This window comes from Leptopilina heterotoma, unplaced genomic scaffold (genome assembly GCF_015476425.1).
Source record: "Leptopilina heterotoma isolate Lh14 unplaced genomic scaffold, ASM1547642v1 Lhet_26, whole genome shotgun sequence".
NCBI classification, from domain to species: domain Eukaryota; kingdom Metazoa; phylum Arthropoda; class Insecta; order Hymenoptera; family Figitidae; genus Leptopilina; species Leptopilina heterotoma.
In genome coordinates, this window is record NW_025110969.1 from 4,312,256 (window position 1) to 4,456,434 (window position 144,179).

General features: G+C 25.0%; 7 protein-coding genes across 8 annotated transcripts in view; 3 read left to right on the forward strand and 4 right to left on the reverse strand.

Annotated features, from left to right (window-relative positions):
• The window catches only part of LOC122503298 (integrator complex subunit 10), a 21,831-nt gene extending 8,983 nt beyond the window's left edge, over positions 1-12,848 (forward strand). The window contains exons 3-8 of the mRNA XM_043613781.1: positions 2,078-2,321; positions 2,468-2,975; positions 6,028-6,344; positions 7,745-7,909; positions 8,616-8,874; positions 12,570-12,848. Coding sequence (XP_043469716.1) covers positions 2,078-2,321; positions 2,468-2,975; positions 6,028-6,344; positions 7,745-7,909; positions 8,616-8,874; positions 12,570-12,733 — 1,657 coding nt within the window. The 3' untranslated portion in view covers positions 12,734-12,848. The remainder of the gene's footprint in view (positions 1-2,077; positions 2,322-2,467; positions 2,976-6,027; positions 6,345-7,744; positions 7,910-8,615; positions 8,875-12,569) is intronic.
• A 7,249-nt stretch (positions 12,849-20,097) lies between these two features.
• On the reverse strand, positions 20,098-46,194 carry LOC122503299 (protein transport protein Sec31A). Its single transcript, XM_043613782.1, has 13 exons — positions 46,074-46,194; positions 45,363-45,573; positions 39,587-40,007; positions 35,586-35,831; positions 35,046-35,339; positions 34,567-34,935; positions 31,967-32,090; positions 31,410-31,715; positions 30,129-31,216; positions 24,436-24,510; positions 24,031-24,306; positions 20,781-20,852; positions 20,098-20,629 (listed from the first exon to the last, which is right to left on the reverse strand). Exons 2-13 carry the CDS (start codon positions 45,563-45,565, stop codon positions 20,441-20,443), a joined length of 3,663 nt encoding a protein of 1,220 aa, XP_043469717.1. The 5' UTR covers positions 45,566-45,573; positions 46,074-46,194; the 3' UTR covers positions 20,098-20,440.
• A 2,512-nt stretch (positions 46,195-48,706) lies between these two features.
• LOC122503300 (ribonuclease H2 subunit B) lies at positions 48,707-59,180 on the reverse strand. The gene is made up of 5 exons (XM_043613783.1): positions 58,665-59,180; positions 56,159-56,394; positions 53,512-53,797; positions 50,066-50,289; positions 48,707-49,906 (listed from the first exon to the last, which is right to left on the reverse strand). Exons 1-5 carry the CDS (start codon positions 58,750-58,752, stop codon positions 49,811-49,813), a joined length of 930 nt encoding a protein of 309 aa, XP_043469718.1. The 5' UTR covers positions 58,753-59,180; the 3' UTR covers positions 48,707-49,810.
• Positions 59,181-59,573: 393 nt separating this feature from the next.
• LOC122503388 (transmembrane protein 164) lies at positions 59,574-67,958 on the forward strand. 2 transcript variants are annotated; one of them, XM_043613900.1, is made up of 7 exons: positions 59,574-59,749; positions 60,077-60,193; positions 60,310-60,661; positions 64,395-64,511; positions 65,137-65,215; positions 65,622-65,722; positions 66,809-67,958. In XM_043613900.1, exons 3-7 carry the CDS (start codon positions 60,344-60,346, stop codon positions 67,088-67,090), a joined length of 897 nt encoding a protein of 298 aa, XP_043469835.1. In that variant the 5' UTR covers positions 59,574-59,749; positions 60,077-60,193; positions 60,310-60,343; the 3' UTR covers positions 67,091-67,958. The 2 variants fall into 2 exon arrangements, with proteins under 2 accessions (XP_043469835.1, XP_043469834.1); XM_043613899.1 differs by having other exon boundaries at positions 60,336-60,661.
• A 3,507-nt stretch (positions 67,959-71,465) lies between these two features.
• On the reverse strand, positions 71,466-84,402 carry LOC122503390 (F-box/SPRY domain-containing protein 1). Its single transcript, XM_043613902.1, has 4 exons — positions 84,045-84,402; positions 79,083-79,356; positions 72,153-72,243; positions 71,466-72,066 (listed from the first exon to the last, which is right to left on the reverse strand). The coding sequence occupies exons 1-4, from the start codon at positions 84,359-84,361 to the stop codon at positions 71,972-71,974; spliced, it is 777 nt and encodes a 258-aa protein (XP_043469837.1). The 5' UTR covers positions 84,362-84,402; the 3' UTR covers positions 71,466-71,971.
• Positions 84,403-92,872: 8,470 nt separating this feature from the next.
• LOC122503313 (adipocyte plasma membrane-associated protein-like) lies at positions 92,873-101,859 on the reverse strand. The gene is made up of 4 exons (XM_043613800.1): positions 101,349-101,859; positions 99,833-100,041; positions 96,274-96,559; positions 92,873-94,253 (listed from the first exon to the last, which is right to left on the reverse strand). The coding sequence occupies exons 1-4, from the start codon at positions 101,456-101,458 to the stop codon at positions 93,485-93,487; spliced, it is 1,374 nt and encodes a 457-aa protein (XP_043469735.1). The 5' UTR covers positions 101,459-101,859; the 3' UTR covers positions 92,873-93,484.
• Positions 101,860-108,741: 6,882 nt separating this feature from the next.
• Positions 108,742-121,685, forward strand: LOC122503314 (replication stress response regulator SDE2). The gene is made up of 2 exons (XM_043613802.1): positions 108,742-108,984; positions 120,666-121,685. Exons 1-2 carry the CDS (start codon positions 108,880-108,882, stop codon positions 121,440-121,442), a joined length of 882 nt encoding a protein of 293 aa, XP_043469737.1. The 5' UTR covers positions 108,742-108,879; the 3' UTR covers positions 121,443-121,685.
• The last annotated feature ends 22,494 nt before the right edge of the window (positions 121,686-144,179 follow it).

Consider the following 144,179-nt stretch of genomic DNA (forward strand, 5'->3'; position numbering starts at 1 on the left):
CGAATTAAAAAATAAATACTTCAAATAATTTCAGAAAAAAATTCAATTAAACTTTTTAAAAATAATTAATTCTACAGAATTGTTAGTTATAAGTATGAAAAATACAAATTTTTAAAGAATTTGATTTGGAACCATTTTAAAATTTAATTATTTCTTAAAATTCATGCTATAATGCTTTTAATATTCAATTATTATGTAGAACTTTAACTGAAATTAATTTTTAAATAAATTTTTATTAGATAATTTAATAATTTGAATGCAAAAATAAATAATTTATTGAATAATTAAAATTTCTTAAAATTTAAGTCTGATAAAAAATTTTATCAAAACATTTTTAAATTAATTTTTTGAAGGCACAAATATGAAATTTTATGCAAAGTTAGCAAAGCAGTGATATATTTTGTAAATTTCAATTTTTAACGAAATTCATTTTTCTTACCAAATGAAAAAATATGCATAATTTCTATTTTATAATCATAATTTTTGCACAAAATTTTTTTTTTAATTTTTGAATTATTTTTTGTGATTAAGTACCAGTTTTTATTGTTAATAGGCATTATTATTAATTATCTATTAATACTAGGAGAAACTACACGCGAGCTTTAGCGCGCGTTTTTTTAGCTGTCACCTGTAATAATTTCAAAAGATAACATTTTTGTAATTATACATAAATTTTTCGAAGAATTTTTTATTGAAATTTTGTAAAGATAATCGAATTTCTTTTGAGTAATGACAATAATAATAATAAATTAAATACTTTGTTTGGCGGGCGTGACATTTACTACTTATTTATATTATTTATAAAAAAATTTTAAATAGGTACAAATTTAATAAAATTCAATTATTTTTTTAATTTTGAAATAAAAAATTATTCTAAAATAATTAATAAAAAATAATTTTTTCTCGATAGTTTTTCAAAAATTGAATTATTTAAAAAAATCAATTTTAAATATGTGAAGTCTAATTATTGTTAAAAACAGGAAGAGTTTGAAATATATAAAATATTTTCAATGCTGAAGAATAACATTCCGAATTTTCTTATGAATTCTTCTGAATAATTGAATTTTTGAATGTTAATGACATGAAAATAATATTAATTAATTTTGACTAGAAAACTATTAGAAAGAAAATAACAAATAAATAATTAATTGTAATTTATTTTTGATAATTAATAAGTCAAATATAATGTAATGAACATATTTTTCATTATCGTCTCATTGGCATTCACGCTTTCATTAATTTTTATGTGACATACATGTAATGTAAAAATTACATTATTGTTATATATATTTTAAAAGTGAAACAAGAAACTTCACGCGCGCGTTATTTGTGCTAGTTTTCTAATAAAAATTGATTTAAAAATGAATTTCAGTTAAAATTTTAGATAATAATTGAATATTAAAAGCAATATAGCTTAAATTTTTAGAAATAATTGAATTTTAAAATTATAATTTTTTTAAAAAAGTTTAATTGAATTTTTTAAATATTATTTTAAGTTTTTATTTTCTAATATTTATTTAATTGAAGAATTTACGAATAATTGAAATTTCATAAAATTGAAAATTGTTAACAAATGGATTTGAAAATTATCAAAGAACTTTTTCGAAAATTATTAAAAATAATCGATTTAAAGAAGAATTTTAGTTAAAAATGATTGAAAATAATAATTGAATTGATAATGATTTTATCACTCAGTCATCTTTAATTATTATAAAACATGAAGAAATCGATCACTTCGAGTCGAAGACTCGGAGTTATCGACATCTTCATGTTTTATAGTTATGAAAAATTTAATTTACAATTTTAAGTAAAATGTTCTCTTATTTGACTCGGACTAATTATATTTTTGTCAGTAATTGATCCGTAATTTGTCATTTTTGGTTCGTAAAGTCCGCATTTTTAAATACTTTCACTGGTTCGAGCCCTGTAAACTTTCATATTTTCCTGTAAAAAGAATTTTGCCAGGGAAAATAATTTTAATGTCAGTAAATTGTCAGGGAAATTGATAAACTGAAACTTGTGACCACCCTGAAAGAGAATATGTATCTATTTTTACGAATTTGTTTTTCTATTGTAGATTTCAAAATTTCCCAGACGATCGGGATATATGGAAAGAAATTGAAACCGTAACGGCATGCCTTCGTTCAGAGCAAAATGATCCGGAATCGGAATTATTATGTCAAATGTTTCAACACATTCCCCAAGATTTACAGCACCGTCTTTTAATAATGACTGCCGATCACAGCGAAGACACGATGGAACACTGCAAATTGCTTCTTCTACTTCTACGAAAATTTCCCCAAACAATTTCCACTCATGGCGTAAAAATATATTTATTTCTCTACCAATTAATTAAATATTTTGAATTTAAATTACAAATTAAGTAAATTCTCTTTAAAAAGTGAATAAATAAATAATCGTGATAATAAGAGAAATAATTAATATTGTTTTTGAAATTAAATTTCAGCCTCGCTTGGTTGAGACTCTATTAACAGCGGAGAAACACAGTCATCCAGGTCGGGCTGTGAATGGATTTCGTCGTTTATTAACGTGCGAGGCACTACCGCTTTTGGGTGCAGCGCCTGTTGAATTAAATCCCCGTCTAAGTCTTCGATTACTCTATAAAGCAGTGGAATTTTATTTGGCCTTCATTCAGCAGCCTCAGGATTTTCAAATAATTCAACCATGGGAGCGATTGTTTCAAGTTGTTGAATTAATTGGGAAGAAATTGGGCTGGGAATTGAGTACATTCTTTACAACACCATGGAATCGGGAATCATATTGCGAACGATTGCATCAATACGCTGTAACGCACAGTCTTGGAATGTGCGATGAAGTTATTGCAAGACAACTTCTTGTTTGTACTGTTGTTGTTTTATTGAGGATATGGAATGAGCATTCAACTTTGATGAATGGTGGCGAAACAACTTATTGCCTCATTGAAGCATTCGGCGAACCGAATTTATCTGCTTCAGGTAAAATTTGAAAATTTTAGAACATTAAATTTGTTTTATTAAAATTTTCCATTAATTCCATTAATAATAGAGAATTGAATCGATTAAACTTTGGATAAACTTAATTTTCTTTCATTTCTTTTTAATATTGAAATGATTTGAATTTGTGGCATTTTTTTACTTTATAATTAATTAACTATAATAATCGTCTTATTCATTCTTTCATTCTGTCCACACCTGAAGTTAGTTTTTGTGTATTCTTTTGTTTTTCTTCTTTAAAAAAAATTTGTTTTGACAAATCGAAAATATGCAGGTATTTTTTCATAATTCATCCTAATAAAATAATATTCAAAATTAGAAAATTTAAAAAAAATGATGATTAACAAATGAAAAATTTACCCATTTTGTTTATTAAATGCTTTATTTTATAACAAATTTCGTTTGACTGATCTAAATTATGCAAATTTTTCTCTTGTTTATTTATAAAAAATAGAAAATTTGTTAAAAAATTTTGATTGAGAAATAGTAAATAAATACCCATTTTATGCATAATTTTTCTTTCTCAATAACAATATTGTTCACAAACTCATTCTTTTATTTTTGAAAAAAAAACATTACATAATAATGTAATGTAAATAATTTACATTATTTCAATTTTTTAATTACAATTGTTTTAATAAAATTCAAAGTTTTTTTTAAAAATGAACGAAACAAATGTTTAGAAATTCTATTTGTCAATTACAAATTTTACTCAAAAAAAAAATGGTCCGTTACATTTTTACGAATTTCTTTAATTGTAAAATTATTCAAAAACATCAATAATTTCTTTTAGAGTCATTCCATTATATTTCGACTAAAGTCGTTGCCGACTAATTTTGAAAAATTGTAATATTTTGCAGGAATGATTTTAAAGACATTAGAATCACTGAACAAAAAGAATTTTTAAAATATTTTTTATATTTATTGTAAAATAAGCATCTAAAGTATACGAAGTCGTAAAAAATGTCACTTTTCCATCTATTAGAAAATATTAAAAACAAATAATTTACTATTGTTACGGTCTAATTTATAAAATAGACACAGTTTACTTTTTATCACTTCTGAGAGTGACAATTTATTATAATACTCAATATTACACTTTAAAGGCAGGAATAAGACTGAGTTGCAAAAACGTTTGCAGCTCATGTCGAATATGAAACAATACAGGTGGGGATATATATTTTTGCTGACTATAACACTATGAAAACGTAAAAAAATTATTAGAATTTATTTAAATGAATTGGTTTAGTATTATAAATTGAAAAAAACAATTATTAATAAAAAATATTAAATGAAAAATGATTTTAAAGTTCACCTGGCAAATAACCTAATTTTGCAAATTTCATTCACTAAATGTGAGAAAGAGAAATCATTAAATTGAATAAAACCTTATGAAATATAAAGTACCTGTGATTAACTTTTAATTTTTCTTATCATTTTCTTCCTTTTTTCTTCACAAATGTGAAAAAATAAGCAATTAATATTGACACTTTGCTTATTTTCACGATTTTCATTTGTAGATAACTTTCACCCAGAAAAATGAAAAATGTCGAAAATTGGATAGTAATTACTTGATCACTAAATACACACACTGGAAAAAAATTTTCTTTGGTCCCGAAGCTATTTTTGGAAATAATTAATTTTAAACTTTTCGCTATTTTTATCAGGTTAATACATGTGCTTTTTTTAAACTGAAGTTGGTTCAAAACGATTAAACAAGAAGAGCTGACTTCGTCCTTTAGAAAACACATGTATTAACCTGATAAAAATAGTGAAAAGTTTAAAATTCATTATTTTCAAAAATAGCTTCGGGACCAAAGAAAATTTTTTTCCAGTGTGTGTATTTAGTGATCAAGTAATTACTGTCAAATTTTCGACATTTTTCATTTTTCTGGGTAAAAGTTATGTACATATGAAAATCGTGAAAATAAGCTAAGTGCCAATTTTAATTGCTTATTTTTTCACATTTGTGAAGAAAAAAGGAAGAAAATGATAAGAAAAATTAAAAGTTAATCACAGGTACTTTATATTTCATAAGGTTTTATTCAATTTAATGATTTCTCTTTCTCACATTTAGTGAATGAAATTTGCAAAATTAGGTTATTTGCCAGGTGAACTTTAAAATCATTTTTCATTTAATATTTTTTATTAATAATTGTTTTTTTCAATTTATAATACTAAACCAATTCATTCTCAATAAATTTTAAAATTTTTTTACGTTTTCATAGTAAATTCTTTGTTTTTTTTAATATTTTCTAATAGATGGAAAAGTGGCAATTTTTACGACTTCATATACTTTAGATGCTTATTTTACAATAAATATAAAAAATATTTTAAAAATTCTTTTTGTTCAGTGATTCTAATGTCTTTAAAATCATTCCTGCAAAATATTACAATTTTTTAAAATTAGTCGGCAACGACTTTAGTCGAAATATAATGGAATGACTCTTTTTAAAAATAATTGAATTGCTTGAAGGAATTTTATTAAAAATTTTGAAAATAATGTTTTTTAAAAGAAGTTAATCAAAATTGAGCGTGTCGCTGCAATAATCGGTCGAGCGCTCGGTTGTTGCATTTATGTTTATGTAATGTTTATTTATGTTGTTTATTTATGCTTATGTTTTCGTCCTATAAAAAATCTCAAAGACAAAAAAGGCGACACGCTCAATTGTTGAAAATAATTGAATTTATATTAAAATTCTTGAAAATAATTGAATTTAATTAATATTTTTAAAAATAATTATTGTATTCTTTCGAGAAATTTTATTAAATTTTTATTAAAAATAATTGAATTCTTGGGAAGAATTTATTCATTTATGAGAAAAATGAAATTCTTGAGATAAATTTTATTAAAATTATTGAATTAATAATAAACAAGAATATTTAATATTATGTACTCAATAAATGAATTCTTTAAATTTTAAATCTGTAATCATTCAAAAATTTATATTTATTCTTGAAAGTATTATGAAATTTTTTAATTTAAAAAATAATATTTAATAGGTACAGTATTTAATAGACTAATTTTTTTTAGAGCCAAAGTTGAAAAAACGAAAACGTGAAGATGCAATGAGTATTGCGATTACAAGTGACAGTGATTATAATGGAAATGGGCTCGCGTTGGCAGTGAGATTATGGGATTTGCTTCACAGTACGGAATACTTGCAGAGGGAAATTATAAAACTTAGTGCACAATTTCGTCTTGATCCATGGTTAAATTTTTTCCTCACCGATTTGGCAATGTATAAAGGTTTGCATCATGAAGTTCTAGCCAGACTTCCACAGGAGCCAATTACACTGTGCTCACATTTACGTATGGCGAGTACATGCTTCTTCGTTAAAGATTTTAAGGTATTTTTTCTTGCTTCTCGATTATGTACCTATATTATTAATTTTTCAAAGAGATTTCATTTCATCGATGAATAAATATTTATTTAATAATTTATTCTTGAGGCCTCAGATATTATGACATTTTCGACTTTTTTTCAATTATTTTCAGAAAAATACGACTTTTTTCGACTTATTTTTAAAAATTGTAATTAAATTTTTAAAATGTACCTATAATTAAAAAACTTTGAAATAATTGAAATTCTGTAAAATTTAACTGAAAATAATTGATTTCTTTCAATTATTTTATTACAATTTTTGAAAATCAACTTTTTGATAAATTTTAATTGCAAATTTTTAAAATAATTGAATTCTCAAAAATGTTCATGAAAAATTTTAAAGTGTAAATTTAAAAATGAAAATTAATGAAAATCAGGTTCTAAAAATTAGAGTGAAATATTTTTGAAAAAAGTAATTATTAGAATATTTTTATTCTAATTTTTAAAATAATTCAATTATTTTCAATATAATTGCAAATTTTTAAAAATCAACTTTCTGAAGAATTTTAATTGCAAATTTTCAATATAATTGAATTGTAAATAATTTTAATGAAAAGTCTTCAAATGTAAATTTAAGACAACTAAAAATTAATGAAAATCAGCTTCTAAAAATTATATTAAAATATTTTTGAAAAAAGTAATTCTTAGAATTTTTCCATTCAATTTTTTTTAAATTCAATTCTTTTCAATAACATATTTCCGAAAATTTAAATACAAAAAATAATAACATTAAAATTGTTTAGAATTATTTTTAACATTTTGGAGAAGACAATTATGTTCAAAATTTTTAATTAAAATTTTTCAAAAAATTATTTTTTTTTTAAATTATTCAAAAATTCTTTTAAGAAATTCAATTCTTTTCGAAAAATTACATTATAATATTTTTAAAAAACTAATTCCAACAAAGTAAATTAAAATGTTCATATTTATAATTACAATATTCTTAAAAAATGTGATTACTTTATTTTTTCAAAAATTCAATTATTTGGAGAATATTTTACCAAATTACAACTGTTTGGAAATTTTTCAATTCTATATACCTAATTGAATTTTGGAAGAGTTATACTTGTAACTTTTAGAAATTATTAAATTTCAGAAGGTTTTAAATTGAAATTTTTAAAATTTTATTTCCCGTGAATAAACAAATAAAAAGTAGGTACTTATTTAGATTTTTATTTAACAAAATTATTGGAGTTTTAAATATGAATTTTTCGATTTTTTTGTGTTCTCAATTGACTAAAGAGACTTTTTGCTCTTTAAAGTCGATCCGTTTATTATTATTTTTTAATAATAAAGCATATTACAACCTAACATATTTTTTACCTATGTATGAATTTATTTTTTTTATTCCTTATTGTATTACAGGGAATGTTGGAATATATTTCAATGATTGCGAATCTTTTGCCATCTATCCGTGGAAAAGTTTCAAATAGTTTAACAGTTCCGTCAATTCGTCATTTACATTATATTACGATCGCTCGATTTCCAATTCTGCAATATTGCTGTAGATTATTGTTGGCTACTTTAAAGGTAAAAATCATTTAATAAAACATTAATTCTTTCTTTTTTTAAGTTAGTTTTGTTTTAATATTATTGTTATTCGTATCTTCTGGAAGAACAAATATAAGTTTTCAAGAAAAAAAATTGAAACCTACAAAAATTGTTTATTTAGACATTTTACATATGATGAAAGTTTTCTTCATATCAAAAGGTTAAACTTTTTCAAAACTGATTCGATTTAAGTCAATAATGACTTATTTTCTTCAGAAAATGATTCTCTATAACTTGACCGTTCAGATTTTTAAACAAATACACAGTTTTGAAAATACGCTTATTTGTTTAAAAAAATTTTTGCACTTAAAATTTTTATGGTAATTTTTTGTGAAAGATTCAGTGGCCATAAAATAAAATGGGTCAGATTAAATGTTTCATTCGGCAATTTTTTTGTAAGTAGATACAAAAACGTTTGCTACAAAATTACGCATAGATTTCAAAATTTACCAATTTTTAAGAAAAACGAAACTTCAAAAATGGTAAAAATATTTTGTGACCCATTTTATTTCATGATCATTGAATTTTTCACAAAAAATTATCATAAAAAATATTTTATGAAACATTTGGAATATTAACATTTAAAATATAGTTAAAAATATATGTGTACTCTCCTCTTAACAATATAATTAACAATTAATATCTGAAAATTTTCAGCATTTATTAATTAAATTAATTTTTTTAGGAACATTTCACGATTCCAGGTGGAGTCGGAGACCTAGCGATAGGTCACGCTTTAGTTCTTATGCAAATTGATTGGCCGCAGGAGTCAGAAATTTTATCCACTATCACAGAAAGAATAAGAACGCGAGGATCATTTTGTTATCCTCTTTTTCAAGCTTACATAATAAACGTCGATATTTTAGAAGAATTGACATATCTCTGGACCGAACACGGAGGCGGCGTTTCTCTTGATATTGGAAGTAATTCCGGAATGCTCCAAAGTATGTCGAAAACTTTTTATTAAAAAAAATTCTTTTCAATGTTAATTACTTTTTTTTTAATTATTTAACAATTTTTAATTTAATTTAAGGGGACATTCCAGTTCAAAATGTCAAAAAAATCGATTTTTTTGTTTTTATTTTTGGATTTCTTATAGTGTCAAGAATACTCTCCTAAAATATTATTGCAAAATTCGAAGTAAAACAAAAGTTATACATCCTTATTCTTCGCCATGTCAAAGATGTTTTTGTATGCGGATAAGCAATCGAATGATTTAAATGTTTTCTCATTTGCATTTTTTAAAAAAGACAAACAAAAATGTATTTGGTGTTGCTGACCACAAATTAGATATCAAATTTTCAAAATTAAAAATGGCGGATCCAATATAGCGGAAAAGAAAATTTTTTTCGTTTAATTTTTTTTTCGTCTACCATATTGCATCCGCCATTTTTAATTTTGAAAAAATGATGTCATATTCGTAATCAGCGACCCCAAAAACCCCCCCGTAGCGCTTTTCAAGCAAATCCAATGATTTTGAAAAAAATGTCCGCCATATTGGATCCGCCATTTTGAATTTTAAAAATCTGATTCCATATTCGTAATTAGCGACCTCAAAAACCCCCGAGTAACGATTTTCAAGCAAATCCGATGATTTTTTTAAAAAAATTTCGAAACTTATGAACAAAAACTTTAAATGCATTTTTCTCAAAATGTCTTTTTTTGATCTGGTAAGAGTGATATGTCGAGTTCTTCTGAAGCGATTTTAAAAAATCAAACGGCTTTTGATTCAGCGTCATCATGCCTATAAGTGGAACCTCAAAAACTGGAAAATTTCAAACTCCCTCTTTTTTTATAAGAGAAATTCTGAATAAAAACACCTTTTTTTTGCTTATTTTTGGGAAAAAGTACTCTAAAAAAAAGGGGGGGGAAGAAAATTCGACTTTTTTGAGGTTCCACACCTGAAGAAATATCTAACGAAGAGAATGTCACTTCGTTTTTGGTTTTATCTGTTTTAGAAAGTTTGGAATCGATCTTACCACCGAAAATGGGCATTTTCGAAAATGGCGTATATCGCCGCCATTTTGAAATAAAAATGAAAAAAATTTTTTTTTTACAAATTCTTAAATAAATTATTTATTACATGTAAAAGAAATTTTTTAAATAAATGTCATAGTTATTTTAATAATATATACTAAAAAAAGCCTTCTTTTTGCCTGTTTTGAACTGGAATGTCCCCTTAATTTAATTATTTAATTTCACAAAAATCCAATTATTTTCATAAATAATAAAAATTTGTTAAGGAATTCAATTGTTTTCATAAAAAATAATTTTAAATTCTAGAAAATAATAATTGAATTAAAATGATGAAAATAATTTTGATGAAGTTACAGTTATTATTCTTATAATATAAAATAATGATTTTATCTCTCGATCATTTTTAATTATTAGAAAACATGAAGAAATCGATCACTCCGAGTCCTCGACTCGGAGCAATCGATATCTTCATGTTTTATAAACAATACTTTTATAAGTTGTTTAATTTAAAAAAGGTTTGAATTTAAAATTTTTGAATGTCTTAATTCCTGTGGAAAATCCTGTTCCAAAAGTAAGATTAAAAATAGAAATTGTACAAATATTTTTCTTCTTTTTCTAAAATAAAATAATAATTTTATTTAAAAAATTGTGATTTATAAACAAAAATAATTTAAAATAAATAAATTTTCTATTTCTTAAACATAATTGTTTAACAATTTTCTAAATTTGTTTAGAAGTAAAGAACAAAAATCTGCATAATTTAAATTTGACAAAACATAAAATTTCACAAAATTTTAGTATTTTCATGAAAAGAAGTGAAAAAAATTCTGATAATTTCTATTTGTCATTACAATTTTTAATTAATGAAGGTTATTATTATTTTTATTTTATAATAAAAATAAAAATAATTATAACATTAATTAATAATAATAAAGTACATGTTCCGGTTCTGACTGTTATAGTCCCTTTCGGCCATGCGCTACAGGCAGTTATCCGATCCACGCCCTCAATTAATATATTGAAAATCATCAAATTGTTGCAAATAATTTTATCAAAAAATGTGATAAAGAATTTTAACCTTCAAAGAATTTTATTATTTAGGAAAATAACTGAATTCTCGCAAAGAATTTTATTAATTTTTAAAAGTCCTAATTAAATTCTATTGCACAATTTCTTTGAATTTTTTTAAACTAATGGAGTTTCTTTAATAATTTTAATTGACAATTTTGAAAGCAATTGAATTTTATGAAGAAGAATTTTATTAAAAGTGAATTGAAAATAATTCAATTTTTGCGAAGAATTTGACTATTGTATTTATAAAAATAATTGAATTGTTTCGAAGAATTTATTAAAATTTTAGGACATAATTGAAATTTGTGGAAATATTTAAAAATATTTGAATTCATCCGACGAATTTAATTAAAATTGTTTTGAAAATAATTGAATTCTAGCAAAGGATTTTACTATTTATAAAAATAATTGAATTTTTTCGTAAGATTTATTGAAATTTTAGAAAAAAGTTAATTTTTTCAAAATGTGTTATAAAATTTTTTTAAAAAATTTAATTCTTTTGCGGAATTCAATTAAAATTGTTTTGAAAATCATTGAATTTTCGTAAAGATTTTACTATTTAAAAAAATAATTGAATTGTTTAGAAGGATTTATTAAAATTTTTGAAAATATGAACAGTAATAATTAATTTTGTACTTAATAAGTGAATTTTTTAAATTTTGATTATGAAATTAATTAAAAAATTTATATTTGAAAATTGTAACGTGGTGAATCGTTACTTATTTCTCCAAATCTGTCATGTGTAGGAAAAGTAAATTTCATTATAGTGAGTTGTTCGTCTGTCTCTCTCTCTTATCATAGTTTTGTCTTGTTTTCTTGTCAAGTCCCTTGTGTGTGCCCTTGGTTCAGCGACCCGAGACCTGTGTCATTCGTGAAATCTGAATTTAAATGATTTCGCGCATGATTAATTGCCAGAAACCGTCACATGACCAATGACCCTTTCCAAGACCATTTTAGGTGCTGTACAGTGAGGATAAGAAAGAAGGGTTTTTCCCAATTTTCCATAGGAAAAAGGAAGAAGCAAAATGTGATGAGGAGATCGGATTTACACTTGTTTTTCACTTACTTGCAGAGGTTCAAGTAGTCGCGACGTGATTTTTGACTAGCGTCAATTATCGAATTTCGTTATTGAATATTTTATTTTATATTTTGTTGTTTGATTTAGAGTTTATTTGGTTTAATTAATAAATGGGTTTTATTTTATTAATTGAGAGTTTTTAGGGTTTTATTTCTATTTTTGTTTTTGTGCTGTTAACGGTTGAGAGTGCCCCGATGAGATTTGTGAAGTTAGTTTTCGGAATAATGGGTCGTGATGTAAATTTGTGACGTTTTATTTTTCTTTGGAAAAATTCTATATTGCAAATTTCACCCTTACAAAATAAAAAATTTTATAATTTGCATAACAATAATAAATTGAATGAATAAATTGCTAATAATAACAAAATATACAATCTATCTAAAGATAATAAAAGACAACTTCAGAGTGTGAGAGACAGAAAAAGTGAATGAATGAATGAAAGAACATTCAAATTATTAAAGTTAATTAATTTTAATTTTGTATTATTAATTAGTCAAAAAAAATATCTTGCAGATCGTAGAATTGCGACTAGAGGCGCTGACAAAGGTGTTAGAGAAGAAGTGAAACAAGCCATGAGACGACAAGCCGCTCGAGACGGAGTCGATCAACTCGACGAACTTCTTCAAAGATTTATAATTCACGAGAAAAGTGCTATTCTACATAGTTTAATAATATAATAAATTTTTAATTAATCAAAAATAACTATCAACAATTATTGTATATAAATCAATCAAAAGTTTATTTATACAAATTATGCGCTATAAAATAATACATATAGAAGATAATAATGTCGATTATTACATTTCTCTATTTATTTATTTTCATTTCGTGAAAGTTTTTCTTTCTTTAGTTTACAATATTAAGCACTGCAAAAGGAGCTGACATGCAAAAATTCCTCACTTTAAAAAAATTTTATGTATTAGCAATGAAAAATTCTTAAATGCACAAATTTTTTTTCTTTTGTAAATTCGATTTTCACTTACACAATCTTTTACACACATTATAAAAACTATCATTTTTATATATATTATATTTTTTTATTTTGTTAATTAAGCAAAATGCATTTATTAATTATTTATTAAACGTACATACAATATGTATATTTCTCACTTTACTATTCTCATAACTGATAAATATAAAAATCGACAAACTATTTTTTGTTTATAATAATATAATAACGATGATAATAATCTATCAATAAAATAGACATAAAATAAAACTACAATTAAAAGAACACAAATAAGATGGATAATTTTCAGACAAAAAAAAAGAACAAAAATAAATTTAGAGACAAAGACAATAATTTAAAAATAGATCAATTTTTCCTGACATAAAGAATAAAAAATAGGAAATTTCTATTTTATAGAAAAAAAATAGAAGATTTCAACATTTAATAAGAAAAAAGGAAAAAATAGAAACAAAATATAGAGAATAAATAGTGAAAATTAACGATCACTCCGAGTCAAGGAAAATAAAAATAAAAGAAATTCAATTCTTTTTACGTTTCGGCAGCACAGCTGTCCTCTTCAGAACTATAATTTATTATAAAACAAAATATTAAAAAAAGATTTTTTACAATTTTTTACAATCTTTTGATTAACAATAAAAAATTAAAATTAAAAGACAACCCCCTTAGACCTGTTGTCTCCACTATTGGTTCCCCAACATTTTTCTTTTCCAAGCATGTATATATAACATATTAAATGATTCTTTTCCAAAAGCCAAATCTCATATACGAAATAGTTTTGATTTCATAGAAAGAATAAAAAATCTTGATATTCCTGACGGTCACATTCTGATTAGCCTTGATGTCGCTTCTTTATTTACGAATGTTGGCTCCAACCATGTATGTGATTCTATCATTAAACGTTATTCAGTAATTGCACAAAATGTAAATGGGTGATTCTCCGCGTAGCGCAGAACTTGGTTTTTTTCATGTTGTAATGGAAAAATAATAAATAATTTTCATATATTTTTACAATTCCAACGTGAAAAGGTTATCTATATGTTTAGAAACAAAAACCAATAACAAAACACAAAAAATAACTTCCTTAAGTTAATTCAGGAAAAAGAATCAATGTTCTAATTGATTTATTCATTTTTCACTCATTTTAAGTTGGGAATTTGAAAAGGGAATCACAAAATTATCTTCACCGACCTCCACCGACCCTTAAATATTTTACCACAAATTAAACAATTATTTATATAAAAAAGGTTAAATAAAGCGTAGTTATATTGTTTTGGTCAATACGAATGAGATCCACTTTAAACTGATTGAAAATTAATGATACTTTTTTCAAAAAATTAAAATATCCAAAGTCGGTTGAAAAAGTTCCCACCAGCCTGAGTCTCCACCGACCTCAGAATTTCCACTGACCTTCGTATTACGAAGAACCTAGTGCAAATGTAGTGTTATGGTGCCACATATATAAGGAATAAAAAAAACCTATAGCTCAGGAAAGTTTACTATAAATTAGTTATAAATAAATTTACATAAATTACCACGAAAATTTTTATAAATTACCGCAAAAATTTCCATAAATTACCGAAATAAAAATTTTCAATTGTGATTTCTACTTTGCATATTTTTAAAAATTACCGACAAAATTTCTTTAAATTACCTTACAAATTGCCATAAATTACCTTATAAATTTCCATAAATTACCGCGAAAATTTCCATAAATTACCAAAATCCAAATTTTTAATAATAATTTAAATTTTACATATTTTTATGAGTTATCGCGAAAATTTCCATAAATTTCCAAAAATTTCCATAAATTACCAAAATAATAATTTTTAAATGAGATTTACGCTATAATATTGTTTAAATTACCGCAAAATTTTTTTTGACAGAATGTGTCCAAACAGTGAATTAGTTAATTACTACACTTGTTTACAACAAAAATTATAAATAATTTTTCCGGCCCGCTATGGATTTTTCTTTTTAAAGCCTTTATCTTTAAAAAAATATATTGATAATAACCATAACGATAAAAAAAAAATTTTTTAATTTTATAAACCAAATCGTGCGCTACGCGGAGAATCACCCAAATATACCTCTAGATGACTTATTGGACGCTTGTCAATTTCTTTTCAACAACACATTTTTTAAATTTAACAACAAATATTATCATCAAATATATGGTACACCCATGGGCTCATCCATTTCTGGATTGTTTGCAGATATTGTCATGGATGACCTTGAAACGGTTTGTAATGATAAATTATCGTTTTAGTCCAGGCGCCCTGTCAATAGTATGTGACATAAATCCTATCCAATAGGCAAAAATGTTTTTTGATAGATTAGTAGCATAGAAACAAAGGCCAACAGTTTGCACCAACCTACACTAAGCGCGTTTGTTGTTAAAAAACTTTTAAGATGACAAAATCAGTTTTTTTGTAGTTTTTTGAGGATTGTTCTTTTCAGTGAAATTTCAGAGAAAAAAGTTGTTATTAAAAGTTATAGAGCATAAGAATACCTAAAAAATGAGAGGTCGCACGATATTTTTCACCAATTTTTTTACGAGTTACAGAATTAAAACCATAAAAGTCAAACGATTTTTAAATATTTTATAATTCATTTAATTCTTATTTAATCAATCTTTCCCTTGGCAAAATTATTGCTTTTGAGGCCCTTAATAAGCATAAAAAATTTTGACCCAATCGGATTACAGTGAGTTCTCGCGAGTCGTTCAATTCTCGAAAATTTTCAAGATCATAAAACTCACGAGTCGTTCAACGCATAAGCCACGCCTCCAAGGCGATTTCAGGGATGTGTGAAACATATTTATCGCCCCGAAAGACACAATATTCAATGGCTTTGGTCCGTTTAAATTACACAGCACTGAGCACCAGCGCGCGCATACCAGAAATTGAACGACTCGTGAATCGGACACTGATCAGCTGTTGAACGACTGACGAGTTTGAACGACTCGCGAGAACTCACTGTAATAGTTTTCCCATAATCTGATTGTTAATTAACAAACTTTTTTTTGCATTGAATGTCAAATTTGTGAATCGTTAAAAAAAATTTTTTTCAAGTTGCATTTTACTCTTAAGAGTCTATATTTTTGATAACATGTATTGCGGAATAAAAAAAGAAATTTTTATTGCTAAAAAATAAATTTTTAAAAATGGTCAATTTTTCACTATAAACAATGAAGCATATCTCAGTCAAATTTTATTTTAGAAAATCGGGATAAAAACATCTTTATTCCTTGTATCTTCCTACAACTTTTAAGACCAAAGTGATTAATGTAGCTCGAACGGTATTAGAAATAATTTTTTTTTTCAAAAAAAACCCAGACAATTTGTTTATTAATATTTTTTAATTTTTTTCGTACAGATTTGAAGATTACAATCTGCAGTTTAATATAAAAAATCGTGAAATTTATCCATTCATTATTAATAATTAAAAGAGGACATCCTCCTTTCTTAAAAAAGACATGGAGTGGAAAGGTCGAATGTATCGAAAAGTATCGAAGTAAAGAATGGGCAATGAGAATGTAAAATCTTAATAGAAGGGTGTTTTTAAAATTGTTTGTACATGTGAAGGTGGCGCTGCAGTCGTATGTTATTTAAAAAGAGCGCGAATATATAAATTTTATTTTTGTTAAGAGAAAGTACACATAACAAATCTTATTTTGCATTGTCAAAAAAAACGTCAATATTTCAAATATAAATAAGCAAATTATTAACTGAAAAAATTTGAATATTATTATTAATGAAATAATGGTCTTGGACAATGTACATATAAAAACTAGCACCGTAGACGGCCGCTTGCGGCCGTCGGAGGAGCTAGTTAAAATCAAAGTAAGAATTTATCTTGATGTAGCGCGTGGAGTTTACTATATTTAACTCGCTCGCGATGGTGGAGATGGTGTAGTTTCTTTAGTTCAAGTCGCGGCTACTCCCGAGAATTGGCGCCACCTCCTTGACCACTGACACATAGATCTACTTGTCTGTGGGCTCGCCAACATATTGTCCGAAACTTTTACCAAAAATTCAACTTTTCAACGTTCTTTTTCAATACTTTTTTCGAAAATTACTTGCAAATTTCGAGAACACTCTTCATCAGCACGAATTCCTTTAATTTTCCTGATAAATCCGAACGAGATATAAAAACTTTGGTACACATTAACAAATTTCGATCATTCTTTTTTTAAACTGGGCTAACTTTTTCTCAGGATTTCAAATCTTTTATTACCTTCTTAAAAAAATTATAAATAATATTAGAAAAATAATTTTAATTTTTTTGAAATTTTTATTTTCCTAAAAAAATTATTTTCTATTACAATGTAAAATATTATAAGTAACTAACATAATTATTTTTTCAAAAAAAGTTTTAAAAATATATACGATTTTCTTTTGTTAAATTAATTTCTAAATTGAATTTAATGAATTTAAAAGGTTTAGGAAAGAATTATTTTATTTTACAATAAATTATTAGAGAAAATAAAAATTTTGAAAAAATGAATATTAATTTAGAGATAGAAATTTTATTTTTTTTTTAAGAAAGAATATTAAATTTGAATAGCTGAGTAAAAAACACCCTAGTTTAAAAAAAGAAAGATCAAAATCGGTCAATTTGTTGCAAAGTTACAGCAACTTTTGCGAATTTAAATGCTGCCCGAATTCAATATTCTGATGCGAGCGACATTGATTTTAATGTCCTCTTTTAATTATTAATAATGAATGGATAAATTACACGATTTTTTATATTAAACTGCAGATTGTAATCTTCAAATCTATACGAAAAAAATTAAAAAATATTAATAAACAAATTGTCTGGATTTTTTAAAAAAAAAAAAAAAATTATTTCTAATACCGTTCGAGCTAGATTAATCACTTTGGTCTTAAAAGTTGTAGGAAGATACAAGGAATAAAGATGTTTTTATCTCGATTTTCTAAAATAAAATTTGACTGAGATATGCTTCATTGTTTATAGTGAAAAAATTGACCATTTTTAAAAATTTATTTTTTAGCAATAAAAATTTCTTTTTTTATTCCGCAATACATGTTATCAAAAATATAGACCCTTAAGAGTAAAATGCAACTTGAAAAAAATTTTTTTTTAACGATTCACAAATTTGACATTCAATGCAAAAAAAAAGTTTGTTAATTAACAATCAGATTATGGAAAAACTATTAATCCGATTGGGTCAAAATTTTTTATGCTTATTAAGGGCCTCAAAAGCAATAATTTTGCCAAAGGAAAGATTGATTAAATAAGAATTAAATAAATTATAAAATATTTAAAAATCGTTTGACTTTTATGGTTTTAATTCTGTAACTCGTAAACAAATTGGTGAAAAATATCGTGCGACCTCTCATTTTTTTAGGTATTTTTAAGCTCTACAACTTTTAATAACAACTTTTTTCTCTAAAATTTCACTGAGAAGAACAATCCTCAAAAAACTACAAAAAAACTGATTTTGTCATCTTAAAAGTTTTTTAACAATAAACGCGCTTAGTGTAGGTTGGTGCAAACTGTTAGCCTTTGTTTCTATGCTACGAATCTATCAAAAAACATTTTTTCCTATTGGTTAGGATTTATGTCACAAAATCGACCTTTTTTTGACAGGGCGCCTGGACTATTTAAACCGATTTTCTTTTTTAGGTACGTTGACGACATTATTGCTTGCATACCGGAAAATAGAGTTCATGAGATGATTGACACGTTTAATAATTATGACGAGAGACTACAATTTACATACGAAACTGAAACAAATAATACAATTAACTTCTTAGATGTTCTTATAATTAAAGAAAATAATAAACTTATAACTGACTGGTATAAAAAACCAACTTTTTCCGGACAAACAATTAACTATGAATCAAAACATCCTTTTTCTCAAAAAATTGCCATAGTATCCAATCTTGTCGATATGGCAATAAAACTTTCGAATAAAAAATTCCATAAGAAAAATATTGAATATGTCGAAAAAATACTAATTAATAATAATTATTCCCTCGAATTTATTAATAAGCACATTAAGAAACGCATGTGTTCCATTGAGTCAAATTCACAATGTAACAAAAGTAATTCGGTTTACAAAATGTTACCGAAAGTTTTCTTGCCTTATGTTCCCAATCTTTATGAAAAAACTTCATCTTTCCTAAATAAGTACAGTATTCTAACTATCCCAACCAATAATAAGAACATGAATCATAACTTGGTAATTAAAGGAAAAGATATAAGTAAAAAATCTGAAATCACAAACTCGGTATATAAAATAGGATGCAAAAACTGTTCTGCATCTTATGTTGGACAAACGAAAAGAATGGTGGGTGTTCGTATTAATGAGCACAAAATTTCAAAAACAAATGTTGTTGCTGAACATATCAATTCACTTGGTCATGATTTTGATTGGGATGGATTTTTAGTACTAGATAAAGAAGGTTCATTTAAAAAACGCTTAATTTCTGAAATGATCCACATTAACTTACAAAAAAATTCAATTAATAAAAAAGATGACGCATTAAAACTTAGTAGTTATTATACTCATTTTCTCAATGAAAAGAAGGATTTATAATCAGCTGTCTTTTCAGTTTACCTTGATATTTCTCTTTCTTAGTTTTGTTTATCGATGGCGCTTGACCCCGAAAAATTGTACATCGTTCACTCGTACTTGTCTGTATATTTGTTTAGTGTCATATTGTAATCGTAGCGACAAAGATGAACCTATCTTAATTTATAATTTTAATTTTTCTAATTTTCTTTTTTTCGGTAAATATTTTATTTTTAATTTTTTATTGTTAATCAAAAGATTGTAAAAAATTGTAAAAAATCTTTTTTTAATATTTTGTTTTATAATAAATTATAGTTCTGAAGAGGACAGCTGTGCTGCCGAAACGTAAAAAGAATTGAATTTCTTTTATTTTTATTTTCCTTGACTCGGAGTGATCGTTAATTTTCACTATTTATTAAAATACGACTGAGTGATAGAATCATCTCTACTCTTAAAATATAGAGAAGTAAAAAAAATTATTTCTCTATTTTCAAAAATATAATTGAAAAAAATTGTAACAATTTAAAAAATTTGATAAACTAAGTTTTTATACAATAAAAAGGAAAGTATCTCCCCAGGAAACAATATTTTGGCAAAATTTTTATAAAGATTTTATCTTATTCACGTTTCCGTATTTTTTTTTAATATTTATATATTCTATATTATCAATTGAATTTTTTCCTAATAATGATAAACATTTTGATTTATGATACTTTGCTTTGTACAAAAAAAAATATTTACGGCAAATTTACAAAAAAAAACATTTTTTAAAAACATGTAATATGCCGATTATATTACAAAATAATAAGAGAAAACTGCGATTGGTTTTCTAATTTTCGTGATAAAAAAATAGGAAAAGAAACAAATCATTCTCTATCTGATGTAGACGCTTAATTGTAAAGCGCTCTGAAGTAGTACTTTGATACCTGGCATAAATGAAGCAATTTGACTAAAATCTGGTCCTGAAACAAGTTGCGTGTGAATTCCCAGTCCACCTGTATAATCACCGTTTTGAATCATTTGTGATATTTGGTGTAATCCTTGGAGTGTGTTTTGAGTCAGCTAAAAAAATTTTTTTATTTTATTATCAAAATTTTCAAGAAAAAATTAAATGAGAAATTAATACAAAAAAATTAATTAAATTATAAATTCAATAATTAATAAACACGCTTTAAAAATTAGATATAAAGAGGACTTGAAAAAAAAACTGTACCTTGTTTTCTCTCAGACAATCATAAAGAGCTTCGAGTTTTCTGGCAACATCTTCTATTTTTCTTTTGGTTTGCTAAAAAAGAGAAAATATTTTCATTTGCAGTTTATTTTTTTCTTAAACTTTATTACTATTACATACTAGCAAATGTTGCGAGCGCGAAACGCAATGCCTTTTTCGACCACTTTCAAATTACCGTCAACAGGGGTACCCAGTAAACGAAAACTAATTGAAATGAATTAAAAAGAATTCACAAAGAGCTTTCGTGAATCCCGCTTTGTGACAAATACGAATTGGAGCCATGATGCAATTTTCCTGAATTCGTGAAACTGTATTGAACTTCCGAACCTTCTATCCGTACCAATTCACTGGACAAGTTTTGAGCCTTTAATTTTTTTCAATTCGTTAGCACGAATTCAATGCATTCCTTGGCCATTTCTTTCGAATGCGAATTCGTTTGGACAAATTGGTACATATTGAATTAAATTCAATTGAATATACAAAGAGCTTGAGTGAATCCCGCTTTGTGACAAATACGAATTGGAGCCTACCAAAAATGTTAATTCGTTTCAATTCATTTGAATTAGTTTTTTTTTACTGGGTAATTATGGAACAAAAAGACGCAATTTTTTGAGTTTCTTCTTCACTAAAAATCTAAAGTGTACAAAAAAATTTTATTAGCTATTCAAATATATTGTGAACATTCTTCTAAAGATTTCCTTCAAGTTCCATTTACAAAAAAAATTTTTTTGACGGAGTTATTTAAACATAAATATTGCTCCATAATTGCCTCGCATTTGGGGCAATTATAGAACAAATTATTATAATTAATTATAAAAGCAAGTATAACAAATTTTCTTTGTCTGTTTATTAAGAAAACTTTATTTAGTACTGCAGACTAAAATAATAATAGATAATAATAGTAAACTAAACGCGAATTTAATTCAAAGAAATTAGTAGATTATTACACTTTTGTGAAATAACCTTTCCACTTTTTCGATGTTTAATAATTATTTTCTCGTTGCCAATGACAATAAAAATAAAAACATCTGAGTAACTTTGTAGGCAATATATTAAACTATTATTTACAACAAGAACCAAATTAAAATAATTTACCACAAAAATTTTACATAAAAAAGAATTACGCGTTCCATATTTACCTCTGATGTTCCATAATTACCCCTGTTGATGGTATGCGACTTTTTCGACTTTTCTTCCAAATTTTGCGACAAAATACCATATTAAAGAATTTTAATTGAAAATTTTAGAAATAATTGGATTCTTAGAAATTTTAATGAATAATCTTCAAGTGTAAATTCAATAAAAATAAAAATTAATGAAAATTAGGTTCTAAAAATAATATTAAAATAGTTTTTAAAAAAGTAATTCTCTGAATTATTTCGTTCTAATTTTTTTAAAATCCAATTATTTTCAATATTTCCAAAAATTCAAATACATACACAAAATAGTAACATTAAAATTTTTTAGAATTATTTTTAACATTTGGGAGAAAATAATCATATTTAAAATTTTTAATTAAAATTCTTCCAAAAATAATTTTTTTTTTAATTAGGATAACAATTCTTCAATTATTTTCGAAAAATTACTTTACAATATTTATAAAAAACTAATTCTTAGAATTGTTTTATAATAATTTTTCAATATTCAATTACCTTTCGACAAAGTAAATTAAAATTTTTAATAATTTACTATATTAGAATTTTTGAGAAATCATTTATAATTAAAATTCTTCGAAAAATTTGATTATTTTTTTTTTACATTTTTTAAAAACTCAAATATTTTTAAAAGATTTTATCAAATTTCTATTATTTTTCAAACTAAATTTAAATTCCTTTTTAAAAGATTTTACCAAATTTCAAATTTTTGACATTTTTTACTTGCATGAAATTTGTAAAACTATTGTCTTCTAAAAACTATTTAGAAATATTTTTAAAAAGTTCATATTACGAATTTCTTTATTAAAATTTTTGAAAATATTCTACCTTAATATCTTTAAAAAGAAAAATAGACAATTTCAATTATTATAAAAATTGAATTTTTGTACATATTTAAATAATTGAATTCTCGAAGAACTTTCGAAAAATTATTGCAAATTAATATAGATAATTGATTTAGAGATGAAGTTTAGTTAAAAATTGTAGAAAATATTTGAATTTTTGGAAGGTTTTAATTTTTAGAAATTATTAAATTTCAGAAGTTCAAATTTTTTTATTTTATTTCCTGTAAAAAAGGAAATAAGTATTTAAATATTTATTAGGAAAATTATTCAAGTTTTGATTAATTGAATTTAGAAATCAGGGAAATACAAAATAAAATTTTTGTGACAACACTAAATTAAATAAACGACTTTTTCGATTTTTTTCTATTTTGAATCGACTAAAGCGACTTTTTTTGCTCGGTGAAGTCGATCCGAGGCCTTCAATTTTGACAAAATTCTTCGAAACAATTCAATTATTTTTGTAACTTGTAAAATTCTTTGCAAGAATTAAATGCAATTTTAATAAAATTTCTCGAACGGGTTTAATTCTTTTTTTAAATTGTAATAGAATTTTTCTAAAATATTCAATTACCTATCTTCAAAAGTTTTGATAGAATTGTTTGTAAATTTTAATAAACACGATTATTTTAAAAACTTAAACGAAATTCTTCATTAAATTTAATTACTTTTAAAATTTTCAGTAAAAAATATTAAAAATCTTCACTATTTTTAAAAAATCAATTTTTTTTTTAGAAAAATCCAAATATTTCAAAAATATGAAATGTATTAAAATTTCCTGCAACATATATAGAGATTTTAACCCAATTAATGATATTCCAGAATATTTTACAAATCCGTTTAGAAGTTTAGGCTCAACGTTTGTCTAATAAATCCCGAAAAGTCGCTATTTTTTCAGTTTTCTTTGCTTAAATTCTATAAAAGTATCAAAAATATGGAATAAACTTAACAGAATTCTTTAATTTATCATTTTTTATTCAACAAAAAAAATTGATCAAAATCTGTTAAGATTTACTCGAGTTATTCGATTTTATCTAGAAAACAGTCGATATTTTGAGAATATATTTCGCGGTTTTTACTTGGCGGTGATTCTCTACCGCGAATCTTGATAAAAAAAATTATAATTAAAAAAAATAAAAATAGATGAAAGTAAAATAATTTTCATTAGTATATTACAATATAAGTAAAAGATAATAAAAATTAAATAAAATAAATAATTTGGTTTTATGAACTTACAGGATTTTTTGCATTTTCCAAACAATGAGCCTGCAATTCATCTAAAACTGTTTTCAAATGAAGATGCTCCTCTGGAATCGGTGCTTTTGGTTTTTCTGGTTCAGCAATTCTCGCAGGAGGAATATTTTGTGCTGGTTGCATTGTTTGTATAGGTTGCATTTGTTGGCGAGGTTCAACATTTTGCATATATTGATTTGAAGGATTCAAAACATTTTGATTGTATTGTTGATTAAATGGCATTTGTGGTTCTTGATAAAAACCTTGTGGCTGCATAAACTGAAATTATCGTAATTTAATTAAGGAAATAATTTCTTTTTATTAAAATTATAATTTAATTTTTTTTTGTTTTTCTTTGAAATTAATTATTTTTTCTTTCTCTCATAACATTAAAGAAAAAAATCTCACATTCGATTCTTGTGGTGGAACAGCGCCTCTCAAAGGATGAAGAATCGGATCCGGTTGTTGAAATTCTGCCTTTGGCTGAAAAAAGCAAAATCTTTTATAATTTCTTTTTTCTTCTCAATTTCCTATAAAAATAATTTCACAAAAAATTATATTAATTTATATTTAAGAAAAACAAAGCACTCGAGGGGTCGTTCTTAACAAACTTAAATCCTTTTCTCAAAATATTTTTCTAGGTGTCTTGATTTGAAAAATACAGAATTTTTTTTTTGTTTATATTAAAAATACTATTTTTATATTAAAATTTTTTTTTTAAATGTTAATAATTAATTAAAATTTAAACACACTTTTTTATATAAAGTTGAAATTTTTGTACAGAAATAAAAAAACATTTCTTTCCGAAAATTCTTTGAAACTGTATTTTTAGAAAATTTTAAACTTTCAGAAAGAATTTTTCAATTTTGTGTTTCCAATAAATAGTAAATTTAAATTCGGTTATATTAGATAATAAAAATCAATTTTCCGGTGTTAATAATTGCTTGGAGAAAAAGCGGAAAAAATACATGCTAAACTAATTTACATTTGAGACTGTTCTTCTAGCCAATGACTAAATTGCTATAATTTTATTAAAAATTTTATTTAATTAGGAACAAAATAAATTGAGGTACATTTGCCTTGAAATTGTACTTCACAAATATTGAAGAAGGCGCACACACACCATTCAGTAGGTCTCTACCTCATTTCTACTCTTCGAGTGTTTAGCTTTCCACTTCCTGGTGCCGGCATGTTCCGCTGACATTTCATTTTTCTTGTATAAAGCCAGAACTGGCTATAGGTCATTTAAATACAAATCAACAATTTAATCAAAAAGCAAATTTAAGTCAAATTTAATTTAATAAGCAAATCTATAATGGAAATTAAATCTAAAATAATTGTCGAATTATTTTCATGATAATTTTCTCAGAAAAAAATACCTTAATGTTTGGAAATTAAAAATTCAGGGTTGCCACCAAAATTTACTTTTCTTTTTTCCCTATCTATTTCCTGATTTCCAGACAAAGTTTTGACTTTTTCCCCGACCCTAAAGAATATTCTGATTCACTCTAAAAATTATTAGATACTCAAAAAAATGTTCTATTACATTTATTTACGAATTTCTTTAATTGTAAAATTATTCCAAAACATCAATCACTTCTTTTTTAAACAAATATTTAATTATTAGTATTTTTCCATAGAAATTAAAATTTTTTTAAATTTCAAATTCAAACCTTTTGAAATTTAAAAACTTATAAAAATATTGTTACAGTAACTTCTTTAAAATAATTTTCATCATTTCAAATCCATTTGTTTAGAATTCAATTTTTACGAAATTTCAATTGTTCGGAAATTCTTTAATTAAATAATTATTAGAAAATAAAAACTTCAAATAATTTAAAAAAAAAAAAAATTCAATTAAACTTTTTCAAAAAAATTAATTCTACAGAATTGTTAGTCAAAAGTTTGAAAAATTCATATTTTCAAAAATTTGAGTTTGAAAACTTTTTAAAATTCAATTATTTCTAAAAATTGTTATTAATTATAACTTCTCTACAATTCAATTTTTTTTTAGAGTTTTTAACTAAAATTCTTCTATAAACTCATTATCTTTAATAATTAATTAAGTATATTGTATATTAAAAAATGGAACTAATTTCAAAAGAATTTGAATTATCAAAATTTTTCGAAAATCTAAGTTCTTTAAAATTTTTAATTAAATTCATTAAAATTTTTTAAAAGTCAAAATAATAAAAATTCTACAAAGCAATTTATCACTAAAAATAATTTAATTCTGATATTCTTTTTAAATTGTATTGAAAATAATTGAATTCTTGCAAAGGATTTAAAATAATTGAAATTATGACAAGAAATTCATACAAAATTTTAAGAATAATTGAATCCTTTGGAGAATTTTATTTTAAAAAATAATTGATATCCTGACAAGAAATTTATCAAATGTTTTAAGAATTATTCAATTCTTTCGAGAAATTTGATTGAAAACCGAGCCCGACGCTCGGAGGAACGCGCAACTGCCAGTCAGTGAGCAGTGAGCGCCTCTGGGCCACTCACTGCTACCCGACTGGTATTAGCGCGTGCCTTCGAGCGTCGGGCGAGTTATTGGATCCAAGGCCTCAATTAAATTCATATAGTTAGTTGCATGAATTTAATTATTTTCAATAAAATTTCTAATTAAATTCATTTAAAATTCAAATTTTTCAAATTGAAACCGTTTAAAATTCATTTATTTATGAAAATTGTAAACGCAACTCTTATAAAATTCAATTATTTTTGAAATTTTCAAGTAAAATTATTCATTAGGTAGATAATTTGTAAATAATAATTTTATGATAGTTCTTAAAGAATGAAATTATTTAAAATAAATTATTGTCAGAAATAGAAAAAATTTAAGATTTAACTTCATAGTTTATGAAGCAAACAAAAAAGACAACAAAATTCAGTATTTTTTTTAAAAATTCTAAAAATGTACTTTTTTCCAGTACTTTAAATAAAAATCCCTGACTTTTCCCTTACCTGTGACAACCCTGAAATTAATTGATTTTTTAAAAATATTATAAGTATTATCTTTTAGTCTATTAATAGAAGTTATCGATATATTATCTTTTACATTTTAGTACAATTGAATGATATTTTTAATATCATTTCTTCTAAATCCTAATATTGATTATTATATTTTTGCAATAAATAATATATTTATTATTATAGAATATATTTCCTTAAAGTGGTTATTGTGTTTGGGAAATGACGGATTGGAAAATTTTTTAAAAATTTAATTAACAATGTAATTCATAAATAAAATCTAATTCTAAAAATCATTATCTGAAATGTTTATTGAATTGTAATTTCAACGGCAAAAGAAAATTAAAATTTAGTTTCTTCAATTATTGTTATAGAAATATAAAGAATTTAACATTAAATTGAATATTTTCTTTTTTTGTAAGTCTGTTACGTTGTACAAGAAAATTCAGAATTTTCTTATGAATTCTAGAAACTGAATATTTTTCCAGTACTTTTCATAATATTCCCTGAATTTTTCTTGATTTCCCTGACCTTCGGCAACCCTGAACATGTATTTTAAAGGATTTTAACAAAATATAACGATTTTATAGATCATTCAATCTTTTTAATGAAATATTATTAATAAGTTTTAAAATAAATATTTCTATTTTTTCTCAGAAAATAAGAATCAATGACTTAAAAAATAAATTCTTTTTAATAAAAAATTACAAAATTCCCTGTCAAGATAAAATTCACTGTCATTTTCCGGTTTTTCCCGGTCCAAAAAAATTCCCTGTCATTTCCCGGTTTTAAATCATAATTTTTCTATTCGAGAATATTTTATATTTTTATGTTATTAGCAATGTGTTTTCTAAATTATTTACTGAAATTTGAAAGATGAGTTTTAAAAAAATCTTAATTGAAATAATTAATTAAGAATTAAAATTTAACAGAATAAAAATCTGAATTAAAAAACTTATTTTTGCTTAATACAGGGCTCGAATCAGTGAAAGTATTTAAAAATACGTCCTTTACGGACCAATTACTGACAAATCCGAGTCTTCAATTCGAGTTACATATATCCAAGTATAACTCCAAGTCTTCGACTCGGAGTGATCGATTTCTTCATGTTTTATATTAATTAAAGATGGCCCAGTGATAAAATCATTATTTTATATTATAAGAATATTGTACTTCTTCAAAACTATTTTCATCATTTCAATTCAATTATTATTTTCAAGAATTTTTAACTGATATTCTTCTTTAAATCAATTAATTTTCAAAAAGTCCTCTGACAGTTTTCAAATCCATTTGTTTACAATATTCAATTTTACAAAATTTCAATTATTCGTAAATTCTTCAATTAAATATATATTACAAAATAAAAACTTCAAATAATATAAAAAAATGCAATTAAACTTATTCAAAAAAATTAATTTTAAAATTCAATTTTTATTAGAAAATTTCACTAAAATTCAATTATTTAAATACAAAAATAAATAATTTATTGAAATAATTCAATTCTATTGAAGAATTTTAATAAAATTTTTAAGAATTATTACATTTTTCGAGAAATTAGATTAAGATTGTATTAAAAATAATTGAAATTCTGGGATGAGTTTTATTATTTATGGGAATAATTGAATTACTAAAAAGAATTTTATTATTTTTGATCATAATTAAATTTTTGCAAAGAATTTTATTATTCTTCAAAATATTTTTGAATTTCTGCAATAATTTTTTAATTTCTCCAAAATAAAATTTTTTTAGTGTTTTTAACTAAAATTATTCTATAAATTCATTCTTTAATAATTATTTTCAAAAAAGTTCTTTGAGAATTTTCTAATTCATTTGTTTACAATTCAATTATACAAAATTTCAATTAAAAATAAATACTTCAATATTAAATGTATTTATATTAGAAAATAAAAATTTCAAAAAAATAATTTCAAGTAAAATTGAAATAAACTTTTTGAAAAAAAATAATTCTTCTACAGAATTGTTAGTTAAAAGTATGAAAAATTTAAATTTTTAAAGATTTTAACATAAAATCTTTTCAAAATTCAATTATTTCTAAAAATTCAGGCTATACAGGTAATGTTTTTCATATTCAATTATAATCTAAAATTTTGAGTGAAATCCATTTTTAATTTAATTTTTATTAGAAAATTCTACTAGAATTCAATTATTTAAATAAAAATTAAATAATTTATTGAATAATATAATTCTCATAAATAATTGATTACTTTCGACAAATTTTAATAAAAGTTTTAAGAATAATTAGGTACACTTTTCGAGGACTTCCATTAAAATTGTATTAAAAATAATTGAAATTTAGCATTGAGTTTTATTATTTATGAAAATAATTGAATTATTTAGAAGAAATTTATAAAAAAATTTATATATATAATTGAATTCCTGTGAAATTTTTATTATTTTATGAAAATAATTAAATGTTTGCGTAGAATTTTATTAAAATTTGTTTAAATAATGTGATTCTCTTGGAAAATTTGATGAAAATAGTATAGATATTAAAAATCATAGAATTGAGGAAAACTTTTGAAAATAATTGAAATTTTGCTAAGAATTTTTATTAAAATTTTTGAAAATAATTGAATTTTTGAGAAGAATTTTATTATTTCTAAAGATAATTGAAATTTTGACGAGAATTTTTAAAAGTTTTTGAATATATGTAATTGAATTTCTGCGAAGAATTTTATTATTTTTGAAAATAATTGAATTTCTGCAATCATTTGTAATTTCTCTAAAATTATTCAAATTATATATTGTATACAATTTACAAAGTTCTCATCCTTTTTGAATCAAATTACGGATTTTACGGACCTTTTTAAAAAAAACTGACTTTTACGGACCTTTACGGAATTTACGGACATAGTTCGAGCGCTGTATAATCCATATATATTTTAGTATTAAATAAATTTCTTTGAAAAATATTTTTTTAAAAACTTTCCTATTTTATAAATTACTAAATATAAAAATAATAAAAATTAATTTATAGATACTTATTAATGCATACTACTATAATTAATATTGTATTTTTAAATTTTAATTCCTAATTTTTAGCTGCTTTTTTATTAGACTGGATTTTGTAAATAAAAATAAAAATTTCGGTAAAATGTTACCTGCATTCTCGTGGGTTTATTGCTGATTGGGGGATCATTCCAACCGGAAGGTTGTGGAGACGCCAGATAAGGAGTGTCATAAACTTGTGGTGGTTGATTAATCGCTTGGCCTCTGTTCGGATCGTAAATCTGTGACTGCGCCTGATTTGGTGTTATCAATCCACCGACAATCGGTTCCTGTGCACTGAACATTTGATTCGGCACTGGATTTTGATACGTTGAATTGGCCAAAGGAGTTTGCGGTTGGAAAGTGTTTTGCGGCGGGAAACCCGCAACAGGATTTGTTTGCCCTCCAAACATCGACGGTTGTTGAGAATAATTCGAAATTCCTCCATAAGTTGGTCCCGATTTCACTGAAGGATCAATAATATATTTCGATCTTGATTGTGGTCCAACACTCGGTGGTCGTGAACCGGAAAGATTACCGCTGGCAGCAGTCGGTGGAGGAGGAGGCGGTGCTGCTGCCGCTGCTACCTGAGGTGTTGAAATTTGTCCATAAGGCAACGACGCTTGATTTGAAAATTGATCGATTGGTGGAACAGGTCCCGATGGCAATGATGGAATCATAGACGATCCAAAATTATTCCCCACACTTGGATACGATTGTTTCAAAGGTGTTGTATTCCAATTATTTGATTGGACCGAATAATTATTTGATGGTAAGGATTTTCTTGGTTGTTGTTGTTGTGGTGGTTGTTGTTGTTGTTGATAATAATTTTGTGTCGATTGTCTTGGACGTGCATCTTTAATGTAACCCAAAGCTCGGTATAAACGATCGCGAAGCATTGCAATTCTCGGCTCTTGACTATTTCCCAGATAATTGAGAGCTGATTCAAAATTGCCTTCAGATGCCAACATTTCTGCGTATTGTGATAAAATCGATGCGATTTGACCTTCAATTACAAATTCCCTTGTTCCTTGTATTTCCAAAGCCTTTTGCATTATCGTGACAAGTTCGGCTTTCTCCTGAATCGATGAATCTGATAGTTCAATTATTTTATTCAAATTCCCAGAACAAATGAAGCAAATTTCTGCTTCTTTCGAAAGTTCGGCGTTGTCACTTGATGCAAGACGATCGCCCAGCATGTCTGGAAAAATTACATTAAATAATTTTTTATAAATATGGTTTTATAGAAAAAATACAATAAGCAAATAAAAATTTGAAAATACAAGTTACAAATAAAGATTAAAATAATACTAAAAGAGTAGTTAATAATTCAAAAAAACAAATTAAATAATAAAATATAGTTATATTCAGTTTTCCAAATACTTGAAAATTACCGCAAAGAATTGCTCGTTCTCTGGGAGCGGTATGAGTGAATATTCCGACTAAAGTCTCCTTCCAGCATGTAATGTCGCAATTATTGACAATGTCAGACCAATTTTCGCTCACCAGTGAACTAATGAGTGAATTTAGTGCTCCGGAATGCTCCATAAAATATCGATATTGAGTTTGTGCTAATAAATCGGGACCACCTGCCATTGAAAGAATTACCGCATCTGCGTATCTTTTATTCGCGAAGCAAAGAGAAACGGCCGCTTCAATATTTCCGAGAAGAATTGCTTGTGTTATGAGGCCGTCTTCATCTGAAAATTATTAACAATACACAATAAATTTAATTGTTTAAAAAAACAAACTTACCTAACATCAAAAAATAAATAAAAGAATATTTATTCTAACAGCAATGTATGAATTTGAAATTTAATAATTACATACAAGTAAATAATAATAATTTCATAATATTGCTAATAAAAATTATTATTTGTTTGTTTAATAAATTTAGTGAATAAACAATAACATTAAATAATTTACATAAAATACAAAATTTTTGAATTACCATCTGATGTGTTGATCTTGAAATTTCTTTCTTGCTCTTTTTTAGGCGATGATATTCTACTTTGCTCCTGCTGCGCTATAGCGTCAAATGCTGCACTTCCATCGATACTGTTGCCATTAAGTACCTAATTAAAAAAATACTTTTACGAATAAGTAAATTAATTAATAAAAATAAGCTCACTTAAACAGAATAATATAACCATTCATAAATAAATATAAATAAATAACCAAACAATAAATAACTATGAATAATACAGGGCTCGAACCAGTGAAAGTATTTAAAAATACGGACTTTACGGACCAAAAATAAAAAATTACGGACCATTTACGGACCAATTGCTTACGAAAATATAACCAGTCCGAGTCAAATAAGAGAACATTTTACTTCAAACCATAAATAAAATTTTCCATTACTATAAAACATGAATATGTATATATCGATACTCGCTTTTTTCATGATTTATAATAATTAAGGATGACAGAATGATAAAATCATTATCAATTCGATTTTCAAGAATTTTTAACTAAATCTTCTTTAAATCGATTATTTTTAATAATTTTCGAAAAAGTTCTTTGACAATTTTCAAATCTATTTCTTTACAATATTCAATTTTACGAAATTTCAATTATTCGTAAATTCTTCAATTAAATAAATATTAGAAAATAAAAACTTAAAATAATATAAAAAAAATTCAATTAAACTTTTTCAAAAAAAAAAAAAATTAACTTCAAAAATCCAATTATTTCTAGAAATTAACTTATTAAGTACATAATGTTAAATATTCTCGTTTATTATTATTAAAAAATTTTAATAACATTTTTAGAAAGAATTTCATTATTCTCATAAATAATATTTTTTAAAGCAATTCAATTATTTTCAATACAATTTTAATAAAATTTCTCTAAAGAAAGCAATTATTTATAAAAAATATTATTTAAATCCAATTATTTTCAAGAATTTTAATATATATTATAAATTCAATTATTTTCGACAATTTTGATGAAATTCTTTTTAAAAAATATCATTATTTTCAAAATTTTTAATAAAATTTGTTCAAGAAGTTCAAATATTTTCAAAAATTCAGATAAAATTCTTCGAAGCAATTGAATTATTTTTAGAAATTGTAAAATTCTCCGCAAGAATTTAAATTATTTTCATGAATAAGAAAATTCTTCGCAAGAATTTAAAATATTAACATAAATAATGAAATTCTTCAACGGAAGTCAATTATTTTCATAAATAATAAAAGTGTTTTGTAGGAATTCAATTATTTCCAATACAATTTTAATAAAATTTCTCAAAAGAATACAATTATTTTTTAAAATATTATCTAAATTCAATAATTTTCAAGAGTTTTAATAAAAATTCAATTATTTTCAACAATTCTGAGAAAATAAAATTCTTCGAAACAATTCAATTATTTTTATAATTTGTAAAATTCTTGTCAAGAATTCAATTATTTTTGTAAATAATAAAATTCTTCTGAGAAATTCAATTATTTTCAATACAATTTTAATAAAATTTCTCGAAAGAATACAATTATTTTTAAAAATATTATTTAAATTCAATTATTTTCAACAATTCTAATAAAATTCTTCGAAACAATTCAATTATTTTTATTTTTTCAATTTTTATTTTCAATTCTACTAGAATTCAATTATATAAATACAAAAATAAATAATTTATTTAATAATTCAATGTTTCTTAAAATTGAATTCCCATAAAGAATTTTATCAATAAATTTTTAAATAATTGAATTCTTTTGACGAATTTTAATAAAATTTTAAAGAATAATTAAATTTTTTGAAGAATTCGATTAAAATTGTATTGAAAATAATTGAAATTCTGCAATGAGTTTTATTATTTATGAAAACAATTGAATTCCTAAAAAGAATTTTATTATTTACGAAAATAATTGAATTTCTGTAAAAATTTTATTATATATGAAAATAATTCAATAATTACGAAGAAGTTTATAAAAAATTGTAAATTCTTTTGGAAAATTTTATTAAAATAGTAGATATTAAAAATCATTGAATTGAGGAAAATTTTTTAAAATAATTGAAATTTTTACAAGAAGTCTACTGAATTTTTTCGAAAATATTTCAATATTGGAGAAGAATTTTATTATTTATGAAAAAAATTGAATTTCTGCGAATAATTTTATTACTTTTGAAAATAATTGGATTTCTTCAATCATTTGTAATTTCTCTAAAATTCTTCAAATTATATCGTACAATTTACGAACTTTTCGTCTTTTCTCAATCAAATTACAGACTTTAGAACCTTTTTTCAAAAAAAACTTACTTTTACGGACTTGAAGCAAATTTACGGAAATTCACGGGATTTGCGGACCTAGTGCGAGCCCCGATATTAAAATATTCATAGACCTCTTAAAATTAAAAATAAGATAAAAAATTACTTTTTTAAAAATTTTTTATCAAATATGTAAATATTTGACGATTTTTCTGTTTTCTTTAAAAAATGTTTGTAATAATATTAATGAAATTGTTAGTTTAGATTTATAAATTAAATAACAATTAATAATAAATAGCATAATTAATATTTACTGGATTAAAAGAAAAATATGATATACTCACGTTATCTAAATTTGCAATACCATCCGTGATATTATCAATATCTTGACGAGGCACAAGTTGATTTAATTTATTACTCATTGATTCTATATTATATCCTAATAACTCTAGAAGTCCAGTCGTTACATTATCACTGAAATAAGCTCCAACACAATTCCAAATTTTTCTATTGTGTTCATCCCTCGCCATATTGGCCTTTCCATTACAATAATCGCCATATTGCTCAGACTTTAATGCAGCCTCCAAATCACTCGATCGCTTCACTAATTCTGGATTTGTAATAACTTGCGATATAAATACTTTTCTATTTGAATTTGCCGGCATATTTGGATCTATAGGTTCATTCTCAAATATTGTCAATTTCCCACCAAACTGAAGAAAAGAAATTATTTACAAATATAAAAATAACGAATATAAATAAATTTATACAAATATGTAATATTTATTATATTAAATATATAAAAATCGTGATTTATTTTTACCCCGAACGATGCACCGAATGGACGTTTCATCCACTTTGGAGCTTTTTTTAAAATAGCTGCTGCTTCAGTTTCAGTTGCGGGCGGCGCTTGAGTAAAAGGATCCATTCCCGGAAATGAATCGACAATTTTATTTGTTGTTTCGGAAGATTCTTGATTTCTTCCTCCGAGTAAGGAGTAAACAACTGCGTGTCCATCGAAACTCGTTCCCACAATGAGACCCGGATCTCTTGGACTCCAGGCGACATCAAAGTTCCATTGATTCGTTTGTGCCAATTCGCAAACAACTTCGCCATTCTGCAATTCATTCAAATTCACCATCAAATTAATAATTCAATTAATTACAATTATTTTTCACGCAGAAAATTTATAATAATCACAAAAAGAAACAAAATATTTAATATATTTTTTAAATGAATAAATGAAAAAATAATTTTTCAATATAAATAAATAAACATAAATATTTCGAGCTTTAAAAATATAGATATATAAATAAATAAATAAATATAAAAAATAATGTATAAATAAAAAGGGGAAATTTACCGCTGCATCGGAATTGGGATTCCAACAGAGAATTCGGTTATCTTTCGCACAACTCAACAGCAAATCAGGATCGTGAGGATTCCAAGCGATTGATAGTACTCCACGTTGATGACTTTGAAGTGTCTTCAAAGGCGAGGTGGCAAATCTCAAATCCCATAATTCAATAACTGGCGCCTGATCATCCTCAGAGGCTAAACAAAGTTGCGTCGCCACATCTGGATGCCATTGAACTACTTTCCATCGAACCTGCAAAAAAACAGATTTCATCATTTGAAAAAGAGAAACATTTTTAAAAATATTTTATTTTCTCAATCTCAAAAAAAATAGTTTAATTAATTAAAACATTTATTTTCTTTTAAACTATAATTATTGTTATTATGATTACTATATGTAATTAATTATTTAAATTTCGTTTATTTAAATTTAATTTCTTTCCAAAATCACAGTAACATTTGCCACAAAAATTTTATTTTGTTTTTCCCTGACTTTCCCTTGATTTCTAGACAAAATTCTGACTCTAAAGAATATTCTGATTCAGACTAAAAATTATTACTCATGTTTTATAATAATTAAAGATGACCGACTGATATAATAATTATTTTAAATTATAAGAATATTATTACCGTAACTCGTTAAAAATTATTTTCATAATTTCAATTAAATTATTTTCAAAATTTTTAACTAAAATTATTCTTTAAATCAATTATTATTAATAATTTTTGAAAAATTTCTTTGAAAATTTTCAAATCCTTTTGTTTACAATTCAATTTTACGAAATTTCGATTATTCAAGAAATTCTTTAATCATATATATATATATATATATATATATATATATATATATATATATATATATATATTTACTATTAAATTACTAAAAACAATTATTTATTAGTAAAATCTGCTAATTTAAAAGCATAATTAAAATTAGTAAACATTTTTATTTTAATTCAAATTTATAAAATTTAAAATTCAATTATTATCTCAAATTTTAACTAAAATTCACATTTAAATTAATTTTTATTAAAAAATTCTACGAGAATTCAATAATTTAAATACGAAAATAAATAATTGATTGAATAATTGAATGTTTCTTAAAATTTACCTCTCATAAAAAATTTTGTCAACAAATTTTTAAATAATTCAAATTCTTCTGACGAATTTTAATAAAATTTTTAAGAATAATTTCAGTTTTCGAGAAATTCTATTAAAATGGTATTAAAAATAATTGAATCTCTGTAAAAAATTTGATTATTTATGAAATAATGGAATTATTGCGAAGAAATTTGTAACGAATTTGTAAATAATTGAATTCCTATGAAATTTGTATTATTTATTAAATATTCATATAATATAATTTATTAAATATTAGCGTAGAATTATATTAACATTTTTTTTAAATAATTAAATCCTTTTGGGAAATTTTATTAAAGTAGGGGAGTGTAAGGTATGGTGGCGGACTTGTCAAATCTAGCATGTAACGTCACATCTGAAGCGCCTTATCACTATGGTCGATGTCTTTTATCGTGATGACATTTTATATGCAGTAGTATTAATGATCAAACGCGTGCTTTGTACTTTAAGTGATTTTGAATAAAAAAGTAGTGAAAAAAAGAAAAAAAGTTTTATTGGATATGTGTGTTAACAGTGCCAGAGTGAAGATTTTTTGAAAATTGAGTCTGGTAAATGTATGGAACGTATTGTTTAGACCTTGGACAACAGTTTTTTGTATTTTACATTTTTCTCAATTCGCGCTGTATTAAAGTAACACCACCATATTTTCATCAGTAGCTTGTAAGGTATGATGGCGCAATTTTTGCAACGTACAGTGGCGGATCATTTTTTGCACGAGTTTCAATTGTCTTTGCATTTTTTGTGTACTAATGCCTCATGTGCTCCAACGCAACAATTCTCGAATATGCGACACTTGCGGTCTTCTCTTATTCTAGTTGCGTTAAAACAGCCACCAGCTACTTCACATGTCCAAATTGTAACCATAACTGAAGTGAAACTTTTTTTTCTATAATGTAAAATCATCAGTTTTTTCTCTTTTTGTTAATTTTCATCATTTCTAGTAGTTTTAATAAATAATTTTAACATCTACATAATATTTTAGTTAAATACACCAAATGCGCCACCATACCTTACAACTTTCAAAAATAAAAAAAATCAGTTTTTTGCGCCAAGAGCTGTAAAATTTCACTGAATTTAAATTTTAACAGCCGCTTCTGACAGAAATATGCTTAATAGATGTCAGCAACTGCCTGCTTTTGAAATTTTGAAAAATATTGTTTTGAGAGAGAGAGAGAGACGAAAAAAAGAAAGTGTCCGCCACCATACCTTACACTCCCCTAGTAGATATTAAAAACCATTGCATTGAAAAAAGTTTTTGAAAATAATTGAAATTTTGCCAAGAATTTTATTAAAATTTTTGAAAATAATTAAATTGTGGAGAAGAATTTTATTATTTATAAAGATAATTGAAAATTTGACGAGAATTATTTAACATTTTTTACCATAATTGAATTTGTTGCGAAGAATTTTATCACTTTTGAAAATAATTGAATTCTTGAGACGAATTTTAATAATATTTCTTTTTAAATAATTGAATTTTTTTGTCAAATTTTATTGAAATAGTACATGGTATTAAAAAATAATTGATTTTTGGTAAAATATTAAAATAAAAATATTAAATATTAAAATTAATAAAATTTCTACGAAGAATTTGATTAAAATTATTTTGAAAAAGTTGAATTATTTTGGAAAATTTGATGAAAATATTAGATATTGTAAATCATTAAATTGAGGAAAATTTTTCAAATAATTGAAATTTGACCAAGAATTTTATTAAAATTGTTGAAAATAATTAAATTGTGGAGAAGAATTTTATATTTTTATTTATTAAAAATAATTTAATTTTGATAAAATATTGAAATTAATTAAATTTCTACGAAGAATTTGATTAAAATTATTTTGAAAAAATTGAATTATTTTGGAAAATTTGATTAAAATATTAGATATTGCAAATCATTAAATTGAGGAAAATTTTTCAAATAATTGAAATTTTACCAAGAATTTTATTAAAATTGTTGAAATAATTAAATTGTGGAGAAGAATTTAATATTTTTATTTATTAAAAATAATTGAATTTTGATAAAATATTGAAATTAATTAAATTTCTACGAAGAATTTAATTAAAATTATTTTGAAAAAATTGAATTATTTTGGAAAATTTTATTAAATTATTAGATATTGAAAATTATTGAATTGAGGAAAAATATTGAAAATAATTGAAATTCTACCAAGAATTTTATTAAAAGTTTTGAAAATAATTGCATTTCTACAAAAAATTTTACTACTTTGAAGATACTTGAATTTCTGCTTGTAACTGCTCCAAAATTCATTTGTGTTTTTAACTAGAATTAAATTAAATTTAAATTTTTCAAAAATCTAAGTTCTTTAAGATTTCTAATTAAATTCATTCAAACTTGGAATTTTACAAAATTTCAAATGTTGTAAACGCCACTCTTTTGAAATTGAATTAATATTGAAATATGTAAGTAAAATTTGATTTTAAGAATAAGCACAATAACTTTAGAAAGCAATAATTTTCCAGGATTCTTATCAAAATTCCCTGACTTTTCCAGGTTTTTTCAAGGTCTATAAAATTCCCTAACATTTCCAGGTTTTTTCAAGGTTTATAAAATTCCCTGACATTTCCAGGTTTCAACCCTGATTTTTCACAAATTTTTCTACTAAAAAGTGAAAATTTTTTGGTACATAAAACAAATTGAATTTAGATAAATAAAAAAATTAATAGATTAAAATTTTGACGAAATACAAATTATCATGAATCAAATTGAAATAAATTGAAGATTGGAAAGAATAAAAATTTTAATTGAATAAAATTTGATTAAATTTGTATTACTATTTAGATAAATTACAACTTGAATAAATTAAATTTTTTTCGATTTAGACAACAGGAAAAAATAAATAACAAACCTTTGAATTGGCGTCAGTAAGTTTAATAATCGCCTCATTTTTTCTTAAATCCCAAATGACACAGCGCTGTGAAAATGTTGAGGCGAGAATATGTTGAACTTGTTTATTCCAGGCGATGTATTGCACATCTTCCGCGGGCTGACTTCGAGTTCCCGGTGCCATTGGTGTATTTGTATTGTTCACGTCCCAAATATAAATTTCACTTTCCGACGCGCCAGTTGCTAATAAATTCGATTGAAATGGATTAAAATCCAATGCACGTACTGGTCCAGTGTGTCGGTCGGGACTGCTCAATAAACAATTACTCTCGTTCGCTAATAATTTTGCAGCCGAATAAATTTTTATCGTTCCATAATCACAACCACCAACAATTACACCAGCTGGATTATCGCCATATGATCCCCATATTATTTTATGAAATCTGCAAATTATATATTCAATATTTCAATATATTTCAATATTTCTTTATATCTTTCCATGTAATGTACCTAATTTAATTTACTTTTAACAATTAATATTCTTTTTTAGACATAATTGTTTCTATTTTCTGTTAAATTATTTTAAAAGCTCAGGGCTCGAACTGAGTCCGTAAATTTGCTTCAAGTCCGTAAAAGTCAGTTTTTTTGAAAAAAGGTCCGTAAAGTACGTAATTTGATTGAGAAAAGACGAAAAGTTCGTAAATTGTACGATATAATTTGGAGAATTTTAGAGAAATTACAAATGATTGCAGAAATTCAATTATGTTCAAAAATTTGTTTAAATTCCCGTCAAAATTTAAATTTTCTTTATAAATAATAAAATTCTTCTCCAAAATTAAATTATTTTCAAAAAGTTCAATAGACTTCTTGTTAAAATTTCAATTATTTTCAAAAAATTTCCTGAATTCAATGATTTTTAATATCTACTATTTTCATCAAATTTTCCAAAAGAATTTACAATTTCTTTTATAAATTTTTTCGCAATCATTGAATTATTTTCATAAATAATCAAATTTTTACAAGGATTTAATTATTTTCGTAAATAATAATATTATTTTTAGGAATTCAATTGTTCTCATAAATAATAAAACTCATTACCAATAAATTTCAATTATTTTTAATTCAATTTCAATCTAATTCCTCGAAAAATTTAATTATTCTTAAAAATTTTATTAAAATTCGTTTCAGTTAAAATTTTAAATTACTATAATTAAATATTAAAAGCATTATAGCGTGAATTTTTGAAAAAGTTACAAATTTTAATCTTTGAAAATTCGTAATTTTTTATATTTTTAACAAACAATTCTGTGGAATTAATTTTTTTGAGAAAGTTTAATTGCAGATGTTTTTTAAAAATTATTTAAAGTTTTTATTTTCTAATATATATTTAATTGAAGAATTTACGAAAAATTGATATTTTTTAGAGCAATTCAATTATTTTCAATACAATTTTAATAAAATTTTTCGAAAGAATACAATTATTTTTAAAAATATTAATTATATTCTCTTATTTTCAAGAATTTTAATATAAATTTAATTACAATTCAATTGTTTTTATGAATTGTAAAATCCTCCGAAAGAATTCAATTATTTTCATAAGTAAGAAAATTCTACAAAGGAATTAAATTATTTTCAATACAATTTTAATAAAATTTTTCGAAAAAATAAAATTATTTTTAAAAATATTATTTAAATTTAATATATTTTTAAGAGTTTTAATAAAAATTCAACTATTTTCAATAATTCTGATAAAATTCTTTAAAACAATTCAATTATTTTTATAAATTGTAAAATTCTTGTCAAGAATTCAATTATTTTTGTAAATAATAAAATTCTTCTGAGAAATTCAATTCATTTCAATACAATTTTAATAAAATTTCTAGAAAAAAATTTAGTTATGTTTAAGATAATTTTAAGAAAATTTCACTAACAGGTTCAATTATCTTTTAAAATTGTAATCAAATTTTTCTAAACAATTCAATTGTTCTGAAAAGGTTTTAATAAAATTCTTTGTACATTGCGGATTTTTTTGAATTTATTTGAAGTTTTTATTTTCCAGGCCTCGGATCGACTTTAAGGCGCAAAAAAAAGTCGCTTTACTCGATTTAAAATAGAAAAAAAGTCGAAAAAGTCGTTTATTTAATTCAGTGTCGTCACAAAAATTTTATTTTTTATTTTTCTGATCTTTAACTGAAATTTAATAACTTCTAAAAATTACAACTTTAATTCTCTTAAAATTCAATTATTTTCTACAACTTTTAATCAAACTTCTTCTCGAAATCAATTATTTTTAATAATTTTCCGAAAGTTCTTAGAGAATTCAATTATTTAAATACAAAAATTCAGTTTTTTATAATAATTGTAACTGTCCATGTTTTTAAAATTATTAATTAATTTTCAAAAAATTATAATAAAGAAATACTTAAAATTAATTTTTCAAAAATTTTTTAAAAATAATTTATGAACGTTAATAGTTTCTTATTCATATGCAATCTAAAAATATCCAAACAATTGACATTTGGTAAATTCTTTAAAAAAAAAATAATTAAATTTTTAAAGAATTTTAATTATTAATATAAACGTGATTTCTCCAAAATTTTAATTAATCTAAAAAAAGTAAATTTTAAAAAATTTTAATTTACTTTCTTCGAAAAGAATTGAAGTTCTTAAAAGAATTTTTGTATAATTTAAAAAAAAAATTTTTCCAAGAATTTTGATTATAAATTTTGAACATGATTGTTATATGTAAAAATAATTGTACAAAATTTTAATTTTTTTTACATGTATTTGAATTTTTGAAAATTTATATTTGAAAATATTGAATTTTAAAAAATTAGAATACAAAAATTCTAAGAATTATTTTTTTCAAAAATATTTTAATATAATTTTCATTAATTACCATTTTTAAATTTACACTTGAAGATTTTTCATTAAAATTTTTGAGAAATCAATTATTTTCAAAATTTGCAATTCAAATTCTTCAAAAGTTGATTTTCAAAAATTGTTATAAAACACTTTGAAAAAAATAAATTATTTTCAATTAAATTTTACAAAATTTCAATTTTAATTGTAAATTTAGAAAATTTAATTAGAAAAATTATTAAATAATAAATTTCCAAGATTTGTCTATAAGTCTTATAGATGATTAATTGTTACACGACGGCCAAATAAACTTTTGTATTATATTTGAAAATTATCATAGAATGCGCAAAATCTTATATTGTTTAAAAAAAAAAAAATTTATACATATATTTATGCTTATATTGTTTATTCTTTTTAAGAGATATATGTATATTTATTAGGGTGTCCGTTATTTCCCAAGTTAGCTATTTTCATTTGGGTATCGTCAAAATCGTTTCTTTTTGACCTAAAAACAATTCTAGAAACTAGAAAAAATTTTTACGATGCCGTTTAACCCTGCCTAAATAACAATACTTTTCCTATTTAATTAACATGGGATTTTTGCACTTTTTAGAAAATAATTTTTATTTCGTTTATAATACTCTTTGACTAACCAACAATGCTTGATTTTGCTTCTATTATGATTCCTTTAGATAGAGAAATTTTCATATTATCGCGATAAATTTATTCCACAAGTTTTAAAAAGGTCAATTTCATTTTTATTGATTTTTCTGATTATTTTGCTAAATCTACTTATTAATTAATTTTTATTCGGTATTTCATTGAAAGTTTCTTGTTTTATGCATCCAATTGGACCATAACAATAATTTCAATTCATAAACTATCCAAGAATCACACAGTAGGCTAAATCCATTTCAAATCAGGCATGTCGACTAACTTCATGTTATAGAAAAAAAATTGTTTTGCTTGTCAATTTTTTTCCCTTGAGTATAATTTAATTTTCCTTCTTGGGTCTTATATAGATGGTCTTGTCCTCTTCACAATTCAGTTTGAAATTTGAAAAAATATTTAAAATTATAAAAATAGGGGATGATTTTCTGAAAATATATAAGATCAATTTTCTCAAAAACACCACCTCTTTTTGTTATCAAATTTTTACTACAAATTCTTAAAATAATTATGAACATTTCCTATGAATTTCAAGCGGGCTAAACCATTCTGGCAATTAAAAGAATTTTTTTTTTGGAAAATTAATCAGAAAAATCAATAAAAATGAAATTGACCTTTTTAAAACTTGTGGAATAAATTTATCGCGATAATATGAAAATTTCTCTATCTAAAGGAATCATAATAGAAGCAAAATCAAGCATTGTTGGTTAGTCAAAGAGTATTATAAACGAAATAAAAATTATTTTCTAAAAAGTGCAAAAATCCCATGTTAATTAAATGGGAAAAGTATTGTTATTTAGGCAGGGTTAAACGGCATCGTAAAATTTTTTTCTAGTTTCTAGAATTGTTTTTAGGTCAAAAAGAAACGATTTTGACGATACCCAAATGAAAATAGCTAACTTGGGAAATAACGGACACCCTAATATTTATGTATGGTTTTCACGATAAGATTGTACGACTTCTCGTTACCCATTTATGATCCACTTTGGATCGCGGGATCTCATGTTGTAAATAAATAAATAAATAAGTAGTTATTTTTCACACTATACACAAAAATCGTAATTTTTGAAAATAAGTCGAATAAAGTCGCATTCTTTGAAAATAGTCGAAAAAAGTAGAAAAAGTTATAACATCCGAGGCCTGATTTTCTAATATATGTGACGCTCCACGAGAAAAGGGACCTTATGACAAGAGTAAATAAGGTCGGTCCCTTTTCTCGTGGAGCGTCACATATATTCAATATTAAAGAATTTTGTAAAATTGAATTGTAAACAAATAAATTTGAAAATTCTTAAAAAACTTTTTCAAAAATTATTAAAAATAATGAATTTATAGAAGAATAATTTTAGTTAAAAACACGAAAAAAAGATTTAATTTTGGAAAAGTTACCAATTATTGCAGAAATTCAATAATTATTTTCAAGAATAATAACATTCTTCGCAAAAATGAAATATTGTTCGAAAATAATAAATTTCTTTTTAGGGATTTAATTATTTTCACAAATAATAAAAAAATTTATTTATTTATTTATTTATAAAATTCTTTATGGGAATTGAATTTTAAGAAACATTCAATTATTCAATAAATTATTTATTTTTCTCTTTTAATAATTAAATTCTAGTAAAATTTTCTAATAAAAAATAAAATTTAAAAACGAATTACAGTTAAAATTTTAGATAATAATTGAATATTAAAAGCAATATAGCGTAAATTTTTAGAAATAATTGGATTTTTGAAATTAATTTTTTTTTGAAAAAGTTTAATTTAATTTTTTATTTTCTAATATATATTTAATTGGAGAATTTACGAATAATTGAAATTTCGTAAAATTGAATTCTAAACAAATGGATTTGAAAATTGTCAAAGAACTGTTTCGAAAATTATTAAAAATAATCGATTTAAAGAAGAATTTTAGTTGAAAATTCTTGGTTGAAAATTCTTGAAAATAATTTTATCACTCAGTCATCTTTAATTATTATAAAACATGAAGAAAGTGATAACTCCGAGTCTTCGACTTGGAGTTATCGATATCTTCATGTTTTATAGTTATGAAAAATTTAATTTATAGTTTTAAGTAAAATATTCTCTTATTTTACTCGGAATGTTATATTTTTGTGAATAATTGGTGCATAATTTTTAATTTTTGGTCCGTAAAGTCCGTATTTTTAAATACTTTCACTGGTTCGAGCCCTGAAAGCTTTTAAAATTCTATACAGAATTTATTTCTAATAAACTTATTTGTTTATTTTTTTGCAATTGATAAGGACCTGTGATCACTAGGTACGCTGACTTTATGCTCCATTTCATAACCCGGCTGTTGAAGATTAAGTGCATATATATCTAAACTCGCTGAAGTATTGAAACTTGCATCCAGCTGTTGTGCAGCCGTTCCTGCAGCCAATAAAATCGGATGTTGAGCTTGCGGGGACCATGCCACATTCACATTCTTCAATAATTCTTTCACCTTCATCTTGAAATCTGATAAAAATAAACATGACATTTTCATCATTTATAAAAAAAAGCAAAAAAAGCGATTTTTAAAAACCTTTTTAAAAATTAACAATTCTTATTTTGCATTCAAATTACATTGAACTTAAAATATTTAACCCCATCGACCTAATTTTCTTAATTAGATTTAAAAAAAACTCCAAGAAGAATTAGGGTATTTAAAATTTTTTAAATATAATACTTCCATTGACACGTCAAATGCTTTATGGAAATATAACCTCTTTTAATCAAGACAAATATTTCATAATTAATTATTCTAAACTAGGACTGATTGTTAAATTTTTCTTTACGCCGTTTTAATAATTAAAATTAATTTAATAATAAATCTTTCGCAGGAATAAAAAATCATTAATTAAAATATGTTTTTATTGTATGTATATGTGCTGTCATTAAAAATTGCGATATTCTAGGTTAATTCTTGAAATGAGAAAAATTTCTTAAGAAATGAAATATATATATAAATATATTACCCTTGTGTTTGTATTCAACAATAAATAATAAAAATTTTTATAACAAATTTCACAAAAACTTCACAATCAAAGCCATCCGTCAAGTCTTCCAACGTGGCGAACTAGTGGAAATGACCAGAAATGACCTGTGTTGTCATCTTTCGGAAATCTATGAAACTTAAGCATAATTTGAAGGTATTTTCTTCTTTTTCTTCTTTTTAATAATTCAAGCCTATTTTTATCTCGATTTTTATTATCAAATTTGTTATTATTACTAAATATATTTAAATAACATATTTGTGTCGAAATTACATGACGTCACACTCGGTCGGTTATTAAATTGAGAGGGAAATTTAAACACTCTTATCAATTTTCTGAATTCTCATTTTCAATTATTATAACCACTAGCAAAATGTTACGCACGCTAGCGCTCCGAATTTAATGTTCAATTTTTTATTATTATTATTATGCAAATTACAAAAATTTTTTATTTTCAAAAATAAATTTTTGAACAATTTTATAATCAATATTTAAAAAATTCACTACTTATCAAGTACATAATTAATTATTATTGTTTATATTTACAAAAATTTTAATATAATTCTTTGCAAGAATTCAATTATTTTCATATAAATAATAACATTCTTCGGAAGAATTCAATTATTTTTCTAAATATACAGTAAAATTCTTTGCAAAAATTCAATTAGTTTTAATACAATTTTATGGAAAAATTCAATTATTTCTTTTTAATAATTGTAATATTTTTCTAAAAAATTCAATTATTTTCTGAAATTTCAATAAATCCTTTGAAAAAATTCAATTTTTTCTAAATTTTTAATAAAATTATTCGAAAGAATTCAATTATTTTAAAAAATTTTAATAATTCCTTTGAAACAATTCAATTATTTTTACAAAACATCAAAATTCTTTGCAAAAATTCAATTATTTTTAATACAATTTTAATAAAATTTTATGGAAAAATTCAAATATTTCTTTTTAATATTTTAATATTTTTCTTCAAAATTCAATTATTTCCTAAAATTTCAATAAATCTTTGGAAAAAATATAATTTTTTAAAAATTTTTAATAAAATTATTTGAAAGAATTCAATTATTTTAAAAAAATTTAATAATTCCTTCGAAACAATTCAATTATTTTTACAAAAAACATCATAATTCTTTGCAAAAATTTAAATATTTTTAATACAATTTTATGGAAAAATTCAATTATTTCTTTTTAATATTTTAATTTATTTTTCTAAAAAATTCAATTATTTTCTAAAATTTCAAAAAATGCTTTGAAAAATTTCAATTTTTTCTAAACTATTAATGAAATTATTCGAAAGAATTCAATTATTTTAAAATATTTCAATAATTCCTTCGAAATTATAATAAAATAAAAAAAAAATAAATAAATAATATATTTAATTTTAATTATTAACAGGCACGAGTATTTTAAAAATTTGAAAAAAATTCATTGTTTAATTCAATTATTTTTAAAATTTTCAATTAAAATTATTCAAAAAACTACATTATTTTGAAAAAATCTTAAAGAAATTCTTCAAAAGAATTTGATTATTTACGAAAACTCTAATAAAATTGTTTAAGAGAGTTTAATTTTCTATCAATAATTTCAATGAAATTTTAATAGTAGATACAATTTTTATTAACAAATCGATTATATTTAATAAATTAAAGAAATTATTTGAAAGAATTCAATTATTATGTCAAAACCTTTAATAGTGTGTATTCTTCGAAAGAATTAAATTATTTTAGAAAATTATAATAAAATTCTGAGAAAAATTTATTTATTTTCTAAAAACTTTTAAAAAATTCAAATAATTATATGTGTTTAATTTCAATTATTAAGAAACACAATTATTTTAAAAACTTGAAAGAAATTGTTCATAAAATTCCATTCCATATGAAATATTTCCATAAAATTCTCTAAAACAATTCAATTATTTTCTAAAATTTTAATAATTTCTTCGAAACATTCCAATTATTTTTATAAATAGTAAAATTCTTCGCAATAATTCAATTATTTTTGTAAATAGTAAAATCCTTTGCAGAAATTCAATTTTGTTCAAAACAATTTTAATAGAATTCCTAGAAAGAATTTAATAATTATTTTCAAATATTTACATAAAATTCATTTATTTCCTAAAATTTTAATAAATTCTTCGGACCAATTTAATTATTTTTACAAATAGTAAAATTCTTGTCAAGAATTAAATTATTTTTATACATATTAAAATTCTTCTCAGGAATTCAATTATTTTCAATATAATTTAAATAAAATTCTTCTTCATAAAATTCAATTGATTTCAAAAAGCAAAATTTTTTAAAGTTAGGAAACAAAAAAGCAAACAACTAATTTCGAAATGCGAACAAATTACCGGAATACAACGATTATTAATATAGAAGAAGAAGATAAAGATAATAATAATAATAATAAAAGATTATTTAAAAAAAATATTATATTCACATACCTAAATAATGATTTTATCCTTCAATTGTCAAATAATAAAATATTGAAGTCAACGATCACATTATTGAAATATTATAATTAGATACTATCAATAAATAATAAATAAAACATATTTTCTGATTTCTGAATAATTCATAATGAAAAATAAAGTAAAAGACTCGATGTACTTTTATGATAAGTATATTATAATACACGTACAAGTTTGACATATTTCATTGTACATTAAATACGATTGAATAATAACACATCAAACACGCTAGATCATTTTTTTCATTCTCATTTACACTATGTGTCTGTATTTTTTTGTGTTCTGTTTTAATGAAAATGAAATCGGTTTTTGCTTACCATTAAAAGTAATTTCCTAATTTCTAAATAACAAATAATTAAAAATTTTTCTTTTTTGTAAAAAATAAAATATGTCAGTTATTTATGTACTATGTATGTACAAAATTTTAAACGAAGTAATAAATTAAAAAACTACTTAACATAAATTACTACCTTTTTTTTCTTCGATGGGTGACAAAAAAAAATTTTGTTTTAATACTCAATTAGACTAAACGATTTTTCAAGGGAACAATACCTATAGAATTTATAAGTATTTTGTCATTTGTGCAAAAACAAATTTTACATATAATGAAAAAAATGATATTTTATTGTAATAAATATGATGTTTAAAAACAATAAAAATGCGAATAAGAGAATTTTGTGCAATGGCCAGAATCTTCACTACAACTATTTTATAAAATACGTTTATCGATTTTGTTCTAAGATATAATTGCAATATAACAGGAATTTTTTTTTCGTTAATAACAGTTACTGTAATTTTAATTTAATTTCTTTTAAAAATCATTATCTAGTGAAACAAATAGATATATATGCAACAATTGATTTTTATGTGAAAGTAATAATTTTTTAAAAATTACAATTACTTTGGATAATATTGGACGTCAACTGAATGAAATTAGTAATGAAGAGAAAAAGGATTCTCCCAAAAAGCAAAGAAGGAAAATAAAAGAGATGACTGTCAGAGATGATTAAAAACTGTGTACCTAGATTGTTAATATCTTACTACAATTTCTTTTTTATCCTCTTTATAATTTGTTTTAAATTGCGAGGTTATATTTTGGGATCTCTTAAAAGTATAATGTTTAAGTTTTGAAATTTAAATAACAACATTCATAGAAACATAGATGCATCGCCCACTATTTTTTTTAGTGCGTCTAAACTGAAATTTTTGAGCATTTACAAACATTTTCAGTTTATCGTGCTCATTTTTTCTTGAAAAAACTTGTAATACTTTTAGAACCCGCTGCCGCTTTCTGTCGTGCCAATTCTTTTTTCGATGGCGGCGGAGTCTTCAGAGGCTGCAAACAAAATAATAAATACATCAATAAGGAGATTTTTTCATCGATAAATAATTTTTAATAAAAAAAAATTCTTTTTACTCAACTTTCTCATTATTACGATTAAAAGTTTAAGTAATTAACATAATTATATTTAAATGAAAATGAAAATAATTTTACTTTTTCGGGCTTTGTCAAATCAAGCGCTGCTCCATTTCGTGGAAGGCTTTCAGATTCTTGTGTATCTTTTTTGTGTCGTTTCTCCTCAACTGGATCTTTTGGACTCGCCAACTTTCGCTTCTTTTGCTCCACATCGTCTGGCAAATTGAGATGCTGCGCTAATTTTTTAGAGAGATCCTCAGCAAGATATTCCGATACAATACCGTGTGCGTATTTCAAGTATTCTTCAAATGAAAATAAAATAATTAGTTCTATTATTTAATTCATAATTTAAATAATATTTTCTTTAATTCACTACTTTTCTTTTGCTCGTTTACAATTCTAAAATCAATAAATTGATTAAACTCAAGCATAAAGTTTTTGTCTCTATAAATAACACTTTCCGGCACGGATATTTTGCCTCTTGAATAATTCTAGTCACTTTCGTTAGATTTTGTCACACTAATTACGAATCTGAAAAGAAAAATGCTCTATCGCGTCAAGAATTTGAAAAATGTTTAAAAATAATATCATCTTTGATTATGAATAAAAAAAATGGAAGGGCTAAAATCTTGTTCTTCAAATAAAAGTTTAAATCATCAACAAATTTTTAAAAAAGAATTTGAAGGCATTACCATAAAGCAATTAAACATATTTTTTTTTATTTTTTTACTTTTATTTTTATTTTATTTACTTATTTGTCTAAGATTTGATTACGACCTCATAATTTGTAATATATTTGTGTACTATACATATGTATCGATTGAAACTAAGATGTTGCTTTTAAAATTTTGTTAATAGTATCTATTTTCAAAATATTTATTTTTACGAGTATATAAGATTAATAAAAATAGTTAATAACAAAGTAAATAAATAAGTAATCTGAAAAACATATAAAAAGTTTTTAAATTTAATTCAGGGCTCGAACCAGCGACATTAAAATTATTCGTAAATTCTTCAATTAAATACCTATATATTAGAAAATAAAAACTTAAAATAATATTTAAAAAATTCGATTAAACTTTTGCAAAAAAATTAATTTCAAAATTCAATTATTTCTAAAAATTAGACAATTCTACTAGAATTCAATTATTTAAATACAAAAATAAATAATTTATTGGATAATTGAATGTTTCTTAAAATTCAATTTTCATAAAGAATTTTATCAACAAATTTTATAAATTAAACTTTCTCAAAAAAAATTAATCCCACAGAATTGTTAGTTAAAAATAAAAAAATTCAGATTTTCATAGATTTTAATTTAAAACATTTTCAAACATTTACGCAACAATGCCTTTAATATTGAAGTATAATTTAAAATTTTAACTGAAATACATTTTTAAATTAGTTTTTATTAGAAAATTCTACTAGAATTTAATTATTTAATTGAAAAAAACCATTTTTGGAATAATTGAATGTTTCTTAAAATTGAATTCTTATAAAGAATTTTATTAATAAATTTTTAAATAATTGAATTCTTTTGACGAATATTAATAAAATTTTTAAAAATAATTACACTTTTCGAGAAATTTGATTAAAATTGTATTAAAAATAATTGAACTTCTGCGATAAGTTTTATTATTTGTGAAAATAATTAAATCGCTATGAAGAAATTTATTATGTTCGAACAATATTGAATTTTTGCGGAAAATATTATATAACTCTTGAAAATAATTGAATTTCTGCAATAATTTGTAAATTTTCCAAAATTAAAATTTTCTTTCGTGTTTTTAACTAAAATTCTTCTATAAATGCATTATTTTTAATAATATTTGAAAAAGTTCTTTAAGAATTGTCAAATTCATTTGTTTACAATTCAATTTTACAAAATTTCAATTATTCGTAAATTCTTCAATATTAAATATATATATTAGAAAATAAAAACTTCAAATAATTTCAAAAAAATCGGCAATTAAACTTTTTCAAAAAAAATTAATTCCACAGAAATATTAGTTAAAAATATGAAAAATTCAAATTTTCAAAGATTTTAATTTGTAACCTTTTCAAAATTCAATTTTTTTTTAAAATTCACTCTATAATGCTTTTAATATTCAATTATTATATAAAATTTTAACTAAAATTCATATTTAAATTAAATTTTCTTAGAAAACTCTGCGAGAATTAAGTTATAAAAAAATAAATTAATAAATAATTTATTGGATAATTGGATGTTTCTGAAAATTGAATTCCAGTAAAGAATTTTATTAATAAATTTTTAAATAATTGAATTCTTTTGACGAATTTTAATAAACTAAGTAAGAATTATTACATTTTTCGAGGAATTCGATTAAAATTTTATTAAAAATAATTGAAATTCTGCAATGTGTTTTATTATTTATGAAAATAATTGAATTCCTAAAAAGAATTTTATTATTTTTGAACATAATTAAATTTCTGCGATGGATTTTATTACTCTTGAAAACTATTGAATTTTTGCAATAATTTGTAACTTATCCAAAATTAAATTATTTTAAAAATCTGTTTAACTAACATTTTTCTATAAATCTATTATTTTTAATAATTTTTTAAAAAGTTGTTTGAGAATTTTCAAACTTATTTGTTTTTAACTTAAATTCATTTTTAAAAAATTGTTATTAAGTAGAAAATTCTACTAGAATTTAATTATTTAAATGCAAAAATAAATAATTTATTGAATAATTGAATTTTTTATGACTTATTACATTTTTCGAGGAATTCGATTAAAATTTTATTGAAAATAATTGAAATTCTGCAATGAATTTTATTATTTATGAAAATAATTGAGTTCCTGAAAAGAATTTTATTATGATGAACGAAAATAATTGAATGCCTGTAAAAATTTTATTATTTTTATGAAAATAATTGAATTATTTCGAAGAAATTTATAAAAAATTTCTAAATAATTGAATTCCTGTGAAATTTTCATTAGTTTATAAAAATAATTAAATGTTTGCTTAGAGTTTTATTAAATTTTTTTTTAATAATTGAATTGTTTTGGAAAATTATATTAAAATAGTGGATATTGAATATCATTGAATTCAAGAAAATTTTTGAAAATAATTGAAATTTTGCCCAGAATTTTATTCAATTTTTTGAAAATAATTGAATTTTTGAGAAGAATTTAATTATTTCTAAAGATAATTGAAATTTTGACGAGAATTTGAAAAATTTTTTTATCATAATTGAATTTCTGCGAAGAGTTTTAAAAAAATTGTTTATGATTCAAACTTTCATTTGAACTCAAGAACAAGATTCTAGCACCTACTATTTTTTTTATTCCTAATCAAAGTTGGTAAAAAGCATGGTGTTTAAAATTTTTGAAACTAAGTTTCTAAAAACTTGATGATGTGCTATAACATTTTTTTTTGCAGACTCGTAATTAATTTTGATAAAATCTATCGAAATTGACTAGAATTATTCAAGAGGAAGAAACAAAATTATAATATGTAATTAATTATAAATATTTTTAAAAGTGTTAATAAAATTACCAGCGACAGTTCCACTCTCGTGTTTACTGCTCTTGACAAAATTTGCACTCACTGCACCCTGCGAAACGTGAATGCCCTTCTGTTTCAGAATTTCCGCTACCCTATCGACTTTTTTCTGCAACCACTCCATTGTCTTCTCTTCGTTAAATTTATAAGCTAATAACGACTCGTCACCCTTTCGGTCTGCGACCAAGGTAAGTTTCAAATTGTGACATCGCGCTAAACGAGAAGTTTCTGGATAGTCTTCGTCTCGTAAAATTTGATCTAACGGCATTACCTGCTGCGACTGAAAAAAAATTCTAATTTACAATTTATAAAATTAAAATAGTAATTTCGATTGATTCTCTTACAAATTTAAAAAAAACTATCTTCAACAATGTGAATTAAGATAATTAAGCTTAGGAAGAAAATAAATAATTTAAATATTTGTTTCTTAAAATTCTCAATACTTTCATGATAATAGAATATAAATTAATCAGGCCTCGGATCGACTATAAGACACAAAAAAAGTCGCTTTAGTCGATTAAAGATACAAAAAATGTCGTTTATTTAATTTAGTGTTGTAACAAAAATTTTATCTTGTAACTGTAATTATTGTCCATGTTTTTTTTTAAAGTTATTCATAGATATATTTTTAAAAAATTATAATTTATCATAAAGAAACTCTTAAAATTAATTTTTGAAAAATATTTTTAAATAACTAAACATTTTTTTCATTTATATATACAATTAAAAAATTTCTAAACAATTGAATTTGGGTAAAATCTTTTAAAAATAATTGAAATTTGATAAAATCTTTTTAAAACAATTAAATATTAATATTTGGTAAAATCTTTTAAAAATAATTGAAATTTGATAAAATCTTTTAAAAATAATTGAATTTTTGAAAAATATAAAAAAAATAATCAAATTCTTGCAGAATTTTAATTATAAATATGACCATAATTTCTCCGAAATTTTAATAAGTCTGAAAAATTAAATTTTAAAAAATTTTATTCACTTTGTTCGACGATAATTAACTCTTAAAAAATTATGATAAAACAATTCTAAGAATTAGATTTGAAAAATATGTAATTTTTGTGAAAATAATTGTATTTCTTAAAAGAATTTTTGGATAATTTAAAAAAAGTAATTATTTTTTTTAATGAATTTTAATTAAAAATTTTGAACATGATTTTTTTCTCCAAAATGTTGAAAATAATTCTGAAATGTTATAATTTTTTGTATATATTGGAATTTTCGGAAATATGTAATTGAAAATTCGGAAAATATTGAATGTTTTAAAAAGTTAGAAGCTTATTTTCATTATTTTTTATTTTTCAATTTATATTTTAAAGATTTTTCATTTCCATTTTTGATAATTCAATTATTTTCAAAATTTGCAATTAAAACTCTTCAAAAGTTGATTTTCAAAAATTGTAAGAAAATACTTGGAAAAAAAACTATTTTCAATTAAATTTTACAAAATTTCAATTATTCAAAAAGATTTTTATTATAGATATATTTGAATAATTTAATTATCTTAAAAAATGATTCAAAAATAGTTTCTGAAAGATTTTATAGTTATTTTTCGCATTATAAAAATCGAAATAAGTTGCATTTTTGTTTACTAAAAGTTGTGGTATTTTGTTGCAATATTTGTAAGAAAAGTCGAAGAAGTCGCGCAATGTTTGAAAATATGTAGAAAAAAGTCTCCATTTTTTTAATTTCCCTGAAAAAAAAATTTGTTTTCCTGACATTTCCCTGACTTAACTGACATGTGGCCACCCTGATTATGATAAAAGAATTCTAAGAATTATTTTTTAAAAAATATTTTAATGTAATTTTTTGAAAATAATTGAATTTCCTAAAAGAATTTTTGTATAAAAAACTAAAGTATTTTTTTTAAGAATTTTAATTAAAAATTTTCACAATGATTTTTTTTCCCAAAATGTTCAAAATAATTCTGAAAAATGTTAATGTTTGTATTACTTTTTGTACTTATGTATTTGAATTTACAGAATTATGTTTTTGAAAATATTGAAAATAATTATTGAATGTTAAAAATTTATAATAAAAAAAATTCTAAGAATTACTTTTTCAAAAAAAATTTTAGTATAATTTTTTAGAAGCTAGTTTTCATAAATTTATACTTGATGATTTTTCATTAAATTCAATTATTTTCATAAAATTTTCAATTAAATTTCTTCAAAAGTTGATTTTCAAAAATTGTAATAATAATACTTGAAAAAAATCAATTATTTTCTATTAAATTTTACAAAATTTCAATTATTACAAATCTTTTTAATTGTATATTTCGAAAATTTAATTAGAAAATTTATTCATAAATAATTTTTGAAAGATTTGTCTATATTTATTTTTTTGCATTAGAAAAATCGAAATAATTTTCAATTTATACTAAAAATGTGGTATTTTGTTGCAATATTTGGAAGAAAAGTCTAAAAAGTCGCAATTTTTGAAAATAGTTCGAAAAAAGTTGCATTTCTGGAAAATAGTCGGAAAAAGTCGAAAAAGTGATAATATCCGAGGCTGGCTGATTAATTATAAATAAAAATAAATTTTTTAAATATTTTTCTAAAAATTTATTTTAAGTAATTAGAAATATTTTGTTGTTAAAAAAATAATGTATATATTTTAGAAATCACACCTTTCTTAAGTATGGAAGAACGAGAAAGATTGGATCTATAGGTGTTGATAAATGCATTTTTCCATCTGATTTAACGTGTTCGTCTATAAACCACGATCTTTTGTTTTCATCGAAAGTTATCACTTCCTGAATTGTAGTATCGCCAGGACCAAATACAAACATTGCTGGTTGATTTGATGATGGATGTCTCAATTTAACCATATCAGGTTGCTTTCCATCCGTATTTTCCATGCCATCTGTGAAAATTCATTTATTTATTTAATTCCATTGATTAATAAAAATATAGACATTATTTCTTACTCCCAAAACCTATCAGAACCACAGTTTTCTATAAATTTCAATTTTCAATGAATTTCATTAGAAATTTGAAAGATTACTTAGGTTTTTAAAAATTTTGATAATTCAAATTCTTCTGAAATTTATTAAATTTTTTAATATATATTTAATTAATTATTAAAAATAGTGGATTTATAGACGAATTTTACTCAAAAAAAAATTTTTTAAATTGAATTTTGGAAAAATGATAAATTATTGCAAAAATTCAATTATTTTCAAAAGTAATCAAATTCTTTTTCAAAATTCAATTATTTTTTAAATTTTTAATAAAATTCTAGCCAAAATTAAATTTTTTAAAAAAATTTTTGGCAAAATTTCAATTATTTTCAAAAATTTTCCTCAATTTCATAAGAATTCTATTATTTACAAATTTTTTATAAATTTCTTCGCAATAACTTAATTATTTTTAATAAATAATAAAATTTTTTACAGGGATTGAATTATTTTCATAAATAATAAAATTCTTTTTAGGAATTCAATTATTTTCATAAATAAAACTCATCTCAGAATTTCAATTATTTTTAATACAATTATAGTCAAATTCCTCGAAAAATGTAAACTTAACAATTTTATTAAAAATCGTCTAAAGAAATTAACAATATAAAAAAGTTTTCATAAAATTCTTTATGAGAATTCAATTTTAAGAAACATTTAATTATTCAATAAATTATTAATTTTTGCATTTAAAGAATTGAATTCTCGTAGAATTTTCTAATAAAAATTGATTTCAAAATGAATTTCAGTTAAAATTTAAAATTTGAATATTTATTATTCAAATTATTCAAATATTCAAATAATATTTGAATATTAAAAGCATTAGAGCATAAATTTTAAGAAATAATTGAATTTTTAAAAGGTTTCAAATAAAATTCTTTGAAAATTTTAATTTTTCATTTACTTATAATCAACAATTCTGTACAATTAATTATTTTGAAAAAGTTTAATTGAATTCTTTTTAGAAATTATTTGAAGTGTTTATTTTTTAATACGTATTCAATTGAAGAATTTCTGACTAATTGAAATTTCGTAAAAGTAATTTGTAAACAAATGGATTTGAAAATTCTCAAAGAAATTTTTTCAAAAATTATTAAAGATAATTGATTTAAAGAAGAATTTCATTTTGAAATTCTAGAAAATAATAATTGAATTAAAAATGATGAAAATAATTTTGAAAAAATTACAGTAAAAATATTATTCCTATTTTATAAAATAATGATCTTATCACTCGCTTATCTTTAATTTCTTCATTTTTTATAATAAATATTCTTATAAATTGTTAAATTTCAAAAAGGTTTGAATTTGAAATTTTTGAAAATCTTGATTCCTGTGAAAAAATAATAATGATTAAATATTTATTTAGAAAAGAAGTTATTGATGTTTTCGAATAATTTTACAATCGTTTTTAACAAATAGAAAGTTTGTAAATATTTTTTCCAAAATAATTTTAAAATTTCTTAAACAAAATTTGATTTATATAACATTTTTTTTTACTTAAAACTTGTACTTTGTTTATGAATTATAATTGAGAAGCAGAAAATGTGAAAAAAAATTTTTCTACTTTCTAATTTTAATTTTCCAACAAGTTTTTAGTTTTTTTTTTTTTTTTTAGAAAAAAGGAAAAAATAGCTGCATTATTTCGATTTGTCAAACAATTAAGTTTTTTATATTAAAAAAAGGATAATACCTATTTTGCAGTATTTACATTTGCTAATTACCTGAAACGTTTGTTACAAAATGCTAATTTTTTTAGCAACAAAGAAATAATGAATAATAACATGAATCATATTTTTAGATTAATAAAAATATTTTTGAATTATTTGAAAAATAAAGATAATATTATTAAGATAAAAAGTAGTAAAATAAATAAAGAAAAATATTATCTATCAAAAAATATATAAAAAAAACAAAAGCATGCACAAAAGTCTAACTTCAAGAGTGAACAGAATGGACAGAATACGATTATTATAGTTAAAAAAAATAAATTAAATATACAAAATAAAGAGAAGCAAAGAAATTGCCTATTCGTAAAAAATAACAAAAACGAATATTCATTTGTTTTGATTGTTTTTTATTACGACATTTTCAATTATGTCGCATTTGGTAAATAAGACAAAAAATGATTTATTACAATTAATAATTAGAAATTGATTTAATTTCTTGTTTACATTACCTTTCATAAGAAAAACCCAAGTATTGGCTCCTGGATGAGAGTTCGCGGTCTTGACGCACTTTTTCGGAGACGCTTTAACGCGCGGCATCTTCACAAGAATATGTTTATTTTTTTTCTCAACAATAAAATTCACTTTGGCAAAAAAAGTAATTTAAGATTTTCTGCGTCTAAAAAAATATCACCACGAAAATTTTGTCTAATAAGGAACAAAATAATCAACTAGTCAGCCATTTTTTGGCAACAAGAACCGGGCGGATGTTATATATCAGGCGTCTATTTTATATGACAAAAGCAAAAAATTTTAAATAAATATCTAACCGGCATCACATTTTCCCCCGGAGACACTTGTAAAAGTTCGATAAAAATGCGTCATCAGCCAATATTGCACTTTACATAAAAATTTTTGTCAATAGAAAATAAAGAATCTTCGTTGACCGAGAATATTAATATTATTTTCTTATAAGATTTCTGAATATCGAGCTCTGGCGTAAAAGATTGTAACTAGATAATTTTTTTTTCCTTTGAAAATTGCTTCAATAAATGAAAGCGTATAGCGCAAGTCAAGATAGAAAATATTTCATATTCTTTATTATATATAGATAGATAGATAACTTGAGTCTTGATTTTAAAAATTCATCAATGAGTCAATGACTCAATAATCAAAGAATACGAATCTTTATTGTATTTTTGTTTTTTATTTATAAAAATTAGACTTTGGAAATATTATGTACTTTTTTAAATGTTTCTAAAAAGCATAATAAAAAAGTGTAAAGAAAAAATAAAGGAAATTTAAGAAATAAACAAACTTTCTTTATTAAATTTTTCGAAAACTATTAAATTCTTTTATTTTTTCCCCCTGGTTCTTGAATTTCTTTTCACACTCCTGGAAAACACAAGCGCACAAGAAAAACTAACAAGTGTCAGCTAGACGAACTACTTGGCTGTTTTAATCGAACGATTTGTGATTGTATTGAAAAAGTAAATCAAGAATTCTAGAGTTCAACAAATTTTCCGAATGACGTAGAAAAAATAAAGTTGACTTAAAAGGATTATTTTTTATGAGAAACAATTTTTTTTCGCATAAGGTAAATTTTATTTATTTTTCACTTTCTTTTTATTATAACCTATATTTTTCATGAAACTGTCAATATTATTGACAATTGTCTTCTTTTTTTCTACACGTATATATATATATATGCACATGCAAAAATGTGAGGAATTTTTTGTATTTTTATTTTATTTATTTCATTAATTCTTTTTTGTGCATATTCCATAAATTTATTTATAAATTCATTACGTAACTTTTATTATACATTTTACACAAATTTTTTTTTCTATGAAACCTGATTTATCTATGATAGTAATTTTTTATCCAATATACGGATAAGATTATACAAGAAACATTATTCCAGAGTGCAGATTATTGGTGTCGCATTAAAATAATAAACATTGATTCTATTTCATTAGAAACATCGTTTTATAAAATAATTGTCGGAGAATATTTTTTATACAAAAAAAAGCACAGTGAAGTAAGTATTAATTTATTATTTATTGAAAAATAATTTTAAATTTGAGTTTAATGTAAATATAAAATGTGAAAGAAATGTTTGATTGTTTAATTAGAATTGATTTTTTGGAAATATAGTGCAGTATTTAAAAAGTAAAACAAAGTTGCAGATATGTTCCAATGGACATACGAAGGTGTAAACAGTTCAATACCACGCAATCAAGGGCCAGAATGCGCTTATTATTTAAGTACGAAACGAAAAATAATTGAAACATTTTTTGTATCGTTATTTATATTATTTTGCCTATCGTGGGGCTTGAAACGAATGAAATTGCCAAAACGTGTACCTTATGTTAATCAAGATAGAACTGGTAAACATGTTTTATTGGTTTTAATGTCCCTTGTATTGGGAATGGAAATAGGATTTAAATTGACTAGTCGAACATTTATTTATTTTATGAATCCTTGTCATATGCACACATTAGTTCAGGTAAGAGAAACATTTACTTCTTTCTTTTAAATTCTAATTTTTTTTTGTATTTTCTTTTTACATATATTACAGACTTCGCACTCGATAATTAATTTAAAAAAAAGTAGCAAAAAGTAGAATTCAAACTAAACAAAGTAGTAAAAAAAGTAACTATCGAAAAATTAAACTTGACAAAAAAAAACTCGTTTTAGACACTTCACAAAACTGATAAAAATTCCATTCTATATTTTGTTTTCCTGACTTTTTCCTAATTTTCATCAAAAATATTTACTTTTTTCTTATCCTGTCAATAAATTGAATTCCTGCAACGAATTCTATTATTCATGAAAGAATTTAAATACATATTTATATAATTTAATTCTGGCGAAGAATTTTATAAAAATTTTGAAATAATTCATATCTTTCGAATAAATTTAAGCAAATTCTAATTTAAATAATTGAATTCCTATAAAAAATTTTTATTATTCATGAAAAGAATTGAATTCTTACAAAAGATTTTTACAACAAATTTTTTAAATAATTGCATTCTGTTTGAAAATTTTATAAAAATAGTAAATATTTAAAATCATTGAATTGCGAAAAGTTTTTAAAAATAATTAAATTTTACAAAGAATTCTATTAAAAATTTGACAATAATTGAATGTCTATGATGGATTTTATTAAAATTTTTTAATAATTGAATTAAATAATTGAATAAAATAATAATTGAATAATAATAATAATTGAACTAGGTCCGTAAATTCCCTAAAGGCCCGTAAATTTGTCCGTAAAAGTCAGTTTTTTTGCAAAAAGGTACGTAAAGTCCGTAATTTGATTGAGAAAAGACGAAAAGTTCGTAAATTGTACGATATAATATGGAGAATTTTAGAGAAATTACAAATAATTGCAGAAATTCAATTATTTTCAAAAGTAATAAAATTCTTCACAGAAATTCAATTAGGTACAAAATTTTTTTTAAATTCTCGTAAAAATTTCAATTAGGTACCATTAGAAATAATTAAATTCTTTATAAAAATTCGATTTTTTTCTAAAATTTTAATAAAATTCTTTGTAAAATTTCAATTATTTTCAAAAATTCAATGATTTTCAATATCTACTATTGTATTAAAAATTTTCCAAAAGAATTCAATTTAAAAAAAAAAATTAATAAAATTCTTCGCAAACATTTAATTATTTTCATAAAATAATAAAAATTTCACAGGAATTAAATTATTTACATATTTTTTTATAAATTTCTTCGCAATTATTAAATTATTTTCAAAAAAACAGCTGCCAAGTTGTAAATTTTTATAATTTTGGTGTTCATTTCATGAACACTTTGCTTCCTCATACATAGAAATAATAATAATTGAAATATAAGAATTAATTTTTATAAAAGAGTTAAGAATCATTAAATCTTGAACCAAAAAATATGTTTTTATATATTCTATAAGATAGTTATAATAGTTTAATAATTACACATAAGTTAATAAACAAGAATGTTGAAAAAATGATATTTTCCAAAATTTTTTTTATCTTTCAAATACCAATAATTTGATAATTTCTGACCGAATCAGGTTCAAGAATATGTTAATCGAAGCGTTTTTTAATGCTCTACAAGTTGGTAATGATACTTTTAAAGTTACTTTTATATTTTTCAACAAAATTTTCAAAAAAGTGTTATTTTCGAAAAATTTAGATTTTTAAAACTTTAATATCTCTGGCTAATATAGACGAAAAATGTTCAATGAAGGCTTAAAAGATGCGTCTGAAAAAACTGTACAAAACTAAAGGAAAACATTTATTGGTGTCCTAACGTTTTTTTTTAAGTTATGGCCAAAAAACGTTTTTTTACAAAATGAAAAATGCCAAAAAAATATAGTTAAACTTTATGAATCGGGCTGAAAATACTCTCATTTTATGTCCCCCGGGGAGACCTACAATTAAAAAAAAAATTAAGGCCTTTAGCTGTTTCTCGTTCTGAGATATTGAGGCAAATGTAATGTTAGTACACACACACACACACCGGGACAATTTTTTAAAATCCGCTTTTTGGACTTCTGAGATCAAATTACATAAAAATGTTATTTTATTTATTTATAACATTTATACAGCCAATACCCATTCGTGCATAAAGTACTAAAAAAATTAGGTATAATGAAAAAAAGTTTATAAATATGTCAAAAAATCACAATCGAAAATTTTGCTAATACAACCCTTCCTCTATGAGGAAGCAATAGTAAAATTTTTACAGGAATTCAATTATTTTCGTAAATTTTAACTAACAATTCTGGAAAAGTTACAAATTATTGGGGACCATTCAAGTATTACGTAAGCATTTAAGGGGGAGGGGGGGTCTAGCTATTGCTTATTTCCATTAGAAAAAATGGCGCTAATGCATATAAAAAATCTTACATGGGGGAGGGGGGGGGTCTAAAAACCTGAAAAATATGCTTACGTAATACTTGAATGGCCCCTTGCAGAAATTCAATTATTTTCAAGAGTAATAACATTCTTCGCAAAAATTAAATATTTTTCGAAAATAATAAATTCCTTCTTAGGGATTCAATTATTTACACAAATAATAAAACTCATCGCAGAATTTCAATTATTTTTAATACAATTTTAATCAAATTTCTTAAAAAGTGTAATTCTTATTAAAAATTTCACTAAAATTCGTCTAAAGAATTCAATTATTTAAGAATCTGTTGATAAAATTCTTTATGAAAATTGAATTTTAAGAAACATTCAATTATTCAATAAATTATTAATTTTTGTATTTAAATAATTGAATTCTAGTAAAATTTTCTAGTAAAAATTGATTTAAAAATGAATTTCAGTTAAAATTTTAGATAATAATTGAATATTAAGAGCAATATTATTACTTGGTCATCTTTAATTATAAAACATAAAAAATTTAATTTATAGTTTTAAGTAAAATGTTCTCTTATTTGACTCGGACTAATTATATTTTTGTCAGTAATTGGTCCGTAAAGTCCGTATTTTTAAATACTTTTACTGGTTCGAGCCCTGGAATTTTTTTAAATAATTGGATTTCCAAGAAGAAATTTATTACTTTTAAAAATAATTAAATTCTTGTGATGAATATTGTTATTTATGAAAATAATTGAATTTTGCAAAGATTTTTATTAAAATGCCCAAAATAATTGAATTTTCGGGAATAATTTTGTTATTTATCAAAATAATTGAATTCTTGGGAAGAATTTTATTAAAATCTAATTTTGTATAAAAATTTTGTTAAATAATTGATTTTTTCGAAATTTTTTTGAAAATGCTATTCTAAATTAATTGAATTCCTGTGGAAATTTTATTATTTATGAAAATAATGGAATTTTGGATAAATTTTATATTTTTTTAAAAAATTGAATTCTTTTGCGAAATTTTATGAAAATACTAGATATATGGAAAATAATTGAATTTCGAATATTTTTTGAAGATAATTGAATCGTTTTAAAGAATTTAATTATAAATTTTGAGAATACATAGTTTTTTGATTTCCAGTATTAGCGAATTTAAAGTAGTGGAAAAAAGTAGTAAATAGTAGGTTTTATTTGGTAGATGAGTGCGAAGCCTGATATTACTGTTTATTTTTTATAAATTTATATTTAATATTTTCTTTCCGAGACGAAAAAGAGTTTTACTTAATAAAAATAAATTAAATTATATGTGAGAAATAAAATTATATATATTTTTAATATTATTACTTAAATTATGTTAGAAATAATTTTTACAGATATATTTATTAGCAGCACCACCAAGTCCAATGGTAACAGCTGTATTTAGGGTACAAATTTATTATCTCAATGGACCGTTATTAGCTTTCTTATTCCCAGAGACTGATTCCCGATATGTGAGTTTTTAAAAATTTATTATTATTACTACAGGCCTCGGATATTACATCTTTTTCGACTTTTTTTAAAGAATGCGACTTTCGACAAATCTTTCAAAAATTTTTGAATAATTTTTTAAGATAATTCAATTTTTAAAATATACCTATAACTAAAAGAATTTTTGAATAATTGAAATTTTGTAAAATTTAATTGAAAGAAAATAATTGAATACATATACAAAAAATAATATTAAAATTTTTTAGAATTATTTTTAACATTTTAGAGAAAACAATCATGTTTAAAATTTCTAATTACAATTTTCCAAAAAATGTAATCAAATAGACGACTTTTTCGACTCTTGTATTTTTAATCGGTTAAGAATCGGCGAAATTTATTAATTATTAATATTATTATTATTATTATTATTATTATTATTATTATTTATTTATTTATTATTATTATTTATTATTTATTAATTTATTTATTTATTATTTTTTATTTTTTACGCCTTAAAGTCGAATCGAGGCCTGTAACTATTATTATTTAAATTAATGATGTGTTTGACTCTTTTCTGTTAATATTATTATTGTAAAAATAATAATAGTAATTTTAAATACTTATTTTCTTAACAATCTTTTCTTTCAGATATTTGCTGATAAAGCGTGTTATTACATCCAACATGGATTAATGATTGTGATTCCTTATTATTTATTAAGGCTAGGAGGTAAATTTAATAATCAAAATTAAATAATTATTCAATTCACAAACATTTTTATTTTATTATTAAATTTAATTAAACTAAAAATTAATATATTTAAAAATTTTAAATATGAAACTAAAAAATTATAAAATATATTAACAAAGTTTAAATTCAAATATAATTTTGTTCAAATTTTAAATTAACTAATTATATATATTTAACATTTTTAAATATAAAGTAAAAAATTATAAAATAAATCACAAACATTAAAATATAATTTAATTGTTTGAATATAGCAAGAAGTTAAACATATATAAGTATATAATTATAATGAACTAAATTCATTTTAGTAGAAAGTAATGTAATAAAAATATTTTTAATTTTACTAGGTACATACAGTTTTCTAATTTTATTTCGATTTTAATTTTAGGAGTTTATAATGTTGAATCTCTCACTGACATGAGTTGGCCAATATTTAGTTATGGTCTGAATCTCGTTTATCACTTTTGGATTTTACAACCAGCTGCTCTGGTAATGTTTACTTATTTTGTTAATATTGTTATTAATATTTATTTAAAACTCGCAGAAGGAAAGCTTTTCTTTTATAAATGAATTTAATTATATAAATATTAAATTTATATTAATAATCGTTGTGTTCCGGTAATCTTTTCGCAGAAAAAAATTAAATTTCTGCGAAGGATTTTATTACTTTTGAAAACAATTGAATTTTTGCAATAATTTGTAACTTTTTCGAAATTAAATTTTTTTAAAAAATGTTTTTAACTAAAATTTTTCTATAAATCCATTATTTTTAATAATTTTTTAAAAAGTTTTTTGAGAATTTTCAAATTCATTTGTTTTTAACTTAAATTCATTTTTAAATAAATTTTTATTAAGTAGAAAATTCTACTAGAATACAATTATTTAAATATAAAAATAAATAATTTATTGAATAATTGAATTTTTTATCAATTATTATTACATTTTTCGAGGAATTCGATTAAAATTTTATTAAAAATAATTGAAATTCTCCAATGAGTTTTATTATTTATGAAAATAATTGAGTTTCCAAAAAAGATTTTATTATGTACAAAAATAATAGAATGCCTGTAAAAATTTTATTATTTATAAAAATAATTCAATTATTGCGAAGAAATTTATAAAAAATTTCTAAATTGAATTCCTGTGAAATTTTCATTAGTTTATGAAAATAATTAAATGTTTGCGTAGAATTTTATTAAATTTTTTTTAAATAATTGAATTCTTTTGGAAAATTTTATTAAAATAGTAGATATTAAAAATCATTGAATTGAGGAAAACTTTGAAAATAATTGAATTTTTACAAAGAATTTTATTGAAATTTTTGAAAATAATTAAATTGTGGAGAAGAATTTTATTATTTATAAAGATAATTGAAAATTTGATGAGAATTTTTTAACATTTTTTATCATAATTGCATTTTTGCGAAGAATTTTATTACTTTTGAAAATAATTGAATTTTTGCAATCATTTGTAATTTCTCTAAAATTCTCCAAATAATATCGTAAAATTTACGAATTTTTCGTCCTTTTTCAATGAAATTTTAATGTGAATTAATAATAAAAATGTTTCTTTCAGCCAGTGCAAGTAAATTTAAATCACATGCTGTGTCCCGCAGTCTTGGATCCATTTGAAGGGCAATATTATCGTCTCTGGGCGACAACACATCAAGCCCTATTGTGCCCTGTTCTTGGGAAGGTATTTTGCCTGCTAGCAAACTTTTTTCTAACCAAATTCCCAGTGACAAAAGTGAAACCATCACTCGATTACCCAATATCACGAAAAGAAGACGATTCTACGAAAAGTGAATCTCAATTATTAAGTGATGGCGACATTAATGGACGCACTCATAATGATTAATTTTTCAAACTCACAAATGGAATTTATCTACATATATGAAAAAATTAACTCATCAATATTTATCAATTTTCAATCTTCTGTGATTTTTAAAATCTTTAATCACGTATAGAATTCGCTAGTTCATTGCGATTAAAAAAAAAATATTTTTTTAAATATATCTTAGACTTGTGGAAGAAAGAGTGAATATCTCTTTACTTTCTACAGCATTTACAGAAAAAAATCTATGTTTTATTTGTTTCGTTTAATATTTTAGCTAGTCAACATTGTTATGTAAATAATTGAAAATTGATGTAAAAAAACAAAAAGCCAGTATACACAAAGAACCTTTTTTAAAATGAATTATAAAAATCTTATAGATTCTAAGATTAAAAATTTAGATAAATGCAATTAATATTTAACAAAAATATCATCTTTCCGAGAAATTAATTTTCTGGAAACAGAACAAAATGTACCTTGAAAAGCATTATTTTTTCAAAGTAAACTCCTAGTTATATATAATACGTGTATAAAAAAAAGCCCATAAATGGATTATTTTCTCGTCAGAAAAATTTATAAATATTTAGAGCAAAAAATTTCAGGGAACAACGATAAGTGATGTTTAGTATAATTCTAATAATTGCATATTCTATGTTTGTTAGTAAAAGAAAAAAAATTATTTTACATTGCAATTTTTTTTTATTATTATTAATTTTCTCCACATTTATATTGATTTATCTTGCCAATTTCTAACTTAAGAGTTAGTAATATAAAGTAATCTTCCATACAAGAAAAAAAGTGTCAAGAGTAATCAATTTGTGGTAATATTTCACACTCGCTCTCTCTGTCTCTCTTACTATCTCTCTCTTTATGTATACGTATTATATTTATATATATACAGCGTTTATATATATAATTAATATACATATAATGTCATGCATTATGTATTTATCTTTTGGTGTTTTTTTCTTTATAAAAATTCTGTTTTTTATTTGTTTCGACAAAAAACACATTTATGTGATATTATTTCGCTTATTGAAATTATTATGAATTCTCAGATTTTAATCGACAAAAAAAATGTATTTTAGTTTTTAAGTATTTATTATATATAAATTATATATATACGTATATGTATATTACACCGTGAAATTATTTTAACTGTTTCGAATTGTTATTAATCGTAATCATTAAATCATATAATGGTAGAACGAATAAAAGGGAAAATAAATACGAAGTATTAAAAAAAATTCCATTTTTTCACACCTTTAAATTTTCGTTTTTTCATTTAATAAAAGCAATGAACTAAACTAAATTTTTAATCAATGTGAGCAATTGTGCTTTTCAAAAAATAAAAAAAAAATTTTTTTTTTTTGAAAAATTTTTAATAATTATAATGAAAATTTTTTTTTTTGAAAAATTTTTAATAATTATAATGAAATTTTTTTTTTCTAAAAAATTTATTTAAAAAGTACTATTTATACTGAGAAATTAAAAAGAAAAATTTTGAAAAAATATTGAAAACAACCGGAAAATTTTTTCAAAATTTTCAAAATCGTCTTCACTTTATCATACCTTATCCTTATATAGCTACAAGGAAAAAAAGTTTCAAAAAAACTGCTAACAAAGTCGAAAAATCGTCGATCATTTGACATGGAATTGTTCATGTATTAAAAATCATTGAATTCTTGAAACGAATTTTATCAAAAAATTTGAGAATAATTGAATTTTTCTTCGCAGAATTTTATTATTTATGAAAATAATTGAATTCTCGCGAAAAATTTTATTAAAATTTTAAAAAATCCTAATTAAATTCTTTTGAAGAATTTCTTTGATTTTTTTAAAAATAATAGAGTTTCTTTAATAATTTTAATTGAAAATTTTGAAAGTACTTCATTGAATTTTATAAACTATTTCTTTAAAGTTTTTAAAATAATCGAGATTCTTAATAATTGAAATTAAATATTTAATTATTGAATTTTATTAAAATTTTTAGAAAATAATTAAATTCTTCTTAGACTTTTATAACAATTTCTTAAAATAATTTAATTCATTCAAGGAATTTTATTAAAAGATAGAAAAATTCTTTCCAAGTTTAGATTCTATTAAAGGTTTTGACAATAATTGAATTCTTTCAAAAAATTTCTTTAATTCATTGATTATAATCGATTTTCTTAATAATTGTAATTAATAATTTTACTGTTAAAATTTTATTAAAATGATTTATAGAAAATTCAACTTTTTTAAATAATGTTATTAGACTTTTTGTAAATAATTAAATCCTTTTGATGAATTTCTTTGTGTTTTTTTTTAAATAATGTAGTTTTTTGAATAATTTTAATTGAAAATTTTTGAAAATATTTGAATTAATAAAGAATTTTTTTTAACTTTTTAAATTAATCGTTTTTGATAATTATAATGAATAATTTGATTTTTGAAGTTTATTAAAATTGTTTTGAAAATAATTGAATTTTTTCAAAGATTTTACTATTTTAAGAATCGGACAAGTGCGAGTTTCACTCGCATTAAGATCGAGGGTTCCGTACACCAAAATAAAACTCATTGTTTATAAAAAAATTATTTCAAAAATTCTTACAAAATTTGAAAAAAATAAAAAAAAAAAATAGTAATATATTTTTTTAAATTTCGAATAAATATTTTTATTATTTTATTTTATTAATAAATCTTTTTATTTTTTCTTTTATAGTACTTATCTTCGCCAATCACATTCTCTTTATTTTTTCTATAATTTGCACTTGAAAAAGAATATACAAGCTGAATCTTAACTCACCAGGTTTAAATTTATAAAAGTTAAAGTAGGGACAGTGTAATTTTTTCGAAAAATTCAAATTCTTGCCCTTCAATTTCGCAAATAACTCCGCCAATCAGGTTCGCTATATTTTTCCTGTAATCTGCACTTAAAACTGAAGATCCCTGCCGAATTTCAACTCACCAGGTTGAGATTTGTAAAAGTTAAGGGGGGGGGACAGGGTCATTTTTTGCAATTTTTTCAAAAAAATTCAATTTCTTTCCCTCCTAGTTCCCAAATATCTTCACCAATCAGGTTCGTTATATTTTTCCTGCAATCTGCACTTAAAACTGAAGATCCCTACCGAATTTCAGCTCATAAGGTTGAGATTTGTAAAAGTTAAGGGGGGGGGGGGCAGGGTCATTTTTTGCAACTTTTTCGATAAAATTGAATTTATTTTCCTCCTAGTTCGCAAATATGTTTGTCAATCGGGTTCGCTATATTTTTCCTGTAATCTGCACTTAAAACTGAAGATCCCTACCGAATTTCAGCTCACTAGGTTGAGATTTGTAGAAGTTAAGGGGGGGGGGGACAGCCCATTTTGCGTGGCTGGGACGGACACACGAGTGATTTCATAAGGGTTCCGTCAGTACACCTATGGTGTACGGAACCCTAAAAATAATTGAATTGTTTCGAAGGATTTATTATAATTTTGATGAAAATAATTGATTTTTTGCAAAAAATTTTATTATTTTTAAAAATAACTGAATTCTTCCGAAGAATGTTATTATTTATGGAAATAATTGAATTCTTCTGAAGAATTATATTAAAATTTTTGAAAATATAAAAATAATAATAATGTAATTTGCATAATAATAATAAATTGAATAGGACGTTGCATGTGCTAGCTTAACTTATATTTATTTCAAAATTTGAATTATTGAAATTTTTTAAGTAATAATTATTTAATAATTGCATTTTTTAAATTGTTGATTTTTATATTTTTTGTTATTCTTGTTTTCGTAAAATTAGTAATTTTAAGAAAAATGTGAAGGATTTAAAAGGAAAAATTCTATTTTATGAAACAAGCTTTATTTTTTTTTTTAGAAATATCACTATGTACATATTGTTCTGTACAAAAGTTTTAGAAAAATTAAATTGATAAAATCTACATGCGAGGAATAGAATTATTACCCGAAGAACGTATTTACATTAAAACGTACATTAATGTTTTGAAAATTGTCGACATATTAATTTTTTTTAATAAGTAATATCTCATTTAAAAAAATATTGTAATATACAATTATTAATGAATAAATGAAGATTATACTTTGATGTGGTTTGACACAAAAAAATAATCTTAAAAAGATCATAAGGAAGAACTTAATTTTAAATAATGAAAAACCAGGAGGTAAAATCTCATTGCTTTGAAATTAATCTTATTACACATAATAACCATGTTGAAGTCCACAACGTTGATCAACGAAAAAAAATTTTAAACTCAGTAAATTAATTAAAAATGACGCTGCAATATTGTCACAAAAATATTTCGAAATAAAAGATTGATGTTTATATTTTGATAATAATTATTTTGCAATTAAATATTAAATTAAAAATAATACTTGAATGCATTAAATAAATTTTTTTCGTTGACAAACGTTGTGGACTTCAACTTCGTCATAATATTCAGAGTAAGAATTAATTTTCTTACTCTATCTTTTAATTATTTATTATCTTTAACTTTCATTAAATTATTATTTCGTAATATTGACGTAAAATTCACGAATAATAATACCCTATTTTTGGAATGTATTTGATACTAAATAAATATCAAAAATTTTAATTGGAATATTTATATTGAATGCAAATTGCAATTTAGCAGATTACTTTTAAATGACTAGTTCTGCCAGTGCAATTGCAGGCAATAAAAGAGAAATAATAATAAATTCTCTTCAAGTTTTTTCATATATATATAAATATATAAAAAAAAGAAAAATAATTATCTAAATTTTTCTCAGTCTATTTACAAAGTCAATCACTTGTGGATTTATTTTAAGTGACTCTTTGGAATCTTGTCATTTTTGTAGTTAAAAAGAAAGGAAAATTACTTTAAATTAAAAAAAAGAAAAGAAAAATTGGAATTAAACAAATTGAAAATGTTACCCATCTAAAGGGGGACCTAAATATACCATTGAAACTTCTGTATTTCCATAAACGGCCGAGATCGACGGATATAATTTCTTGTCCGGAAGTCCTAAAATCGTTTAAGGAACTCAATTAAATTATTTATTATATAAAATAGTAAAGTTATTTTCTAAAATAATAAAATGTAATTATTACCTCTAAACGCTACGCCTAAAAATTCATAATTTCTCTCAAAGGAAAGTGTATTATCCTCGCAATCTAAAATTACTCTAATTCTTTCTCCAATCTGTAAATGAAAATAGATTTAATTTAAAATATAACTTATCTTTTACATTTTATGTGTAAATTAGGCTATTTTCCATTAACAGGTTCCATTAATAACAGGGATATTAACAGGGTTCCATTAACAGTATTTTCCATGAAGATATCGATCACTTCGAGTCTTCGACTCGAAGTGATCGCTTCCTTCATGTTTTATTTAATAATTTATATTAAAATATTAAAATAATTTATATTAAAATATAAGACTATTGTTTCTAAAACTTCTTTAAAATTATTTTCATCATTTAAATTCAATTATTATTTTCAAGAATTTTTAACTAAAATTCTTCTTTAAATCAATTATTTTTAATAATTTTTGAAAAAGTTCTTTGAGAATTTTCCAGATTTGTTTACAATTTAATTTTACGAAATTCCGATTATTCGCAAATTCTTCAATTAAATGTACATTAGAAAATAAAAATTTGAAATAATTTGAAAAAAATTTCGATTAAGGTCTTTGGAAAAAATTAGTTCCATAGAATTTTTAATTAAAAGTATGAAAAATTGAAATTTTCAAAGATTTTTATTCGGAACTTTTACAAAATTCAATTATTTCTATAAAAATTGCAATTATTAGTAACTTCTCCAAAATTCAATAATTATCTAAAACTCTAACTAAAATTAATTTTTAAATCAAGTCTCATTATAAAATTCTACGAGGATTCAATTTATTTAAATATGTACAAACAAAATTGAATAATTGAATGTTTCTTAAAATTTAATTCTTAATACATAATTTTTCAACAAATTTTTAAATAATTGAATTCTTTCGACGAATTTTAATAACATTTTTAAGAATATAATATACATTTTTCTAAGAATTCGATTAAAATTGTATTAAAAATAATTAAAATTCAGCAATGAGATTTATTATTTATAAAAATAATTGAATTATTGCGAGGAATTTTATAAAAAAAAGTTTCAAACAATTGGTTTATTCGAAAAAAATTATGCAAATTCTATTTTAAATAATTGAATTCTTGTGAAATTTTTATATTTTTGGAAAATAATTGAATGATATCAAAATTTTTATTTAATAATTAAATTCGGTACACGGTAATTCGCCCGAAAGTACCCGCCCGAATTTATTTGCCTGAATAGATATGCGCCTGAATGGTAATTCGCCCGAATGGTTTTGCCCGAATATAAATTCCCGAATCTTATTAATTTTCCCGAAAAAATAAAAGTTTAGGCAACGTACGTATATATGCAATGAAAGAAACAAAAGAGAGTTATTCAGTTATATGCAATGAAAGAAACAAAAGAGAGTTATTCAGTTGTTTGCTAACCATTTAAACGTCAAAATTGTAGTGTAAACATTGCCTTGTTTTCAAACGTACAAAATTTTCAAGTGTTGAAGTAAAATTTAATTTCTTGTGTCACAATGGATCAAAATTTAGAAGCACGTATTATCGGGAAGAAATTAACAATTAATGGCTTTATTTATGTAAGATCAAAACTAAAGTGACCATATGGAAATAGTGTCAATGCGGGACGTCCTCTTATTTATATCATTTAGTAAAAAAAAAAAAAGAAGGTCATTTGCCACAAGAAAAAAGGAACAGGGAATTTGTAGGAGTAAATTGGAGGGGAATTGAGACAGCGCGCGTCTTATGGCATTTACATATTTATATTATGCTTATTTTGTAACATTAAATCACATATTCTTCTGACAATTGAATTTTTCTTAAAATATCACGAAGTCTATCTCTCTCACTCTTATACGTTACTGTGCTAACCTGTAGATGCAGGATATTCTTAACTATTTTCCGGGATATGCAGGACATTTTATGTCAAATGCGGGACGTTTTGCGGGACAAAGGGATAAAATCAGGGACAGTCCCGCAGAATCCGGGACGTATGGTCACTTTAATCAAAACCGGCGAAACAGAACAGATTTTACTGGGATTGTCAAAAGGTTCGTTCAGGCCAATGTAAAGCACGGGCAATAACGATGCAGAGCGCTACGGAATTAATCGTATTAAAAGGTCCCAATGACCCGAAAGTATCCTCGCATACACATTCTCCTAATCAAGATCTTGTCAAAGCGGAGGAAGTTAAGGGGACATTCCAGTTCAAAACAGGCAAAAAGAAGGCTTTTTTAGTATATATTATTAAAATAACTATGACATTTATTTAAAAAATTTCTTTTACATGTAATAAATAATTTATTTAAGAATTTGTAAAAATTTTTTATTTTTATTTCAAAATGGCGGCGATATACGCCATTTTCGAAAATGCCCATTTTTGGTGGTAAGATCGATTCCAAACTTTCTAAAACAGATAAAACCAAAAACGAAGTGACATTCTCTTCGTTAGATAATTCTTTAGGTGTGGAACCTCAAAAAAGTGGAATTTTCTTCCCCCCCTTTTTTTTAGAGTACTTTTTCCCAAAAATAAGCAAAAAAAAGGTGTTTTTATTCAGAATTTCTCTTATAAAAAGAAGGGGAGTTGGAAATTTTCCAGTTTTTGAGGTTCCACTTATAGGCATGATGACGCTGAATCAAAAGCCGTTTGATTTTTTAAAATCGCTTCAGAAGAACTCGACATATCACTCTTACCAGATCAAGAAAAGACATTTTGAGAAAAACGCATTTAAAGATTTGTCCATAAGTTTCGAAATTTTTTTAAAAAAATCATCAGATTTGCTTGAAAATCTTTACTCGGGGGTTTTTGAGGTCGCTAATTACGAATATGGAATCAGATCAGGCCTCGAACTGCCTTTGGCATTGAAAATTACGTACTTTACGTACCAAAAAAGGAAAAATTAGTGACCAATTTACGTACCAAAATTTGTAATTTTTTATATAAAGTGCCAACTTTAAATCGCAAAATAGAATGATATAGTTTAAATAATTACATGGATTTCAATCAACATATTTTTATTAGTTTAGAAAATCTTAAAATTGAAATAATATTTTATATGTTCTTATGATAAAATTTTACTTAAGAACTGTAAATTAAGAAGTTTTTGAAATTCTTTAAGGGTTCATACCACTTTGTCAACTTCAAAAAATTAAATTTTTTTACGGATTTAGTTACTAGTTGAATCAGTAAATTTTTACATTATAAGTAACTCAATTCACATTTTTTCATGTTGTGTATTCTATTGTTAAATTTTAAATAATTAAACAATATTTTTTTTAATAAAACGACGTTTTCTATATAGTTAAAGAGTGTCTTTGTTAAACTATAAAAGACCTAAATCAATAAAATTTACATGGATCGTAAAAAAATTCTACAAAAAAGCTAAATTTTGAGGCATGAATAGTGGTATGAACCCTTTATTAACAAAATATGACTTTTGTTTTCGACCAATCGGAAATTGATTGATCGGAAAGTGAATGTGAATAAAAATAGAGAAGGCATAACTAAATGTTTATTCACAATCTGTATACATATTTTGATTTTTAGTCGAAATGGTCAAAATTACGTACTTTACGGACCTTTTGTCAACATTACGTACTTTTAGGTACCAAATTCAAAATTACGTACTTTTCCTTAATTTATGTACTCAGTTCGAGGCCTGTCAGATTTTTAAAATTCAAAATGGCGGATCCAATATGGCGGACATTTTTTTTTCAAAATCATTGAATTTGCTTGAAAATCGTTACGGGGGAGGTTTGGGGTTGCTGATTACGAATATGACATCATTTTTTCAAAATTAAAAATGGCGGATGCAATATAGTGGACGAAAAAAAAATTAAATAGAGCTGTGCAAAATTCGAACCGAACCGAGTTTAGTTCGGTTTTGGGGCGCCGAAATGTCGAATATTCGACATCCGAACTAGGCTAGTTCGAATGTCGAATATTCGACATTCGAACTAGGCTAACTCGAATGTCGGTTTTTCGACATTCGAACTGGGCTAGTTCGAATGTCGAATATTCGACATTCGAACTGGGCGATTGAAATGTCGAATTTTAGAATTCGACATTTTAGCGTACCAAATCCGAACAAAACTCGATTCGGTTCGAATTTTGTAGTAACTCGAATGTCGAATATTCGACATCCGTACTGGGATAGTTCGAATGTCGGTTTTTCGACATTCGAACTGGGCTAGTTCGAATGTCGAAAAACCGACATCCGAACTAAGCTAACTCGAATGTCGAATTTTCGACATTCGAACTAGGCGAAAAAATTCGAACAGTTCGGTTCGAATTATTTTGCACAGCTCTAAAATTAAAATTAAAAAATTGTCTTTTCCGCCATATTGGATCCGCCATTTTGAATTTTGAAAATTTGATATCTAATTTGTGATCAGCAACACCAAATACATTTTTGTTTGTCTTTTTTAAAAAATGCAAATAAGAAAACATTTAAATCATTCGATTGCTTATCCGCATACAAAAACATCTTTGACATGGCGAAGAATAAGGATGTATAACTTTTGTTTTACTTCGAATTTTGCAATAATAGTTTAGGAGCGTATTCTTGACTCTATAAGAAATCCGAAAATAAAAACAAAAAAAAATCGATTTTTTTGACATTTTGAACTGGAATGTCCCCTTAAGTTTAATTTAAAACGTGCAGCGGAAGAGCATCCAGAATGCCCTCCAGCGCAGGTATGATAAGATAGTGATATTCTCTTTTCATTTTTCATTCTATCAGTTCATTCCTTTTTTTCCATCAACAGATAATACGAGAACACTTATCCAATTTGACGCCCGCTGTTTTGGCAAAATTACCAGAGCTATTCATTTATAAAGATAATTGAAATGTTGACAATTTTTTTTTATTTTTTGAAAATAATTGAATTTTAGCCATGAATTTTATTAAAAATTTTGAAAATAATTGAATTCTTGTAATGAATACTATTATTTATGAAACAGGGTGTCTACTATTTTCGTTTAACAAAATTCCCGGTTATTTCCCGGTTTTTCCCGGCTATATCCTAATTTTTTCCCGGTTTTTTTTCTTATCAAATTTAAATTTAAATTTGATTTCAAACATAAATAAATCATTAAATTTTTTGAAAATAATGTTTTTTTCAGTAATTTTAATTAAAAACTTGGAAAATACTTGAATTAAACAAAGAATTTTTTCAAGTTTTTAAAAATAATCTTGTCTCTTTATAATTATAATTGAAAATTGGATTTTTCAATTTTATTAAAATTACATTGATAATAATTGAACTTCTGCAAAGAATTTTACTATTTATAAAAATAATTGAATCCTTCCAAAGAATGCTATTATTTATGAAAATAATTTAATTCTTGTGAAGAATTTTATTAAAATTTTTGAAAATAATAAGCAGCAATAATTAATTCTTTACTTAATATGTAATAAACATTTAATTTGCTCAAGAAATAAATAAATATCATTTATTTGAACATTCAGAAATTTGAAATGATAAAAATTTAAGAGAAGTTTAATAATTATAATTATTAAATAATAATAGAATAGTATAATTTTTAGAAGCAAAAAATTGATTTAAAACTGTAAGAGGGACTTTAAATTTTAAAAATAAAATTATAATTATGGTCACTAACTTCCCTTGATTATTTTCGAAAAATTTAAATAAAATTCTTTAAAAGAATTCAATTATTTTTCAAAAAAAGTAAAAAAATTTCAATGATTTGTTTAGAAAAATTCAATTATCTTGAAACAATAGAATTGAAAAATTACAACAATTTTATTTTTTAGACAAAAAAAATTTTGCGAAAGTTTAATTTTATTAAACAATTTTAAGTATGTATATTTTTTTAAAATAACTAATAAAAATTTTAATTATTAATCTTCGGAGTAAGAAACATGAATACATTAGAATTTTACTCTTTATAATATTCAATTATTAATCAATTATTAAATTAAAATACTTTGAAAATTCTATTTGTTAAAAAGTTTCTAATGAATTTCTTTAACAAATTTAATTACATATTTTCAGTCGAATTTCACAATATTTCTATTAACTCCATAATTTTTTTTAAATTTATTTACATAATATATTTGAATTGGTAACTGATTTTTTATCATCAAATTAATTATTTTTAACTAACTTAAATTTAGAGAACAGTATAAATATCTATAAAAATTGAAATAAAAATTGATTTTTTAAAAACAAATTAAAATAATAAAACTTTTTTAATTTTTTGTGAAAAAATTCCCGGTTCGGTATAAAATTCCCGGCTAATTCCCGGTTTTTCCCGGTCAAATAAAATTCCCGGTTTTCCCGGAATTCCCGGTTAGTAGACACCCTGATGAAAGTAATTAAATTTTACAATGAATTTTATTAAAAATCCTGAAAATAATTGAATTTTGTCCAAGAATTTTGCTATTCATTTATAAAGATAATTGAAATGTTGAAAATGTTGTTTTATTTTTTGAAAATATTAAATTTTATTAATTTTGAAATTTATTGAATTCTTCTGATGAATATTGTGATTTATGTAAATAATTGAACTTTGCAAAGAATTTTATAAAAATTCCTGAATATATAATTGAATTTTGACGAAGAATTTTGTTAAGCTATTTATAAAGATAATTGAAATGTTGACGAGATTTTTTTTTTAATTTTTGAAATTTGAATAGTTTATAAGGCAAGCAAAAAGACACAAAAATTTAAAATTTTCTTATAAATTCTAAACATTTAGTTTTCTCCAGTACTTTTAATAAAAATCCCTGACTTTTCCCTGACCAATTCTACTTTTCCTAACTTTTTCCTAAATTCCCTGATCTGTGGCAACCCTGATTTAAAATTTGTAATTAAAAAAAGTTGTTTAACGTCAAAAAATCAATTTACACACAAAAAGTAAAAGATAAATCATAATTATCATTTTAGTTTTTAAATCGTTCAATTTAATTACCTGATATTTAGGAGCATTATTGAGTGAAGGGTAATTTCCTAATGCATCTCCATTGTGTAAGAGATGATTGTCGACGATATTCCAACCCCATGAATGCTCATCAGAGCCAAGAAGAGAAACATAACCGTGGCACAAAAGTGAAGCCTCTTTGGTTGCAATTCCTATAACTGCAACTGTTCCCAGAGGACCTTCCCATATTACTTCCCATGCGTGTCTTCCATGCCGAAAACCTATTTTACCTCTTCCTGCATCCGTACTTTGTGCAACGGGATTTCTGCAAAGGGAAAAAAACAAATTCAAAATATATTTTAAAAAAATATCATTTTAGGGTGGTCAGAAGTTTCGGTTTATCAATTTCCCTGACAAAATAATTTTTGAAAGATAATAGTTTTTTAAATTGAAAAATTTCCAGACAATTGTGGGAAAGTCTTTTTAAAATAATTAAATTTTTAAAAAATCAAAATAATCCAATTTTTGAAAAATTTTAATTCATGGTTGCCACAAAATCTAGATTTCAAAATTCCAGGCTTTTTCCAGGTTTTCCAGGTTAAAAATATTAAAAATTCCAGGTTAAAATTTAGGAATTATTTGTGATGAAAAAACAAGTATTTTACAAAACTGCATTTTTATGTTTATTTTTCTGAAAGTGATACTTTTGATATTCGATTTTTCAATATATTTTTTAAAAATTATATGGTTTTTTCTATTGAAACTACTTTATTTCATACTCAATAGTAAGAATTTAAGTTGCGCAAAATTAATTTGAAAATAATAAAGTCTTTCTTCTTTGAATTTTACTCGGGCCAATATGTAAAATTTGAATATTTATAAAAGCAATAATCAAAAATAAAAGCAATCAGACCATTAACTTTATTCTAATGTGCATTCACATTTTTTTAGAATATTTTTAATGTATAAAAACATTATTAATCATCGTGAAGTAATTTTAACTTAAACGGAAGACAAAATTTAAACATTTTTATCACATATAAAACGGAGGTCAAAAAATTTTTAAAATGCACATAATGATAGAAAAAACATTGTATTTTCTGGCACTATTTTTAAAAAATTTCTAAGAGTTTAAAAAAACCATAAAAATTTAGTTTTCGTATAGAACTCCTATTGGAGACATGTTAAAAAGACTTTAAAGATGAAATTATTTTAGCCATTGTATAAATTCAGTTAAATAAAATTGTTTAATTTTTTTAATGATAAGTAAGTGTAAATTTTTTCTATGAAAATGGTTAATAATATTATCAGAGAGTAGATTTTATAAAATTAATCGAGATATCAAAAATGTCACTTTCAGAAGAATCAGCCATAATTAGCACATTGAAGTCATGTCTAAATTAAATAATTTCCATCTTCAAACTTTGTTCAAAATCTTGAACAAAAAGCAACTGGTAACAAAAAATTTTGACAATCGTAATACTAATAAAGATATAAAATCCTATTTTTCACAGATTTAGTCAATAATTAAAAAGAAAAATTAAATTAATTTAATTTAGTCAATAATTAAAAAAAAATTAAATTAATTTAAAGAGAAGATAACATGGAAAAGGAAAATTGCATGTTAACATTTTTAAAGAAAAATAACATGTTGAATGAAATTTTTCTTAATATCTTTCATTAACCCAAAAAAATTCCAGAAATTCGTTCAAATTCCATGCTATTTCCAGGTTGTCCATACTCTTTTTCAATTTCCATGCTATTTCCAGGTTTTCCAGGTTTTCCAGGTTGTGTGGCAACCATGTAATTATAAATATGACCGATTTCTCCGAAATTTTAATATGCAAGCAGGCCTCGGATCGACTTTAACGAGCAAAAAAAGTCGCTTTAGTCGATTAAAAATAGAAAAAAAAGTCGAAACAGTCGTTTATTTAATTTAGTGTTGTCACAAAAATTTTATTTTGTATTTCCCTGATTCTTCACTAATTTCTAAATTCAATTTCTAATCAAAACTTGTATAATTTTGCTAAATAAATATTTAAATACTTCTTATTTCATTTTTCACAGGAAATAAAATTTAAAAAATTTCAACTTCTGAAATTTAATAATTTCTAAAAACTGAAACTATAACCCTTCCAAAAATTCAATTATCTTCTACAATTTTTAACTAAACATGAAGCTGAAGTCTGCAACGTTTTTAAAAACGAAAAATCAAAAAAGAATTCTTTTCCAAGTTAAATTCATCTCTAATTTTCATGTTTCTTAATTTTTAAGAAATTAATTGTTGCTTAAGATACAATTATTAAAAATTAACATGATTTAGAATCAAAAATAAAAAAACCGTCCCTTTATTTTTTCGTTTTCGTTTTTAAAAACGTTGCGGACTTCAGTATCATAACTAAACTTCATCTTTATCTATATTCATTTTTAATAATTTTCCGAAAGTTTTTCGAGAATTCAATTATTTAAATACAAAAATTCAATTTTTTATAATAATTGAAACTGTCCAGACCATTTTTCTTTTTACAGATATTAAGGTAGAATATTTTCAAAAAATTTAATAAAGAAATTCGTATAATGAACTTTTTAAAAATATTTCTAAATAATTTTTAAAAGACAATAGTTTTACAATTACAACATGCAATTAAAAAATGTCCAAAAATTGAAATTTGGTAAAATGTTTTAAAAAATAATTTACCCAATAATTAAAATTTAGTAAAATCTTTAAAAAATAATTGAAATTTAATAAAATCTTTTAAAAATAATTAAGTTTTTAAAAAATAATCAAATTTTTAAAGAATTTTAATCATTTTATAAATGATTTCTCAAAAATTCTAAAATAGTAAATTTAAAAAATTTTTAATTTACTTTGTTTGAAGGTAATTGAATCTTAAAAAATTATGATAAAACAATTCTAAGAATTAGTTTTTTGTAAATATTGTAATGTAATTTTTCGAAAATAATTGAAGAATTTTTGTATAATTAAAAAAAAAATAATTTTTTAAAAAATTTTAATTAAAAATTTTAAATATGTCTATTTTCTCCAAAATGTTAAAAATAATTCTAAAAAATTTTAATGTTATTATTTTGTGTATGTATTTAAATTTTCGAAAATATTGAAAATATTGAAAATAATTGAATTTTAAAAAATTAGAACGAAATAATTCAGAGAATTACTTTTTTCAAAACTAAACTATTTTAATTGTATATTTCAAAAATTTAATTTGAAAAATTATTTAAAAATAAATTTTCAAAGATTTGTCTATAGTTATGCTTTTCACACTATAAAAATCGAAATATGTAAGTTGCATTTTATACTAAAAATATGGTACTTTGTCGCAAAATTTGGAAGAAATGTCGAAAAAGTCACAATTTTTTATATAATAATATCTGAGGCCTTTGCAAGTCTAAAAAAGTAAAGTTTTAATTAATTGAATTTTTAAAAGAACTTTAGTATAATTAAAAAACTTAATTAATTTTTTGATGAATTTTAATTAAAAATTTTGATCATGGTTTTTTCTCCAAAATGTTAAAAATAATTCTAAAATATTATTTTTTGTATGTATTTAAATTTTCGGAAATATGTAATTAAAAATAATTAAAATATTGAATTTTAAAAAATTAGAAGTTAATTTTCATTAGGTTTCATTTTTAAGTTTACATTTAAAGATTTTTCATTAATCAAATTTTGAATAATTCAATTATTTTGAAAATTTGAAATTAAAATTCTTCAAAAGTTGATTTTCAAAAATTGTAACAAAATACTTGAAAAAAATTAATTATTTTCAATTAAATTTTACAAAATTTCAATTATTCAAAAAGATTTTTATTATCGACATATTTGAAAAATTTAATTGTCTTAAAAAAAGATTTAAAAACAATTTTTGAAAGATTTGTTTCTAGGTATTTTTCGCACTATAAAAATCGAAATAAGTTGCATTTTATACTAAAAAATGTGGTATTTTGTTGCAATATTTGGAAGAAAAGTGGAAAAAAGTCCCAAGTTTTTAATGTAAATCGAAAAAAGTCTTAATTTTCTCGGTATAAATAATAAAGTAATCGTTTTCGAGAAAACTTCAAATATTTTCAACAAAGAAAAAAAATATTAATTTAAAGAAATACTGAAAGAGAATTCCAGTGTTTCTTCGTTAAGGACACAAAGATACTTATTTTTCAAATATTTATAAAAAAGTACTATTCTCATTTACTATAATAAAAACAAACAATAAAATATTTATTACGTTCAAAATGAATAAAATTTATTGATCTATTTCTCAAATTTTATTAAAATAATTATAATTTTATTAAAAAATCATTTATAAAGTTTCAAAATTTCTAATTTATGATTTTATTTTTTATTGCTGTCAGTAATTTTTTGAAAATATTTATGATATATTTATACTTGAAAAATGTAGCAGAAAAAACGAAAATAATCAATACGTGGTAACATAACCTCAAATGTCAAAATGTTTACTTTTTGTAAATGTTATAAAATTATAATCTAACATTCTAACTGCAAATTTACTTTAATATTTCAATGATACGATTCTATTTAACGTAAAGTTAAAATGAAGGCAATTAGAAATTTTCTAGAAAATGAGAAATGAGTTTCTTAATAAATTAGAGAGAGAAAATTTGTGCCAAAATCATTTTAAAATATTGATAATTATATTATTAAATAAACTAAACATATGACTTTCCTAGAGAAAGTAACCTGCTTTTAATGAATTTTTTTCTTAATGATAATAAACCTTTAATTAAAATAGAAAATTATATGTATAAAAACCAAAGTAATCAATACATGTCAACATAACCCCAAACGTCAAAAACTCATAAATTATACGAAATTCAAAGAAATAAACATTTTATTCGAAAATCAACTAATATTCTAATGACACTTATTCTACTTGTTAACTCAATTGAAGACAATTGATAAACTTTAATAGAAAAATGATTTCCTTCAGCAAAATGATATTTGGCTTATTCGCAAAAGTAGAATTTACATTTTCCCACCTGTGCAATGTAAAACCATTTGATTTGATGAAAATATTCCTTGAGCAATCATTTGGATTCCAGGCATGACGAAAGGCTCGTAATTTTGATTTATATGTTGGTACAGATGACAGTAAACCCGAACTAAGTACTTCCTGACCCAATTCACGGATACAATGCAATCGCCAAACGTCATTATTTTCATCACAAAGTATTCTACACCAATTTTTACACACCAAAGAACAATTTCTTAATGATGGAAGATTTAAAAATGAAAATATCAGTTCTAAAACAGGATCTGGTAAGCGGAATATTATATCATCCATTTTGCCGGTCATCGCGACAAAAAATGATGATAGAAGCGCGCAGAGTGATTATAGCGGAAGTTACTGGAACGAGAAAACAGAAACAAGAATTGAATATGCGCGGGCTAATTTCAATTCTCATAATTCCAAAATGGCGTATTCTACTTTTCCGGTTAAGAAATATTTTTAACAAGAAGACTTCTTGATTTTTAATTGAAAAAAAATGTCAATTCTGTTCGCTCGCGGACAAAGTGTTGCCGCGATACGAGACGAGGCGATAATTTCAACTGTCTCGTCTTGTCTCGTTATTGTAGGGCAAATTATCGTCTCGTGTTTCGAAAATATTACACATTATTGTCTCGTCTCGAGTGTCGAGAATGCTACACATTCTCGTTTTCTCTCGTCTTTTTTCTGTCTTTTTCAGCTTTTTTATAGAAGTATTGTAAAAAATTTGACGTGTTTGCACATTACTGAAAAATGACTTGACGATTAAGGTGAGATTTGGTAGTCTTTCAGGTATTAGTCTGGTTTAAAATAATTTTAGCCATATTGGAATCAGGGTTGCACACGTAATATACGTCACGTAAATTACATGGGTTTTTTTACGTATATTACCTCAAAAATTTTAAACACAATGCATTTTATTGTGGTGGGAGGTAAAATACGTATTTTATCCTTTTCCTTTCTAAAAAAATGCAAAGCAGAAAAAGCTCGAATTGAAAAAAGTCGAACTCGAAAAGTATCGAAGCAAGAAATAAGCATAGAGAATAAAAAAGAACATAGAAAGCGCGCCTCACACTCTAAATCCTTTCTAAAAAAATGCAAAGCAGAAAAAGCTCGAATTGAAAAAAGTCGAACTCGAAAAGTATCGAAGCAAGAAATAAGCATAGAGAATAAAAAAGAACATAGAAAGCGCACCTCACACTCTAAATCCTTTCTAAAAAAATGCAAAGCAGAAAAAGCTCGAATTGAAAAAAGTCGAACTCGAAAAGTATCGAAGCAAGAAATAAGCATAGAGAATAAAAAAGAACATAGAAAGCGCACCTCACACTCTAAATCCTTTCTAAAAAAATGCAAAGCAGAAAAAGCTCGAATTGAAAAAAGTCGAACTCGAAAAGTATCGAAGCAAGAAATAAGCATAGAGAATAAAAAAGAACATCGAAAGCGCACCTCACACTCTAAATGTAAACGAAATAGATGGAGCTGTCTTGTTTATCTCAAGAAAAATTTATAAATAAAATTATTTTATTTATAAATAAAATGAAATGAAGGCCGTCTGAGGCGCTAGTACAAATGTAAAAAACTCATGTAATTTACGTAAAAAACTTAAAGTTACGCGTAACTTTACATCCCTGATTGGAATAAAAAATTTTAAGCTGAACAAATAGTTACAATTTATTTTCAAATAATCAAAAATGCAAATTTTTTTATTTTGCATTAAAAAAATGTTTTTGTCTCAAATAACTGATTACTTGTTTTGTTTATTATCAAATATCAAATGCTCTTGTGTCTTCATTCTATTGGTTCCAGTGCTCATTAAAAAAAACACTGAAAAATGAATTAAATTTCAACTTTTAGTTGAAAAAGAGTGTATTTACTAAATATTATGTATAAAAAAATATAATTCATATAAAATATTTATAATTTCTTATATTTTGTTTAAAAAAACTATTAAATGCAACGTAATATAAAAGATTTTAGTATACATATATCTATCATATTTTATATATATTAATCGTAACTATATTTTCAGAATAAAACTTTGCCATTTAAAAAAAATTCTCGTCTCTCGTCTTGTATCGTTTTAGCGATAATTAAAAAAATACTGTCTCGTCTCGTCTCGAGTCAAAGTTCTCTCGTCTCGCCTCTCGCCATTATCGCGGCAACACTAGACAAGACGGGGGCGCATGATTATTCCCCAAATGTCATTTTTCCGAAATGTCATTTTACCGAACTGCACTTTTGCGAATAGTCAATTTTGCGAAAAGCCAATTTTTCGAAATCTCACTTTTGCGAATTGTCATTTTTTCGAAAAGCTATTTTTGCGAATTGTCATTTTTGCGAATAGCAATTTTTACGAATTGTCAATTTTCCGAAAAGTTATTTTTGCGAATCGCTATTTTTACGAATTGTCAATTTTCCGAAAAGTCATTTTTGCGAATTGTCATTTTTACGAAAAGACATTTTTGTGAAATGTCATTTTTGCGAAAAGAGATTTTTCTGAAATGTCATTTTTACGATTAGTCATTTTTGCGAATTGACATTTTTGCGAATTGTCATTTTTGAGAAATGTCATTATTGCGAATTGTCACTTTTGCGATTTGTCACTTTTTCGAAAACTCATTTTTGCGAATTGTCATTTTTACGAAAAGACATTTTTGTAAAATGTCATTTTTGCGAATAGTCATTTTTACGAATTACCATTTTTGCGAATTGTCAACTTTCCGAAAAGTCATTTTTGCGAATCGCCATTTTTACGAATTGTCAAATTTCCGAAAAGTCATTTTTGCGAATTGTCATTTTTGCGAAAAATACAATAGAAACTTGTAGGTATCTATAAATTCACTATTGTATTTTTCGCAAAAATGACAATTCGCAAAAATGACTTTTCGGAAATTTGACAATTCGTAAAAATGGCGATTCGCAAAAATGACGTTTCGGAAAATTGACAATTCGTAAAAATATCGATTCGCAAATATAGCTTTTCGCAAAAATAACAATTCGTAAAAATGGCGATTCGCAAAAGTAACAATTCGCAAAAGTGACATTTCTTAAAAATGACAATTCGCAAAAATGGCAATTCGTAAAAATGACTTTTCGCAAAAATGGCTCTTCGCAAAAATGACATTTCACAAAAATGTCTTTTCGTAAAAATGACAATTCGCAAAAATGAGTTTTCGAAAAATTGACAAATCGTAAAAATGGCGATTCGCAAAAATGACTTTTCGGAAAATTGACAAATCGTAAAAATAGCGATTCGCAAAAATTACTTTTCGGAAAATTGACAATTCGCAAAAATGACAATTCGCAAAAATAGATTTTCGTAAAAATGACAATTCGCAAAAGTGACATTTCGCAAAATTGGCTTTTCGCAAAAATGACTATTCGCAAAAGTGCAGTTCGGTAAAATGACATTTCGGAAAAATGACATTTGGGGAATAATCATGCGTCCCGACAAGACGATTTCTGCAGTGTAACGTGAAAGGGCTTAGGGGGTTAAGTGTGCAAAAACTGCCCCCGCATCTATTTTTCTCAAATTTGGCCCATATATTACTATCCATATGACTATAACTTTCTGCAATTTTGAACTTAAAATTCGCTTTTTTGGGGGAGTTATGGAGGGGGAAAGCAAAATCAAAAAACTTATTTTTCTCGAAAACTACTAAACCGATTTTAATGAAATTTTAAGAGGTTGTAGATATAGATAAGACGATTTTAGAAAAAAAAATTAAAATTTTTTTTTCACTTTCTCTTTTGTTGCAAAAAGTACCTTATAATGTCCCCTTTAACATATATTTTTTCCACATTTTTTAAAAATATAGTTTTCGAGTAAAATGTCAAAAACCATGGTAATGCTATTTGTTACGTATACGGTAATGCACATATACATATGGGCAATTTCATGTGATAGGGTATAGCCAAATAAGTATGGAAAAAGTGACCCGAATATATTTTTCCCATTCATTCCTACTCACTTAAAAATAACTTTTTGAAATTTTTAACTCAAAATTTTGAGTTTTTTTGGAACTTATGGAGAGGAAAAAATCGATAAACGCATTTTTCTCAAAAACTACTGTATGCATTTTAATCAGCTTTGGATATGTTGAAAAGACAATTAAAGAGATTCCAAAAAAAATTTCAAATTATTTTTTCAAAAAATTCCAAAAATCTTTTTTTTGAAAATTTCAAAATAAAATTTTTTTGAAATTTTCAAAATAAAATTTGTTTAAATCTATTAAAGTGAAATTTTTATGTATTTTCTCATTTCATTCTCTTATGTCATCTACTTAATAAAAAAATTTTGCTTGACATGATTTCAGGGTGTGTCACGGTAAATAACTCAAAAACCATACCCGGTACATTTTTATGTTGTATGTAAATGGTTAATTAATTAATTATTTGTTTAATCCCAAATTAATATTTAGGGGTTTTCTGAATACAAGTCTGAAGTCGATGTTAAAAAAAATTATTTCCAAAGAAAAATCCAAAAATTTTTATTTTGGCATTTAAAATTTTTTTCTTTTTTGATCGTTGAAGCGGTACATCACATTTTTTTTATTTAACTTTTTTAACAGTCTTACTTATCAAAGAATAATGGCCTAGATGATTTTAGAGTGCGACACGGTAAAAAAAACTCAAAAAATCCTAAAATTTGATTTTAAAATTTTCCAAATTTTTTTGTTTGTCTAAAAATATTTTTTATAGTAACATTAGATTTGTATTTAGCAACCTCAATAACCCACTAGTAATAAGTTGCAAAAATATTTGACAGGTTTTTTAACATTAACCATTTACATACAACATAAAAATGTACTGGGTATGGTTTTTGAGTTATTTACCGTTACACACCCTGAAATCATGTCAAGCAAAATTTTTTTATTAAGTAGATGACATAAGAGAATGAAATGAGAAAATACATAAAAATGTCACTTTAATAAATTTCAACAAATTTTTTTTTTGAAAATTTCAAAAAAATTTTATTTTGAAATTTTCAAAAAAAAAGATTTTTGGAATTTTTTGAAAAAATAATTTGAAATTTTTTTTGGAATCTCTTTAATTGTCTTTTCAACATATACAAAGCTGATTAAAATGCATACAGTAGTTTTTGAGAAAAATGCGTTTTTCGATTTCTTCCTCTCCATAAGTTCCAAAAAACTCAAAACTTTGAGTTAAAAATTTCAAAAAGTTATTTTTAAGTGGGTAGGAATGAATGGGAAAAATATATTCGGGTCACTTTTTCCATACTTATTTGTCTATACCCTATCACATGAAATTGTCCATATGTATATGTGCATTACCGTATACGTGACAAATAGCATGACCATGGTTTTTGACATTTTACTCAAAAACTATATTTTTAAAAAATTTGGAAAAAATATATGTTAAAGGGGACATTATAAGGTACTTTTTGCAACAAAAGAGAAAGTGAAAAAAAAATTTTAATTTTTTTTTCTAAAATCGTCTTATCTATATCTACAACCTCTTAAAATTTCATTAAAATCGGTTTAGTAGTTTTCGAGAAAAATAAGTTTTTTGATTTTGCTTTCCCCCTCCATAACTTCCCAAAAAAGCGAATTTTGAGTTCAAAATTACAGAAAGTTATAGTCATATGGATAGTAATATATGGGCCAAATTTGAGAAAAATAGATGCGGGGGCAGTTTTTGCACACTTAACCCCTTAAGCCCTTTGTATTCATTTGTTGTATTTGGGAAGTTAGATTTGTCCAATTAAATGTTTCAAATGGTCTACCCGCATGTATAGTCGGAAAATTCGAGAACACAACTTATCAATGGAGATTAAAATAAACATACGTGATAAGATTTTAACTTGATCATTTATAATTATTAGGTATGAGACAGAAAAGAAAAACAACTCATCTATCTTACAATCAGTTCTTTCACTAGATGGAGAATTTTTATATGTATTAAATAATTTACTCAAAGCGAAAACAGTAAATTGTTAAAATTGTATGAATTATTAGGCATATAAATAAGATTTAATATGAACTTTATAAAATTTACATAAAATAAAAATACATTTTTTTAGTTTATTTTTTTGTATCAGAGTCACTATCACTGTACGGATGAAGCAGGTATACTTATCCTTCTTTGTTCCATTTTTGAATGTACTTCTGGTCTACAAACCTATAGGATTTTCACTTGCACGGAATGACAATTATTCTTTCTGCATAATTTTAACAAAAAGTAATTTAAGTCAGGGTGTCTAGCGTCCGGGAAAAACGGGAAAACCGGGAATTTAGTTCGACTGGGAAAACCCGGGAAATTCCCGAGAATTGAAAAAAATATCCGGGAATTTTTGGAAATTTTCTCTAATTCATTAAAATCTATAAAAAAAATTTCAATTTAAGGTAGTTCTCCGGCTGCTGCTCTTTTAAAAATTGATTTTCGATAGATTTTCTTCAAATTTTGAGGAAATATTTCTTCAGATGCCTTTTAAATGTGATAGAAACTTCAAAACCTTTTGCCATGTCAAAAAACGAGATATTGTGGTTGACATTTTTTATTTTTAACATAAACGCATGGAAAAGTGAAAGTTTGAACTTGAATAAGTCAAAATTTAGCATCGCAAAGGGTTTTGAAATTTTTACCACATTTAAAGGGCACCAAAAGAAACATTTCCTCAAAATTTGAAGAAAATAAATTTTTACAAGAGTAGAAGCCAGAGAACTACCTTCAGTCTTATATTTTTCAAAAATGAAAAAAACATATATTATAAGTATATGTATAGGCAATTTCACGTTAAATTTCAGTCCACATTTTCAATTAGGACGAAAATATATTATTGTAAATCTATTTTTTCATTTTTTATAGGTAACCAAATTTTTGGATTTTTAAAAGTAGACTCTAAAATCTATAACTCTAAAACTATTGAATTTAGAAAACTTATCTAAAGGTACACTCTCACCTCACTGCCTGCCTGCCTGCGCAGGCAGGCGCCATAAGAGTGAGAGAGAAAAAACATTTAATTTGAATTTTCTTACTCTCTTACTCCTATGTGTTACCATGTCAACCTGCAGGCAGGCAGGCAGGCAGTAGGAGCTGTGCTAGCGCCTTAATACATACTTACAAATAATAAGGATAGTTTGCAAAAAATATTTTGGTCCCCCTATAGAATAGAAAAATAAAGGATACGTATACCTTTTTTCTAAAAGGAATAAATAAAATATAAAGTAAAGAAGAAGAAAAAGAAGGAAATCTTTACTTTTCTATACTTTATTATACTTGGCTTAAAATGAAAAAGGAGTTATACACTCCATATACTTGTGACGTAGAATTGACTGTATATTATTATTATTTATATAATTGTTGCATACATTTTTAACATTTTAAAGTCTTCAATTAAAAGTTTAATTATAAATCCTAATATTTTTAACTTATTGCAGTTGAACATCAGTGACTTTTAATGTAAATATCTAAAAGAAGACATAAATGCCATTGGGTATTGCAAAATAATTCAGAAATAATCATTTATCCACAAATATAAAAAAAATAATTGCAATTTCTATTATTTGAACTTTTGATTATCTGAACCAGATCCTGCCTGAATTAGTTCGTATAATTCAGTTTCCACTGTATTTAAAAAATTATGAAATTTCAATAGTATAGTCATGAATGTCTTAAAAATAAATCCGGGAATAATTTATAGCGAATTCGGTTATCTGCTCCGAGAGCGATCTTGCTCGGTGTAGGAGTATAGTTTACTCTGCTCTCAAAAAGCTGTGCTCTACTCTGAGGCAATCTATGACGTCATGAACACTGGCAAAGTTCGACTGTTTTTGGAGCAGGAGCACAACATGAACTGCTATGGTGTAAAGCATACACTGCTCGTTTGGCGCGAAGTTTAAATTTAATTAAACTTATATTATATAATATTATATTTATTATATTATATATATTATTATACATTATATTATGCAATATATTTTCTTCTTAAATGTAAAATTATTTTACTTAAAATTAAATATTTTATGATGTATACATAAATAATATTTTTAAAAGCAAAAAATTTGATATTTTTATTAGAATTTTAAAATCTTATTCGGTCAATGTTTTGATATAGCAGAATTGTTAATCACAAAATTATCGAATAATATTTCTGATATAAATTTTGTTTACATTATTTGACATTTTGAACTACTAACAACAACAATAATAAAATAAGTGAAAAGGTTATTTCTTTGAGACCAAATAATTACTTTATAATGAGTATTTTTATTTAAATATTAAAAATATTGAAAATTATTTACTGTTTTTATTAAATATTAAAATATTGAATGTTAGTCTTTCTCTAAATACAAAATTCATTATAAAAAACATAATTCGTCTTCACTACTATCGCTAGAGGTGTCAATTAAATCTGTTAGAAGTGAAATTTTTAAATTTGCCGCTTCTCTTGACATTTTTTTAAACTGCACTAACAAAATTGTGGGAGCAAATTTTGTTGCACCTTTCGATCCTTGAGAGTGCACACTTCTTAATTCGAACACAAATAACGATCTGCGCCGGAGCAGTGCTGCCAAAACGAATACTCGAAACGATCTGCGCCGGAGCAGTGCTGCTAAAGCGAATACTCCAAACGATCTGCACTAGAGCACATTTGTCAAACCGAACATGCTACTCCTGCTCTGGAGCACTCCGAGAGTGCTCCGGTGCAGATAACCGAATTCGCTATTAGTTTTAGGTCCGGGAAATCCGGGATTTTGCCGGGAATTTGAAAATCATAATTCGCTAGACACCCTGTTTAAGAGGAAAAAGAAAATTTGGAACCGCGTTTCTGGATATATTTAAAAATAATCTTTCGGATTTTGGTAATTTAGAAAATATTCTTGTAAATTCTTAAATGATTTTTAACTACAAAAGGAACATATTTTGTACAATTATGATAGAAAGTAAATTTTAATCACAAGAAATTATTGAATTTGTGCGTTAAACGCTAACCTATTTTTCACATTGCGATTACATTCTTTAAGTAAGCATCGTCAATTATTAACAGCCATTTTATAATTCAATAATTGTAAATTCTAGTTCAACAAGTATTAAATATTTCTTTGTCGTGACTCAGTTTTAAATTTTTCCATGGAATTTGAAATCTAATTCCAAATTTTAAGCACAATTTAAAATGAAAGCTGTAATTAAACTACGGGTTTAAATAAAAAACTGAGTTCCAACTGGAAATTGAAATCTACAATTCAGAATCAAAATTCTGAATTAAATGTTCCGTTTTATAAAAATGCTATGAAAATCACTTTTGAAATTGACTTTCCAAGAGGAAAAATATATTTACAGCCATTTTCCTATTTTCTTTAAGTCTACTTTCTCAAAATTGATTTAAAGTACAGGAATAGCTTTGGAATGTAAAAGAAAAATGGTATTTTTTCTTAAATTAATGTTCGTAAGTCTCGCGAAAGGAATGGTTTACGTCTTGCTTTGTTTTTGAGATTTCTCCCCATCTCTTACTTTTTCGGTTTTAACGTTCACTTTTTCTTCTGTAACTTTCTTGGGAGGCTTCTTTGTCTCCTCGAGGATGATTTTGTCATTTTTTGCTTTCGAAGTTGAAGCAAGTGACGGGAAAGCTTCTTTTAATGGAATTCGAGCAACGAAATCATTAAATGGTGAACCAATGAACAAATAATCTTTGTGAATGAATGCAGAACTTATACCAGTTACTTTACCATCAGTTCCATAAGCGACATCGATAATTTTTCCATTAGAATCTATTCGTAATATTACTGAATTATGAGAACCCAAACTGTTGACACTCGAAAAATGTCCAATTGAGTGAATAATTTTTTCTATGCATTCATTCGGATAGTAAGTTTGTACAAGTTTGAAAGGAGCTTCGATAGAGTACAACAATCTTACTAAGAGTTTCCGGATATTTGGATGAGGTGTCAGAGATTGGCTGATTTGAGGATTTTGCGAATCAGCGTAGGCAGCAAGTGTTATGAAAAATCCACCCTGTCCATCGCTATCTATATTGTCGGGCATACCAGGAAGTCCGTCGATAAATAATTCTTTTTTCCCTGCCTTTGGTCCCTTTAAGTTGTACTTGACAACACGAGAAATTGCAGTTTCAGCTACAAGAACGAAACTTTCATCGTCGCTTAAAATCACACCGTTTCCGAATCCAAGATTCTCCACAAGTATTTCATTTCTCTTTGTTTTAGCGTTATATCGTAGAAGCCTTGAAATCAATAAACATATTTATTTTAAACATAAAATTTATATCATTAAAATTTTATTATTAAACAGGGTTGCCACAGGTCAGGGAAAAGTCAGGGATTTTTATTAAAAGTACTGAAGAAAATTAAATTTTTAGAATTCATAAGAAAATTCTGAATTTGTTTGTCTTATTTGTTTGTCTCATAAACTACATAACTACCACGAATTCTAATTTTTTCTAATTCTAACAAGAATTAATTTTTAATATAATTTAAGTAATTCAAAAGTTTTAATGCAATTATCTTGATACATAACAAAATTCTTCGAAGGAATTCAATTATTTTTAAAAAATTTAACGAACATTTCGTCAAGAATTCAATTATCTTTACAAATAGCACAATTTTTAGACAAAAATTAAATTATTTTCAATATTTACTATTTTCATAAAATTTATAAAAAGATTTAAATATTGAAAAAATTTTTTGATAAAATTCTACGAAAACATTAAATTATTTTCATAAATAATAAAATTTCATTTAACAATTCAATTATTTTCATCGCAGAATTTCATCACATTTTTAATACAATTTTAAATAAATTCCTTGAAAAATGCAATTATTCTTAAAAATTTTACTAAAACTTTTCTAAAGAATTCAATTTATATTCAATAAAATAATTCTAATATTTTTATAAATAACTTTTAATTAGAAAATCAATTATTTTAAGGAATTTTAATAAAATTCTTTTCCAAAATTCAAGTATTTTGATAAATTTCAAAATTCTTCACAAGAATTCAATTCTTTTGAAAAGTAATAAAATACTTTGCAGAAATTAAATTATTTTCAAAATTTTATTAAAATTCTTGTCAAGAATTAAATGATCTTTAATTGAATTCATGCGAAGAATTTTGGTAAATTTTGTTTAAATAATTGAAATTTTCCCAAGAATTTTATTAAAATTTTTGACAGTAATTTAATCCTTGGGAAAATTCCAATTATTTAAACAAAATTCAATAAAATTCTTCGCATAAATTCAATTATTTTCATAAATTATTATTTAAACTGATCTAAGGAATTCAATTATTTTTTAAAATTTTAATAAAGTTCTTCAAAAAGTTTTCAATTATTTTCAAAACTTGTTATAAAATTCTTTAATAAAATAAATTTCAGTAAAATTTTAATTAAGTTCCTCAAAGAAAATTAAATGTTTTCAAAAGTTGTTAATAAAATTCTTCGTAAAAATTAAATTTTAAGAAACATTAAATTATTGAATAAATTAGGTATTTATCATTATATTTAAATAATTGATTTGAAAATTCTCAAAGAACTTTTTCAAAAAATATTAAAAATAATTGATTTAAAGAAGAATTTTAGGTAAAAATTCTAGAAAATGTTAATTAAGTTGAAATGATGAAAATTATTTTGAAGAAGTTACAGTAAAAATATGCTTATAATATAAAATAATAATTTTGTCACTCGGACATCTTTAATTGTCATAAAACATAAAGAAATTAAGAAAATCTTAATTAAAAACAATTAAATTAATTATTATTATAAAATAATATCTAATGATTAAATATTTATTTAAAAAAGAAGTTATTGATGTTTTTGAATAATTTTACTTTTGAAGATATTTGTAAATAAATGTAGAACATCGTTCTTAGTATCTAATCATTTTTAAAGTGAATCAGAATATTCTTTAGGGTCAGGGAAAAAGTCAAAATTCTGTCTAGAAATCAGAGAAAAACAAAATTCAATTTTTGTGGCAACCCTGTTAAAATAAAATCTTTCGAGTTTGGTTAAAAGTTGCCTGATTGTGGCTTACATTTCAAAAACTTACTTGAAAAAACGTTTATTTTAAGCAAAGTAAATGAACTATTATAATTTTTAATTAATTATTATAATCTTTGATAAATTTAATTAAGAGAAACTGAAAGAAAATTATTAAAAATAAATGTTGCATTATCATAAAATAGTTTTTTGTATGAAAGATATAATGAATAATAAAAAAAAATAAATAATAATAAAACCATAATAAATTACCTTCCACTTGGGTCCGCAAGGAATGTGTAAACTCCATCATGAAGAGAAAATTCGGTGCTAGAATCTGTCCAATAAATATCTCCATTACTTGCTACATCCAATGAGTTAATAATTTTTGGAATTTTGCTATCAATTGGTGTATTAATGTCAACAATTTTTTCATATTTTCCTGAAGTCACATCAAGTTTGAAAATTCCATAATAAGCATCAGCTACGAAAAGTTGACCATTTTTATCGAATCTCATACCTAAAGGTCTACCACAAATATTTTCTTGCCAATGACCATCTAGAAAAATGTACCACAATTACAATTTAAATATTCACTAGAATTAAACATTAAAAAGAATCAATTATTTTGGTTTTCAGACATTTTTTATGAAACAACCTTTAATTTTTAGTATAATTTATTTGCTTTTTGCTTCCTCATGAGGAAGCTTTGGATTCGTGACGATTTTCAATTTTTCAAAAGAAGGTTATATGGACTCATTTTCATCTAAAACATACATATGTTTTAGATGAAAATGAGTCCATATAACCTTCTACTATTCTTAAGTTATATTATACTATATAACCTTCTATTCAATTCTGAGCAAATGTCCAGATGTATGTGTGTGTATGTCACAAAAATTGTGTACAAATTATCTCAGACAAATTTTGATGGATTGTCCTGAAATTTTGCAGGTTTATTGCAGTCATTAATACCTAAAATCTGACACAAGGATTTTGGAAAATATCTACAAAATTTTTTTTATACAATTTTTTTAAAATTCAGAAATAGTACATTGTACAACTAGTGGCGAAAGTGTGATTTTTCGAGAGTGAAGTTTCATTCTTTCACCACGAGTTGTGCACTACGTTTTCTCCAACGCCTTGCGAGGAAAGGTTTCTTCGTGAGTTTCGTATAATTTTAATTTAACGTGTGCTTATGTTTAATACAATAAAAGACGAATGTTTTGAGTGGGGAAGAAGTTAGATACAAAATAAATCTCGGTCAAAGAACAAGAAAAAAGAATAAATTCATGATTTACTTTCGCCACGCCAAATTTACTTTCGCCACGCTGAATTTACTTTCGCCACGCCAAATTTTACTTTCGCCACGCTCTTCAGAGCAGTTGAGAAAAGTTCTACTTTCGCCACACTTTTCTACCAAGAAAAGTACTCCTTTCAGAGCAAGTGTTGGAGAAAATTTTTTTTTTGTATTTTTTGAAATAATTTTTTTATTTGTTAACATTTTCATTAATTATTCTCAAAATTACATTCCTGACAAGAAAACGAATCGATTGATGTTTACAAAGTATATATATATTTTATTAAAATTTATAAAATTAATAAATAATTTTCTTTTTCACAAAAAATTAGAATTTTTTAATTTTTAAAATTTTGTACGTGAATTACGTCACGAATTTCTATTTATATATTGAGGAAGCTAAATGGTCATGAAATGAACAACTTGTTTTTAGTTACTTTAGATTGACTTTAAAAGATAATTTCCTTATTTTTAAAATAAATTCTACTTGTTATACAGAATAATTTATTTTCTTAATGTTACAGAAACAATAAAATCAGTATGTATAAATAATTCCAGACTTCGCACTCGATAATTAATTTTTAAAAAAGCAGCAAAAACTAGCTTTCAAACTAAAAAAGTAGTAAAAAAGTAGCTATCGAAAAATTAAATTTGACGACAAAAAAAACTCGTTTTAGACACTTCATAAAACTGACAAAAATTCCATTCTATATTTTATTTTTCTGACTTTTTCCTAATTTTCACCAAAAATATTTACTTCTTTCTTATCCTGCTAATAAATTGAATTCCTGCAACGAATTATATTATTTATGAAAGAATTTAAATACATGTTTATTAAAATAATTTAATTTTTGCGAAGAATTTTATAACAATGTTTAAATAATTGATTTCTTTCAACTATAATTTTAAGCAAATTCTTATTTAAATAATTGAATTCCTGAGAAATTTTTATTATTCAAGAAAAAAATTGAATTCTTTCGGAGATTTTCTCAAAATATTTTTAAATAATTGAATCCTACTGTTTGGAAATTTTATGAAAATAGTAGATATTGAAAATCATTGAATTGCGAAAAGTTTTTAAAAATAATTAAATTTTACAAAGAATTCTATTAAAAATTTGACAATAATTGAATGTATGTGATGCATTTTATTAAATTATTTTTGAAAATAATTGAATTCCTAAAAAGTATTTTATTATATTTATGAAAATAATTGAATTCTTGCGAACGATTTTATTTTATTTTTTTTAAATAATTAAATTTCAATGAAGAATTTTATTACTTTTAAAAAGTAATTAAATTCCTGTAATGAAAATTGTTATTTTTGAAAATAATTGCATTTTGCAAAGAATTTTATTAAAATGCTTCAAAATAATTGAATTTTCGGGAATAATTTTGTTATTTATGGACATAATTGAATTCTTTCAAAGAATTATTTATGTAAATAATTGAATTCTTGGGAGGAATTTTATTAAAATGTAAAAGAATAATATTGAATTATTTTTAAAAAATTTAATTAAAATTGTATTTAAAATAATTGATTTCTTTCGAAAAATTTTGTTAAAACATTTAAAAATAATTGAATTCCTGTGATAAATATTGTTATTTATGAAAATAATTTAATTTTCCAAAGAATTTTATTAAAATGCCTCAAAATAATTGAATTTTCGGGAATAATTTTGTTATTCATCAACATAATTGAATTCTTTCAAAGAATTATTTATGTAAATAATTGAATTCTTGGGAAGAATTTTATTAAAATGTAAAAGAATAATTGAATTATTTTTAAAAAATGTAATTAAAATTGTATTTAAAATAACTGATTTCTTTCGAAACATTTTTTTAAATATTTGAAAATAATTGAATTCCTGTGAAAAATTCTAATATTTTTGTAAATAATTGAATACTTCCAAAGAATTTAAAAAAACGTTTTTTTAAATAATTGATTTTTTCGAGGAATTGATATTAAATTTTTAAGAATAATTACATTTTTTCAGCAATTCCTGTAAAATTGTATTAAAAATAATTGAAATCGTACGACGAGTTTTATTATTTATGAAAATAATTGAATTCTTGCTTAGAATTATATCAAAACTTTTTTTAAAAAATTGAATTTACATGAAAAATGTTATATTATTACTAAAAGTAATTGAATTATTGTGAAGAATTGTATAAAAATTTTGTTAAATAATTGGTTTTTGCGAAATTTTATGAAAATACTAGATATTGAAAATAATTGAATTTCGAATATTTTTTGAAAATAATTAAAACGTTTTAAAGAATTATTTGATTATAATTTTTGAGAACAGTTTCTTGATTTCTAGTATTAGCGAATTTAAATTTTAAAGTAGTGGAAATTCTAAAAAAAAAACAGGAATAGTATCTTTTAGTGGCTGAAATTTAAAAAAAGTATCCAAATAGTTAATAGTAGCATAATGTAAAAAAAAGTATTAAACATCAGTAAGTTTTAGTAGTTGAGTGCAAAGCCTGTAATTCTTAATAAAATTGATTAAACATTTATGAAAATTCTTACCACATTCTTTTCCAAATTTCGCAATCGGAGATACCTCTTGGTTTTCCTTTATTTCTACTACATAACCGCCACTGATTCCGGTGTAAAGTTTACCTTTGTATGATGTAAATGCCTCTGGTCCGTGTAATTTACCTTTCATTATTATTTCTGCATTATTTAATCGATTATTTAATCCCAAATTGCCTTCTAATTCCTTCGGAGTTGTTATTCTGTATTCAAGGAACGTAAAAGATACAAATATTATTTTGACATGAAAATTACTAAGTAATTCCTGAAAGACTTTAATTTATAAAATTCTTATCACACTAATATTAAAATAATAAAAAATTATTCATACACAATGTATCTTCATGTGGAATTATTGTTATTTTTTAAACAATAGTAAAAATAAATTAAGTATTGAAGTCAATGTATAAGGGGCATTCCAGGCCAAATTGGAAATTATTTTGCTTTTGCATCTCAATTTTTTTTTCTTTTAATACTCTTTGAAATGAGCTACCTTGATTTTTTCAAATTTTTTCATAAAGCGGTTCAGGAGATACAGATTTTTGAAAGATGACGTTTTTTACGTAAATTTTTGTTTTAAATGCTTATAACTCGGTCAAAAATTGATCAAATTGAACGTTTTTATAATGAAAAGTTTTGTTTTCACGCGTAGATTTTAATGAAAATATTTAAAAAAATTTTTTAAATAATTTACGATAAGATTTAAAAATTTTTAAAATAAAATTTCATTTTTAACAATGTATATATTGATATATTTTTTCAAAATTTTTTGTAAGAAACTAACACTAAATTAACAATTTTTAAGCCTTGTCCGATCGTGGGCAAACGATGGGATCTATTTCTTTAAAAATTTTTAATTTTTATATACACAGTGAAAACGGTAGGCCTAACTTGGCTTGGAGAGAATCAATCTAAAAACACATTTGCTGTGAAAAATTTGTGTGATTTTATCAAATGGCAAGTTAGTCATTTGGCCACCACTGTGTATATAAAAATTAAAAATTTCAAAATAAATAGATCCCATCGTTTGCCCACGATCGGACAAGGCTTAAAAATTGTTAATTTAGTGCTAGTTTCTTACAAAAAATTTTGAAAAAAATTGATCAATACATACATTGTTAAAAATAAAATTTTATTTAAAAATTTTTTAAATCTTATCGTAAATTGTTTAAAAATTTTTTGAAAATATTTTTATTAAAAACTACGCGTGAAAACGAAACTTTCCATTATAAAAACGTCCAATTTGATCAATTTTTAACCGAGTTATAAGCATTTAAAAAAAAATTTACGTAAAAAACGTCATTTTTCAAAAATCTGTATCTCCTGAACCGCTTTATGAAATAATTTGAAAAAAATCAAGGTAGCTCATTTCAAAGAGTACTAAAAGAAAAAAAATGTTTAAAAAATATTTCAGTTGCAAAAGCAAAATAATTTCCGATTTGGCCTGGAATCCCCATAAATAATCATCAAGAAATTAAAAAACTTGATAAATTATGAAATAATTACTCACGTATATTCTGTAAATTTAGCCTCGGGAGGATAACCAGGGGCAAATGTAAGAATGGCGAAAATCACTCCGATATAAATAATTCCGGCTCCAATTGATTTTAAATAACCCATCTTGTAAAAAAACTGAATTCTCTTAACAGGTAAGAAAATTTTACTGTCAAAGAAAACTGTAAACTCGTAACGTTTTTTATAATCACATATATATATATATAGATAGATATAAAGAGGACCTCTGTTGATGAACGTCAGTTGAAGTAACTTAACTCTAGTTAGAATTTCTGATTCAAAGAAACCTGTTACCGCTATATCACGGATATCACGGGTCAGTTCTTCATTCTTCGAGGTCAATGGACTGTCTCAAGAATTGTACACGTATTCGATTTCTTTTAAGGTCAAGAACATCCTGTTATATCTTATATATTTCTTGTTTATTTCGAGTCGTGACAGACAATTTTTATAGTTAAAAAAAGAAATGTATGTGCATAATTATTTATCGCGTGTATCAGCTGCAAAAAATAAACCTCAATCAACCAATGAATGTGTTATGTTGAAGATGCGTCGTGTCATGGTTAGGTTCCAAGATCAAGGACAAAAATAATGAGAATGTAGAAAATTATGAAAGTGTAATTGTGCGGTAAAGTGTAATTGTCAACAATCTAAAAACATATTATTCATACAATTAATACTATATTCATAAGAAAATTATTTGTTTTAATAAATATATAATATATTTCAATTTAATTTAATGTCATCGCTGTCTATTGTCTATTATTATTTTATGAACGATTATATACAAAATTTGAAAAATAAAATATTGGATTTAAAAATAATCCTTTTCACATAATAACACTAGGTAACAATAAAAAAATTTATTTATCTGTATGAATTCTAAATTTCCAATTCACTTCAATTCTTCTAAAAAAATAAAAAAGACAGGTTATAATTTTGCGGGAAAAGTTTGAAATAACCTCAAGTCCGCCATATTGAACGTGTAATTTACAGTGTTTTACAGTTCGTTACGTAAACTTTGGATAATATTTGTCTATTGTGAACTCGACCTAAACCTAATAAGGCTATTCAAGTTCGGTGGGGGAAAATTCAAGATGGATGCTAACTGGTGCACCAACATTGTATAGAAATAGAAAGTGTATGGGATAGAGTCTAATTTTTTAAATATCTCGCTTAAACGAAATTTTTAACCATAAGTTTATTAGGATTTTATGTTTCATTTTTAAAGAACTATTTTTTGCAATAATAAAAATCGATTTTATTTTTTTATTGATTTTATTATTGCAAAAAATAGTTCTTTAAAAATGAAACATAAAATCCTAATAAACTTATGGTTAAAAATTTCGTTTAAGCGAGATATTTAAAAAATTAGACTCTATCCCATACACTTTCTATACAATGTTTGTGCACCAGTTAGCATCCATCTTGAATTTTCCCCCACCCAACTTGAATAGCCTTATATTGAAGGCCAACGCAGAATAGATCTGTAACCGGAACCGCAATCATAAGCGTAACCGTAAGAATGAGTTAAAGAAGGATAGGTATATTGTTTATCCTTCTCTAACTCATTCTTACGCTTACGGTTACGATTGCGGTTCCGGTTACAGATCTATTCTGCGTTGGCCTTTAGATGAATCCACATATACCAAATTGAATTACACGAATGACTATTACGTCGAATCCACAACCTCAGAATCTGTATTGTTAGGAATTTATTTTTATCGAATTTTAAATGTAAGGAAATTTTATTTTCTGGAATTAACATTTTACCGAAAATGAATATGAGAGAATAATTTATGATCGAATCGACATGTGCTGTAATTATAAATTATCATAATTTCTGTTTGTCTGAATTTTAACATATAACCTAATTTTAAATGTTAGAATTCTTAAAGTTTGTACCTAAGGAAGATGGAAACGAAATGTAATATAGAGTAAAGGCATTTTCATAGAATTAGTTTTGAGGATAATAATTATATAAACGAATAATAAAGAAATCTATTTTCAAATGTAAATAATAACTGTTGAAACGAATTTGTTTTTCTAGATTTATAATCTGACATAATTTCTATTAGCACAAAAACATAATTAACAGAATTTAGAATGGTCGATTTTTCATTGTGCCGAAAGTTGAAATAGTCGAAATTAAATTAAACCGAATTTTATTTTAAAATTGACCAATCAAAATTTTCTTGATAATTTCTGAAAATTTTGATTGGTCAATTTTAAAATAAAATTCGGTTTAATTTAATTTTGACTATTTCAACTTTCGGCACAATGAAAAATCGACCATTCTAAATTCTGTTAATTATGTTTTTGTGCAAATAGAAATTATGTCAGATTATAAATCTAGAAAAACAAATTCGTTTCAACAGTTATTATTTACATTTGAAAATAGATTTCTTTATTATTCGTGTATTTATAATTATTATCCTCAAAACTAATTCTATGAAAATGCCTTTACTCTATATTACATTTCGGTTCCATCTTCCTTACAAACTTTAAGAATTCTAACCATTCTAACATTTAAAATTAGGTTATGTTAAAATTCAGACAAACAGAAATTTGTGAATTCGACGTAATAGTCATTCCTGTAATTTACGGAGTAATAATAAGGAGACTGTACTACCAGTGAGATACCGTGCCAAATGTCTGCCTTGGTTCACTGAGTAGTAAAGACTTCTCAAAAATAAAGCGCATGCGCAGTTTGCAACTATCTTCGTCAGTCTTGAAAGAACGATGAGAGAGATCATTATTTTGACTACGTGCGAGTTAGAAAGTGTGGTTATGTTTTATTGTTGACAACAGCAACTATACGGGGAAATCAAGATTTAAATAAGAAAAAATATTAATTAACAAACTGCAAAGTAAGAGTAAGTACAATATATTATAATATTAATAATTTGTAATATAGTTGTGAGTAGATATTAATAAAAAGATTATTTTTGTCGAACCGGAGTAATTCTTTTCCTTGTATGATAAAGTGAATGAATACAATATAATATAATGCTATAATGCTAATATAATTAATATCTACTCACACATTTCCTATATTACAATTTATTAATATCATTTAATAGTATAATATGTATTGTCAACAGTAAAACATAACCACACTTTCTAACTCGCACGTCAAAATAATGATCTCTCTCATCGTTCTTTCAAGAGTGACGAAGATAGTTGCAAACTGCACATGCGCGTTATTTTTGAAAAGTCATTACTACTCAGTGAACCAAGGCAGAAATCTGGCACCAGTTTGACTAGGGGATACGCTGGAGAGCAGTCTCCTTATTATTACTCCGTGCTGTAATTCAATTTGGTGGTAAGTTCTCAAATGCGCCACTGGACAAATGCGCCACCGGTCAAATGCGCCACGGATCAATTGCGCCACTGGACAAAAGCCCCACATTTGTCATATTTGAGGAAAGTGAAAAGTTTGTTCGAGAGATGGAGCTAGGTGTTCTTGGTGTAGAAATTTGTCAAGTGAATTCAATTTATTGTCAATTTCGCTCCGTATAGTGAAAATAAATTTAAGTGAATGGTTAATTAAATGGAAATTAATTAATTGTTCTATATCAATTGCGGATAACATTTTTTAAGTAAGTTGCTGTTTTTATTTTATATTAATAATAATAATAATAATAAATATTATTATTATTGTTTAAAGAAATGTGGAAATTTTTTTTAATAACTAATTTATGAAACATTTTATTTTTAAATCGTTTTTATTTATATTTTTTCTTTGGAATAATTTAATAATTGCTTTAATTTAATAATAAGATTTCTTTATATTTTCAAAAGATCTTTATTTTTATAGAATTATGTATTTTAATTAAATAACGAGATTAAGAATTCTTTGTTGTATTATAGTTAATTTTACTTACCTAATTATAAATTAATTGCCTTTATTTTAAATTTAGAAAGTACTTAATTTTTCTTGAAGACTAATAAAATATAATTTATTAACAATTGTAATATTGAATATAATTTTCTAATATGAATTTCATATTTAATTAATTTTTTAAATTATATAACGTAAAAGTTTTTCTGAATTCACGTTCATACTTTTAGAAATGATAAGACTTCTTACAAAGTTTCAAATATTACGGAAGTTTAGAAAAATTATTCCAATTTTTATTTTATAATTAATGGTATTTTTTTTATATTGAAAACAGTAATATTTTAAAAAGTAATATTTTTTTGGAAACGTTTAATATATAAAAAAGCAGGCTTCGCACTGACGTACTAAAATCTATACTATTTAATCCTTTTTTTGTCAAATTTCTGACACTAAAAGCTACTTTTTTCCAAATTACATTAGTTTCAATCCTCTAATGATTGAAAAAAAAATTATTCTCAATCAATTTTTTGTGATTCGAAAATGAAAATTTATAATTGTTATTGAAAATTCTTTTAAACAATTGTAAATTGAAGAATGTTCGCAATATTTTTAAAAGATTAAATTACCATGTATTGATGCGCAAAACTCCAAGGATTAATTTAAAAAAAGACAAATCAGTAATCACCAATATTATAGAAATTGTGTAGAATTTTCTGCCAAAATGCAGCCGAAAATCGACTTTTAATCTTAAAAATCCGCTTGAAAGCGTGAAGTTTCTAACAAAACAAGAGAAGATCTTATTTATATATTCATTTGCAATTTTATTTTTCCTGGAACTCGAGTCGATTTTCGTCTGCATTTTGGCATTAAAATAATTTTTTTGCCAATAAATTTATATTCTTAATTTTATTACAATTTTTATACTCACTTTTTAATTTTTCTATAGTTATTAATATAATCTTTCTACAATTTTTCTATAATTTTTCCATAGAATAATGCAATTTGTAATTGTTTTTGTTTATTATTTTTGAGAGATAGGATAGATATTAATTTCGCAGTAATAGAGGGGTAAATAATATTCAATACCATTGTCAAATAACACAGGCACACAAAAAAAAATAAAAAAGTCAAAACCCAGAGGTTACACCCCCCTATCCCCATGTTTTTGGGGTCGCTGAAACCGAATATGACCATGAAAAATTTTTTTCGTCGGCTATTTTCCCGCTACCACCCCCTTACACCTGCTCCCTGGGGTTGGAATTTCAGTTTTAAAAAAGTGGACAAGGGTGTCTATTCCTATGTTTTTTGGGTCGCTAACACCAAAAAAGACTACCAAAAACAAATTCTTCCCTCCCTTAACCCCCTACAACCCCCTTAACAACCCCAGGGTGTGGGGTCGAAATTCGAATTTTCGCGAAAAGTCGATTGCGGTGTCTAAACCAACGTTTTTTGATTCGCTAAAACCAAAAAAGACTACCAAAATCAAATCCTTTCCACTCTCAACCTCCTACAACCCCCTTCAATAATTTTTGATAATTAATATTTAATTTTCAATTTCCCAAAAATCGGTCCGTTTTATTTTAAAAAAATTATTGCAGGGGGTAGTAGGGGGTTGAGGGTGTAAAGGATTTGATTTTGGTAGTCTTTTTTGGTTTTAGCGACCCAAAAAACATAGGAATTGACACCCTTGTCCACTTTTTTAAAACTGAAATTCCAACCCCAGGGAGCAGGTGTAAGGGGGTGGTAGCGGGAAAATGGCCGACGAAAAAAATTTTTCATGGTCATATTCGGTTTCAGCGACCCCAAAAACATGGGGATAGGGGGGTGTAACCTCTGGGTTTTGACTTTTTTATTTTTTTTGTGTGCCTGTGTTATTTGACAATGGTATTGAATATTATTTACCCCTCTATTACTGCGAAATTAATATCTATCCTATCTCTCAAAAATAATAAACAAAAACAATTACAAATTGCATTATTCTATGGAAAAATTATAGAAAAATTGTAGAAAGATTATATTAATAACTATAGAAAAATTAAAAAGTGAGTATAAAAATTGTAATAAAATTAAGAATATAAATTTATTGGCAAAAAAATTATTTTAATGCCAAAATGCAGACGAAAATCGACTCGAGTTCCAGGAAAAATAAAATTGCAAATGAATATATAAATAAGATCTTCTCTTGTTTTGTTAGAAACTTCACGCTTTCAAGCGGATTTTTAAGATTAAAAGTCGATTTTCGGCTGCATTTTGGCAGAAAATTCTACACAATTTCTATAATATTGGTGATTACTGATTTGTCTTTTTTTAAATTAATCCTTGGAGTTTTGCGCATCAATACATGGTAATTTAATCTTTTAAAAATATTGCGAACATTCTTCAATTTACAATTGTTTAAAAGAATTTTCAATAACAATTATAAATTTTCATTTTCGAATCACAAAAAATTGATTGAGAATAATTTTTTTTTCAATCATTAGAGGATTGAAACTAATGTAATTTGGAAAAAAGTAGCTTTTAGTGTCAGAAATTTGACAAAAAAAGGATTAAATAGTATAGATTTTAGTACGTCAGTGCGAAGCCTGCTTTTTTATATATTAAACGTTTCCAAAAAAATATTACTTTTTAAAATATTACTGTTTTCAATATAAAAAAAATACCATTAATTATAAAATAAAAATTGGAATAATTTTTCTAAACTTCCGTAATATTTGAAACTTTGTAAGAAGTCTTATCATTTCTAAAAGTATGAACGTGAATTCAGAAAAACTTTTACGTTATATAATTTAAAAAATTAATTAAATATGAAATTCATATTAGAAAATTATATTCAATATTACAATTGTTAATAAATTATATTTTATTAGTCTTCAAGAAAAATTAAGTACTTTCTAAATTTAAAATAAAGGCAATTAATTTATAATTAGGTAAGTAAAATTAACTATAATACAACAAAGAATTCTTAATCTCGTTATTTAATTAAAATACATAATTCTATAAAAATAAAGATCTTTTGAAAATATAAAGAAATCTTATTATTAAATTAAAGCAATTATTAAATTATTCCAAAGAAAAAATATAAATAAAAACGATTTAAAAATAAAATGTTTCATAAATTAGTTATTAAAAAAAATTTCCACATTTCTTTAAACAATAATAATAATATTTATTATTATTATTATTATTAATATAAAATAAAAACAGCAACTTACTTAAAAAATGTTATCCGCAATTGATATAGAACAATTAATTAATTTCCATTTAATTAACCATTCACTTAAATTTATTTTCACTATACGGAGCGAAATTGACAATAAATTGAATTCACTTGACAAATTTCTACACCAAGAACACCTAGCTCCATCTCTCGAACAAACTTTTCACTTTCCTCAAATATGACAAATGTGGGGCTTTTGTCCAGTGGCGCAATTGATCCGTGGCGCATTTGACCGGTGGCGCATTTGTCCAGTGGCGCATTTGAGAACTTACCGGTATATGGATTCATCTCCTTATATTGCCTTCAGCATCTTTGGCTACCCTACCCTGCAAGCTTCTGTAGTAACTGTAGCAAACTATAGTTTGTTCCACTTATCACCTGTCATTATTTAAGTGAAATCTATTATTTACAATCAGGATATTTATTTTTTTAAAGCATCATATTTTAAAATTTTACAAAATCAAAATGTTAACAGTTAATGTTGATGCTGGTGATTCATTGAAAGCAGTTTTTACTTCATATGATCCATTAACAGTTTCTCAAATTTGGGATCAAATTGAACAAACAAATGTAAGTATATTTTATTTCTATTAAAATTCAACACTTATAATAACAATTCTAATTCTATTGATTTGCATAACAAGAACAAATTTTGAAATCTGGATATTATAAATAACGTCTTATTATTAAATATTGATAGGACATGAAATGCGCATATTTTGTAAACATAACCTAAATTGACAAAATTACAGGAATAGGAAATTTAATTATGAAATGATTTGGAGAGATTGTTAACTTTTTCCTTTAATAAATAATATTATTATTAATAGTTTTTTCTAGAAAAACAAAAATTCTAATACAAAACCTTCAATTTTTTCCATTTCTGACAATAATTTCTTTCTAAATAACTTAATTCTTGAAGTACTATCATAAAATTATTACTTAGAAATTATTTAATGAATAATTTTATTTATACATTTCAAAATTAATTGAATTTTAAAAGAGTTGCGTTTACAATTTTCATAAATAGATGAACTTCAAAAGATTTTAATTTGAAATTTTGTAAAATTTCAATTTTAAATGAATTTAATTAAAAATTTTAAAACACCTAGATTTAAAAAAAATTTTAATAACTAAAATTCTTCTGAAATTAGTTAAATTTTTAAATAAATAGGTAGGGGAGACTGGGGCGAAAAGTTAAATTTTGCATAAATGATTTTTTTTAGACAATATAATCCGCTTAGATGCAAATATTTATACATCAATATTGTAGGGCAACTTGTCCCCTACCACTTTCAATAAAAAAGTTTCTGATATTTTCGCATACAATACATGTTTTGTCCTTTTTTGAAAATTTTGTTTTTTTAACTTTTCGCCCCATGCTGGGGCGAAAAGTTAAATGGCTGGGGCAAAAAGTTAAATTATATTTTACTAAAAATATATTATATTATTATATTATTATATTATTATTATATTTTTACTAAAACTATTTTCTGATAGGTGTTAAGTAGTAGATAAGTTAAAGTATACGTAAACAAGTAATTTAGTTAATAAAAGATCTTTGTTTACTTAACAAAAGCTTTAGAATAGTTATAAAGTTAATAAATTGAAATTTCAAAAGAAAAAAATTTTTTTGGTTTATTTCACGTGAGCGGTCTTGTTTTTTGATAGAGTACTTGCCTAATGTCAAATAAATCATTTTTAAACAAATAAACCCAAAAAAACGAAAAATAAAAAAAATTTTTTTAATAACATGTAAAAATACATTTAACTTTTCGCCCCACCCATTATTTAACTTTTCGCCCCAGGGTGCGTTTTTGGCTTTAACAACAAATATAAAAAATCTGACTAAAGATATTTAGCAAATACCTTTATAGGTATCTCTTCAGGGGACCCAAATAATGAAGTAAAAAAATCGCGGTGAGAATAAATGCAAAAAATATACTTAAAAGTTGATATTTTCTTTTACGAAAAAATTTTCAAAAGTAGGGTGAAAAAAAATTTAAATATGGACACCACAAAAATTAGCAAAATGTCACATAACTCCAGACATTTATTTAGGGTGATAACACCCTTCTATAATTAAAATTGCAATGCTCTAACTATTTCTGTTCGAAAGATAATGAATTTTAACTGTTTTCACAATTTAACTTTTCGCCCCAGTCTCCCCTATATTTAATTGACTGTTAAAAATAATGGATTTATAGAAGAATTTTAATTAAAAACACTTAAAAAATGAATTTTAAAGTAATTACAAATGATTGCAGAAATGCAATTATTTTTCAAAAGTAGGGGAGAGTCTCCAGTTGTGAGACGGGTTTCATTTTTGACCCGTAAATTGTAAACGGGTAAACGAAATTGTTAATAAAATACACCGTTCGAAAGGTAACAGAAATACGCAACTTTTATTAAAAGAAAGTATAGTGTTTCGATGAACTCAAAAAGTTTTACGATACATTTTCCGAGCACATCGCTTTTTTCAAAAAAAAAAAATGTCTCCAGTTGTGAGACACTCATTAAAAATTGCTAAAATTTAATAAGTTTGACATAAAACGTTATGTTTAGTAGAAATAATTAAATATATTAATAATCTCTTATTATATTAAGTTGAAGAACGACCGACCGACCGACCGACCGACCCTAGCCGTATATATATGTATATCTTTTAAAAATAATATTAACACAAATGTATACATATTCACAATGTCACGCATGCGCAGTAGTGTTCTGTCAATGTTACGCATGCGCAGTAGTGTTCTGTCAATGTTACGCATGCGCAGTAGTGTTCTATCACTGTTACGCATGCGCAGTAGTGTTCTGTCAATATTACACATGCGCATTAGTGTTCTATCACTGTTACGCATGCGCAGTAGTGTTCTGTCAATATTACACATGCGCAGTAGTGTTCTGACAATATTACACATGCGCAGTAGTGTTCTATTAGTGCCACGCATGCGCAGTAGTGTTCTGTCAATATTACACATGCGCAGTAGTGTTCTGTCAATATTAGGCATGCGCAGTAGTGTTCTGTCAATATTAGGCATGCGCAGTAGTGTTCTGTCAATATTACGCATGCGCAGTAGTGTTCTTTAAATATCAGGCATGCGCAGTAGTGTTCTATGAATATCAGGCATGCGCAGTAGTGTTCTATCAATGTCAGGCATGCGCACTATTGTTCTATGAATGTCAGGCATGCACAGTAGTGTTCTATCAATGTGAGGAATGCGCAGTAGTGTTCTATGAATATCAGGCATGCGCAGTAGTGTTCTATGAATATCAAGCATGCGCGCATAACACCCACACATGTATACTCACACATATACACTAATCACATGTACATGTATACTCACACATGTTCATAAATTACATACACATGTATACTGCTCATATGCAGATATAAACTCCTACATATACACAAATCACATATATGTATAGATTTAATAAACGATTGATAATATAAATTGTTGAATTTTTTAAGGTTCGTTGATGCACGTAGTGTCTGTTGAAATTTTTTTAAATATACGTAAATACCTCACTCGCTAATGCTGCGCTGTCTGTGTTGTAATGGAACTTATTTATTTACTTGTGTATTTACTTATTTATTTCAGGGTTGCCACAAGACATCGATTTTAAAATTCCATGACTTTTCCAGGTTTTCCAGACCATTTCTTAAAAAATTCCAAACCAGAAATAAAATTGTTTTGGTATGTTTTTAGCTAATTACGACAAAAAGTATAAAATCCTTTAAGTAAATTGTTAACAAAATAAGTTATTAATTTTTAATTTCATTATTAACAAAAAATTAAGTAGGTTATTTGAGATACGCTCCGAAGAAAGATGAGGAGCAAATCTTTTTAAATTTAAAAATTTAGTTAAGTTTAGAATTTTTCACAATTATTAAACCAGTATTTTAAAAAGCATTTTAATAACATTTTATGAAACTGAAGTTACCTACGTTTATTCAATGACAATTTTTTCTTTGCTAATTATTTATTTTAATGTTAGAAGCCTTTTAAAAAATTTTAAAAGATCGAAGTCGGGGAAATTATTAATTTTGATTTTTTACACAGATTTTCGAAAAATCCATATATTATTTAAACAAAATTATTATTTCCTCACCTCATAAGCAATTTTTTCTTTTACAAATTATTTATTTTAATGTGACAAGTCATTTAAAAAAATTGTAAGAGGATCTAAGGAAGGCAAGGAAATTAGTGATTTTTAATTATTTTTTCGTAGATTTTCCAAATATCCCGAAATTTTAACTAAATTATTATTTCCTTGCTTCAGAAGCAATTTTTTTCGATTGCAATTTTTTAAAGGGCTTCTTACATTAAAAAACAATTAGCAAAAGAAAAAATTTTCATTGCATAAAAGTTGGTAGCTTCAGTTTCATAACATTTTGGGGTTTCTAAAATGTATTAATTTAAAAATTATTTAAATTAAGATAGAGACCAAAAGAAACTAAAATTTAGAAATGCCATATTGATTTCAATTGTAAGCACTAAATTTAAAATCAAAAAGTTGTATGTCAACTTGAAAACTTGAAATTTTTACGACTCAAACACAAAAAATTGAGCTTTTAGTATCAGGCTTTATAAAATTCCCTGACAATTCCAGATTTTTCAGGTTTTCCATGACTGAAAAAAAATTCCATGACAATTCCGGGTTTCCCAGGTTTTCCAGGTCCGTGGCAACCCTGTATTTGTTTGGCAGACATCAACAATAATTTTTTAAATGGATAATCAGTGAAAAATGACTTATATTTCTGTAAGTTAGTGTTTCACTTCGATCCGCGAATTTCATTTTTTCGAGCGATTATTTGGTTATCGTCTTTGGTTTTCAAACGATCATCTTGTTTATTCTTTTGTTAATTGTCAAATCGTATCGTCTAATTTTCTAATTGTCATCGACCGAACTTCTCGACTGCTTCTCGACTTTCCCATAACTGACAACTAAAAATAATACAATAATAACCTATTTTTTGAAAAAAATCGATATCCAAAAACATTTAAATTCTTTTTTATTAATTCTATTAAAAACTAAAATTAAATTCATTTTAGTGAATTAAAATTATTATATCAAGTTAAAAATTAATTCAAGGTGTCTAGTGAATTATTATTTTTAAATTCCCGGACCAAAAATAAATATTCCCGGATTGATTTTTTAAAACAGCAATTACTATAAAATTTAAATATTAATACTTTTAATAAAGAAATTTTTAAGAAAATCAATTTTAAAAAGTCAATAGACATCTTTATTTAGAGAAATATATATAATATTACTTGTTATATATTACTTAATAAATCTATAACATTGTAATAGTTGGATCTAAATTTAAAATTAACCTACTTTTTTATTTTTCTATTAGTTGGGCTTTTTTGCGGAGTATTATTATTATTTTTAATTGTGTATTTAAATAATAAAAATTAAAAATAATTATTTTTAATTTTTATTATTAAAAAAAAAAAGTTGTCTGTTCATTGAACAAGACCTACATGTCTTATAGTATTTTGGCCCCCTGAATACGAATATGAAGTCAGAATTGCTCCATCACCCTCTGTTTTCTTTTAAATCGAAAAAACTACCCTTAAGTCTAAAATTCAAGAATTAAAGTAAAAAAAAATAAAAACACGGCTTTCTTCGGAGTAGAAGAATATATTTATGCGTTTTCTTCTTTCAACAACTCAAATAATGTCAAAATTGCTCCACCACTCCTACTTTTTTTTAAATCGAAGAAAGTACCCTTAAATCTAAAATTCAAGAACTAAAGTGAAAAAAAATGAAATAACCGGTTTTCTTCGGAGTAGAAGAATATATTTATGCGTTTTCTTCTTTCAACAACAAATAATGATAAATTAACTCTGATTCTGCTTTTTAGTTATGAGAACAAAAATAAAGGAACGTATGCTTTTGTCTAAAACTAATTGTTTTTATTGTTGTTAGTATACTCTGGGTTCATACTTAAAGGGGTAGTTTTTTCAATATAAATCAATAAGAGGGTGATGAAGCAATGCTGATGCTTTTTTAAAAAGTACATAAATATATTCTTCTACTTTGGAAAATACCTGTTATATCATTTTTTACTATAATTCTTGAATTTTAGATTTAAGGGCAGGGGGTGATGGAGCAATTTCGTCATTATTTCTAAATTGTTGAAAGAAAAAAACGCATAAATATATTTTTCGACTTCGCAAAAAAACTGGTTATTTCATTCTTTGACTTTAGTTCTTGAATTTTAGATTTAAGGGTAGTTTCTCCCATTTAAAAGAAACAGGGGTGGTGGAGCAATTTTGACATTATTTCTGAGAGGTTAAAGGAAGAAAACGCATAAATATATTCTTCTACTCCTAAGAAAACCGGTTATTTCATATTTTTTTACTTTAGTTCTTGAATTTTAGATTTAAGGGTAGTTTCTCCCATTTAAAAAAACAGGGGTGGTGGAGCAATTTTGACAATATTTCTGAGTGGTTGAAGGAAGAAAACGCATAAATATATTCTTCTACTTCGCAAAAAAGTGGTTATTTCATTCTTTGACTTTAGTTCTTGAATTTTAGATTTAAGGGTAGTTTCTCCTATTTAAAAAAACAGGGGTGGTGGAGCAATTTTGACATTATTTGAGTTGTTGAAAGAAGAAAACGCACAAATATATTCTTCTACTCCGAAGAAAGCCGTGTTTTTATTTTTTTTTACTTTAATTCTTGAATTTTAGACTTAAGGGTAGTTTTTTCGATTTAAAAAAAACAGAGGGTGCTGGAGCAATTCTGACTTCATATTCGTATTCAGGGGGCCAAAATACTATAAGACATGTAGGTCTTGTTCAATGAACAGACAACTTTTTTTTTGTGTGCCTGTGATTGTAATCATGCCTAAATTAAAAAAATTTAACATTTTTAGGTATAAAATAATTTTTTAATAAACATTAATAAAAATTTAGTTTTCTAAACATTATTCAAAAGTAGACGAAAGAACAAAGTTTTGTCCTCTTGATGTAATTTTTCTAAATTCAATAGATTAAGTTATAGATAATTAAAAATAAGTATACTTAGATTTCTTTGAATAATTTTTTAACACAATTAAATTTTTCAAATATGTCTACAATAGAAACCTTTTTGAATAGTTGAAATTGTGCAAAATTTAATTGAAAATAATTAATTTATTTCAAGTATTTTGTTACAATTTTTTGAAGAATTTTAATTGCAAATTTTGAAAATAATTGAATTACCAAAAATTTAAAAAAAATTTTTAAAGGTAAATTAGGATATAAGAATTATTTTAAGAAATTCAATTATTTTCGAAAAATAACATTATAATATTTTTAAAAACTAATATTATTAGAATTTTTTTATAGTAATTTTTTAAGATTTAATTATCTTCGAATAATGTAAATAAACATTTATGAAAATTTACTTCAATAAGACGAGCGAACATGACAGCTTGGTTATCAAAACAAAAAGAAAATCGTTTTTTGTTCGTTTCTCGGATCGTGTTGCTCGAATGAAACACTACTGTAAGTGTAATTTTCAACTGACTTTTAGTAAAATTATTTGTTTGACAGAAATTTACAATATTAATAAATAAATCACAATAAAATAATAATCAGTGAAGAATGACTGATATTTTAGTACTTTTCAACTGATTTTCAGTAAAATTCCACTGATTATGAATCCAAAGTCACTTTTTAAAAATACAAAATGGCGAATCCAGGATAGCGGACGAAAATGAAAGGTTTAGTAAGAGAATACGTAAAAATAACATTTCGTATAATGTACAATGACATTTTTTGTAAATGTCACTTCATAATTTTTGTCTTATTACACAATGATTTTAAATAAAATAATTTATATTTTTATAAATATTAATAATTTTTTACATTTTCTAACCACTATAAGGTTTTAATTTTGTAAATGTTCAAATTCTGGTTTAGAAAGAAAAATTTATATTATTATACAACTATATTGTCTAGACTTGCAAAAACCCAAAGTCTAGACTTTGTTGTAACAATATTGTTACAATATATATTGTAACAATATTGGTGACGGTGACATGCGTAAGAATAGTGCAGTAAAAATTTCAAAAAAACACCCTGATCATTACCTACAGAAAATTCTATTAGTAAGAAAAGAATGGACGTATCTTCGCCCTTTTCTTACTAATTATTCAGAGAATCAGGCTAACATTCAAAATCTAACCTTCTAAGTTTAGTTATTTCAAAAAAATTATTTTATTGATGCAAATAAATATTTATTTTAATTAAAAACTATGCATTATTTAATCAAGTAATTTTTATAATTGATTTAAAGCAATATTTATTAAATTAAATTATTCTATTTAATTGACTTAAGTAATTTGTATTTGGTTTAAATAACTATTTAATAGATACCATAAATTAAAATATTTATGTCCAGTAAATATTTACTTAGTTCAAATAAAAAAAAAAAAATAAGTAAAAACTAATAAGTTTAAATACAACCGAACGAGCGTTAGCGAGTGAGGTATATGTTGCTAGTATATATTATTATATACTAAATAATAATATTTATTCGCCAAAATATGACTATCAAATAAACACAATTTAATAGCTTGAACAAGAGCATTAAAATTGATTTCTTCTGAATCAATTGACTTTTTTCCACTTGACATGCCCAAAAATACTAGAAAAAAAATCAAAACAACATTTAAATAGTATGCCTGCAAAGTCGTATTTTTTATGCTGCCCAGATGGGTGTTGACACCGTCTCACAACTGGTGATATGCTGTGTCTCACACCCAGAAATTGGCGCTATTTTGAAAAAGGAAAATTAAATTATTTTCAACCGTAGATTGGAACAATGCAATATTGCATCACAAAATATAAGGAAAACACTAAAAGAAAATGCATTACATTTACCTTTTCCAATTAATTAACTTGGAAAAAAAGTACTTTGTATTTATTGAAAAAACGCTTTTTAGTCGATTATCACACACAGTGTTGGTATTTAACAAAAACAGTTTATATATCCGCTTCGGCGTACACGAAAAAGTTGGCTCATATAAAAAGAAATGTTTTTATATAAACCAATCGGCTTTTTAATATTGCATGTTAAAAAAAATTGACTGTCTCACAACTGGAGGTGTCTCACAACTGGAGACTCTCCCCTAATAAAATTCTTCGCAGAAATTCAATTATATTACAAAATTTAAAGAAATTCTAGTCAAAATTTCAATTCTCTTTATAAATAATAAAATTCTTCTTCGAAATTCAATTATTTCAAAAAATTTTAATAAAATTCTTGGCAAAATTTCAATTATTTGCAAAAATTTTCCTAAATTCAATAATTTTCAATATCTACTATTTTAATAAAATTTTCCAAAAGCATTCTAACAGGCCTCGAACTGAGTACATAAATTAAGAAAAAGTACGTAATTTTGAATTTGGTACCTAAAAGTACGTAATTTTGACAAAAGGTCCGTAAAGTACGTAATTTTGACCATTTCGACTAAAAATCAAAATATGTATACAGATTGTGAATAAACATTTAGTTATGCCTTCTCTATTTTTATTCACATTCACTTTCCGATCAATCCGCTGACGGTGATCATTTTCAGAAACAGTGATTGGTCGAAAACAAAAGTCATATTTTGTTAATAAAGGGTTCATACCACTATTCATGCCTCAAAATTTAGCTTTTTTGTAGAATTTTTTTACGATCCATGTAAATTTTATTGATTTAGGTCTTTTATAGTTTAACAAAGACACTCTTTAACTATATAGAAAACGTCGTTTTATTAAAAAAAATATTGTTTAATTATTTAAAATTTAACAATAGAATACACAACATGAAAAAATGTGAATTGAGTTACTTATAATGTAAAAATTTACTGATTCAACTAGTAACTATGTAAAGCCTTTGTACGCGTTCAAATGTCACCTAAAATAATATATTTAAAGTGCTGAGATCTTTCTAAAATTTTACACAACATTTTTGAGATATTCTATACTTTCAAAATCCGTAAAAAAATTTAATTTTTTGAAGTTGACAAAGTGGTATGAACCCTTAAAGAATTTCAAAAACTTCTTAATTTACAGTTCTTAAGTAAAATTTTATCATAAGAACATATAAAATATTATTTCAATTTTAAGATTTTCTAAACTAATAAAAATATGTTGATTGAAATCCATGTAATTATTTAAACTATATCATTCTATTTTGCGATTTAAAGTTGGCACTTTAAATAAAAAATTACAAATTTTGGTACGTAAATTGGTCACTAATTTTTCCTTTTTTGGTACGTAAAGTACGTAATTTTCAATGCCAAAGGCAGTTCGAGGCCTGAAATTCTATTATTTAAAAAATTTTTTATTAAAATTCTACGCAAACGTTTAATTATTTTTATAAATAATAAAACTCATCGCAGAATTTCTATTATTTTTAGTACAATTTTTATAGAATACCTCGAAAAATGTAATTATTTTTAAAGATTTAATTAAAATTGAATTCTTGTAGAATTCTCTAATAGAAATTGATTTAAAAGTGAATTTTAGTTAAAATTTTACATAATAATCAAATATCAAAAGCATTATATCATAAATTTTTAGAAATAATTGAATTTTTGAAAGAGTTTCAAATTGAAATCTTTGAAAATCTTAATATTTTAGGTTTTTAACTAACAATTCTGTAGAATTAATTTTTTTTAAAAAGTTTAATTGAAATTATATTATATTATAAGTAATTGATTTAATGAAGAATTTTAGTTAAAAATTCTATAAAATAATTGAATTGAAATGATAACAATATTTTTGAAGAAATTACAGTAAAAATATTTCTTATAGTAGATAATAATGATCTTATCACTGGGTAAAATAAAAATTTCACAATAATTCCATTATTTACAAATTTTTTTCATAAATGTCTTCTCAATCATTCAATTAATTTCATAAATAATAAAATTTTTACAGGGATTCAATTATTTTCTTAAATAATAAAACGCATGGCAGAATTTTAATTATTTTTAATACAATTTTAATCGAAAAATTTAATTATTCTTAAAAATGTTATTAAAATTCCTCAAAAGAATTCAATTATTTAGAAATTTATTGATAAAATTCTTTATAAGAATTAAATTTTAAGAAAGGGTGCGTTCACAAATGAAAACGTGACATCATTTGTGAATGTTCACAAACATGCAATTATTTAATAAATTGTTTTTTTTATTTAAATAACTGAATTCTAGTAGAATTTTCTCATAAAAATTGATTTAAAATTGAATTTCAGTTAAATAAAATTCTTCTTAAGGATTCAATTATTTTCACAAACAATAAAACTCATCGCAGAATTTAAATTATTTTTAATACAATTTTAATCGAATTTCTCGAAAAATATAATTAATTTTTAAAAATTTTATTAAAATTCGTCGAAAGAATTCAATTATTTAAAAATTTGTTGATAAAATTCTTTATGGGAATTAAATTTTAAGAAATATTCAATTATTCATTAAATTATTTATTTTTGTATTCAAATAATTGAATTCTAGTAGAATTTTCGAGTAAAAATTGATTTAAAAATTAATATCAGTTAAAATCTTAGATAATAATTGAATATTAAAAGCAATATAGCGTGAATTTGTTAAAATAATTGAATTTTGAAATGAACTTTTTTGAAAAATTTTAATTGATTTTTTTATAGTATTTTAAGTCTTTATTTTTAATATTAATTAAATTAAAGAATTTATGAATAATTGAAATTTTGTAAAATTGAATATTGTAAACAAATGGATTTGAAAATTGTTAAAAACTTTTTCGAAAATTTTTAAAAATAAACGATTTAAAGAAGAATTTTAGTGTGTAAATAATAATAAATAATTATTGTATTGTTTGTAAATAATAAATAAATAGTAATAATAATAATATCTTGTAAATAATAATTGAATTGTAAATGATTTTATCACTCGGTCATCTTTAATTATTATAAAACATGAAGAAATCGATATCTTCATGTTTTATAGTTATGAAAAATTTAGTTTATAGTTTTAAGCAAAATGTTCTTTTATTTTACTCCGACTGGTTATATTTTTGTCAGTAATTGGTCCGTTTGAGCCCCGGTTATTTCACAAGAATATTTAAGTTAAGAATATAAAGTTTTGGAGATATGAATCTATTTTCACAATAATTTAATTTTTAATAAAGGAATATAGTTTATTGATATAATAAAAATATTATTTAATTAGTAAAATTATGTAATTTATTGATGATGTATTTGCGTTTTTTTCAGGGGACAATTTGTAAAGGAAATTTCTACATAATTTATAATGGACGTCTTACAAGTGATACTGACATTCTATGTAGTGGTTCTGCTATTGTCAAACCTAGATTTTTTGGAGGAAAAGGTGGATTCGGTTCTATGCTTCGAGCGATTGGGGCTCAAATTGAAAAGACGACGAATCGGGAAGCTTGTAGAGATCTCAGCGGTAGGCGACTACGTGACATCAATGAAGAGAAAAGGTTAAAAATATGGTTAGAGAAACAATCAAAAAGTAAAGATGAAGCTTCTGAACGGAAAAAGAGAAAACTTGATAAACTTTGTTCAGAGCCAAAACATGAATTCAAGGATCAGAAATACGATAATGAACGATCTGTTCTAACTGAAAGAGTTGCCGATGCCGTTGAGGAAGGTTTCAAAGCAGCTGCTTCTACGTCTAGACTTAAGAGACCCTCTGAAACTGAAAAAGCAATTAACAAAAAGAAAAAAATCACCTTGGGTTTTGGTTTAGATCTTGACTCCGATGAGTTAGAATCTTCTGAAGATGATATCAGAGAACCTCAAGAAGAGAAACAATCAGTTCAAGAAGTAAATAATGATTCTGATGATGAATCGGCCTGCAATGATAAAAAATCACAATTAATTGAAAATCCTGAGAAAAATGTAAGCCATGAAAAGTTAGAAATAATTACCAAGTCTGTTGAAAACGAAATGGAAGTTGATGAACGTAAAATGAATTCAAAGGAGGTAACTACAGTTGAAAAAACAGAGTCTATTGTAACTAATTAGTAATAACTTATCAAAATAGTAATTTTTCTAATTGTTATTATTAATTCTTCAGTAATGTACAATTGAATAATTAATGGAATTTATTTGTTCTGTTGTAAATAAATAAAATATTTTCAGTTTTTATTTATTTAAATTAATAAACAAACTGTAAAATCTATAGTAACTTATGAATTTTTTACAATATGTAGTAAGTAAATTTTACTAAAATATGTAATAGTGTAATAAAATTTTATATTAGTTTAATATTTTGTAAATAATTGTAAACACTATAGATTTATGTGTTATATTAAAACATTTCCTTGGTTCAACGTCTTGAGCAGTATTGTACACTAAAAATATAAATATATATAAATTAGGGCGGGGTTTGACCCACCAAATTTTTTTGATAAAGCTAGGTAGTTGAAATCCTGCGCAACTTCTGCTCCAATCTTGCGTTTACACGTAAGCCGAGCTATAAATCTTTTCTACTTAAAATATGATATTTTTGATGACAAGAAACCAAATAAAACGTCTCCCAAAATGCACAACTCATCAGGACGCTATCTAGGCAAACTTATTTTACTAAATTTAAGATAACTTTCTTTCCCGATCTAGAAATTGTTTCCCCGAAAAATATGTACTTTTTAATGCCAAAAGAAATCAATTAAAACGTTTCCCGAAAAGCACAACTCATCAGGGGCCAGGGTGGCCACTGACGTTTTCGCCATGGAGTAGTATAAGGAGACTTAACGGTCATGTATGATGTGAAAAGTGTGCCACCTTTTCGGTTTGGTTTGGTTTTGGTTATTGGCCTTTTAGTCCCCGAAGGTCAGGTAGCCATGTATTCAGTGCCACCTTTTCGTACTACAAGTCCTCTTGTCTTACTTTCCCGGACGTCACGCCCCTCGCGGATAAAAATTGTACTTCGGTTGTAAACAAGAACACATGACATAACCTACAGCAGTAAATTTTTGTAAATTTAAATAGTTGACAAATGCACTTCTCTTTTAATTAAAGAAGGACATAAATTGTCTTTCTTTAAACCAAGGGTTTGTTCTTTTAAATATTTGACTAATAACTTTAAATTGTAATTTGTTGAGTAATGAGAAGGCCTAGATACGGTTTGTTTTTTATTAAAATTTATTAAAATCTAGGCCTTTTCATTAATCAACAAATTAATTAATTCGGTCTAACAGAAATCACAAATTTAAATTGTAATATTTGTTGCTGCCATTTATTAAGAAAATAGTTATGAATATTGAAAGCAAATTGTTCCACAAAAAAAACAAAGAATTGCTGAGGAGTCATGTCATTTGTGAGTTGCATTTTAAAGAAATGCATTTAAATACACAAAGACTAATTATCTGTTACGATTTATGAAAATACCTACATAAATAATTTATGTAAACACTGAAAAACTTTTCAACTTTAAAAATATTCAATTTCTATTTAAACACATCGAGCATCTGACAGTAGCAGACGATATTTAGTTTACTTTTTCCCCGTTAGAGACACTACTGTCTAGGAGAGTAAAGAATCATGAATTGAAGTGAATTCGGTTATCTGCGCTCTAGAGTGCTCTAAAGGCCAACGCAGAATAGATCTGTAACCGGAACCGCAATCGTAAGCGTAACCGTAAGAATGAGTTAAAGAAGGATAGGTATATTGTTTATCCTTCTCTAACTCATTCTTACGCTTACGGTTACGATTGCGGTTCCAGTTACAGATCTATTCTGCGTTGGCCTTAAGAGTGCTCCTCGAAGGAGTAGTATATTTCGATTTAACAAATTTGCTATAGTCAAAGCATACAAAGAAGGTTAACAACATATTATTAAAAGAATTAAACTATTTAAATAAAAAATAAAAACTTTTAGTGATTTTAACCTTCTACTGTGAATTCGAGTCTTTATTGTTTTTCCTTATTAATAAAATCAGACTTTTGTCTGTACATTGCATAGAATTCAAAATTTATATTCTATTCCTTCTTTTTACACTCTAAAAAATGCGAAAATACTATTAAGAAAATTATGTGTGTATGTGTGTGTATATGTGTATGTATGTCCGCAAATTTTCGACCGCGCATCACGGAAAAACGGTTCGATCGTTTGAAGTGAAACTTGGCAGTCTTTTAGGCATTAGCCTAAGGCCGCAGTCCCATGGCAGCGTTTTGCGTTGCGTTGTAATAAGAGAGAATACAGCAAACGTATATTTGCGTCTTTTTCTCTCCCATTACGACGCAACGCAAAACGCTGTCATGGGACTCCACCCTAACTTAAACTCCTAGCGATAGTAGATTAAAAAATATTAATATGAACGGAAGTTATGCCATTTTTTCGAAAATTCGAAATTTTTAGTTTTTTCATATACTTTAGTGAGTTGTACTCAAACTTGGTACAGAGTTAATTTTAGTGTTTCTTATTAATATTTAGTCGTCAGAATAATAAAATTTTGAATAACAAATAAAAAATATTAGATTTAAATATTGAAAGATTAAAAAATTAAAAGTTTAAAAATTTAAATTTTTTTGTAATTAATTTTTATACGGTTGTATTTCTTATGTCAACAATAAAAATTTGTTATTAAAATCACAAGTTTAGTTTTCTAACAAAATTTTATTAGGTCAGAAAATTAACATTATCCATATTAATAATATGAGTCCTTTGTCAGTAAATTGCACAGAATTCAAAATGGTTATATTATATTATATTAATTAATGATCAAAAAATAAAAAACTCAAATTCCATTCTGATGACTAAATTCTAATAAAAATCACTTAAATTAATCCTGTTTTTTGAAAATATAGCATAATGTTCGTTCACATTAATAACTTTTACTTTACTGTAGCTACACTGACAAAAATTATATGATTCAAGTAATTATAATTATTTGGAAAATAATATCTTATTTAAAAAGCTTTTATTTCGATCTAATAAGACTTTATTTCCTTTAAATAATTTTAATTAGTTGAATCAAATAAATCTTAATTCGATTAATTAAATAATTACTTGACTGTAATAAATGAATTTATTTAACACTAATAATGAATTATTTTAAAACAAATTATTTATTTCAGTAGATATACAGGGAGAGTTTTAACTCTAGATCCCTGCACCGACATGTTACCGACACTTTTAGCCCAGACTCAAACCATTGTGGGGGGGGGGTAAGATCTTGATGCTGAGACGGAAATGACGTCATTCACATTCCTGCACCGATATGTTACCGACACTTTTAGCCCAGACTCAAACCATTGTGGGGGGGGTAAGATCTTGATGCTGAGGCGGAAATGACGTCATACACATTCCTGCACCGACATGTTACCGACACTTTTAGCCTAGACTTAAACCATTTGGGGGAGGGTGCGATTCAGATTATGATGCTAAGCCGGAAATGGCATCACAAGGGGGGGGGTAATATTCAGACCATGATTTTGAGGCGGATATTACATCACAGGGAGGGGAGGTAATATTCAAATTATGATGCTTAACCGGAAATGACATCACAAGGGGGGGGGGTAATATTCAGGCCATGATTCTGAGGCGGATATGACATCACGGGGGAGGTAATATTCAGGCCATGATGCTAAGCCGCAAATGACGTCACACTTCCTAGAATTTTGGCATGTGTAATTTGATACCCGCTATTTATTTCTTGGAATTATTTTCTTCATTCAAGCTATTGTTTTACATGTAATTTGATATCTTGTTATATTAGATTCTTATCTAAGGAATTTTTCTCATGTACTTGTTGTTTATAATATCTTTGATTTATTGCTTCCGGTCTGCTTTATACAGTTTATTTATTTTGTTTTGACTAAGTTTTATCTAAGGAATTTTTACAAACATTTTCGGTACTTTTCATATGAATATGCTTTTAACTTACCGCAATTCTACAAAATCTATAATTAATTTCAAGGTCAAATAGGTCATATCTTGTGTATATAAAGCGGACAATTTTTCTAAACGAAATCATTCCTGCAGTTTAAGTTGGTTGATGAACATATTATCAGTAAAGCTTAGTAAAATTCAAGTGTGCCTAAACATCTTACTGTAAGAAATTGCTAAAGTTAAAAGTTCAATTATAGTCTGCTCGGAGTTAATCATTTTAGCAAAAAAACTAAAAGTTTCAATTGAAGTGATAAAAATGAATTTATAAAAATTAAACACAGCAATTAAAGTTATGGGAACTGATAGAAGCTCCAGTTATTGTAAAGAGTTTGTGAAAATTATGAACGATGCTTTTAAAACATTAGGCCCTACTAAAAAAATAATGACAAAACATCTGAAAAATAATCAGAATGTGTTGTTTTTGAGCAGTTTTTCTTACAATTGCAGCTCAAAAACATGAAAAAGACATAGAACCCTTCAAAATACTGCCAAGAATCATGAAAACTTTTATGACTGCCACCGAATTTTTTTTATAGCATAGCAAAAAATCTTTTTTGGGGCTGAATTCTTGTTCCTTTATGTAAAAGGGTCGTCACGCCTTTTAAAACTTAGGTATACCATCGATGAGAAACCATTATACATTTTTTAATTTTTAAAATCATTTTTGTTTATTTCTACACTGTATTTAATGTTTATAATCTCAGATTATTTTGAAGACTGTTTTACGTATACCTTATACTCTCTTGGCTTAAAATTCAAAAATGATATCTGTTACCAACCGGGATTGGTCCCCATGTCGGGCGAGGCAACAAAACACAACCAAACTTCCTTTTATTTTCATCACTTCTGGTTCCTGTCTTCAACAATATCAGTTTTTACATATCAGTTATAGTTCACGAGATAGCTTATAATTTCTTCAAAATGAAGGTTTTAAGAATAAATTTTAGATATTTAAAAACACGAAATATCAAAGATTCTAAATTTTTAAATTATAAACTTTCCTTAGTTAAATTGATCAAGTTTCAAGTAATAAAATTTTTGTTTAAACAATCATAAACCTTCAGAACAATGCCTTTTTTGGTCGCTCGACTCAACTCAGTCACAATGACCAATTCGTTACGCACCTTTCTTTAACAATAGATTTCCGAGTCTATTGTGATGATTTTACGGAAAAAAATTTCCTGTGAAAATTACAAGATAAAAATAAATAAAAAAAAATAAATTTTTTAATTTTTTTTTTTTCATTCTGATTATTTTTCAGATGTTTTGTCATTATTTTTTTAGTAGGGCCTAATGTTTTAAAAGCATCGTTCATAATTTTCACAAACTCTTTACAATAACTGGAGCTTCTATCAGTTCCCATAACTTTGACATAACAAGTTGACGTTCACTTGAATTTTTTTGCGCATGCGTGGATTTCTTGGTGTTCCCTACTAAAAATAAAATCAGGAATGGTCAGACAAATGGTCAGGCCGCCTGACCACTTTAATCCAGTTTTCTTACGATTCTGGATGGATCTCGTTAGAAATCTATCACAACTGATCAGGAGGAAGTTTAAAGTGGTCACAAGTTTGCTACTATCCCCTCCTCTTTGTTGACCCCGCCCATAATTGGTGACTATTTGAGACCATTTTTATCTCATTTTTGACCATATTTTTAAGCCACTTCTGTTTTATTTATTTAAACAATATGCAAAAAGTTGCAACAAATTAATTTTAAAAAATATATTTTATTAATTAATATCAGTTTGTTTACATACGGAACAACTTAAAACTAATTCCCGGAATTAAATTAAAATTTGGACCCTACGGGGATCGAACCCCGACGCATGACCTAACCTAGTGCCTAAACTAACTGCCCTAACGACTGCGACTATCGAACCGACTTATATATTTCTGGATTCAACTGTCTATATAAAGAGCAACTGTAAAATAGTAAAATTCAATTACCAATATTATCAATAAATCAGAATAAACTGTTAAATAATTTTTATTAATTAATTATATTTCAATTTAGTCATAATAGGTTATGTGAATTAATAAAAATTAACATTATTAATTGAATCAATAATAAATTAAGTCTTAACTTTACAATTTGGAATGTTTCATAAACTATAATACGAATACAGATTAATAATAATTATTATTATATCTGCATTTAAAATGAATTTAGTATTTAATATTAATTTAATTTAACATTATAATTTATAATAATAATGAATTATTAATGCAATATTGAAATTTTTATAAATTTTAAATTTAAATTATTAATAATCATTATAGTAAGAAATTATTCTATTAATGATTAATAATAATTTAAATATAACTGTATTTCAATTATAATGCAAATACTTCTCATAATAAGTACTGACTGGTATAATAAATTACTAATATTATGAAACAAAATTTATTATTAATTAACTATATTAAATAATTACAAGTAAATATACATATATTAAATAAATATATTATAAATATACATTAAATAAATATATTAAATAATGTTAAAAGAATGGTCCGAATGTTTTGATTTATTTACCTACTTTTGCTGTATAATTAATTCAATAATTATACCAATTCGAAAAATGAGAACTTTTGTTAAGTTAAAAGAACAATTTTTATAATAGAATAATGTATTCTGAAATGTAAAAAATAAATTTGAAAGATTTTATATGTATATATAAATTTTCATGAGACTTTACCAAAATTAGAAAGATGTACCAAAATTTTTATAGGTTATGTGTTCACACATTTCAGAAATAGTCAAGAATTTCAGAAATGGTCACAGCTTCGAAAATGGTGGGAGTAAAGTGGGAGGAGCTTGGAAAGTATTTGGTTAGGAATGGTGAGAAACGTTCGAAAACGTCAGAAGTGGTGAGACTGTTCAGGAATGTTTAGAAATTCTGACCATTCATGACGATTCCTGATTTTATTTTTAGTAGGGTTATTACAGATTGGTTTGTGGTACACCCAAACCAGCTTGTTGGAAACACAAAACTCGACTGCATAAAGCACAATAGAATAGAATTTTAAAGTTATAAAATTCTTGTTTTCAAATCATCACAATAGATTCGGAAAATCTATTGTTAAAGAAAGGTGCGTAGCGAATTGGTCATTGTCACTGAGTTGAGTCGAGTGGGCAAAAAATGCATTGTTCTAAAGGTTTATGATTTTTTTAACAAAAATTTTATGATTTGAAATTTGTTTAATTTAACTAATTGAAGTTTATAATTAAAAAATTTAGAATTTGTGATATTTCATGATTCCAAATATCTAAAATTTATTCTAAAAAACTTCATTTTTAAGAAATTAAAAGATACGCTTCAAGTATGGTCAGCCTGGTTTGTGAAGTGAAGTGAAAAGCTGATAGAGTTCTCACAAAACATCAAATCCATACTAAAAATTCTGTCAGAAATAATCAGAGAAATGACAAATTATCATAGTCAAGAAGAAGCATCAGAAAATCTGACGAATAATCAGAATTCTGATGTTTTGTCTTGATTCCTCATTATTTTTTTAGTAGGGGGTAAAAAAACTACAACGGAGGAATTAAATTTTTGGATAAATAATAGTGTAAAAAACATTAGATTGCTGAATAAATTGTTAAGAAATGGATCCGTGTCATGTGGAGAGAAAAGAAAGATTTTGTCAACTATTGGATTATTGAAAGCAAACAGCAGAAAGTTTAAGAAATTAAAAAGAACAGGAACTGGTTTATTTAAAAAGGATGAAAGATGGATCAGGTGGGAAGAATTAGAGAATGCCTTTGAGAATCGAATTAGAACAGGTGCAGTTATTAATTTAAAACATAAAAATATAGACAGTTTTTTTTTTTTTTTTTTTTAAATGATTATTTCTCTATTAAAAAATGCATTTAAAAAGACGGGAAACATGAAAGTTAATGTTATTCTTGCGGCAAATTTTAGTGCTCTAGAAGAGGGTAGGGAAATTGAAGATATTAAGTATTTCAATACAAAAAATTCAAAAATTTTAGAATCAACAAATTTTGACGAATGGTTTGATCATAAAATTCGTGAAAAGCTTCTAGTTAAGATTGATGATTTTCAACAAAAAAAAGTCAGGTTGGTCTTTGAAAGAAATTATAAACTTAAATGTTAATATAAATAAGTATGTCCCTCTTGCGGCTGCCTTGCCGGAAGAATGGACTGAAATTGTACTGGGGAATTAGTATTGAGAGCTCAGTGCTATTTCAGTGAAAATTTGCTGCGTTTCAGCACTGAAATTGTACTGGGAAAAATTACCTGCAAAAGGGTCGCTATCGGTGATGTTTATGGCCTGACCGTCATTAAGTTGAAGGACGAATATTTCTTTGTTAATGTTAAAAATAATTTTTATTTATATTTCAACATTATATTTGTTTTTTATGAACTCAGATTCTTTACAAGTAATTATTATGTATGCGCTTTTCAGAAGTACACCCATTCATGTTAATCTAAATTCAAAAATAATATCCGTTTTTACGTAACAATTAGAGTTTGCGAGATAGTTTATAACTTTTTTAATTAAACATTTTTTATAATGAATTTTAGATATTTGTAATCATAAAACATCACAGATTAAAATTTTTTTAACCTTTTTTATTTTCACTTCCAAACTGTTAACAATGGTTTGTTGACATAACCTACATTTGAAACTATTGTTAAAGGACTTTAAAAATGTCTACCGAAAAATTAAAAAAACGGACTGAAATTTTACTGGAGGCCAGTACAATTTCAGTACTTTTTCAGTCCATTCTTCCGGTAGGGTGGGTACTCAACTTTTATAAGAATGCCAAAGTTTATAATTGATAAAAGAGCTGTTATTAATGTTATAAATAATGAAAGACACTGTTTTTTATGGTCCATCATTGCACATCGTTATCCAGCTGAAATGAATAAGGAACGTGCAAGTTCATACCCTCACTTTAAAAATACTGATTTAAAGTTTGATGATTGTGAAATCCCCCTTTTTTCTCAGCGATATTCCAAAATTTGAAAAATTAAACAACCTGAGTATTAATGTTTATGGAATTGATAAAAGTAGTAAAAAGAATGAAATTGTTCTACTTTATTTAAGTAAAAACAAATCAAATGAACCTACTTGTCACTTGTTAATGATAGAAAATACTGAAATTGATTTAAACGATGATGATGATAATTTTCAAAATAACAAAGGTTTATCATTATGCATTAATCAATAATTTATCTCGTTTAGTAAAATCTCAAATAACAAAAGATCATAATCGAACCATACTTTGTGATAGGTGTTTATGCCATTTTAAATACGAAAAATCGTTTAATAATCATAAAATGGATTGTGATAAAATAAACATGTGTCGAGTGATTTTACCTAAAGAAGAAGACAAAATTTTAAAGTTTAAGAATTACAGAAATAAAGAAAATGTTCCCTTTCTCGTGTATGCTGACACTGAAAGTCTCTTATAACCTATAGCAAGTACACACACAAACACATCAACATACCAAAAACATATCCCGACAAGTTTTGCTTTCTATGTACATTGCAATTTCGACGAATCTCTTTCAGAATTTAAATCATATCGGGGTCCAGATTGTGTTGATTGGTTCATGGCTGAATTAAAACAATTGGCTGAAAAAGCAAATACTTATTTTACAAATATCATGCAAATGGAAAATTTAAATATTTTACAACAAATTCAATTTGACACAGCAACAGTTTGTCATATTTGTAAAAAACCTTTTGAAAAAGATGACATTAACCACCGTGATCATTGTCATTTCACGGGAAAATATCGTGGTCCGGCACAACAAGGTTGCAATATAAATTATAAAGATTCACATGTTGTTCCCATAATTTTTCGCAACTTGTCAGGATATGATGCACATTTCATTATTAAAGCTTTAGCAACGTCTTTTGAGGGTGAAATGAAACTGTTACCAATAAACAAGGAAAAGTATATTTCATTTTCAAAAAATGTGAAAGGTACAAAAGTAGTATTAAGATTTCTCGATTTATTTAGATTTATGCCCAGCAGTTTAGAAAAATTATCCTCCTATCTTGAAAATAGTGAGAAAAAAATTACTAAAAAATAATGTAAAAATATGGACGAGTTTAATTTATTAACAAGAAAAGGAATATTTCCTTACGAATATGTTAGTAGCTGGGAAAAATTAGAAGAAGATCAATTGCCTGTAAAAGATTGTTTTTACTCTAAATTGAATGACTCACATATTTCAGACGAAGACTATTAGCATGCTTGTAATGTATGGAAAACGTTTAATTTAAAAACAATAGTAGAATACTCTGACTTGTACTTACAGACTGACGTTCTACTACTTGCCGACATTTTTGAAAATTTTAGAAAAACATGCTTTACAACTTATAACTTGGACGCGTTACATTACTATACTGCCCCAGGACTGGCATTTGACGCTATGCTCAAGTACACAGACATAAAACTTGATTTGTTGACAGATGTAGAAATGTTGCTTTTTATTGAAAAGGGAATAAGAGGTGGTATTTCACAATGCTCAAACAGATACGCGAAAGCTAATAATAGATTTATGGGAAAAGATTTTAATCCCTTAATACCAGAATCTTATATAATGTATTTCGATATAAATAATCAGTATGGTGCTTCTATGAGCGAGAGCTTGCCATATACAGATTTTGAATGGTTAGAAAATTATAGTAATGACTTTTTCTTGAATACTCCAGATGATTCTCCAGAAGGATATATTCTTGAAGTAGATTTAGATTATCCAACTCAACTTCATGATTCACATAAAGACTTGCCCTTATGTCCTGAACATTTCATACCACCTCTCCCAAAATGTACAATTCCTAAATTAATTCCAAATTTATTACCAAAGAAGAACTATACAATTCACTATAGAAATTTAAAGCTATATTTATCTTTGGGGATGAAATTAACTAAAATACATAGAGTTTTAAAATTTAAGCAAAAGCAGTGGTTAAAACCCTACAGGCCTACATTGATTTAAATACCGAGCTTAGAAAAGAATCGAGTAATGAATTTGAGAAGAATTTTTACAAGCTAATGAACAATTCCGTATTTGGCAAGACAATGGAAAATGTTAGAAAACACAAAGATGTTAGATTAATAACAAAATGGGAGGGAAGGTATTGCGCGAAAAATTTAATTGCTCAACCAAACTTTCATAGTTGCACCATATTCGATAAAGATATGGTCATTATTGAGATGAATAAAACAAAAGTATACTTTAACAAACCAATTTACATAGGATTCACTATTTTAGACATATCAAAAATAATAATTTATGACTTTCATTACAATTACATTAAAGAGACTTTCAGTGATTCTGCAAAATTACTCTACACAGATACTGACAGTCTTGTTTATCATATCACAGTACCAAATTTTTATGATTATATTAGGGTGATTCTCCACAAAGTGGTAACTTTTGAATATGTTAAAAATTTTTTTTTAATTAAATTTTTTGGAAATTTTTTATTTAGATCTTTTTAATAAAGCTTAAGAATGATTATTTTATAGATATTTGAGCTTAATTCTTTCTTTGGTTTTATATACAAACAATTTAAAAATTTGTAATTTAAAGGTTAAATAATTTATTTGAAAAAGTTAATTTTCGACTGTTAATAATTATAAATAGTGTAAATAAGCAAATAATTACTTTAAACTGCTTTAATTAATAAATAAATAATATTTTTACTCATACCTGTTATTGAAATTACATGTTTTGATACAGGTTAATCGAGGTTAATTGTATTCATTCAAAAAAACAAAACACTTACATTACGCGAAACGAAATTAGGAACTGGAGTTTACAGGAACTGGAGCACGGTGCTTTTTAAACCGATTTAACTGAAAGGTTCTGGCACCTGAAATTTTCTTCTTGATTTCGATTCTAGATCACAAGTACATCATTTTCCAACAAAAACGAAAATCTTCTGTGGAGCCGTTTTTAAGAAAAGTTGATTTAAAAATTCAAAATAACGAAAATTCAGATACACATTTAAGAAAGAATATCATCAGAAAAAACTTGTATACATTAAAAAGCAATTTTTATATGATTACCAATGTCCTATACCTATAAAATTATAATACACGGAAAAGTTTTTGGGCGAGCAGACGTCTCTCACTCGCCTCCCACAGAAAAGGTTTTCTGCTTTCTCTCTAAAGAGAGCTCTGATGCCCCACAAGAGAGCTCTGACGCCCCACAGTAGGAAAGCAGCAGTCTCTGTGGGTGAAATGAGCTACCAAAATGGGGCTGTCACTTTACCATAGGTACTGGTCACTCAGCGCCACCACAACAGGTACAGCGACTCGCCCAAGAACTTTTCCGTGTAGTTTACGTCAGAGACGAAGAAAACTAACCTTTTGCATGTGCTTTCAGTTTTTCTTTATTAAAAACTAGTTAAAATGAAACAACTTGCTTTAAGAATTTTATTTTCGCACAGTTTTTAATAATAATGAAATGTAACATTTTATAATCTAGGAAAATGTTACAATACAGTTATATATTATGTAACATATTATGTAATTTATAATTATGTAAACATGTATAAATATAACATAATATAAAATATAACACAACCCCAAAAAAAGTATCCTGCGCAAAAGATCATAGTACGATAACCCTATGTATTTTGGTAGGCTGAACACGAATCTGAAGTCTGATTTGCTCCTTCATGTCAAGATTTTTTTCTAACACCAAAAAACATGTTAGATTTTATGTAATAATTTTGGTAACATACAAATTTTTTAAAATTGATTAGATTCGTTTCAAACTTGTTTGTCGGCGTTTTTTAAGGTCGCTGATTACGCATCTGGTGTCAGATTTTAAAAATGCAAAATGTCGGATCCAATATGGCAGACAAATTTTTTAATTTTTTTGGATTATCACTTTACTTGGAATCTAGGGGTTTTCGGGGTCGCTGATTTCAAATTTGTAGTCAGAATTTCAAAATCTAATATGGCGGTCATTTTTTCGAAAATTGTTTTATTATGATTTAAAATGGGTAAAATGTACAGTTTTTATCTACAGTAGTTTAAAGTTACGGTACATCCGAAAAAACTCAAAAAATGTTGCTCAGGAGTTTTTTAAGTCCCTGATTACGAATCAGAATTTTAGAATTCAAAATGCAGGATCCAATATGACAAGCAAGTTCTTAAAAAATCTATCGAATTTACACGAAACCTGTTGCTCAGGGGTTTTAGTGATTTCATATAATGATTCTGAAGTCAGGATTTCAGAATTCCAAATTGCGAATCCAATATTGCAAACAAGTTTTTAAAAAATCTTACGAATTCACACGAAGCCTGTTACTGTGTGTTTTTTTGGGGTTCTTAATGACTTGTTTGCAATATTGGTCCCTAATATCCGCAATTTGAAACCCCCAATTATCACGTTTCGTGTGAATTCGGGAAATTTTTCAAGAACTTGTTCGTCATATTGAATTTACCATATTTAATAAATCTTGACAAAATATAAAAAAAATAATATTTTATTTATTGAGGCATGGATCTCTAATCCAATTAATACAAAAATTTGCTTTTAAATATTATTTTTCATTTAATAAAAAGTTTGATATTTTCTGAGAAAAAAGACAATCAAATACAAATTAATATTTAAAAAAATGAATAAATTTATATTTTTCTATTCAAACTTTCATTTTTTTGACAATTTTCGAGAAAAAAAGACAATCGAATACAAATTGCCATTGAAAAAAATGAATGTTAACATAGAAAAATATAAATTTATTCATCTTTTTCAATATTAATTTGTATTTGATTGTCTTTTTTTCTCAAAAAATATCAAACTTTTTATTAAATGAAAAATAATATTTAAAAGCAAATTTTTGTATTAATTGGACTAGAGATCCATGCCTCAATAAATAAAATATTATTTTTCTTTTATTTTGTCAAGATTTATTAAATATTTTTTTAGAAAACCGGTGGGAATATTAATACATGTATTAATTGAAGTTGGCTGATTCCACATACCCTTAACAGTTACCCCACTTTCACTATATTGCAGAATAAATTATTCTATCTATTTTTAGTCTTTTCTAAATTTAGTTTAAATTTTTTTAGCTAGAATTTGCATTTCCCAGGCGCGAAAGACCAATGCTGACGATGGATTGAAGATTTATTGAGCCTTGAACGCCCAGCCTGGGTAACCCAGTGTTGAAGCAGTCTTTATACCACTGTCACTCAATGTTGATTCAGCATTGGACACCAATGTTCGTTCCATGCTCGATTCAAGACTCGGTCAATCTTCGTGAGTGAAGCTCAAACATCTGATCTTTATTCAAGCCTGAATCAATCTTGACAGTTTATTTATTGACGTGTGCACTTAAAAATATTAAATATAAATATTTATAAATTAATTAATATTAAAATATTTTTTATGATAATTTTGTATACTATTTAAAAATTATTATTAATTATTATTATTAAGATATCAATTGGTAAATAAATATTAATATTTATTTAGTGTATATTATTCTTTTTTAATTATTAATTTATTAATAATAATAATAATAATTATTATTATTAGGTATAAAAAAATATTAAATTAAAAATAAATATTAAATATTATTTTTTTTATAATAATAATAATAATAATAATAATTATTATTAATTATATAAGATTTATATAAATAAAGTTAAATTATACATTATTATTTTTTTCTTGCACAGTGTCAAATAATTGTTTTCAAAGTTCAAGAGTTTCGTTTGTCTGAAAAATTTTTAGTGAAAAAATATGTTCATTAGGGTGTAATAAATATTTATGCCTAGTAGTTTTACACTAGGATTAACTGTTTAGTAAATATGTATTATCAAAAAACTATTTTTTGTCAAACGCGTGCGATTAAACACAAATAACCTTGAGACTTTAACATTGCCAACTCAAGAGTTTAACGTATGTGTTGAGTTGGTAATGCTGGAGTTTCAAGGTTATTTGTGTTTAGTCGCGCGCGTTTGACAAAAAATAGTTTTTTTGATAATATTTACTAAACAGTTAATCCTAGTGTAAAACTACTAAGCATAAATATTTATTACTACCTAATGAACATTTTTTTCACTAATAATTTTTCAGATAAACGAAACTCTTAAACTTTGAAAATAATAATTTGACACTGTACAAGAAAAAAAAATAATATATATATAATTTAACTTATAAAATTATCATAAAAATATTTTAATAATAAATAATTTATAAATATTTATATTTAATATTGTTCAGTGCACACGGTAATAAAGAAAGTGAATATTGTATCAAGATTGACCGAGTCTTGAATCGAGCATGGGACGAACACTGGTGCCCCATGCTGAACAAATATTGAGTGACGCGCCGTATATACAGAATATACGGCGCTGGCATTGAAATAGTAGATTAGGCGAGGTGCCTTCCAGCCTTCTGTGGCCGAGCGGTTTAAATGCGTGCGTTTAGGACTTCCGGTATGCGTTAGGGACGGGGTGCGTGAGTTCGATCCCACATGCGAGCGAATATTTTTCATTCTTTGTTTTAAGCGTTATATAAAATAATAAAATTGTGTGTTGTGAATAAAAACTTGTGAAAATGTTTGTAAATAATGTTAAAAAGTCTGCTAAAAAATCGAGAAAAAAATGTGTCGATTAACAGAAAAATTGTCTTTTTTTACTAAAATTATTTTTTTAATATTACTATTTCAAATGACATTTATTGTTAGTAATATATTATTTATATGAAAATAATATAATTATTATAATAGTAACTTATTTCCAAACAAACGCATATAACATGAATAAAAATAATATCAATAATATTCATTACTATAATAATAATAATAATAATTATTATTATTATTATTAAAATATTATTATTATATACAATTCATATATTCATATTATATTAAATGAGCGCGAGAGAGGCGTAAATTTTGGAACAGTGGAAGCAGCCTTGTTTCAGTCCTGCATTATAGGGTTCCGCAGCATTGATTGAACATTGAACGCCAATCTACAACAAAGACTGGAGCGTCAGTCTTAAATAAGTGTTACATTATAGCTAGAAGCAACCTTCGTTCCGCCGTCCCACCAAGGCTTGATCAATGTTGACCAAGCCTCAACGAAGGTTCCGTAAAGCCTGAATCCAGCGTCAGTTCTCGCCTGGGTTGCTTTAATCAGTTTTATATAAACTGCTAGTTTTTTAATTTTTCGTCAGTTACTCATAAGCACGTGTCTAGTTTTATTATTGATTAAATTTAAGTTGGTGTTGATATTTTCTGATTAATTAATTAATTTGTATTTTTGGTAATTTTAATGTCAATTTTATCATAAAAGTATAAAAAATTAGGAATTTTAAATCTAAAATTAAAAAGTTCAAATATTTGTATACCTATATAGAAATGAAAATATTGGTACCTAATAATTATTTTCATTCAACTTTCCCGGTAGCACGTAATGTTCCAGTAAGTGTTTTTGAAGAATCCAAAAAATAATGAAGGTAAATGCAGTAAATAAGAAGAAAAAATGTTGAATTCTAAGAAATTCTGTTTTTCGAATTTTTGGTAATTTTTAATCATTTTTTATTTTTCACCAAAGTGTGGAGACTTTTAAATAAGTAAAGTGTTTTTGAAGAGCCAAAAAATAATAAAGATAAATGCCATAAAAGAGAAGAAAAAATGTTGAATTTTGAGAAATTTGGTTATTCGAATTTTTGATACACGGAGAAAAATGGATAGTTAAAAGTAGATAGTTAAAAAATATATAATCAAATTTATTATCTGTATAGTTAGAAATATTATCTTCCTGAAATATTATATATTCCCGTTTAGTATATTTAGATAATCAAATTTATTATCCTGGATAATCAACTTGCCGAGCGCTTGCGCAGAAGTTTGATTACCGATCACACGCAAAAAAACGGCAATGCCTGTTTCAAATGACGTGAAATTGGTAAACATTCATTTTCTAACAAATTTTTCTCTGTTCACAGGCACTTTTTACAGAATCTGACAACGTACATTTGTCACAAATGTTTTTAATTGTCTGAATTCAAAAGTTTTTGTTAATCCATGCAGAAACGCAATTGCAGGATTGGAAATACAAAAGGAATTTAATGACAGGTGGCTATACATATGTTGCAGCCACTTTGCCATTAGAGGGCAGAAGCATGCAGGGAGCGTAAAGGATCAGCTGTCAAAATGATTCGCATTACATTGCTATGGTAATTCCAATCCTGCAACCGCGTTTCTACAGGCATTGTCAAAATCTTTTGAATTCAGACAATTAAAAACATTTGTGACAAATGTACGTTGTCATATTTTGTAAAAAGTGTCTGTGAACAGAAGGAAATTTGTTAGAAAATGAATGTTTACCAATTTCACGTCATTTAAACCGGTCAGTGCCGTATTTGTTGGGTGATAACTGTTGGTCGCACATTATCGAGAAATTTGAGAGACCATCGAACACCGTTAAGTAGTTTTATATTATTCGAAATTTAAAAACATTGTCAAGTTTTTTTATACTGAATTTCAGATATAATATTGCTTAAAAAATATATAAAACTTACGATTAGCAACATAACCTTTAAACCTGTCAAAAGAATTTAAACATTTCAAGGGTACCGTTAAATTAATGTATTTTGTTCTTTAAAATTTTCAGATTTTCCATAAAAAATTATTTATCTAGGAAAAATGTTCACTAATTTCTTAAAAAATTAACTTTTATCATTAAATATTTCTTATTGATCAATTTAGATGTATATAAACACAGCAACTTGCGTTTATTATCTAGGATAGTCAAAGAAAACATCTTGGATAATGGCAGTTAGTATGTAAGTTTAATTATCCCAAGATACTAAATTTAACTATCTAGATGGTTGTCCTATAGTTGAGTATCCAAGATCGTCACCCTGATTATCTAGATAGTAAATTTAACTATCCATTTTTCTCTGTGTAATTTTTTATTTTTTATTATAGGGTGGACACTATTAAATATATAAAGTTTTTTTAAAGAGCCCAAAAATAATGAAGCTAAATGCCGTAAAACAGAAGAAAAAATGTTGAATTTTAAGAAATTCGGTTTTTCGAATTTTTGAATATTTTTTTTTACCAAAGGGTGGATACTATTAAATAAGTAAAGTGTTTTTAAACAGCCCAAAAATATTCAAGCTAAATGCCATAAAACAGAAGAAAAAATGTTGAATTTTAAGAAATTCGGTTTTTCAAATTTTTGAAAAAATTAAATAATTTAAATTTTTTTAACAAAGAGTGGAGATTATTAAATAAGTAAAGTGTTTTTGAAGAGCCCAAAAATAATGAAGCTAAATGCAGTAAATGAGAAGAAAAAATGTTGAATTTTAAGAAATTCGGTTTTTCGAATTTTTGAAAAAATTAAATAATTTTAAATTTTTTAACAAAGGGTGGATACTATTAAATATATAAAGTGTTTTTGAAGAGCCCAAAAATAATGAAGATAAATGCAGTAAATGAGAAGAAAAAATGTTGAATTTTAAGAAATTCGGTTTTTCGAATTTTTGATAATTTTCAATAATTTTTTATTTTTTACCAAAGGGTGCAGACTATTCAAATAGTAATATTTTCCTACCGAAATAGCTAATTCTCAATGGGAAATTAACCATTGGCGCAATAATGGTCCTATATTGGGAGCCAGCAGTACCAGTGATGGTGCAATAATAACAACCAATATTGGACCACTATTGCCAGAGTCTTGGGATGATCACGACTTTGCCAAGCATTTGCAGCCAATATTGGATCACTATTGGCTGCCAAGGCAAATGCCGCACTTTTCAAGCCTTGGATTTTCATTGGCAACAAAGATTGGACCAATATTAATGACCAATTAATTACCAATGCTTTAAAATTAAATTAATGCTTGGTTATTTATTGGTTACCAATACTGATCCAACGTTTGAAATCAATATTTTACAAATACCAACATATAGCAAAAATTAATAAAAAAAATATTTAATTACTAATCTAAAGAAAAAAAATAATTAATTTAATTAGAACACTCTGTTAACAACAGAATGTGATAAAAATCAGACAAAGTCAAAATTTGTCTAAGTTTGAGAATGCAAGCGTCTCTTCTTATATAGAACTGGTGAAGCAACTTGCTAACGAGAGGATGTGGGGAATACACATTTCTATCTCTCTCTTATTTTGCCTCTCCGTCTTGCTAGCGCGCATCTTACTTGCGCATCGCGAGTTGGTGATCAAAAGCAACGTACGATTTGTATAATTTAGTCTGGTCAGAGACCTAACATGAGAAGCACACATAATGTATTTTAACCAAGTTTCTAGAATAATAAAGAGTTTGTTAATTGAACATTTGCCGACTATTTAGTACAACACGAGTTTGGAAAAGCCTTTCTGTCTTGGAGACCATTAATATATATTTCCCACATTGGTGACCCCGACGTGATTGTCGTTGAGGAGGAAACGAGGAAGAGACGAGCGAACATAACCTAACGATAACCGGCACGAATTCAACCACATTCTCCTGAATCGGGGGTACCACCGAGTTCAACAAATTTTTTGCTACGCCTGGAGTCCAGCAAAATTCGACTGAACGATCGCAAAACCAGAATTTTTGCGAAACAGAAAATCGAAAAACGTGGAGCCGCCATATTGGATCAAAGCATCGTCATACAACTCACCATCCTCTTTCCAAAACAATCCAACTATCAATTCCTGAAACAAAACTCACAATCCAAAAAAAAAAAATAAAAAGCCCATCCTGTACTTTTATTTTTGTGCTAAAGTCATACATTGTTTACAGCTCATGTATAATGGTCCTCACTTTGACGCCATCGACAGCATATCGAAATACACCAGGAGGTAGTCTGGTAGCTGAGTTCCTGATTCTTTCTGACAAGAAGCCACCGGAAATGTAGCAGCTGATTCAATTCCTGGCTAAAAAAAAGTAATTTTTCGAATAAATGGACGACGTCTTCGAGGAACCACCATCAGCATCATCATCGTGTCTCACCGACATCGAGGGAATTCATCTGTACAAATTGTAAAACTCAGGTTTTTATTTGTCTTTGTAAAAATTCTTTTAATTTCATTACGATAAATTCAAAATTTTTTTAATACATAATTGTGAAACAAATGCGAACATTCGAAACGATAAAATCGATAAGTGTTAACACGTGATCAACCGTCGCGTTTAACGTTTTCTTTTTCTCTCTAGTAATTTTCATTTAATTGTTCATTTAACGTGAGAATATTTTTCTTTTTAGTCCTTTATTATTTTTCGTATTCTTGCGTTATCGCAAAAAAGTGAAGATTTATATACAAAAGAAAACTTATGTCTTTTCGCTCTTTTGGTCGCGTTAGTATTAAAAGTAGCATAGATTTGATCACCAACAACTCGATACCTACTTAAATAATAATAAAATTAAAAGAGAATTCTTTCGATATTTTAGGCGTGGTTCTTTCGTTTCCGTAAATTATTTTATATTTCGACAAACAATAGGCGCAAGTCCGCCATTATTACGCAATCAGCAAACGTCACTATTCGTGGTATTTTAAAATTAATAATTCGGTTTTTTTTCTTGTGCAATTATTCGTACTTAGCGTCAAATAACTGGTGTGCCCGGAGTGGGGACGCAAACCGTAAATTAAATAAATTATTGGTTTAATTTCACCTCTCGTGTAAATCGCTCCATTCGTACTGTTACACCAGTCATAATGACTGACGAAGAGTTTAAAAGTCCTCAATCACAGATATCGGATCAACCCCCAGGCGATGGGGCGGGCGGCGAGACACAGTCTTTTCAATTCGATGCAAGTGCCCTTCGCGTTGATGCAGGAAATTATCGTATTCCGAAACTTCCGAATTTTTTTCGCGCGGATCCAGAATTATGGTTTGCGCAAGCGGAGCTTATGTTTGACTACGCGCGACTGACTTCGGAACGAGCGCGAGCAGGAGCAATAGTATCGGTCCTTGATTATGAAGTTGTTTTAACTATTAGCGATCTAATAACTAATCATCGCCCATTTGCTGATCTTTATACGCGCATTAAAAAACGAATTATTTTAACATTCTCGGTTTCGTCTGAAGCTAGATTCAGGCCACTCCTAAAAGGCGACCTTCCGGGCGATGAAAAACCCTCTTTGATATTGAGCCGTATTAGACATTTGAGTCAAGACAAATGTAGCGACGATGTTTTGAGAGCAGTTTTCCTGGACCAGTTGCCAGCGACGTGCCGAGCGGTATTATCCCTATCCGACATAAGCGATTTACAAAAATTAGCTGAATCAGCTGATCGGTATGTCGATGCAGCAAATCAATGCGCATCTTGTTCGGTATCACAAAATGAGGGTAATGATTGCGTAAATTTAATCGAACGTATAGATGAATTAACCGCGAGAATCAACGCACTTACAGCACAAGGGTCACGACCTCCTCAGAATCGATATCGATCTCGATCTGAGCCGCGAAACAGAAACTCTCGCAAATCTGAAAGCGAGAAAAACGATTCAATATGCTTTTTCCATAAAAAATTCGGGAACAGGGCGCGAAAATGCCGAGAACCGTGCTCTTTTAATAATACTCAAAAATCGAAAAGTTCACAAAACGCGACATGTCGAGTTGACATGTGTAATATTGTAGGAACGTCAAAAAGACTACACATTCGCGATCGAGAGTCCGGTAAATCCTTCCTTATAGATACAGGGTCGGACATTTCACTGTTGCCGGCAGATTCCAGGCTCAAATTGCGTCCCTCTGATCACATGCTTTATGCAGCGAACAACTCGCGCATAAACACGTACGGAGAAAAGCGCCTGAGTTTGAACTTAGGTTTTAAAGACAATTTGGTCTGGAATTTTTGCCTGGCCGCAGTGCCATACCCCATCCTAGGTGCGGATTTCCTCTCGTATTACGGGTTAAACGTCGATCTTAAAAAAAAGAGATTAATCGACCCAACAAAAAATTATGATAAACCATGTGAAATTAAATCGGCAAAAATTACTGACGTTAGTGTAATCGATAAGGGGTCAAATTTTTTCGGTATTTTCGCGAAATACCCTGAAATAACGAGTTTACCTCAGTAGCCGGGTAAACTCATCGACGATGTATACCACCACATTGAGACCCATGGTTCACCCGTAGCTTTTCGTGCACGACGTTTATCCCCAGATAAACTCGCTTTAGCAAAAGAACACTTTCGAGCCATGTGCGATGACGGCACGTGCCGCCCATCTAAAGCTGAATATGCAGCTCCGCTACACGTGATTCCCAAGAAAGACGGCGGATGGAGAATGTGCGGAGACTATACCGGGGTAAACAAGGTTACGGTACCCGATCGATTCCCAGTGCCCTACCTCCAAGATTTCGCGGCAAATTTGCGTGGAAAAAAAATCTTCTCGAAAATCGACTTTCACGCTGCTTTTCATCAAATTCCGGTTTTTCCAAATGACATCCCTAAGACCGCCGCGATTACGCCGTTCGGGCTCTTCGAGTTCCTCGTAATGCCTTTTGGCCTGCGTAACGCTGGGCAAACTTTCCAGCGTTACATATACCGTGCGCTCGGGGATCTTCCTTTCGCTTTCGCGTACTTCGATGACATTCTCATCGCGTCCGAGAATTATCAGGAGCATGAGAATCATCTCGATACAGTTTGCCAACGATTGAAAAATTTTTCACTGCGTGTAAATGTCGAAAAATGCGTTTTGGGGGTGGAAAAAATTGAATTTTTCGGCTATTTAATCGATTCAAACGGAATTAAACCACCGCAAGATAAAGTAAAGGCGATCGAAGAATTTCCTAAACCGAAACTAGTATGCGAGTTAAGGCGTTTTCTGGGATTAATTAACTTTTATCGAAAAAATATTCCGCACGCCGCGCAATTGCAGTCACCGCTATACGTTTA

Excerpts from the sequence above, each read along its gene's own strand:
- LOC122503299 (XM_043613782.1), bottom strand. The coding sequence starts at position 45,565 with ATGAAGGTGAAAGAATTATTGAAGAATGTGAATGTGGCATGGTCCCCG. Across the intron at positions 31,716-31,966 it reads CAAGATCAACACATCAGATG|ATGAAGACGGCCTCATAACA; the intron begins GTAATTCAAAAA and ends AATAATTTTCAG. Across the intron at positions 20,853-24,030 it reads TGGAAAATGCAAAAAATCCT|CAAACCAAAAGAAAAATAGA; the intron begins GTAAGTTCATAA and ends TCTCTTTTTTAG.
- LOC122503300 (XM_043613783.1), bottom strand. The coding sequence starts at position 58,752 with ATGCCGCGCGTTAAAGCGTCTCCGAAAAAGTGCGTCAAGACCGCGAAC. Across the intron at positions 53,798-56,158 it reads TTCTTCCATACTTAAGAAAG|TCGCAGCAGGTAATGCCGTT; the intron begins GTGTGATTTCTA and ends ATTTTTTTTCAG. Across the intron at positions 49,907-50,065 it reads ATTTGACAAAGCCCGAAAAA|CCTCTGAAGACTCCGCCGCC; the intron begins GTAAAATTATTT and ends TTTTGTTTGCAG.
- LOC122503388 (XM_043613900.1), top strand. The coding sequence starts at position 60,344 with ATGTTCCAATGGACATACGAAGGTGTAAACAGTTCAATACCACGCAAT. Across the intron at positions 65,216-65,621 it reads TTATTTATTAAGGCTAGGAG|GAGTTTATAATGTTGAATCT; the intron begins GTAAATTTAATA and ends TTTTAATTTTAG. Across the intron at positions 65,723-66,808 it reads TTTTACAACCAGCTGCTCTG|CCAGTGCAAGTAAATTTAAA; the intron begins GTAATGTTTACT and ends TGTTTCTTTCAG.
- LOC122503390 (XM_043613902.1), bottom strand. The coding sequence starts at position 84,361 with ATGACCGGCAAAATGGATGATATAATATTCCGCTTACCAGATCCTGTT. Across the intron at positions 79,357-84,044 it reads AATGGTTTTACATTGCACAG|AAATCCCGTTGCACAAAGTA; the intron begins GTGGGAAAATGT and ends TTCCCTTTGCAG. Across the intron at positions 72,067-72,152 it reads TTTAGGCGTAGCGTTTAGAG|GACTTCCGGACAAGAAATTA; the intron begins GTAATAATTACA and ends AAACGATTTTAG.
- LOC122503313 (XM_043613800.1), bottom strand. The coding sequence starts at position 101,458 with ATGGGTTATTTAAAATCAATTGGAGCCGGAATTATTTATATCGGAGTG. Across the intron at positions 100,042-101,348 it reads GCTAAATTTACAGAATATAC|AATAACAACTCCGAAGGAAT; the intron begins GTGAGTAATTAT and ends CCTTGAATACAG. Across the intron at positions 96,560-99,832 it reads GAAATTTGGAAAAGAATGTG|ATGGTCATTGGCAAGAAAAT; the intron begins GTAAGAATTTTC and ends ACATTTTTCTAG.
- LOC122503314 (XM_043613802.1), top strand. The coding sequence starts at position 108,880 with ATGTTAACAGTTAATGTTGATGCTGGTGATTCATTGAAAGCAGTTTTT. Across the intron at positions 108,985-120,665 it reads ATCAAATTGAACAAACAAAT|GGGACAATTTGTAAAGGAAA; the intron begins GTAAGTATATTT and ends CGTTTTTTTCAG.